The 144,179-nt window shown below is 36.1% G+C and overlaps 3 protein-coding genes and 1 pseudogene across 3 annotated transcripts; 1 reads left to right on the top strand and 3 right to left on the bottom strand.

The window, feature by feature from the left end:
• Positions 1 to 16,061: 16,061 nt before the first annotated feature.
• On the bottom strand, positions 16,062 to 44,032 carry LOC132295769 (uncharacterized). The gene is made up of 10 exons (XM_059794059.1): positions 43,852 to 44,032; positions 43,633 to 43,707; positions 36,881 to 36,967; positions 29,437 to 29,493; positions 27,130 to 27,222; positions 25,359 to 25,431; positions 25,134 to 25,209; positions 24,888 to 24,978; positions 24,508 to 24,631; positions 16,062 to 16,522 (listed from the first exon to the last, which is right to left on the bottom strand). Exons 1-9 carry the CDS (start codon positions 43,900 to 43,902, stop codon positions 24,512 to 24,514), a joined length of 723 nt encoding a protein of 240 aa, XP_059650042.1. The 5' UTR covers positions 43,903 to 44,032; the 3' UTR covers positions 16,062 to 16,522; positions 24,508 to 24,511.
• A 15,930-nt stretch (positions 44,033 to 59,962) lies between these two features.
• Positions 59,963 to 62,392, bottom strand: LOC132271535 (uncharacterized). Its single transcript, XM_059772943.1, has 2 exons — positions 61,849 to 62,392; positions 59,963 to 61,719 (listed from the first exon to the last, which is right to left on the bottom strand). Exons 1-2 carry the CDS (start codon positions 62,390 to 62,392, stop codon positions 59,963 to 59,965), a joined length of 2,301 nt encoding a protein of 766 aa, XP_059628926.1.
• Positions 62,393 to 105,109: 42,717 nt separating this feature from the next.
• Positions 105,110 to 105,207, top strand: LOC132283972 (small nucleolar RNA R71; annotated as a pseudogene).
• A 7,848-nt stretch (positions 105,208 to 113,055) lies between these two features.
• Positions 113,056 to 117,281, bottom strand: LOC132295780 (receptor-like protein kinase FERONIA). Its single transcript, XM_059794067.1, has 2 exons — positions 113,771 to 117,281; positions 113,056 to 113,559 (listed from the first exon to the last, which is right to left on the bottom strand). The coding sequence occupies exons 1-2, from the start codon at positions 117,158 to 117,160 to the stop codon at positions 113,476 to 113,478; spliced, it is 3,474 nt and encodes a 1,157-aa protein (XP_059650050.1). The 5' UTR covers positions 117,161 to 117,281; the 3' UTR covers positions 113,056 to 113,475.
• Between the last annotated feature and the right edge of the window lie 26,898 nt (positions 117,282 to 144,179).

Consider the following 144,179-nt stretch of genomic DNA (forward strand, 5'->3'; position numbering starts at 1 on the left):
ATTATGGAAAATTCGAAAACCTTCTTATAAATTCTTAAAAATGTGGGGGTGTCTAACTAAGGTTGTACTTTCTCCTAAGAAAGTTTAAAGTGAGACCTATAATGTGGCAACCTTGTGGGTGGGTGTGCCGTGGGCGGGTGCAAGAGGCACTAACATGTTATCACATTGAGCAAGTTACAAGTGCACAGTCCCACACCACCTACGTAAGGGAAAGGTAAAGTGATTTTATGTAGTGATGTTATCTCCAATTGGTACGAGGCCTTTTGAGATAAAATCCAATAATAAAATCGTGTGGGCTTGATCCCAAAGTAGACAATATCATACTATGTGATGGAGTGGATCGTTACATAAAACCTTTGATAGGTTATTACATCAGTGCATATCATTTTCTTGTAGGCTAGAACGTTTACATCTTTTGGTCCTAATTTTCTAGTATGTTTATTAGAGAATGAGCCACAAATCTTTTTTTTTTTTTTTCTTAAATTAATTATGTGATATAATTAATCATGTGATATAATATGAAACTATATTGTTATGCAAATTCAATATTATTTTTACAAAAGTTTATTATTTGAGATTATAATATTGAGATATGTAGTTGAATTACTTAGTGTACGTAGTAATTTAATTTTACAATATAGCTTATTTAATGTGTGATATTATTAATTTTGTATGAGTTCATGACTGGTTTGTGTATTTAATACAACAGACAAAAATTGATTAGTCTAAGTATGTTAATTCTTCCAATAGTCAAGGGAGAAAGATCTATACTAGTGTCTAAGACACGTATAGCTGTGAATGGCCTAAATAAGAAAAGATTTTCCGATAACTCTAAAGAGTTTAATGTTATGGATACACTAAGCTAGTACAGTAAGACAAGCTAAATCAAACTAGTTAACTCTAATGTACAATTTAGCTAAAAGCTAAAATGTTACTGAGTTGCAAACAAGGTAGCTTAGCTATAAGCTAAAATGATTAATGAGGTGCACAGAACCTAAGAGGAAGATGGAAAATCTGTTAGTTGGTTCTAACTCTCAACTTGGTAGTGAAAAACATGAGGGTGATGAGTAGCCATTTTAGCCATAAGCTATTTGAGTTATACATCATATCTGTTCATGTAGGAGGGAATAATACTACTTGTAAAGTAGTAGTTTTTGAAGAATATTCTTCAAAACAAATTACTCTACTACCAAGGTAGACTACTTAGATAAGTGTGTACTAAAACTATGAACTACTAGAATTGATAGCTAAACAAACTTAACTTCAAGCTAGCGGTAATAGCTAAAAAGTGGGTGCTCATCATAACCTAGTAGTGAGATATGAGAAGAGTGTACTTAATCTAAGCTAGTAATGATAGTTAAGAACTCACTTTTGACTAGTAATGATAGCTAAGAAGTGAGTGCTCACTCTGTGGTGATTGTATCCAAAGCTTAAATAATAAGATAATTATTTGCTTAAATGATTGAGTTATGTGATGTGTGACACATGAAAGGTTATAACTGTTGGGAAACGTGCAAGTTTTAAAAACTTTTCGAGGGATTTTGATTCATAGATCTTGATTCATCACATAGAGACAAGTTTTACGCAAAAATAAAAATATGATGTATCATTCAATTAACAGATTGAATACTTACATCAAAGGTCTGAGTAAACCTTTAAAACTTTCCTCTAAAGTGAATGTTCTCACTTATTGTAGATCCCTTAGCAAGATGCCTTCTTCTTGGATCTCCATCTTCTTGGTAATTGTTTTGCCTTTAGGAATCACTCATAAGCCTCCATGAATGACCTTGGAAAACTAGGCTTGTGGGAGCCTCCATTAGATGAGAACATAAACCCTAATTTTCTAGAGAGAGAAAATAAATTCCTTTTTCCTTCTCTTCAAAATCACCACCTAAAATATACATAGACCATGTATATTTATAGGCAATATAAAAATAAAGAAAAGGAAACAACAAATCCTTCTCCATCTCTAATTCATATGTCTCAAATCTAATATGATTCCAATATCAAGTTGGGCTATGAGTAAGAATCCATTAGGCCTATTATTTTATTGGCTACAATGAATTAATAATTGGCCCGGTCCATGGACCCAATTCAATTAATTCATAAATTAATTTCTACTCCACTAAAAGAAATTAATTGAACTCCAATTAAATAATAAATAACCTCTAAGTCAATATTGCACTTTGACCCCTCTATGCATAATTAGTTATCGGATAAATAAAGCCATCAATCCGACTACTTAATTAATATATCTATTTTGGTACCTCTGATTATTTCTGGCTCGATCACAATAAAACATTTGTTTGACAAAAATAATAATTTAAATAAATAAATATATAATAAATCATTTTGTCTAAAAACACACGAAGGCCTTCGAATTTACTTTGTGATCAACCATAATCAATACAAAATAAATACAAGTAGCAATGATGCAAATATTGAAAATATAACCCTCTAACTATTAATTACATAACTACCCAAAGTGTCGGTGTAAGGATCCCGAAGAATCCGCCGAACAAATCAAAGTAATTATTAATTAATAAAAGAGTCTATACTTTTCTCATGCTTAAGAGTCAAATGCCATGACGGTGATAGGGAGTAATTGCATACGACGGCTCTCGCAATATATCTCAACCTAACGCGGATCCAGTTCAAGTCTTAATTAATTATGAGTCCATCCATAATTACCGACTATGAACAATTTATAATTACTATTTATATATCATGCATTGATTGCCATCACATACATATATATAAATATTTCTTGTAATTACATGGACACTATCAATTTCATAGTGAATCGAAACATAATACATTAAATTCACCAATTATATAAATCATAAATATTTCAGATATGTCAGGAACATATGTCACTATAATCTAGATAGGAATTTGCTATGCCAGGGCATATAAATCCCAACAGCTCCCACTTGCCCTCATAGCCAATTCAAATTGCACCTAACTCCAATGTTATCCAGATGATGATCAAAATTATTGATCAATGACACCATTGATAATGGATCAACAAAGTTGTGTTCCAATGCAATGTTCTAACTACAAGTGCATTTTCTTTCCGGACAATATCATGTAAAACATGATACTTCCTCTCAGTGTATCTTGTTCCTCTATGGAACCTTGGGTCATTGGTTTGGACTACTTCTGCACTATTGTCACAACATAGCTCAATAGGCAAGCTAGTATACTCAACAACCTCTAAATCAGTGAGATCAAACTAATAGGCTTCCTTTGCCGCCTTTAAGGCTGCAAAATATTCCACCTACAGGTTTGAGTCAGCAGTTGAAATCTGCTTAACAATCTACCAACTGATCTCCCTTCCATTAAGTGAACATACACTAAGTCATGAACCTCATAGTATCTACTTCTGATTGAAAATCAGAACTAGCATACCTGAAGGACCATATCATCACATCTATAAATGAATATGATATCATTGGTTCTCCTTAGGTACTTAATGATATTTTTCACAATAGACCAGTTGTCAAGTCCAGTATTGGACTGATCTCTACTGACTATCCCTACTATGTAGCGGATGTCTTGTTTGGTATAGACCATGGCATATATGAGACTCTCATATGCCGAAACATATTGTTCCAGTCTCATTTGCTCAATCTTTTTTGATAGTCTTGAAAAAATACTTACTAGAGAGAGCCATCCATATCAATAAAGCAAGAACTCATTCTTTGAGTTATGCATACCAAACCTGGTCAAAACTTTATCAATGTAGGATTATTAAGATAAGCCTATTTTCCTTTTAACCTGATCTTGCAAAAGCTTGATCCTAGGAATCTAGCTTCCTGAAAATCCTTCATTTAAAAGTAATTGACCAACTACCTCTTTATTGATGACAAAACTTCCACATCATTCTAAATGAGTAGGATGTCATCAATATATATAGAATTAGAAAAATAATGACATTCCCTTGTACACTCAAGATTTATTCACTAAGAAATCTTCTGGTATCTTTTTGTAGATTAACTTGCCTTCCATAGGAATCACCCTACTAGAAAGTTCTACAAGATCCCAGAATTTATTAGAATACATAGATTCCAACTTTGATTTCATAGTAACTCACCAAGACGATCTGTATCCACATCAGTTCACGCTTCCGTGTAGCTTACTAGGTCCAACTCATGTTTAACAGGAATGTCCATAATGATCTCACCTAAAAACATGATTCTGTCGAATTGGATGATAATCCTCCCACTACATCAATGTACCGATGCAAGAATCTGTGTAGTAAACGATGATAACACATCAATAGGGAATTCATATATTATTCTCAATCTCTATAATAAGTGTGTTCACATGTGGTACATCTGGTACTCTTACCAAATTCTCTAACATTATGCTACTAGGTATGTGATTCATAATATGATTCTCCTATAGATAAACAGTGAGTGAAAACAATCAACTTTTATCTTTGAGATCATAAAACAATCCATCCTAGTGACATTTAGAGTAGCTATCAAATCTAGCATGCCTATGATTTGCTTCCAACTTACTTGTCCATATCAAGCGCACATGTGCAAGACTACCCCATATGTGCATATGATTCAAACTAATATTTAGTAAAAAACACAGCTCAACGGTATCCTTGAGACAGACTAAGATGGAATGCAGTTCATAATACGCATCGATGTCATTAACGCTAAACTCTTAAATGAAAGAGATAATGTAGCATAGCTGATCATAGATCTAACCATGTTAAGTGGAATTCTGTTATTCCTATTTGACACCTAAATACATTTAGCGTCAATTGCGGAAAACTGGTACATAATACCCTCATTGACCATATAGTCTTTGCACTATCCTAAGAAATACTCATATCCTCGATCAGATCGAAGTGTCTTGATAAGTTTACCTAATATGTGTTCCACATCAGTCTTAACCTTCTCAGAAAATACCAAGAGTTTAAGACTTGTGTTGCATCAGATAAACTTATCCAAAACGTGAGTAATCTTGCTTGGATGTTCATAAGACCACACGTGTCAGTGTGTACCGACTCCAATTGTTCTTTATGTCTATTTCATCTGGCTGATTAAGCCCTAAGAGTTATCTATCCTTCAAAACAGGGTTCACAAGTTTGGTTTAGGCTCCCCTGCCTCACTAGGTAATTAACCTTCTTTGACCAATCTTTGAATCTTATTTTGATTGATAATAACCCAAAAATAGACATTAAAAATACAATGAGTCAGGAATAACAATTTTTCTCTTAACATTCAATCTAGAAGATGCAACATTAGTTTCTACATCCTACAAATCTTAAGAGTTTGTGATTATAGTATATTAACCATCTTTCAATGCACCAGAAGCAATCGCATATCTCTTCAATTTTATAAAACCAGTTTTAGAAAATAACAACACAGTTTTTATAAACCAAAAGTGAAATAAGAATGAGATTGCGTTTCACTTCTATGCATAAAGATAGTTATCTAATACTAATATCCTCATACTCTCTAATTTCAGATGTAATACTCCCACTGACTTAACTACAACCTTGGCATCAGGTCAAAAGATAAATATATATCCATATCATCAAGGCTTCTGGATTCCTGAAATCCTTACAATAAATTGCAAACATGTTTAGTGGCTCCAGAATCTATCCATCAGGAATTAATAGACGCAACCACATAACATGGCTCAATGATTAAATATATATTTTCCTATGCCACGTCATTGCTTAAACAGTTCGTCCTTTAGTGTTTTAGTTAGCGACAAAAGAAACAGTTTTCTTCGCCCTCAACATACACTGCCTTATTCCCTTTAACCTTTTTGAATACCCATGTTTTGTGCTAGTCTAGTCCTATTATCATCCTTCTTCTTTGCTTTGCCCGTCCACTTGAGCCTAGAAGAAGATGGTATAGACTAGGTTAGATTGATAGGAACGCTCATACTCTTGATTATCCCTTCATCTGTTACCAATTCTATAAGAATATCAGCGAGTGAGAACTCAAACTGATTCCTTATTTAGTTCACTCTAACAGAGTCGAACGAGTTTGGTAACAAGGCAATAATCATGTCAACTTGAAACTTACCACCCAAGTCAGTCTTATTGATCTCCAGCTAATTTTTAAATAATAAACAATCATTTTTCAAAATTCGATTTCATACTGGAGTTCCTTAGGCTATCTTGATGCTATTCAAGTCTGACATAGTACTTTGGCATACTCTCTATCTAATCTCACCAAAACATCTTATTAAATTTTAACATGATGCTTGAAGAAAATAAAATAATGTAAATGTTAGCTTTGGAGCGTATTCGAGGTAAACTCTAGAATATTGCACCAAGTCATCTAATTTGCCTTATTTCGCTTATTCAACGCATTAATGTTCTCTTGGGTATCTTAAAGTAAAAGGATTAGGTTTAGAAGTAGTAAATACATTTGTACCCTTACATTGTGAATAAAATATCTAAGTTCCTTTCTCAGTCAATATTAATGAGATCCAGTTACATTGAATATGTAAGCAAGCAGATAAATTGGATTAGACATAATTAATCTGAATATAAATGCATTCATACAATATGCATGGTGAATTATTAATAATGTCATGCATATTTAAAATTAAAATGAGCTTGTTAACCACATAATACAATAAATCTCAATCGAACAAGAGATCATTATCATTATTGGTGAACAATCCCTTTTAATTAATGCGGGTCCCTCAACTCTGTAGCATAATAAATCAACCAATCAATATGTCAATAACTTATCCTGTTGGAGGAGTTCATTATTACTATTATTGAGATTCATTTGCTATTAGGCGAGCACTTCCATTAAAATAATAATATGTGGGTCCCTTAACCACTGCATGAAAAATCGAATAACCAATACGCCAATAATTTATTCGGTTGGTGAGGTTCATTATTGCTATTGGCAGGCAAATCCCATCATTTCCATATCTCTTAAGACAATGCCTTGTCTATCTATATGAAATGATTTCCGATTATGTTTAGCCTTTCTAAAATTACCTAGTATAGACCACTCCGTTGGGGAGCTAATACTATTGATTTTAGATTGAGTGTATAACGTTATTAATGCTCTAATGAAAAATAAAACATTAAATATCTTGTCATTATAATCTAGACTCTTTAAATCATGCGTAGGGCCTTATTTTTAAAGATCTAATTACAATGAACATTTAATATTATTATTTTTATGAGATAACCATTCTTGTAATATTAAGACTCTTCAAATCATGCGTGGGGCCTTATTTTTGAAGACCTAATTACAATGGTGTTAATAACGAAGGCCATGGGACAATGTATAAAAATCCCCGCTCCCACTCAATTTTTAATCATCCATAATTAAGGTTTTCATTTTATTCATTTACATGATATAATGCATGCAAAATGTCTTGATTTTAATCCAATTAAATTTAGAAAATAATTGGACTTTTAAATGATTCACTAATATTTAATTGGAGGCACACTTTAAAAATAATTGTCAAAAATAATTTTTCGTTTCCCAATAAGTGCCCTCAAATTAATTAGTAATCTAATCCAATTAATTTTCATAATTTAATTAATGTAAATCAAGCCATTTAAATAAATATCATGGATCCAATGCATGAATAATAATTAATTAACAATTATATATTCCATGCATTTCATACATCGCATAAATAAATAAATAACAGATAAAACAAATAAAATGGCCAATGGAATCAGCTTTTAACATTTAACTACTCTAAGTATCGCGGGAAGATCATCCATCGGCTTGCAAACACCCACATAAGGCTGATACGCACCAGGAGAAGCAAAACACCGCTTGGAACGCGCCTGGAGGGCACCACACGCGCTCACACGCGCCTGGGGCATGCTGCAGGTGAAGGCACGCGCCCCCACGCGCTGGCACGCGCGTGGGGCGCGTGGGACGCACCTCCACGAGCCTGCACGCGCATGGAGGTCCTACACTCTTGGCTGGCGCGTGCAATGCACGCGCCAGCATATGTCACCTACTGGCGCGTGTTCCTCACGCGCCAGGCTCACCCCACATGCACTACATCTGATCCCAGCTTCCTCCGACGCCTCTTCTCGCCGCCGGCGATGCTCCGGCCACCGGAAAAACGCCGAAAAATTCCAGAAAAATCAGAAAAATTCCCAGAAAATTAAATTAAGCCTCAAAAAATTTCAGAAAAATTCCAAAAAATTCGGAAAAATTCCAGAAAATTACTGAAGCATAATTTAACCCTTTTGGACCTTCTTGAAGCTTCATAGCATCCTTTGATGAATATTACATGGCTTTAAAAAAAATTTACAACTTGAAATACAATGGGAAAAATAAATTACATCATTGAACTTTCAAACGGCTAAATCAAAGCCTTAATTACATTCATCCAAAGATAAAATTATATTCAATATTCCTATAAGCTTCATCCATGACCCATACATACATCATCATTCATTCACAATTATTCATACATCATCATGTATCAATAAATATCAACATATTAAATCATACATCAACATATATTAATAAAAATATATATGAATATAATTTTGGATCCATTAATGATGATTTTCATAAAATCATGATCTCTAGTAATGAATCAAACCATGCTCTGATACCACTGTTGGGAAACGTGCAAGTTTTAAAAACTTTTCGAGGGATTTTGATTCATAGATCTTGATTCATCACATAGAGACAAGTTTTACGCAAAAATAAAAATATAATGTATCATTCAATTAACAGATTGAATACTTACATCAAAGGTCTGAGTAAACCTTTAAAACTTTCCTCTAAAGTGAATGTTCTCACTTATTGCAGATCCCTTAGCAAGATGCCTTCTTCTTGGATCTCCATCTTCTTGGTAATTGTTTTGCCTTTAGGAATCACTCATAAGCCTCCATGAATGACCTTGGAAAACTAGGCTTGTGGGAGCCTCCATTAGATGAGAACATAAACCCTAATTTTCTAGAGAGAGAAAATAAATTCCTTTTTCCTTCTCTTCAAAATCACCACCTAAAATATACATAGACCATGTATATTTATAGGCAATATAAAAATAAAGAAAATGAAACAATAAATCCTTCTCCATCTCTAATTCATATGTCTCAAATCTAATATGATTCCAATATCAAGTTGGGCTATGAGTGAGAATCCATTGGGCCTATTATTTTATTGGTTACAATGAATTAATAATTGGCCCGGTCCATGGACCCAATTCAATTAATTCATAAATTAATTTCTACTCCACTAAAAGAAATTAATTGAACTCCAATTAAATAATAAATAACCTCTAAGTTAATATTGCACTTTGACCCCTCTATGCATAATTAGTTATCGGATAAATAAAGCCATCAATCCGACTACTTAATTAATATATCTATTTTGGTACCTCTGATTATTTCTGGCTCGATCACAATAAAACATTTGTTTGACAAAAATAATAATTTAAATAAATAAATATATAATAAATCATTTTGTCTAAAAACACACGAAGGCCTTCGAATTTACTTTGTGATCAACCATAATCAATACAAAATAAATACAAGTAGCAATGATGCAAATATTGAAAATATAACCCTCTAACTATTAATTACATAACTACCCAAAGTGTTGGTGTAAGGATCCCGAAGAATCCGCCGAACAAATCAAAGTAATTATTAATTAATAAAAGAGTCTATACTTTTCTCATGCTTAAGAGTCAAATGCCATGACGGTGATAGGGAGTAATTGCATACGACGGCTCTCGCAATATATCTCAACCTAACGCGGATCCAGTTCAAGTCTTAATTAATTATGAGTCCATCCATAATTACCGACTATGAACAATTTATAATTACTATTTATATATCATACATTAATTGCCATCACATACATATATATAAATATTTCTTGTAATTACATGGACACTATCAATTTCATAGTGAATCGAAACATAATACATTAAATTCACCAATTATATAAATCATACATATTTCAGATATGTCAGGAACATATGTCACTATAATCTAGATACGAATTTGCTATGCCAGGGCATATAAATCCCAACAATAACATGTTAATATGACTGACTTAATATGAATCTAAACATGAATAACTCAATTTATAAATATAAAAGAAGTAAAAGCAAATATTAATTAGAGCCCATTGTAATTAATATCTTTAGCATTAATTCACGGTAATGTCGGTGAATTATTATAAGAATATGCTAAAGATAAAGTGAGTACATATGCACTAGATACTGTTATATATGCTTGTTGAGAAGCGAATATGGAACCTTGGAAAGGTAGATGAGGTGAAATATTTAATAAATGGTATTTCAAGAGTTAGAAAACCATAAGAAATATATCATATATAAAATTTCAAGATTATCTCAAAGTTGTGGGGAGATATTGTCCATAAATAAAATTTGCTATGAGTTACCTCACCAAATAAGAAATACTTATAAATGTAGGGTTCTTAATCCTAAGAAATTTTGGATAGAACCAAAAATCATTTATAGTATTATAACAATAGTGCATGTTGTTTCCTGTGAGGAAAATATTATGGAACAACTAGAAAAGTTCTTTTTCCAGTGGAAGAGCTGAGTTATTTGTTCTAGTTGAAGAGTAAAGTGTGCAAGCTTATAAGTCATTGAGTGGATTAAAGCTAGTACCAAGACAATGACATAAATGTGATGTATAAGTCATTGTATGTCTTTAAAAACATTAATGATAGACTAATTAGTATATTTGATATGAAAGATTTAACATCTAATAACATAGTATATTCTCAATAGAGTGAGATTGAGATAATACTAGTTATGATAACAAAAGCCTAGCTAACTTTTGTAGATGTAAATTTCAAATATAAATAGTAGCCAAAGTATATCATTGGTTGAGATTGCAAGACATCTTAATAACTGTGTTTAATTACACATTTTCAATCCAAGATCGGATCACTAAAAAAAAATAATAAATTGGGTAGTTGAGATACACCATAAATCCAATATTGCATAGATCGAGGTATCTAACTAAATTGGAGGTGTAACAGTGATGCAATCTGGATATGGAATATTAAAGACTTCAAATCCAATAGTGGATATGTCTTTTATATTAAAGATATAGTTCTATGTTCTTAATATAACTCAAAGTTAGAAACTTTGAATAAATCAAATAGGGAAGTCAATAGATTTCACCTAGAGGACAATTCAAAGTAAGTCTACATCTGTGCCACTAAAGAAAATGATATTGCTAACAATAAGCAATTTAGGGCACAAAGTATACAGTTGCTCTCACCTGGAGAAATCTCTGCAGAGTGTAATATTTTTAAACGCAACCTTGTGGCCACATATAAAATTGAAGGTTATACTAGAGAGCAATTGTACAGTTCATCGAGGGGAATGGGGTTTAAAGCCGAAAGCTAACGAGTCACCTTAATGCAAACCCAACCTAGCTGACTAGAGATCCCAAGATCTAGGTTCAAAGGGACAACAGAAATTCTGAGTGACTCACCAGAAGCACTGGGAAGATATAAATCTTCTACCCATTTCTATGATGAGACAGTGCTACCTACAGCGATGATCAGGATAAGCTACGATTTTAATAACTCTTATACGTTGAAAATTCAAGTGGGGTTTAGTAGGATACTCTTAATAAGAAGTCACCTATATGAGTGTGAAGTGGGGCCGTTTCTATGAGAACTATAAAGGCTAAGTTTTCTAGAGCACTCATTGAATACCAGGACTTGTTTAGGGCCAAAATGAACACAACAATGAGAACCAACTTTGTGAGGAAAGCTATTATGTGTTTGTTATTGTCTTGGTTTACACAAACGGCTAAACAGTTCAAGACATCGCGTTCACTGGTTAGCCAGTAAATCCGATAGCAAAACACTAGGGAAGGTTCAAAGCCAAAAGCCACCTATCCTGATGCAGTAACTTTTCAACTATACTCTCTCTAGTGTCTGCATGATCATCTTTTGCATTTTACGCAAATTTCCATTCATTTGGGGGATTGTTGGAAACGGGGGCATTAAAAACATAAACTTTGAATGAGATTTGAAATAGATTCCGCTAATAATTTTTTACGGATCTCTAGACAAGCGCGTTTCTCTCCGCAAGGAGATGAACGTAGTATATTTACTTTCTGAAATCCGTTTCCGGATGAATGAGAAATTAGCTCCAAAGTGTGGTGTTTTGATAAGCCTAAATGGGTATGCAAAATGTGGGAAGTGTTTGTCCCACATGAAAAAAATGTTGAAACAAATTGAAATTTAAATAAGCTGAGTTTAGGATTTGGGCTTGGGCTTGGGCCTAATTGTAAAATCCAAATTATTCTTTTTTGGAATTTTGGATTGGGCCTAATTTTAAGCTGGGCTTATTTAAATGGGTTTCACAAATGAGTGGGTTTTTTGGGTGGTTGGTTTTTTGAATTAAAAAAATTACTTTTTAGTTTTTCTAAAAGGTTACACCTTTTAAATTAAAAAACCATATTTTAGTTTTTCTAAATGGTTACACCTTTTAAATTAAAAAACCACTTTTTAGTTTTTTTTTCAAAGGGTTACACCTTTTTCCGAACCATCATGACCCATGGTTGCACCCACTCGAAAAGGCACATTGCAACCTATTAGAATGGATGTGTCTATTGGTGAACAGACACCATGTGAACCATTGCAACCTATTGGAATAGATGTGTCTAGTGGTAAACAGACACCATGTGAACCATTGCAACGTATTGCAATGATTGTGTCCAATAATGAAGAGATACACCCAATCCGAAAAGGCATATCTGTTTCTATAAATACCCCCCTTTGGATCATTTGCAATTCGTTCATTTTCATTTTCTTCTATCTTCCTCTTTAGACTTGAACCCAACCCAAGTGGGTTCAAACCATAGGTTAAGTGGTCCGAACCACTTAGACCCTAATCCAATTTCATCGAGCCATATTAAGATTGGTCCGAACCATTTGATTCGAATTGCACCCAATTCAGCATTTATATAGCATAAATGCATTTTTGAGTCAGAGAGAGTATTACACGGAGAAGGTTCACCGTATCCACGAGTTTGTAGTGCTGCTACTGGTGGATGTAGACCATTGTATCCTGGGAGATAGACGCCACTGAGTCCGTTAGCACCATAGCGGGGCGAATCTGTCTTAAGGACATAGTATCCAATACTAGCCTCGGTCCAGGTTCTTTATTTATAATTATTATTTCATTAATTTATTTTGCATATTTAATTAAATATAGAGTTGCATATTTAATTAATGATTTCTTAGCATATTGTTAATTATCTCATGACATATTAGTATAAGGTTTGTTATATCTTAAATGTCACATGAAGCATATATTTTTCCAACATATTTTGCACTTTACATTTGATGTATTTATAATAAAGAAAACTAAAAGCATAAGAAAAGTTAAAAATAAGTACAAAATGCAATTATCTCTAAAATTACAAAAGAAAATATAATAAGAAACGTAATCACTATAAATTAATAAATATCAAAATAATTTTTTTTTGAATTATTTAGATTTCCAATAAAATTTCTAAAATATTCAACAGCCTTCCTATAAAACTAAAAACGTAATTTTAGGGCCCTAAATGATGAAATTTGATCAAAATTAAAAATAGCGTATAATAACCGGTATTTATTCATTAGTCATTGTCAATCAGGAATGGGTTGTGTATTGACGAGTATTTAATACGTCACCTGCCACGACAGCTGTCATGCTAATGCTTCATCCTTAGACATAGTCAACAATGGTGCCAGCAGTAGTACGTCACCTGCCATGACAGTTGCCATATTAAACACAACCAGTGGCGGTGCCAATAGTAGTGCCACGTCACCTGTCATGATAGCTATTATGTCAGACAAAGTTAGCAACGGTGCCAGCAGTAGTGCCACGTCAGCTGTTAACCGTGCCTCCATCTGCATCATGGGTCACAACCCATCTCCACCAAATTTCCGTCAGGCTGCTTTCATAATTTTGTCTTCAATCTCAAGCTGGGTTTATACTTACCTTGAGTTTGAGGGGGTATTAGATTACAAGTTTACTCCTTTACCTACCTCCTAGGTTTACATACTACAAATTACCATATATGATTACATTTACCATATTACTATCTATATGTTACTTATTCATCACTCACCTACCCCCAAACATTTTCTTATATATAGGGTCTTTATGTAATATTCATTAATGCATCATGCAATGCAATATAATATTTTTTCATTCTCAAAATTTCTAACAAGAATATTGTTTCCAACTAAATTAACATAGCAATTTTCACACTGCATCACTCACAATAACTTCAAATCCACAAAGTTTAGGCAAAAACAATTCTAAAAAAAATTATTAACCAATGAATATTTTGCTCTTTACACTTTATGTATGTATAATAAAGAAAACTAAAAGCATAGGAAAAGTTTTAAAAAAGTACAAAATGTAATTATCTATAAAATTACGAAAAAAAAAAAAGAATAAGAAACCTAATCACTATAAATTAATAAATATCAAAATAAAAAAAATTTTGAAAATTTTTGGACTTCCAATAAAATTTCTGAAATATTCAACAGCCTAGCTTCCTACAAGACTAAAAACGCAATTTTAGGACCCTAAACAGTAGAATTTGAACAAAATTTAAAATAGCGGGTTTTTATTCATTAGTTCACTGTCAATCAATTCTTTATCATATTGTTACTTAATTTTAAACTAAATTAGTCATTATATATTAATTTCATCATATCACAAGAACTTTTTTAATACAAATATTATTTTATTAAAAAAAACTATAAAATGATATTATGTACCTGAAAATATTTCATCTTAAACTTCAGGACATCTAAAATATATGTCCCCAAATATCTTAGAAGTATCTAATTAAAGAACAAAAAATACAATATATATATATATATGTGTGTGTGTGAGTGTGTGCGCGCGCGCGCGTGCGCTTCATATCTAGCGCAGCTCAATACATAACATTTCACGCGTACATATCTTTTGCCACCAAATCTATCTATAATTTTGCATGTGGGCTCTGGGAAGTTATTAATTGGTAATACTAGAAAACAAGAAATGTACTGGAAACAGAGGTCTGAGAAGAAAGGAACCTACAATGACACCAGACCTGTTTCTGGGCTAAAACAAAGACCATTAACACAAATTGAAGGTCAGTGGGCACGAGGCCCCACAGAAACAAAAGCAATTAATGTGATTTGTGGACTATTTCACATTATATATATATACACCCAACGCAATACAGTGTATATATATATAATGCATGCGAAAGATCGTGCATTAAATGCATGCGAAATCGTGCATTAAATGCATGCATATTTCAAACAATTGTCAAGCCTCAATATCACACATTTGTCAAGAAATGAATGGTTTAAATCTTAAATCTTATTTTTTGTGATTTCATTTGCTTGACTTGTTAACATCTAATCTAACCAAATGGCACACTGTGCTGGTCTTGACAGTAGAGAACAATCTCGATTTGCCTGATTCATTGGAAAATTAATGGGTTCATAGTTGGGGCAACATGTGAACCTCAATCCGTAAATCAACATATAGTAATTGGGCTGGCATGACTAAATCCAATTATGTATAACACCATATATATATATTCAAAAGTGTAAAATACTAAATGTATATTATATATATAATGAATACGTATCTTTAATTTACTTTTTTAAATTATATATTTAATTAAAAATGAAAACTATATTAAATTTTAATTGAGAATAGTTTTTTTCTTTTTTATAATTTGTAGAATGGATTGAGGTTTTCATTCCCTATAATATACACTATACATTGAGAATAAATATATATATTTTTTTATCTTCATTTGATCAGTAAAAGAAATACATATATTAGAATTTTCTAACTTATGAGACATTAATTCCTAGAAAATGTAAAACAATCAACTCAAAGAGATAATACAATGGGTTTCCGGTGCCTCGTGCACCATACTTGTTAAATTCCAAATATGATTGTGAATACGAATGAACATGCACATTGTTCAAGTGACCAACCATGCCCAGATTGAACTTAGCAACCAAAAACCATGCCAAGCAACACTGTAGTAGGACTTGACTCCAGCTCTGTTTGATATACGCAATGAAAATGACTCTCATTTCATAAAGGTCTCTTTAAAAATCTAACTGGAGATCGCTTTCTGAAACCCTAAAAAGCGATATCTAGGAATAGAAAATGCAAAACCACGAACGCAAGTAAAAATGGGCTGTCTACACAAATTATAGCATGGAGTATTTGTTGAGAAGGAATGTTCCGACAAACTAAAAGGAAAACCATATAAAACAATTAAAGGACTGGAAGCAATCCCAGATGCTTCAGAAGCTGTAGACATTATGTACTTGATCACGCATGGTAGCCGAAGCTGGTCATGAGGATCTGTTTTCCATGAATTTCTCAACAAGGTTACTGAATCATTTTCTATGTTTTCTGCCGAGTATATTTAAACTCAGAATCCCTCTCGCATGAAGTTCTTGGAATGCAGAGTCACTATCTTTCTTGACAACCTTGTGAACCTCCCTAACCACCATTCCTGACGAGTGACAAGGCAGAGTTCAAGATTAATTACATAGTCCAAACTATAAAATTAAAAAAAATAATAATAACAAAAACACATACAATTAGAAACTGAGGGCAATCTAAATATACTGCATCTAATGTGTAATAGACAGTAACAATATGACAAATCAGAACTTAAAAGAGTTGGGATAAAAGATTAACCCAAACTACCGTAAATATCCAACACACATATATAACTAAAAATATCTTATGTAAAGAATTTTGGTTGTGAGCTCTTGCACTCAAACATGATCTCTCCATTGTCCTATGTTTTCCGCTGGTGCATCCAGCGGATAGCAGCCAATCTTCAATTTTAGTGATGATGTGGCACAATGCCATAAGCTAGGTCACCATCAAAAAATAGAGAACAGTGGATCGGATCAGTCTCCCTTGGACAGATGAATACACTAATGTTTTGTTCGGTTGGAAGGAAAGAAAAGGAGGAAAGAAAATAAGAAGGAAGAAACTTCCTTTGTTCGGTAGAGATAATACAAGGAAAAAAAGGATAATAGGAGGAATGTGTCATCCCTCCTCCTTTACAAATTTTCATCCGTCCAAAAATGGACGAAAGAGAGGAAAGAAGAAAAGTAAACTATTATAGAAGTTTTAAATTAAATACCATCCTAAATTACACAAGTTTTAAATTACAGTATTATCCTCTATAAATTACAATATTATATATATTACTGGATATAATGGTAAAAACAATTTAAAATTTTATCTTTCTCTCCCTCCTAAAGAACATAATAAATTGTGAGCTTATTCTCTTCTCTTCTATCCAACTGAAAAAAAAAATGGGAAGACACAATCTCTTACTTAGGTATGTCTCATCCATCCCTTCTTCTCTCCCTTCCATCCAATTTTTTTCTTACCTACCGAACGGAGCATAAAGCCATGGAAAAGGCTACAGCTTTCAGAAACATATCGAACGAAGACAAACTTATTTTGATTATAGAATAGAAGAGACAACAATAATGCTTTCTGTAATTATGAATCGGGAAGATAACTTAGGTTAATCAAAACGCTTAACACTAAGAGGATGTCGACAATTTGGGGTGGGACTAACCTGAGCAACCTGATTCCCTCCTGAAAATTTTACAAGAGTGGGCAAGGAGGGCATGGGATGGGACTGAGTTTAAACTTAAACCTCGAATTTATTTTGGGCGGGATTTGGGTAAAAGTTTTACTAACCCGAGGAACCAGAAGAACTTGAAATCTAAGAATAGTTTATAACATTTATATTTTTAAGGTTGCACATATTTAAATAAAATAAAGTTAAAATTAGAATATTTTTTTAAGTAAAAATGTATTAGAAAGCGTTCAAAAGGGAAACGCATCCCAAGAACTACACAAAGGCCGTAAGGGACCCTAAGGACCCAAGGAACCCAAAAAATCAACAATCACCTCTAAAGACGTACAATATCTACTCGAAACCCAACAAAAGAAAGAGCTAATAATAAAAGATTTTAGAACACCAATCGAAGATTCCTTTTCTTCATGATGCTCTGGTAACGGAGACTTTTTTTATTATCAAATGAAAGGGTGGTTCCACTCCCTCCACAAACACCACCAAAGACATTAGGGTGCCACCCTCCAAAAATTATGGGCGTGAGATCCCACAGAAGACCATCTCCAAGCATCCATCAAGCCTCTCGTGGATCTGGGCATAATCCACTGAACTCCAAAAAGGCCAAACAGAAGGCTCCAGCAATTATGAGCCACTAGACAATACAAAAGAAGATGATCAACTCACTCTCCATTACACTTGTGCACATGTAGCACCAATTAACAGTTTTCTCCTCCTCAGATTATTAAGCGGTCAAAATCTTGCCCCAAACCATTGTCCAAGCAAAGAAGGCCACCTTGAACGGAGCCTTAGATCGCTACACTGCTTTAACTCACATCGAACCTTCCCTAAGAAGAAGGCACTTAAACAAGGGAATCTGGACCTCCGCCGACAACCTCCAGTCTATATAAGAGCTCAAAAAATTCTAGAGACATCATCCAACTCCCAATCCTCCAGTCTCGAAAATCGGACATCCCAAGTCAACCTCCCGCTATCATGCCAATAGTAGTTGTTAGCATATATGATACCACGATTTATGGTTTGACTTACCATAATAGCATAGATTTGACTATGTATATGTTAACATATATGATAGCCACTATTTATGGAATGGAATGCTTACCATAATAGCAGAGATTTGACTATGCTATAAAATATGCTTTAGAATAAGTTCTGATTTGATTTAGTTTCCTTTCTTGTAGTATGAGCATGTGCTCATTTTATCTATAAATGCTAGAGCTGTGAATGAGTAATTCATATCATTCAAGCCTTTACGCAATTCTCTCATTTCTCTTCTTTTTATATTTCTACTTTGTATCAACGCCAACACCTTTCCACACCTTTCAGCAGCCTTGCTACTTGTGCGACAGCTACCTTAGGTTGTTTGTGACATCGTGTGACGTTGCCTACACATGTTTTTCTGTTTTGTTATTTTGTGATCGAAAACAGGTATTTTTAAGTTTTACAATTTCTTTTCTACTCTTCTAGGGTTGAGTAAATTGGGATAGTTGGTTTCCAACACCTAGAAGGGCTTGGGACAAAAAAAAAATTAGTCTACAAAGACGTTCCGAATATTAAGGAGGAGGCTATCCGGCTATATGTAAGCGGGCAGCATTCCTTAAAAAAGGTATGTATATGGATTTTTCGGGAATGGTCTGAGGAGATACTGTTATTGTTTATGGTCTGAGGAGACCTTTTGATTTATTAACAAAATTTGTGGTATTTTTGGAGTTTTTTTATTGTCGTGTGACAGATTATGGCAAATTCAGGGTCCTCGACTGTTAATTCTCTTGGCTCAAATTTTGTGGGTGGTGGTGCCATTTTTCCCACCAACTCATCAGAAAATTCAGGACTTCAAATTACCACAGTGAAGTTGGATGGTTCCAACTATTTGATTTGGGATCAGTCTGCCAAGATGTTCATTGGTGGTAAAGGCAAGATTGGCTATATTACTGGTTCTGAGAAAGAGCCAGCTGAGCCAAAGAAGGCATATTCACAGTGGTTTGCACATAACGCTATGGTTAAGTCTTGGCTAGTCAATTCGACGCAACCAAACATAGCTGTTGGCTATATGTTTATGAAGACTGCTAAGCAGATTTGGGATTCAATTCAACGCACTTATTCTCAGAGGCAGAATAATGCACGAATTTTCCACTTGGAGCGAGATATCACCAGGATTTCTCAGGGTGACTTGACAGTTTCAGGTTACATCGCCAAGCTTCGTGCTATTTGGGAGGAGGTCATATTATGATTCCTTCCACTCTTGGAAGGATCCAAATGATGCAGTTTTATATGCAGGAATTGTGGAGAAGAATCGAGTGTTTCAGTTTCTTGTTGGGTTGAACGACGTGTTTGAGTATGCTCGTGTTCATTTATTGGGCTTATCTTCATTCCTTACTCTTGAGGATGCATACTCCTATGTGTTGTCAGATGAGAGCCGCCGGACTCATCCATTAGGTGTTGCTTCTGTTGATCGTTCTGTTATGGCAGTTTGGATTCCCAACCTTACAGGAACTTCACCATCCCAGTCAGTTCAGAGCACTACCACCAGTCCTCCTTTGGGACCAAACATAGCTGTTGGCTATATGTTTATGAAGACTGCTAAGCAGATTTGGGATTCAATTCAACGCACTTATTCTCAGAGGCAGAATAATGCACGAATTTTCCACTTGGGGCGAGATATCACCAGGATTTCTCAGGGTGACTTGACAGTTTCAGGTTACATCGCCAAGCTTCGTGCTAATTGGGAGGAGATGTCATATTATGATTCCTTTCACTCTTGGAAGGATCTAGATGATGCGGTTTTATATGCAGGAATTGTGGAGAAGAATCGAGTGTTTCAGTTTCTTGTCAGGTTGAACGACGAGTTTGAATATGCTCGTGTTCATTTATTGGGCTTATCTTCATTCCTTACTCTTGAGGATGCATACTCCTATGTGTTGTCAGATGAGAGCCGCCGGACTCATCCATTAGGTGTTGCTTCTGTTGATCGTTCTGTTATGGCAGTTTGGATTCCCAACCTTTCAGGAACTTCACCATCACAGTCAGTTCAGAGCACTACCACCGGTCCTCCTTTGGGACGGCAACGCGGACGATGTGACCATTGCGGAAAAATTGGTCACATCAAATCTCGTTATTATGCTCTAAATGGATGCCCACTGCAACAGAAACAACAGCCTCGATCCTCTGCACATTCTGTTACACAACCAATCTCATTGTCAACTCCTAACAACCCTGCCTCTACATCTTCTGCCACAGTTACCTTAACTCAAGCTGATTTGGACAAGTTCAAGCAATTCTTCAACCAAATGAAGGCATCATCTCAGCCAACCTCCACTTATGCCCACTAAGGTACTATTGTGTCTGCACATAGCGTATCTACATCTTCGACGCCATGGATCATTGAATCTGGTGCTTCAGACAATATGACTAGTATGTCCTCACTCTTCCAATCTTATAGTATCTGCTCTGGCCAACGCAAGGTCCGCCTTGCAGATGGCTCTCCATCTTCTATTGCTGGGAAGGGTCACATATCATTTATTCTTTCATTAACTTTGTCAAATACAATTCATGTTTCAAAGTTGACTACAAATCTTATTTTTGTTAGTAGCGTTACCAAACAATTAAATTGTAGTGTAACTTTCTTTCCCTCTCATTGTATTTTTCAGGATCTGGTGTCGAAACGGACGATTGGCAGTGGGCGTGAAGTGGATGGTTTATACCTGTTGGATGCTCCTTTGTCACCTCAAGCACATTCAGCTTCATTTTCTAATATTATTTCATCTAATAAAGCCCAACTTATGCGTTGGCACGTGCGTTTAGGACATATTTCTTTCGGTTATTTGAAACATTTATTTCCTTCCTTATTTTGTAACGTGGGAGTGTCAGATTTATCCTGTTATACATGTCATATGGCTAAACATGTTCGTTCCAATTATCCTGCTAGCACTAATAAATCTGCTTTAACACCTTTTGATCTTGTTTATTCAGATGTGTGGGTTCCTTGCCCAGTTACTTCTAGTCTTGGATTTCGATATTTCGTGTTGTTCATTGATGATCATAGTCGTGTTACTTGGGTTTATCTTATGAAAACCAAAAATGAGGTATACACCATTTAAAAAAATTTTATGACAATGGTTCAAACTCAATATGGTCGTACCATTAAAAAATTCAGCTCTGACTGGAGTACAGAGTACACTTATGGGGAGGTACAACGGTTATGTACAGAATTTGGGATTGAGCATCAGATGGCTAATGTTAAAACTCCTCGATAGAATGGTCGTTCTGAGAGAAAAAATCGCCACATCCTTGACTTAGCCAGAGCAATCTGCATTGGCATGAATGTTCCCCAGTCATTTTGGGGAGATGCAGTTCTTACTGCTGTTTATATCTTTAATAGGACTCCTCCTAGTGTTACAGATGCACTAGCACAACCTCAATGGCGTGATGCTATAACAGAAGAACTACAAGCACTTAAGAAAAATCAGACTTGGGACATGGTTCCGAGTCCTGTTGGACGAAAGGCTGTGGGTTGTCGTTGGATGTTTACAGTTAAGCATAATCCAGATGGATTAGTTGCTCGTTACAAGGCCCGATTGGTCGCCAAGGGTTATGCTCAGACTTATGGCATAGATTATCAGGAGACTTTTGCCCCTGTTGCCAAGATGAATACCATCCGTGCATTATTTTCCGTTGCTGCAATTCGATCTTGGCCTCTATTTCAGTTATATGTCAAAAACGCCTTTCTCAATGGTGATTTGCAGGAGGAGGTGTACATGGTTCCTCCTCCAGGCTTTCGTTCTCCTGCTCGTTCTGGTATGGTTTGTCGTCTTCATCGTTCTTTATATGGCCTCAAGTAGTCTCCTCGAGCTTGGTCTGATCGCTTTGGCATTGTTATGCTCAAGTTTGGTTTCCATCAAAGTGCAGCTGATCATACCTTGTTTTTACGTCATTCAAACGGTAAGACAATTGCTCTCATTGTGTATGTCGATGATATTGTTCTTAACGGCGATGATACTACAGGAACTGATGAGGTTAAGAGCTATCTTGGCCGTCAGTTTGAGATTAAGGATCTTGGTCCCCTACGGTACTTCTTGGGCATTGAGGTGGCTTGCTCCAAGACTGGCATTTTCATCTCTCAACGTTAGTATGTTCTTGACTAGTTTTCTGCTTCTGGTCAGCTTGGCGCTCGTCCTGCTGATACTTTGATTGAGCAGAATCATCGGTTAACTGATTCTGAGGGGGAGTTGTTGTCAGATGTTGGTCAGTATCAACGACTTGTGGGGAAGCTCATCTATTTATCCATGACTCGACCTGACATTGCTTATGCCGTGAGTGTCGTGAGTCAATTCATGCACTCTCCACGTGCCCCTCACCTTGATGCAGCTATTTGGATCCTTCGCTACTTAAAAAGGTGTCTAGGCTGTGGTATTTTGTTTGCCAATCATGGTCACTTACGTGTTGAGGCTTGGACAGATGCTGATTATGCAGGATCAATTTCAGATAGGAGGTCAACTTCGGGTTATTGTACCACTATTGGTGGTAACTTGGTTACTTGGCGCAATAAGAAGCAGGATGTTGTCTCTCGATCTAGTGCAGAAGTAAAGTATAGGGCTATGGCTCTTGGGGTAGGTGAGTTGCTATGGCTGAAAACCTTGATGACAGACTTGTGCCTTCCAGTGTTGCTTCCATTCTCACTCTATTACGACAACAAGTCTGTCATTAGCATAGCAGCAAATCCCGTTCAGCATGACAGGACTAAGCATATAGAGGTGGACCGTCACTTCATTCGAGAGAGGATCATCTCTGGTCAAATTTGCACTCCATTTGTCACAAGCTCTCAGCAGCTTGCAGACATTCTTAGAAAGGGCGTCAGCAAGATTGTGTTTGAGAATGCATTGTCCAAGTTGGGCATTTCAGATATCCACGCACCAACTTGAGGGAGAATGCTAGCATATATGATACCACGATTTATGGTATGACTTACCATAATAGCAGAGATTTAACTATGCATATGTTAGCATATATGATAGCCACTATTTATGGAATGACTTACCATAATAGCAGATATTTGACTATGCTATAGAATATGCCATAGAATATGCCTTAGAATAAATTGTGATTTGATTTAGTTTTCTTTCTTGTAATATGAGCATGTGCTCATTTTATCTATAAATACTAAAGCTATGAATGAGTAATTCATATCATTCAAGCCTTTACGCAATTCTCTCCTTTCACTTCTTTTTATATTTCTACTGTAGTCAACAACCAAGGCATGCCTATCAACAACAATCCTAAAAAGCCTGGGAAAGTAACAAGCTAAAGGGTAGTCTCCACACCAAAGGTCCTCTCAAAAACGAATGCCTCCACCACCCTAAGCTTCGAATCTGATATGTTTGGAGAATTCATTCCATCCCTTTCAAATGAATTTCCAAACGCCAACACTTCCTGGAGTCCTAACCGCAAGAGAGCACCAACCCCCTCTCCTCCCCAAAACGGCACAAGATAACCCTCCTCCAAAGCCTCTAGTGCTCAATGCCAAATCCTTAAAACCCGTGTGGTGTGGCGCGGGCTAAGATGTGATGGGTTTCTCGGGGGCTAAGGTATTAGAACCTTGGGTTTGGCATGGGCTAACCCCTTCGCCTGTCCAATCCGCCCAAGTCCCACCCCTATCGGCAATATGATGAAAAGATTACATCAAAAACTTCAAAAGCAATAAACCGAAAAACAGTAGAAACAAATTAGAACTTGTAGATTTCTGCAGTTTTTTTTGTAGCTCCTATGTGGGGAAAGGAGGGAGGGGGGAACTAGTTTCAGATTCAGAAGGATAAAGTCACAAGAAATTGTAACCATGGCCAAGGATGTGGATTAAATCATAATTTTTTTTGACTAACTTGATCACTGGACTCTCTGGAGCAGTTTATCCACCATAATTTTTTGCTGCACCCCACTCAAGGACTCGGAATTCATGATCGCATTGGATACAAGGATAGGTGTAGATGGAGATGCAGCATTTACCTACAAAGACAATAAAAAGATATATACATTAAGAAAGCAGTAGAATCAGTAAGAATTCACTTTTTAGAATTAAGAGAAGTCGAACTATAGTACTAAAAGCAAGTTAGCAAGAGTAATCACATCTAGACAGCTTGTGGCTCAGCCCCAGAAAGGGATTTTAAAGCCTTAAAGAAGTAATGAGGACATGGTGATTCCATTGAAACATCCAAAATGAAGAACCGCTTTAACCTACAAATAAGCACCCAAAAATTCATACCCAAACACGGCCATTTAAACCAACTGCAATCTCAAAGGAGAGCTTTTTGCCTAGAGCCTCAAGAGCTGGACATGCTGGGGAGCTCAACAGCCTAGAAATTGAAAATAAAAGCTCGTTAAAACTGAAAGGAATTTTCAAACTTCAACTCACTCTATACAGTATATTTGCTATCCAACAGAGGACAGATATGTACTGTGGAAATTCTAACACTTCTATAGATTAAAAAAGAGGGGAAAAGAATCAGACATCCGTGAAAGGCCAGTTGATGATTCAAACATATATCCATCTTTAAGGGGGCCAAACTCTGCTGCTTTCCCATTGGCTGTGAAACAATAGGAATGTTTATTTATAAATTACAGGTCAAGTGAAAGTCTACCTTCAGATACAACAACAATTTTCAAATGAGGAAATAGGCAAGTGGCTTCGTATGCAAGGTAGATGCAATGGAACCACAAGTCCAAATAAACTAACCATCAGTGCATGAAAGCTCCGGATTCATGCCAGTGTTTGCCTTGACAACCCGAAGATAAAGTAAAGTACCTACCTGCAAGATGAAGCTTAAGCCAACAGAAGCTTTGAAATTCAAAAGAACAAATTAATGAATGACGAAAATTATTAACAATAGAAGCAACAACATATGTACTAAATCAACACAAGATATTAAGAATTCACAATAAGATGTCGCAGATACAGATTAAACTATTACCCATAAGAAGTGCTCTGCCAGAAATGAGTGTTTCAATCATATTATATACCAAAATAGAAAATAAATGTTAAAGAAGAGATTGATGAGAAGATGTAGTTTAGTCATATTGGTTTTAATGCCGTTTCATTGAACTCATAGGAGAGCATAGTCACCTCGACACAGCAAAAGTGGCCCATAAAAATTTAAGCCATCCACCTTCAACACAGAAATGAGGGCAGGCCTTGGCAGAACAGTAAGATTTCTCCATTGTCCATTGTGACCTAGAGGTCATGGGTTCAAAAAGGGAGACACACTCCCCACATATGGAGGTAAGGTTGTGTACATCCGACCCTCCCAAGACCCGCAATGAAGGGAGCCTCTTGCATTTGGCTAGGTCTTTTCTACCTCCAACATAGAAATGTAAAATACATTGCTCGTCAACAAGCAAGTGCCAAGCACAGGATGTGTATTAACAAGATAGGATACACCAAACAAGCATAAGCAAATTTTACACTCGGCTTAATAAAAAATATCAAAGTCCTGGGAACTTCTTTGAATAAGGAAGGATGTGTAATAACAAGATAGGATACACCAAACAAGCATAAGCAAATTTTACACTCGACTTAATAAAAAATATCTAAGTGCTGGGAACTTCTTTGAATAAGGAAGGATGTGAAACAACTGCATTATTTACACCCGCTAATGATAGATGCATACTGCTTCTTTGGATATGATAGTAGATAAGCATATAATCTCTAGATAATTGTGACATTCTACCATTATAAGGTAATTGGAATGAGTACAATCTAAATCCCTTAACGAGGATCCATTGGAGGGCAAGTCGGGTGCCAGCAGCCGCGGTAATTCCACCTCCGATAGCGTATATTTAAGTTGTTGCAGTTAAAAAGCTCGTAGTTGGACCTTGGGTTGGGCCAACTGGTCCGCCTTCCGGTGTGCATTGGTCATCTCGTCCCTTCTGTCAGCGATGCTACAATCCAATGTTTTCAATTTGAAGGACATTTTTTGTTGAACAAAGGGAGAATGATTGTACTGTTTCCAGACCATGGCCAAGAAGAATCCCTGTTTTCAATAGATTTGCGCTTTCAAGCGATTTGTTTCTAGATGTTTGCTTTAGGATTTAGCATTAAACAATCATTATGCTATTTATCATTTTAAATGAAGTAGGTTTTACAATCCAATCATGGATAACAACAAACACAAAATTGGGATGAGACGATCATTAAAAATGCATCTTAGGTGCTATGACACAAGTTAAAATTGCAAATTACTCAGCATATCTGGAGTAGCAGTCAACAAAATTAAAAATAGCATAAAGACTATATAACAGACATATCGTGTCAAAAGTTTACAAAAATCATACAACAAAAACAAGATTGGGATGGGACGACCGTTAAGAAAGCATCTTCAGGTACTATAACACAAGTTAATATAGTGAAGTACTCAGCTTCTCAGGAGTCGCAGTCAACAAAACTTAAAATAGCATAATGGCATAATTCAAACGATAGTAAACATATATTAAAATTGTAGTGGTTGAACCTCAAATTTAGGAATGTTTCTCCTAGTTCCTCCTTCAAATGCAAGTACAGGAAGAAATGCCAATGCAGGTCCTTTTATATCCACAAGGAAGTTCTGCAATGAAAGAAACAAGAAATTTTTCGAAGTTGACACAAGCATCTCTAGTTTTTAGGTAGTAAAATATAAAATTCACATCTAACAGTAACATAAATTGACATACTATAAAGTAGAAGCTGGGACAAGATCATGGCAACCACCCCCCCACCCCACCCCCAAGAAGTAGAAGAAGAAAAAGAAGGGGTTTGAGTTTTGGGTTGGGGCCCGGGGGTGTGAAAGTCCCATCATTATACAATTTCTCTTCAAAAGTACAAATAACTACCAAATGCAGACAAACAGAGATAATAAAAGGCCACTATCGACTGTTGCTTAGAGCATGGCTTGGGTCTGATACTTTGTACAACACTCAAGGTGCATTGGATGTTTGTCGATATAAATTTGGATAGGCATGCAGAATGAAGATGTAATGTAGGCGATCTCCAATATTCTTTGCAGACTTGAGAATTGAAGCATGCAGTTTTATTATTATTATATCTCACATGACACCTCCTCCCCCTGCAGTTTTTTATTTTCTTCAGAGAAAGCACATCTGTACATTACAGATCTCATGTTCACAAATGTACACGTAGGGAAGCGTCCACTCTCCCAAACGTAAGGTTAAAACAATACTGCATTCGGTAATATGATTTTTCACAATACCTTTACAAGGGGAAAAATGGAAAAGGAAGTCCTCAAATGCATACATAAGCCTTGAGATGCTCAGTGTTAATCTCACAATTAATTTCTCTTGATACTAATCAAAATAAACAAAAAATAAAAAAATTTCCTCTTAATACCATAGCTGCTTCTCTTTCTAATTACTAGACTTGTTACAAGCACTAAATCCAAATTCATTTTGAAGACGGCTTCTTTACTCAGCTTCGAAGCCCTGACAACAAGTTGTATCAGAAACTTCGGAGGGTTCTGCACTTTGGTAGGGTACTTGGAAGGAGAAAACATAGATGAAAGCTGCAGCTTGTATGCAACCTTAAAAGGTTGTTGCCCTATCAATCAACTAGGGGTGCTAGGAGGGGTAGGTTAGATATAGACCTATCCCCTGATTTTGCACAAAGTGGTTATACCGAGACTTATATCTGCATTTTCACCTTAACATTTTTTTAAAATAAATGACCTACCCCTTTACTTTAGTTTTGGTGTTTTCATTTTGCAAATTAACACTTTGCAATAGAATTAAATACAATTTTTTTTACCAAAATGGCAAAGAATCCTATTAATCAAATAGAATACTGAGTAAGATTAAGTAAACCTAATTACAATGGTATTCAAGGTCTTTCTTCACAAGGAACAGTCATGTAATTTCTATTTTCTATCTAAGGAGAGTTCAAATTTTTATCATGCTTACTTCAACCTCTTAATATTGTCACCTCGGATACTTAACATTGTCACCTTCTCTGAGACTCTTCCCTCAATAAAATGAAAGGATGTTTTGGGTATTTTTGTAAGTTGATAACTCATATCTGCATTTTCACCTTAACATTTTTTTAAAATAAATGACCTACCCCTTTACTTTAGTTTTGGTGTTTTCATTTTGCAAATTAACACTTTGCAATAGAATTAAATACAATTTTTTTTACCAAAATGGCAAAGAATCCTATTAATCAAATAGAATACTGAGTAAGATTAAGTAAACCTAATTACAATGGTATTCAAGGTCTTTCTTCACGAGGAACAGTCATGTAATTTCTATTTTCTATCTAAGGAGAGTTCAAATTTTTATCATGCTTACTTCAACCTCTTAATATTGTCACCTCGGATACTTAACATTGTCACCTTCTCTGAGACTCTTCCCTCAATAAAATGAAAGGATGTTTTGGGTATTTTTGTAAGTTGATAACTCAAAAATAATTTGGAGGTTGAGATTAAGTTTGCAAGGAAAAAGATCAGAAATGAGATGTTGAGCTTTTTGCTTGTTGAGTAATGTCAAAATTCATACCCACGTTATTGCAATACAGAACGAAACAGCAGATCAATGTAATAAATGCTACTTTAGTATATTATATGAAACAGCAGTATCAAATTGTGCATTACAGAAATGCACTAGCCAGAAACATATCACGAATTTATAATAATAAAGAACCTAAACAAATAGTTATTAGTTAAAAGTGGAACTAAAGCTAAAAACAGAAGAAGGTTTTACCAAAAACTGATACTGAAGAAGTAATAACACTAAACCAACTATATTACAGTATTGCAGTACACGGAAGCACTTACATCTGCTTTGGTGTCTACCACGATTCCAAGAACAGTATCCCCAACACAAGGCAAGTACTGAAAAAGAACATTCAAGCAAATTACAATATTAATCCATAAAAAAGAAAGCATATAATTAGAATTAATTAATGCCACAAATGAGAGAATAGATAACAGCCTTATTCATTATTTTTACTGAATAAAATGAATTAAAACAAAATTATTGTAAAACCGTACTGCAGTATATAAAAAAGCCCAAAATGCACTCAATCTTGCATGCAGACCTATAAAATCATGAAAAAATTAACAATAAACAGCTAAAGGAACCAATGACGATTGATGAGCAATACATAAAATACATGAAGTAAGAGAACCAAAAGAAAAAGGCTTAAAACAACTAAAACGATAAAATGTAAACCTACAAATATATATATATATATATAGGGCTAAGCAAAACAAATTAAAATTAGTAGAACAACATAACTGTGAACTTAGCAATATACATATTTATTTATCATATTAGAGTTGGATGTGTCTTCATGCAGAACAAAGAGAAGGAAATGTTATCACTGAAGCTTTACCATAGGGGGCAGCAAGTAAATCCAGTAAAAAGATTTTTTAGACAGGTAAATCCATATAAAGAAAAGATAACTGGGAATATATATATATATATATACATATATATATATATATACATATGCTAAAAATATATGATAGTCCTTCCATTGGGTATGCCTTCGAAGAGAGTAGCGGCATGGGACCCAGTTACTAAGGCCATCTCTAATGGTAAAAGCTATTTTCGCATGCCAAATCTATATTTTGACAGGTGCTACAGTGTCAAAATGTTACATTATAGCAATTCTGCTCTAATGGTGCATTTCATGCAAAATGCTATTTTTTTATACAACTACCATTTTTTTTCAACTACCATTCCCACAATTCATATTTGCATCAGTAATATTAATATTAGGCATATTCCAAGTCAAGTTGTAGACATTAAAAGGAAACTAAAATTAAACATAATTAAAAAGAAGCAAATATCTAAAATATCTGGTCAAAAAAGGACCAAAAAAACAAATTTTTTATAATTTTTTTACCACTATTTGTGAATTAATTTTTTTTTTCTTTTTCGGAAATTTATATATATATTTTATATATATATATATATATTTATATTATATATATTTGATTATATTATTATTAAATATATATATATTTTTAGGGCGAATCATTTCAGCCTCCCCAATCGCCTCCATCTCTATTCTCGTTCTCAACTCTCAGAACTTGCCCTCTCTCTCTCTCTCTCTCTCTCTGCAAGTGCTAATCAAGGTCTGTAAGGGACGAGAAAATACAAAAATCAAACAACAGAAGCAGGAGGTGGTGTTCATTGCCTTTAAGCGCCGATCGCCGTCGATAATGGCCGGTCGTTACAGATGGATGAGAGAGAGAGAGACGGTCGTTGCAGATAGATGAGAGCGAGAGAGAGTGAGACGGCAGGTAACAAAATAAGGCAAATTGCTATTGCTATTTGTTTTGTTAGATTTTGCACAAAAAATGGCAAAGGCAAATTTTGGCAGGCCATATAGCAACCCATTGGAGAGCCCAATTTTAACCCACCTGTTATATTTTGAATTGGCAACCCCATTGGAGATGCTCTAAGAGGTTTAAGAGGCTTGCAGGATGGAAGATACAATAGGTGTCAAAAGGAGGCTGCTTACTTCAATGAAGAGTACGTTATCGAATATGCCTACTTATTTTCTATCCTTGTTCCAGATTCCATCTTCGGTGAGGCAGAGGATTGAGAAGTCCCAACAAAAATTCCTTTATGCTCCGTTTGGTTGGAGGGATGGAAAAATGGATGAAAGGGAGAGGGGAAGGAATGGATGAGGCATCCTTAGGGAAGGGAAGGTGCCTCCTTTACTTTTTGTTTGGTTGGATGTAATGGATAGTAGAAATGATGGATGGAGTAACTTTTTTTTTTTTTTTTTTTTTTTTTTTTTTTTTTTTTTTTTTCAGTTGGAAGGAAAAAAGAGTTTTTATATTCTTTTTACCAATATACGCTCATTATATAAAATTATAAAAATTACATATTCATTTCAATTTTTTCGGAAGGTTAAAAATGGAAATTACATATTTGTGGTAATTATCCATTCTTTCTCTCTCATCTTGCCCACAATTTTGGGCGGATAGAAAAATACAAGGCAAGGAGGGACGAAGCATCTGTCCTTGTTTCCTCCCTCTTTTCCTTTCCCTCCAACCAAACACGAAAAACTCCTTTTATCCGCCCTCTCATCCATCTCTCCTCAATCCTTCCCTCTAACCAAACATAGCATTAGGGAGGGGATGGGGGAGGAGTTCAAGTACCATCTCGTGAATTGGGATTAGGTGTGTAGGCCAATTTAGATGGGAGTTTGGGGGTTTAGAGGCTCACTGCTTTCAATAAAGACCTGTTGGGAAAGTGTCTATGGAAATTTAGGATGGAGAGGAGCAAGTTTTAGAGGTGGGTTATTTGCATGAAGTTTGGACTTTGGAGAAGATACGGGTGGTTGGTGTTCTTTAGAGGTGAGGGGTCCGAAAAGGGTTGGGCTTTGGAAATTCATCCGTAAGGGTTGGGATGAGTTTTCGAAGCACATTCGATTCAGGGTGAGGAGGGGCAGGAATATCCATTTTTGGGAGGACCATTGGTGCGGGGACCAACCTCTAGCTTGCACCTATCTGAGACTTCTCAGGATTGCGATGGACAGGAAGGCCTTGGTTGTTGACCGCTACCGTCTTCATAGCATCCTCCTTTTGACACATATTGTATCTTCCATCCTGCAAGCCTCCTCTTAAACCTCCTAGTAACTGAGTATCAGACTTCAAATTCCGCAGAGCATACATTTGTGGAACCATAAGGGGCCATTGCTTGGTGCGGTGGTTAAAATAGTGGCTTACAATCTGGAGAAAGGAGGTTCAACTCCAAGGACAACCAGTTTCTGCAAATAATACCAAAGTTTAAGTCTACCAGTCTAACCCTTCTAGCATCCTCAGTTAACAAGGACTACAGTGGGTAATTGACTATTTTTAGAACCATAAGTTTAAGTACCTATCAGTCACATCCATAGATAGATTGCTAAAAGGATATCTATTAACAAGCTTCAAATCATTTTTTAGGATATAGAATATTTGATGAAAGGGAAGAAAAAAGAATATAATGCAAAATATTGGGGAAGAGAACATATAAAACAATCACTGAGAAATAAGAGCAAAGGCTCTGAGTTTGGTAGAATATAAAGAAACAAAGATTCAACTTCGAAAAAATTGAAGAAGACAACCCGATAAGAAGCATTGGCAGGATATGAAGAAACAAAAATCCGACCTTGAAAATATTGCAGAAGACAACCCATGGGAAGCAAACTTGAACAATGAGTCAAAAAATCTCTTGACAGCAACCCGCCAATCAGATAAGATACTTGCATCCATATTCACAAATCTTCCACCCTCAAATAAGACTTGAAAGAGCACAGCTAAGCTATGCCTCCAAGAATCTTGACCGTCCATTTTTTCCAATGAGATAATTGCAGAAAACTTATCTCCACCAAAAGGCGTCTAAAATTGAACGCTATAGAAAATGAAAACCACCAAGAAGGGCCATGCATTCCACATATACAAATCTTATAATTCAATTCAATTTCACCAATTTTTTACACAAATCACCAGATGAATCCTATGTTCTAAGGAATCTTAATTAACGCTTGCAACAGGAACTCCATTCAGAAACAATTCCAGGATGGAGCTCAACATACAAAAGAGAAAAAAAAAAAAAAAAATTCCAGGATATCAATTTACTATATGAATCAAATAAGACAATGTCCACAGTCAGTCACGATTTAGCATCTCCCCAATACCACCCATCCACTCATCCTTATATTACCTAAGTTTAACCAAATAATTGCAAGAAACTAAAACAGGGTCAAAATATCCTTTAATTTTGAATGAAATATATATTAATTAGATACCAATGTGACAGAAGATCCTATAAGCCACTGAATAATATGTTCTGTTGATATATGGAAAAGGCACACTTCGGCAAAACTACAGGACATCAAACAAGGATATGGACACACGTCGAAGTGTGCATGTTTTTATGTATCTGACATGACTTCTCAGAAGATAGTTATTTATAACTCAACTACTTGGAGTGCATAGATACATTTTTGTCGCTTTAGTTGATCTAGGGAATTTCTCAAGCTATATAATTACAGTAACTAGAGGCCCAATCAAAGTCCTATTTGTCTGTCTGAATTACTTATCAATTTCTTTTTGATAATAGACGCGAATTTCTCCCTGTATTTTAACCAATTGCTCCTGTAATTTGTTTAACTTTTCTTATGAAGCCGTGTTCTTTCCTGAATTTCAATTTAAATTAAACAAGTTGAAGGCCAAATTTTCTACAATTCAATTTGATGATCCAATCTTACTATAAATTCATTAAATATCTGCAAATATTTGGCAACTCAGAGAACCACAATCTGAAGCACTGTTTATATTTAATTACAAAGATGCACATCTTTCCCAACTGCAATGACCCACATTCAAACTGGATTCTTATTAAACCCTCAATAATGGTGCAGTTTGAAGGCTGATCCACCACTACATCCCATGTTGGAGTTTCCAAGAAATACTTCAGAGGTGAATCATCATGAGCCACATGATGCCGTTGGAGATATTCCAAAGAAGTCAAGTGATGGAACGTGCAGCACACTGACAACAACAATGCTGCCAAATGGTGGATCAACTGCATCTTTCTTTAACATGGCTGATCTTGAAGGAAAGAGTACGATGGCTAGCAAGGACAATAAGAACCTGCTTGATGATGAAACGTACAACACTGATCATCTGGAAGAGTATGAAGAAAATGTCTCCTCCATCTCCGTTGTAAAGCAAATCCTTGAAGACCCTAAAGTTGATGGCGAAGATGGGCAACTCACATCTAATTTTCAGATGCAATTTCATTGTGGAAACCAATCTTAGAAGCCTATTATTGATGGCGGTGGCAGCCCAAATGTTGTCTCCACAGCCATGGTTAAGCGCTCAAACTTTCAACAGCCCAAATCCTTGAAGACCCTGAAGTTGAAGACGAAGATGGACGGCTAAACTCTAATTTTCAGATGCAAGAACATTATGGAAACCAAGCTCAGAAGCCTATTATTGATGGCAGTGGCAGCCCAAATGTTGTCTCCACAGCCATGTTTAAGCGTCTCAAATTTTCCATCAAACCATATCCACAACCATTCAAAGCGGTTTGGATAGATAGTACTTCTATTCCGAATCTGCCAAAAGATACGGCTATTGAAGTAGATACTTGGTGTATATTAGTGGGCACTGCAAAGAAATGGGAGCATGCTTGTGCCAAGAAGCAACAGAAGCTGGTTCAAACATCCACCAACTTGGTAGATGAGGTCAGGAAAAACCAACTGCCAGAAGAAACTAATCCTGTAAGTGATAAGCTAGAGGGGTCTCGCGCATCAAACGAGCATTTTAGCGAGTTAAGTTTTCCTACTATTTCATTAGTTGGTCCTAATGCAGCAATTATGCATTATAAACTAGAGGAGAAAACATGTTTAGGACTTGATCCTAACAGCATTTGTCTATTCGATTCAGGAGCACAGTAACTAGATGGAACCAACTGGGTTGCTCTTTATGTTCTTGGTCGAATACATTCGTGGAAGGATAGCCTTGATTTTCGATATGGTACTGGCCATGGAGTTGGTATCAGAGGTGATGGGTCAGATACTGATTTTGTTCTGGGGTTGCCTAGAACTAGTCGAGGACATAATGCTATAATTATTGTTCTGGACCATTTTTCGAAAAAGGCGCATTTCCTTCTATATTTTAAGACCTCCAATGTTGTCCACAATGCCAAACCTTTTTTTCAAGTTGTCGTCCAACTTCATGGGTTGCACAACACCATTGTTTCTGATCGAGCTCTGAAGTTTATGCGTTGTTTTTGGTGCAATTTATGGAAATTGTTGAATATAAGGCTGAAATTTTCTTGCTCTTTTCACACTTATGAGCAATTTCATCCCTTTAACTCGTCGGAGCCGAGTTTTTCCAAGCCGGAGAGAATTGATAGAGAACAGTGGCAGCAGCTTTTTAAAATGTATAAAAGGCGTGGGAAAGAGGATTCTAGAGCTTAAACCTTAATTTGGCACATGCTAGACGATGGGGGGTCCACTTGGAGTCTTGCATAATTAGGGGGTTTGGTCAAAATGCATTATTTTGGTAATTGCATTAATTATGGTGAAATTGCATTGTTTTGGCAAATTGCATCAATTAAGTTATTTGCTACTTTATTAAGCTAGAGTCAACTTTTGATTACCTCCATAGTAGGGTAATCCAAGGGTCAGATACTATGTAATTCTGATTACTCAATGAATGAATAAAAATATCCTTTGAGGTTTCTTTGTGAGTGATACACAAATTCTGAGGGAGTGAGGCCTTCTCTAGGTGTGATACCTAGGCCCCCTGTTGGAGTGATTCCAATACCTTTTTTCTTGTTTTCAATCCTTTCTTTCTACCAATCTGTTTATTTGAATTTCCACCCACTTCTCCTTTGTTTTTCTACATTTCTAATATCGAACCTCCAAATTTCAGCCCTAGTTCTTTGGACTTTCAGCCTCTGAACTCTTTAGTTCTTAACTATTTAAGGCTTCTCCCTTGTTCTACATCAAGCACCTTCAATTCAAATAACACTTCTCTTTATTAGTGCAATCTTTATTTGCATCAAACTAGGCTTTTTCTCATATTGTTCTTGAATGATACTCTATAAGTTTTTAATTGAGACAGATTTCTTATTACAACCCTTTTTTTTTTTCTTTTTCTTTTTTTGCATAAATTATCATCCATCTCATTGTAACTTCAATGCTGCATGAATGCTTAAAACTGAAACGCTTGACATGTCAAATTCCTTAGCAACTATAAGCAGGTCTCATGCTTTTTCATCCCAATAATGCAATTGCAGCATATTTTACAAGAAGAACAGCCTCAAAACTATAAAATATCAAGATCAAATAAATGACATGATATACAATGGCCTATCAGCTTCAGGAAACATGTTCAATTCAATGATATGACTGAACATGCTTCCAAATAACTAACTTATACATGTAAAAGCACGCTTCATAGTGACTGGTTTATATATAAAAAAGCATGCTTCATTTTCCTTTTCCTTTAGTCATTACAATAGTGTTCAGCAACACCCACATTTGAGGAATAGCAATTAAATTCCGCATGTCTTAATTTTCCAAAGTTGAGATTAAAACTATATAAAGCATAACTCTAAGGTAAAACTAAGAATTCTTAGAATGTACTTGACATGAGGCAGACAACATTCAGATTATATAATTCCAATAGCAGCATGGGAACAAATAAATAAAGCATAGCATCCTTTTCACGGCTTGATAAAAATTAGCAATGTACTCACCCTTTTCTGGGAGCTTTCAATCCAATATTTGTTTGGCTTTGAATACCTCAACTTCCCAGCCTTCATGACAGAAATTGAATCACAGTCCTGAAAGATTCAGGTACACAAGAAGAATGTTAGTGATCATCTTGTTAAGGCAAAGGAAAAGAGAAGATTTAGCAAGGGAATGAAAAATGTAACAGAGTCGCGATAGACAACGGTTATAAACTAATAAAAAAATATACATCTCGTGTTCAAATTGCTCTGGCCATGAAAATCACCATCTTAGATCGCAGCTTGAATAAAGGACTTAATGAATTAAGTATTAACTTAAGTGAATTTATTATCAAGTTAAATATTAAGTTAAGAACCATCAGTTTGTGAAAACCAAAGCTGCCAATCTGTTGCTAGAGAGATTATATGAAGCCATTAAAGAGTCGAGCAAGAGAAGACAGCACAATAATTAGGTATCTAATAATGCAGTAAAATAAATACTTGAACAATCATGTTCCAACAAGAATGCCTTCTAGGAAATGTAGTACATGCAGAAACAAAACTCGTAAATCTGATATGTGGAGCCCTAATGCTCCATTTGGCTTCTAAGAAAGAAAACCGAAGAGTGTTCATGTGTTTGTTGCACAACACAAGGCTAATTTAAATTTGAGCAATTGCGGGCCTTCCAAGCTTATGCACTTCAACCCTTCTCCCCAACCGATCTTTTATATATTTGTTTTCTCCTCCAACCAACTTGACTCTATTGTTAACATAGTCTCATTCCAAATGTCAGATTCTTTTATTTTAGGGCTAATTTCACTGACACCCCCTCAAGTTTGGCCAAATGTCACATTGAAATATCTTTCGAAAATAACTATCACTCATATTACAAACATTTGGTCCGTTTTTCACTTACAGTCCAAAAGTTACTTTTCAAGTGTGTCAGATACCTTTTTGTATGTAAAATGACATTACTACCCTTCTAACTATTTCTTGACTTTAAAAAGTGTTAAAATGACTTGAATACCCTTTCACCTTTATTATATAAATTTATAATTATTCTTTATATATATATATATATATATATATATATATATATATATATATATATCATGTACACCCACCTCCAATTTAAAATTATTCTTTATATATATATAATTCTCATTATGTACACCAACCAAATTATAATTATTTTTTAAAATTATTCTTTATATATACAATATATATACAAATCAAAGAGCATTTTCTTCGTCAACTTAATTGAAATCCGCCACAAATGGGCATTTCCCTGCATTCATTTAAATGACAAGAGGACCCCCTTCAAAGGGGATTTACCCTGGCTGCCCTAAAAGTCGTTGGATCAGCACGATCAAGCCTGAAGTTCTTGCTCCAGGACCGATAGCTTCCCATCTGATTGTGAGTTTTCTCTTGGTGATTCTACTTTTAGGTGCTGCGGTTAAGGGACATAAGGTGAGGTTAACAATTTCCTTTAGAAAAGTCAGCCTATTTGTTAAGACTATATAAAGGAAGCTAGGCAAATGCATAGACAAAGAAATGAATTACATCGAAGTACAAGGCCATTAGTGAGCGCGCTACCTGCTCTAATAGGATGCCATGTCTCTGACCGCCCCTTAACTTCATTGATTAGGGTTTGTAGTGAGAGAAAGGGGGAGTGTGAAATTTGCAGTGAGGGTAAGGGCATTTTAGTCCTTTCAATTTTTTGATATTTTACAATAAAAGTTGTTGGCCTAAGCTGCCTTAAGGAATGTTTGCCTATTTAATGTCAAAAAGTATTGTTTCAGTTGCTTCAAGTATGAACTCTATCTGCATTGTGTTTTGAAATAAGTTCCAGGGGTGGTATTGTCATTTACTACTTTGTAATACATTTTATTCACTGGTCTGTAATAGTGCATTACAAAGTATCAGCTTGTTTTGGCCGAAATCACTGTGACAGTGGAGGTCAAGTACCTCAAACTTAGCTACAGGTGCTCACAAGGGTACTATGGTCTTTTCTCAGTTGTATTCCATGGATATACGTTTGCTTTGATAGCTGCATTGCACTGAACAGCCTTGGTTGAGCCTACATTGTGAATTATATAGTCTCAGGACTATTTATTGGCTGAGAAGAGTATAAATTGTTACAAGGGTATTTTGGTCCTTTCCATTTGTGTTCAAGAGTGTGACACATCCCAGTGGTCCTAGAGAGATAGTATATGCAGGAATATTGCATTTCTTGGAGGCTAAGTCTGGATAAAATTGCAATTGCAGCCTATAACCTGTAACTTCTTGTAGTTGGTGAGAATAGAGACAAAATAGCTAGGGTGGCAGGCCTAAATTGGTTCATTGCCTTGAAAATATCTAAATTATTCTCTCTCAATGATTGGTAGAAGGTGGCAGGTGTATGCTCTAGCTATGAAAGGGTTTGTGTGTGCTGAATGGTAGTATATATATGCTGTGATAAGGTTCATTAGGGTTTCAGCCTTGAGAATACACAAATATTGAGCTGCAGCTGAGAACCCTCGAGCACCCTATGAAAACCAAGTTTTTCTCTGCTATTTGATGATGATCCATGCAAGAAAAACTCATTGAATCAACCCTTGTGTGTGTACAAAGTGCTGAGATGATGCTGCTGTCAAGTTTGCTAGTGCAAGGGCTGGATTGAGTAGTGATTTTGAGTTCCAAGCTGCTATGGTCATTTCCAAGGGCTGTCACAAGTATAACTAAGTTATTTACACTTGCTCAGTACACTGTTTTGCACTGAAACATGCTGAAAGTGATTTTGATCTCTAATACTTGTGCTTAAGGTTGTTTTCTTGTTTATTGCTGTGATTTGAGTACAATATGATTAAGACTTGCTGTTTAATGACTTATTTGAGTGCTAGCAAGTATATTTTGATGAATCGAGGCTGTTAAAGTTGGCTGTGGAATTTTGTTGTGGTATACTTTGAACTTGAGTGTTGAAAACCCTATCTGTGTACTATGCTGAGCTGAACTTAGTCCTATGAATCAACTTCGTAATATACTCATGCAATGTTTGATTGTTTAAAGCTATGAACATGAGTACTACAGTGAAAGAAGACTGTGTAAGGTGCTGGTGAATTGATCTCGAGAAGAAATTTCCATTTTACCCCTCAAACCCTAATTGCAGCAGATTGTGGTTTTGAGGTAGTAACTTGGAGTTCTGTGTTGTCTAGCCTATTTCAATTGTAGGAAAGACTTGTTTATACTGATTTACATCTGTAATGGTGTGTGTGGTGAGCTATGAGAGCTTATTGGGTCCAAGCAAGGTTGCTTAGGACAGGGGGAGTGTTTGTGTGCACTGTGGTGAACTAGTGTGTGTATTGGTTGTGAAAATTAGTGTCTCTTCTTGTACTTAGGTGTGTGCAGAGAGTGAGACAGCTGAGTGTGTAACAAGATACATACAGCTATTAGTGGACTTCATATTGGCTGAGGCCAAGAACCAAGGTTTTCCCTAGTTAAGAGGGTTTCCTTGTAAACCTTGTTCATACTGATTTTTGAATGCTTATTTAATTGTAAAGAGGAATTAAAATCAAGCAAAGTTTTGAACCAATTCTTGTGTTTTCTGGATCTTCTTCACCTTTAGCTCTGATACCAATTTGTTGGGGCAGCGGAAGCGCGCGAAACACAAAGATTCAAAGAAGGCCAACAAAGCAATCATACACAAACACAAGATATACATGGTTCAGCCAAAACCAGCCTACATCCATTGATGAGAAGAGATTTCACTATGATTCGTAGAGATATTACAACAATAGAGTATTAACACCAACACTCCACGAGCCTATTTCCTCGCTATCAGCGTCACTGGTGTTTTTCCTACTCTACCAAGCCGCATACTACCTCTACCTATCAACTCCCTCGTGAGGCTACATCTCTCTCAATCTCATAAGTCTCAACCCACAATATATGTACCTATTTATAGAGTCACAAACATAATTTCTTGTTGGACAATGATTACAATACCATAGAGGCCAAGACTTGCCAAATAAGAAATTACCTAATATAATACAACTCTAAAATAGAATCCTAATTAGAATAGGAATTTGAGACACAATTTCCAACAATAAGCTTTCTTCCACATCAAGAAAAAAGAAAAATAATTAAACTAAACTTTATATAAGGATTTCTTCAAAGATATTTATAGAAATTTAACCAAAATAATTGACCCTCCTTATATTATGTAATTTGGCTTCTTCAATAGAGTACATAGATTAAATGAATTAAATAAAATTGACTAGAGAAAATTAAAGAAATTAAATAGAAAAAAAAAAAAAAAAAAAAAAAAAAAAAAAAAATTCAAATCTCTAACCAATTTAACTTTACTAGTATAAAAACGTAAAAAGGCACTTTATAGAATCTAGGGTTAATTACAATGAAACCCCTGTGATTTGCCGTATTGAGAGCCAGATGAAACTTGGCCTCTTTTTGGACAATGACGCCCCCTGTCAGCTTTTTGCCTAAACAAAGGTTGTGAAATGTCTAAATTGCCCCTTATGATTTAATTAATTTTTAATACAAAATATCAAGCATAATAAATTACTTAAATGCCCATATCATTAAAACCCTTGGATAGATGAATCCGATTCCACTCTCTTTTTTTGATCTTCCAGATAATGGATTATTTTTCCTATGGGAGGCCTAATAAGCCGTTGAGGGCGAGGAGCATGTGGGGTTGCTGATGTATTATTATTCATAATTTTATCTTGAATTCCATTTCCTTCTCTCTTCCACTAAATCCTTCTAATCCACTGAATTAGCACACCTCTGCAAATACAAGGGTCTTCAGATTCTTATACGTATGTATTCCCAACCACATGCAGTGGAGCACCATCATAAACCCACTTCTGTGAATTCATATTGGTATTGTTATAAAAATCGGAGAGAAAAATTCAAGCTACAAACACTAGATATTCACATCTTTTGCATCACACAATTAATATTATTTTCTTACAAAAATAATTATATAAATAATCCAAATAAATCTCAGAAAAACCCAAATTATTCCATGCTTTCCATCTCCCCACTGATCATGGAGACCCATTTTGTCTCAATATAATAAAAACCTAAAACACAGACAACAATGGCCGCCCCTCTCTTCCCCCTCTACACCCACCATCGCCACCCCAACCACCATCCCTCCCCTTTCCCTTCTTCCTCTCTCCGTTCTCTCTCTCCTCTGCATCCTCCGTCGCAGTCGCAGCCACCGCCACCATCACTCTCCTCTCTCTTCTTCCTCTATCTCTCGTCTCCACCTCATCTCCTCACCCCCACTGCCGCCATCGCCATCTGGCTCTCGTCGACGAAGTGGTGGATGTACTGGCTGAATGGAGAGGTTTATTGTTTCGCTTCTTATCAGTTATTAATTCTATTACACATAAAACAATTACCAATCCAATAGTTGTATTAGCCGAATCTATCCACAACATTATCTGGGTAAGACACCTATATGTTTGACAACAATGAAATTGATTGTTGTGCTTTAACATGGACAAATTCATTGGAGAACAAAATACATAAACGTATGTATTTGTATATATATATATATACACACACACCCATTTACAAAGAAAAAAATTCCAAATACACACTGATACACACACAATTAAGTTAATTCACACTGATACACACACATTATATATACACACCCATTTATTATTTTTTATTGCAAGAACTATGTATTTGTATATATTTTTGGCAACATTGGTGATTTTCTGGAGATTGATTCATATTTCAAATGGTAATCAAATTAGATTGTTGATTAGTGAAAGTGTGTGTATATGTGTATGTATTTGTGTCTGTGTATCTATACTATATGTATATATGTATCTATAAATTGTCAAGGTCAAAAGGGTAATTTTATGATTCAAATAAGTCAATTCAAAAGTCAAAGGGTATCAGGGTCAATTTACATTGTGTCAAACCAGTCAGGGGGTGTCATTGTTAACTTTAGCATTCTTAGAGGGTGTCATTGTTCAAAAAGGGGTCAAGTTTCATCTGGCTGTTAATAGGGCAAACCACTGGGATTGTCACTGTAATTAACCCTAGAATCTACTTTAACTATTATTACAAAAACTATATCAAATTCCATCTACACTTTTATTTAATTAGAAGATTGAAAGAACTCAACAACAATGATACCCCTTGAAGAGGAAATGAAAATAGTAATGTAAGAAAATAACACACTAACAGAGTTCATTGCTTCTGGCACTTTTTTGGCTGCTTAAAGTTTAAGAGAAAGAAGCGGGTAAAACATTTTGTCCCCCCTGGTATTGGTTTATAGATTTTACATTGATATTGGCACACCCAAAATTTGGCTTTATTGGGAATAATATGTGGAATTTCTTTAAGGATATAATCAAAGGAAGTGACAAAATTTTTACAAAATAATAAAAATAAAACAAACACCACATAAAAAATTCGTGGTTCAGCATTAAGCCTACATCGTCAAGAAACCAACAAGAGATTGATTTACAGCAAACTTGGATATTAAAAAATGAGAAAACCTTTCACTTAGGGAAAAAGTTTCCCTATAACTCTCAGTCAAAATCCACCAACATCTCACACAATTGGCTCAAGAAATCCCTAATCCATTGCTACAATGCAAACCATTGCTTTTCCACAACGTACCTTCTTCATACCCATGGCCATGATTGCATACCAGACCAACACATGATACCACCGCCCATCACCAATATAATACAAGTGAAATTAAACACCGATCCAAAAAACAGAAGCAGAATTAAAACCCTAAAACAAACCTGACGGAGACCGCCTCCCAGCTTAATGGTTTGATTGGCCATACTTGAAAGATCAAGAACCACATCCCCTGGAACCTAAAACACTTATATTGATCAGTTATGTGTATATATGTTTCTACTTGTGTGTATATATGTATATGTATATGCATATGTACCTATGTGTGTGTGTGTATATATATACTGTACGTATAAAAGGACTAGAGAGCATGCAGAACTCACAACAAGTTGATCAACAAAACTTGCAGGCGATTCCAACGGCTTAGCTTCCATCCTTTTTACTCAAAAGAGAGAACACCCACGAAATTGACAAATTGTTTGATGTAGAGATAGACTACCAAAGGGCATGTTTGCCTCGTGTTTTTGCTACTACATGTTTTATGCTTAGGCCGGACCGGGCCGCAGCATGTTTGGTAAAGTTGGGCTTTGCTTCCAATAGTGCAGAAGTGCTTCAATTTTTAGGCCCAATTTCGGAATAAAAAATTGATGCTCCGGCGAAGGAGCGCTGAAATGGTACGAGCCTGTAGCTGGGTTAATTTGGAAGCAATATAAAAGGAAAAGGAAAAGGAAAAGGAAAAGGAAAAAGAAAGCCCAAAAATTTCGTGTCTGTTTGATTTATAATTTTGAAAATGGTTTTTAAGAATTTACAAAACAGAAAAATTGTTCTCAAAGAACAATCTATTATAGTTCTATGAGAATAGGCAGTTTTTTTTCAAAAAACTGAACCAATCAGAGTTTTTTTTGTACAGTTTTCTATTTTCATTCTATTTCCATAGTTACAAACCAAGTAGACTCTCACTCCTCTCATCAATCCGTAACCCTAGGCTCTAGTAAAGGAGGCAACTCACCGTGAGCAGCCTCTTCCAAAAATGGTAGCTCCATGTTCTAGCCGCCAATTCATTCTTCTCTTCTTCCTTTTTTTAGATCTGAAACCCTAGTTCTCAAATTAGGTTTATTTTTATTTTTTTTATGTTGTTTTCTTTCTTATGTGTCGCTTTTGTATCACTTTTTCTTACTATCTTTTTTATATGATTTCAAATCAAGAACACAGTGTATTTAGGGTTTTCAATTTGTACTCATGTTGCGAGTTTTAGTGTCACTTTCTTTGACTATAGTGACGGTTATCATAATTATTGATGTCCCTCTGCTAATTTTGGTTTATTTAATGTACATTTTGGTTATTGTAACGACTATTTGTGGTTTGATTTCAACTTCTTTTGTGTTTATATATGTGCCTCTGCTATTTTAGTCGATTTTATGAATATTTAACTTGAATTTGAGTTGAAATTGAGAATCCAACGTGTTAGGGTTTTCAATTTCAACTCAGTTTGGTATTAGTTTGATGCCATCTTTTCGGGTGACACTTCAGGGTTCTGTGTGGGTTTGCTTTTCTGTCGATTTTCTTACATTTTTATGTAGTGAAGTTTCTTTTCATTTTATATTGTTGGGCAACAGTGAAGATTTGGATGTACTTGTAATCTGCTTATGTTATTTTTATCCATATTTTGTAATGATGTTGAGATTTTTATTTAGCTGACTTGAAATGAACTCAATTTCTCAATTACTTGTATTGTATTATTACATTTTTTTAGACTAATTCCTCTCTAGGCGAAGACTCGAGGATTAATTTTTTTTTTTTTCTTAGTTGGTACCCACACACATATGTCTGTTGAACTAAGAAGGGAGGGTTGAATTGGTCCTAGGTAGATTCTTCTCTTTTTCACTTGAGTATAAACATGCATAACATAGAAGATAGAATCAATGCAAACAGTCAAATCACATGGACACAAGATATACAAGAAAACCCTATCAATAGGGAAAAACCTTGGTTCTTGTCCTCAGCCAATAAATGCCTCCACTAGTAGTATGAACCTTGTTAAACACTCAGCTATCTCGCTCACTGCACACACCCTTGTACAAGAATAGATACTAGCTTTCACAACTAATTCACACTCACTAGCTTCCCATCTTCACTTGCTGCATGCAAGTAGTTACTCACTCAGCTGCCCTACTTTCCAACCACCTTGTACTCACTAGGACACTGACTTTCACTCCCTCTACACATACACAAGATTAAACAATATGCACAAAGGCACCCCCCCAGTCCACAACCCCTATGCTTGGACACACAAAGCTCTCAATAGCTTAATCAATAATGAATAAAGGTGTCAACACACAAAATACAGAATACTTAAGCTGCAACACAAGATAAGAGTGAATACTCAGCTCTAAGTATGAAATACAAGAAACCCTAGCTTTACTTCTTTGCAACAAGAGGGGTAGATCAGTCAAATCATAATGCAGCTTCACTTGATGCTCAAAATAGGTTCCCACAGCCTTGAATTAGTCAAATACACTTGCTTGTATAGATAGCACAAGTAGATAAGCAAGGTAGAACAATAACAACTCTTATAAGACAAAAACCCCAAAGTGAAGGGTAATGAAGTAATATCACAATGCAGCTTCAAGAATGGCCTGCAATGCACTCTCAAAACTCTGTACAGCTAATATACTCTTGCACATATATCTTTCTCAATGAATTCAGCAAGGTAGAATAGATTTAGTACACAATAGAGTAAAACCCCAAAATCAAGGGTAAAGAAGTAACTTCCAAATGCAGCTTCAGAATTAATCTAGACTTGTCACTCACAGCCTTGATATCTTCATAGATCTTTGCTCAACAAGTTTCACAATGATTGGAGCAAAGTATAATAGTTTCACTTCATAAAATGCTTAAAACCCCAAAACTTAGGGTTGAAGGGTAAAAAGGTAATTCAGCTTTAGAGACACCCTAAAGTTCACTCCCCTAGTCTTCAACAGACAATGTACACTTACTCAAATGATTAGATCAAATTATAAGGCAAGGTAAGACAATGTAAGTTCACAACAGTAACATTAAGGTTAGAAACCCCAAATCTCAGTTATGTTAAACACAGCCTTAAGAGGCTTCAATTCTTCAACTGCCAACAGCACCCTCAGCATAAAGTAGATGAGTTACACTTGTACTACAGCTGGGACAAGTTAAACATTCAATGGCACATCAATGCAACTCTAATAACAGCAAAACAACAGCTTATAGCAGGCCTATATTATGCAACTATAATTTTCTGATTTGAGGGTTAAATATGTAATTCTGAGATTGAACCTTCTTGTTTCAAGTTCCCTCATTTGTATTTCAATATACTACATTTGCTCACATCACTGCTTCTCAGATTATAACAAGTAAATAGTTTCTGCTGCAGCAATGTTATGAGGGCAAATCAGGTATTTCAACACTACCAACATCTAGATTTTGGCTCTCTCAAGTGTATTTCAACTCTATAAACATGTTTAGAAAGATAATACACCCAGCACAACAATATCTTGCATTCTCAACACCTATATCAGCCTTGTAAACTAGTATAAACTCAAACTAGTGAGGTTTAAAATATCAGATTCTGAAATAATGGTTTCTCTCACTTAATTTTAACTCAAGCAGCCACAAAATAATATTTTTTAATCATGCTCAGATGTTAAACAATCGTAGTACAGCAAGATTATAGTAAGTTAATCTCAGTTTCAGCAGTATAGACCAGAAAATCAAGATTAGCTAGAGGTTTGTGATATGATATTCAATACCAGCCTTAATATGTAGTCTCAGGCACCTTCAGCTATTGTAGATCACCAAAATATGTATGCTCAGCCCTTATTCAAGCTCCAGAAAATGACCCCAACAACTTTGAACCATTTCAGCCACCTCTTGCACCAGAAAATCAGCTCTTGACAGCCTCACTCATCTTCACTTCAACTATGCTTCCTTTAGGCAAATTTCAGAGATTCATTGAAGCTTAAACATCATACAATATCTTTGAGATTGTTGTTCATTCTTAGCTCTCGAATAGGACTCTCTCTCAGCTGCTACAGACTTACTTTTCACACTTAGAGGCACACCATGCTGAATTTTATAACAACATATTTATAGGGTCTTCATTTCAGCCCTACTATGGATAAGACCTTCTTGAATTAGCCAATGAATTCGCTATACAGGTTTTTCTCTTCAGGACCACTATGCCACGTGGCAGTGGTGTATTCTTACAACACTATACACTCTCACTACAGCCAATGGACAGCTATGCACCTTTCTCTTTGCAGGACCACATTCTCACGTGACAGCAAGGTGATCTTCACACTGAATTGACTGGAATACCCTCACATAGACTATATCAAAAAACTGTACTCTTCTATGCTGCAGCTTATATATATGATTAACATATTAAATAAAAGCCTGTGGCTATTCCCAGCAATGTAGTAATGTCACACACACATGTAGAAATACCTAATTGCCCCTATGACTGAATAGATATGCAACATAAGTACTAAACCTTTAATGACCCTTGGCAGCCCTCTGAAATGATATTGTTGTACCTTTAAGTGTTGAACCTCTAAGTGCTGAACCTTTAAGTGCTGAAGCTGAAGCTACTCAGTAAGTGCCGAACCATAAGCTTCATTATTTTGTGTTGAGCCATAAGTTTCATTACCCTATGCTGAACCATGAGTAATAAACCTGTAATTACACTTGGTAGCCCACTGAACCTGAGAATGTAGAATACTCTTGCCATTGAAAGTGCAAAACACTTGATCAAACATGAATCAACAATCTCCCCTTTTTGCACTTTCAAATGTTAAAAACCTATTAGTACATTTCTCCCCCTTTTTGACATTGGAAGTCAAAAGGTGAAGAGATATATGAATGAAGAATGGAAGGCCAGCAACTTTTCAATTGGGAAGTATCAGAGGAGATAAGGTACAAACTTTGAAGCAAGATATAGAAGAAGTTTGAGCAAGGAGCTGCCAAATTAAACACCATACCTACTGAATTGATTTGCAAATCGTTGTTTCTGAGAAAAGGAGGCCTGAGATTAACCCTTGAAAGGACACAATGGATTGATTGAGCTGCTACATTGATGACCACACCTGCAGTATGAATTTGCAAGTCTTTGTCTTTGAGAGGAGGAGGTTTTGAAGTGTTAATTAAACTTGGTGCTCTTTGAATTAGAGGTCTTATGTCTGACATTGTCTTCTTGATCAAACCATGTTGTAAAATAGCTTTTGAAGGAGCATAAAGAATTGAATGAGCTGCTAAGTTGATCAACACACCTTCAGGATGAATTTGCAGGTTCTTGTCTCTTAGTGGAGAAGGCTTTGAAGAATCAAATGCAGAAATACTTTCCACCTTATCATTTCCCTTTTCAAAGAACTTTAAGTTCCTCTTACTTCTGAATTTCAACTTTAATAGGCTTATGGAGGCTTTGAGTTCTTAAACTTTTGAGAATTCAGCAAGTTTTCCTTTTCTTGACAGACTTATAGTTGTAAGAACAATAATCTCTGAGGCTTGAAGATTATTTGCTTTGGAACAACAACTAGTTTTTGATCTTGAGAGCGTTGTGTTGATCCTAAATTTTGAATGCTCTGACTTGTTCACTGAGCATGGCTGCTTAGGATTGCTGAAGAGATTAATAGAAGAGGGACTGTGAAACTTTATGTATTCAACATCAGGTGGTCTTCTCTTTGGAGGCTTAAAAACTGAATTGATCAAGTTTTGGACTGTTAAAAGATCTTTGTTGTAATGACCCAGTCATTTTTCTTCCTTTTCTTTTTCTTAGATTTTAACGGATATTTTTTTTTCCGTTGTCTTTTCCTTTTTGGGTTCGGTTTTTCATCACTTAATGTCGTCTCGAGTACTCTGGAATGATTTCCGAGACTCTTTTCCTTGAATTGACAACTTCCTTTGGGGATTGTGTCATTTCCATATTTTATTTTTCCGAACACTATTCACATTTTGTCTTTTTCTCGTTTATCCTTTTTCCTTGCACAACCTCACTTTTTGTGCTCGGATTTGATTCCGATTTTGCATGCATTCATGATATTTGATTTCCATGATAGTGGTATTTTTACTTTTCTAGAAAAACATGTTGATTGCTTACTTCTTTCATAAAGGGGCATTAATGCATACTTTAGTGTAATTATTCTTAACTTGTGGGATTTTAGTGTAATTAAATAAAGTAATTATTTTTCATCTTGAGGACCATTTTGTAATTAAATTTCGAAGATATTTTCAAAAAGGACCTTTTTGCAATTTTTGAAAAGTGTGATAAGTGTCCCACTCTCATTGGTCTACTTGTTGACATTTGTGTGGAAACACTTTAATGCATTGGATAATGACATTTGGAGGGTGATGATTCACCCACTTGTTGGCCTAGGATTGGTGCACTTGTTGGCTTGGATGGTTGACAAGTGTAGGTGTGGGATTAAGCCTAGGAATGAGCAATAGATTGGTGACAAGTGTAGGTTCACAATTTAGTCTTGCAAATATTTTTGGGCCACTTTGGGATTATGGTTTTAAAGGAGGGTTTTTGTGCAATTGACCATAAATGTATGTGTTGACCATGGTGTAAGAGCACATAGTGAGTGGAGGATTTCTATTTCCTCCACTCACACTTAACCACATTATTTCATTCTCTTCCTTACAAGAAAACCCTAGCCTCCATGGATGGAGCTTGAAGCCTTAGGCATTGACCTTAATCTTTGAGGGCCTTCCACTTACTTTAGACCATAAAGCTTGGAATACTTTTTGTTCCCCCCATCCTCCTCTTCAAAACCCTTGAAGGATCTAGCCTAACTCCTAGTTTTGCTTTGGTATCTAGAGATTCAATTCTCTAGTGAGGTATTGATCTATAATTTTGAAGTATTTTTATGTCATTATTGAGTGTTTTACATGTATGGAAGAGAAGGACTTGTATTTTGCCCTTAAACTGTTTTAACTTGAAATTAATCTTGTCAAATTAAATATAGAATATGAAAATATACTCAATTAGCTTTCATTTAGTTTTGGTTTCATGTAATTTGGATTTAAAATGAATTAGTTATGAATTTTTGAAGTTGCAAGCTAGTTGCTAGAAATTTGAAGCTTTTCCTTTTCGGTTCGGAAATGAATTTTTATATGGAGTTGTGGTGCTTCAATTGCCTTGAAATTTTTACTGGAACATCCTTCATGGGTTTTACATTACTCAGAATTTTTTCACAATTTTAGAGCATTTCTAATTTTTTTTTAAAATCCGAAACTATCTGTTGTCCTTATTTTTATTGCAGCTGCAAAACATATTTTTAGATGATTTATTTCACTAACCTTTTGACATTGGATCATGGCTTAAATTTTTCGTTTTACACTCTCATATGTTTACTTCCAAAATAAATTAGGTTTGCCCAATTTGGATGTCAAATGAATTTTTCATGAATTTTCAAAGTTGGAAGTTACAGGCTGAAAATGTGTTTTCTGGGCAGAATTTGTTTCAAAGTTGTGGGTCAAAACTGTTTCAATTGGGAAAATATTTTATTAAACTAAACTGATATTATCAAATTAAAGTGTTTAAGCTTTTATTGGGTTTTGGATTCATTCAATTTGGGTTAGAATTGAATTTTTTATGAATTTTACAAGTTGAAGGTAGCAAGCTGAAAAATCTGTTTTGCGGACCGAAAATTTGGGGCGATTTCATTTCGGTGGTAATTGGGATTTTCATTCCAATTGAGGTAGGGAATGTTTTAGGATTATTTGTGTGTTGTATTGTGTATTTGCCATAATTATACAACATATATGTATGCCTTGTATCAAATCTAGAAAGTTAATAATTTTTATTTCTTTGTATAAGATTTAAAATTTATGATGATGTATAACTTTGATTTGAATTGTAACATGCTAGGAAATTATTCTTAGATATGTTGGTTAACATATATTAAATTTGGATCATTTGATTAAGAATTATAACTTTTATTTAATATTTATCTTTAGTGAAAGTTTAATTCACATGGTTGTATCAAGCATTAAATCAAGTTCTAATGTGGTATTTAAATAGGCCTTGGCATGTTCTCTAACATAGATTAAATTGAGGGCATTTGAAATTGTTTAAAAATCTAGAGGAAATTAATTAATTAGCTTGATTAATTTTGTTTTAAGTGTTTTAATCACTTAACTTGTCATTTGATGTTATATCTATGATGACCATGACATGTCTTTCAATATATATTAAATTGAGGTTATTTGGATTAACTTGGAATTTAGAGAATTTAACTATTTATGTTTAATTAAATTCTACTTTATTACTCTATGGATTTAATTGCATTTTGGAAGTTGTTTCTATATTTAAATCATGGATTTGGATTTGATGTATGTTCACTTGATTACTTTTGAGTATTGGATAACATAGTTGTTACTTTTATATTCATGACAATATGTTTTTCCTTATTAAATATATTGTTGCTATGTGTAAGGAATTGACATTTTGTATTTGACATCTTACATGTCATAGTAGTTGTGAATTTTGAGCATGTATTGTATAAGTTTCTAAAATTTGGATTGTGCTTGGTAAATAGTTGATATCTTGTATATGCATGTTGATATATATACGTTATTGCACAATTTGTTGATTTTGGAAACTTGGGGATGTCGTTGTTTGGCTACGGCTAGGACTTGGTTCTAGTACGGAGGATTGTCCCTCTATATAGTCTAGTGCGCACATAGGGAGGTTACCCATGGGCTAGTAACCCTAAAGTAACTATGTTGTCGGTCTGATCCGGCGTGATGTATTCTAGATCAGATTTGTATATGCATAACTGTGTTGCATATTTGGCATGACATGAGATTGGTCTTTGAGGCTCGAGTTGAGGTTGATGGTGATTGTAGTCACGGTTGTATTGTAGTTTAGGTTGTGGTTGACCTAGAGTTGGTTTTGAGGTAGGTGGAGAGACACCTTTTGTTTAGGCTCTCGTGGGGTGAGCCATTAGGCACAACCGTAGTACTGGATTTGTTGATTTTAAGCCATGGTTAGGTTTTGGACCTTTTGGGATCCTTAGTTGTTTTGGAAGGTTCCTCTGAGATTGTAATTTTTATGGGCGGGTACGTTGTGGGCGGGTGCATGGCACTGTTATGTTACCGTACTGGTAAGTTACGAGTGCAGTTCGGATGGAATCAGCGTTGGGTTTTGTTCCGACAGGTGTAGTCCTTTTGATCGATAATGATGATGGTTGTTTTGGGGATCAGTCGTAGTGATCGATTTGGTTGTCTGATTGTATGGCTAGAGTTGCCATTTCCTTTGAGTTCTCCTTGCGCGATGACGCTTTTGGGGTTAAGTCAATTGATAGATGTTTCGGGTAGAGATAACATTGCATTGTTAGTATCACTTGTAGTGTCACCCTTAGATTCAGAGATAGATTGTAAGAGTCTTACCATTGTGGTAAGGGCTCACGTTTGTTTTGAGATAGGTTGTTGTTGCATTGGTTTTTGGAGTCAGTGTATGGCTAGGACTGGTCCTTCCTTTTTACCTAGGCACTCTAGGACACGATGTCCATAGGGTTCATTGTTGCATCACTTTTATTTTCTAGCAGTTTCATTTACTACCATGTTAGTAGTGTGATTTATGATATTGTGATGCATGAGTAGGTGGAGATCTATCCACGTTTGCCTTCTTGTTGTGTGGTAATAGCATGCCTTTCTTATATGCTTCGAGATGCCATGTTGTTACTGCGCTTTAATGACATGCTTTTGTGTTTATGTGGAGAGGTGCAACATGTGCTTTTGATTTTCATCTATGTAAGTAGATTTTCTTTCTGGTAGTTGCATTCCTTGTCATATGCATGACTTTCAGGTTTGGTTTTCCCATTCGTTTCCCTTGGTCGCACGTAGTCTGTATGCGGGTTTCCACAATGGTTTTATGCTGGTTCGTGTTAGGGACTTCACAAGGAGTGAGTCTCTTCCCTCCGTTGCGTTGTGCACTGTTTTGGGGTTGGTTGGTCTATGAGGATCATCGTTGTTGTCTTGAGTCCTTGGTGAGGATTTGATATATTTTGGTTGACTTACTTCCATGTAGGGGGTGAAGTCGTTGACTTTGTTGTCTTTCATTTCAGAGATGGAGTCGTGGTGTTGTCCTTTTTAGGACTGGTGGTCCCCTTTCTTTCGTATCTTCCCTTGGGGAGTTCCTGCCGTGGTTGTTGACGGTTGTGGTGGTCAAGTGAGTTGATTGGTGTGAGATCAGTTTACGGAGACTTATGTCCATATCTTTGAGGATTGTTTGATTCGTGAGGTGAGCTCGATGCTCTTTTGAGAATATCTTTTGGAGACTTGTTCCAGTTTTGGAGGCCTGGATGTGGTTGACTCTTAGGAGGAGTTTTGGAGGATCGTTGTTGGATATGGCTTGCTTGTGGAGTTTTCTCGTCCTAGTTATGACTAGGCATAGCCTTGAGGAATCGTAGTTCCAGTGGTTGTTTATAGATGGATCGAAATTGAGGAATTTTGATTTAGCTTGGTGTTGTCAAGTACGATTTTGAGAGACTCGTTCTATGACCTTCGTTGTCAAGATTTTGATGTGTGTGCCACTTCGTGGACTTGTATTTTGAGGATCTAGTTATCCGCGATAGGGATTTTGATCCGATGTTTGATTACGGTGAGTAGTCTTATAGCTGATCTATTTTAGGATGATATCTGGGATTTTGGAGATGCTGTTTTGCTTGTCAGACTTTGGATTCGTAATTGATGTTGTTGATAGTAGTGTTTTGAGATGTTAAAATTGTTGGTCTTTTTGTATTGAGGATTTAAGGCTTTAAGCGTAGCGGTACCTATGGCATTGTTGTCAGAGTTTTGGGATTGGCCAGGATGGTCCGGCCGGACATCTTTGAACCATATCTCAACTCTCACAAAATGTTGGTTTCCATAGTGCTTTTGGTAATGATCATTTTTGACATTGAAGTCATTTGTATCGAGAGGTTTTATGGGTAGACCTAGTGGGGGTAGGTTATGAATTGGTGCCTTATACTGTCATGCTACCATACAAGTTGTGTGCTGTGGGCGGGTGCTAGTTGCCATCGATGCTACCTTACTGACGAGTAAGTGTGGGCGGACACTAGGAATTGTCATTGCTACCACACATTTGAGTACGTCGTGGGCGGGTTCTGGTCGCTATTCGTACTGCTATGTCGTCTTTGTTTAGTACTTTGATTTGATTCATGGATATCTTGGAGTTCTGTTGGTGGTTGTTTTTGGTTCCTTATGATGGTTCGTCAGGAGGGGTGCTTTCGATTGTTGTCTTCCGTTCCCTCGTTTGGCCTTAAGTTCTGTGTGTGAGTTTCGACTTGTGGTGTGGCCAAGTGATCACTTTTTTTTTGAGGGGTTGTCCTGTCGTGAGCATGTGGGTGCGAATGACATGGGGTTGTACGTTGTCTTCAGTTTTAGGATTGCTTTCGTAGCATGTTGTGAGGGATACTCAGAGATGTACTCCGTAGTTATCCTGATTTTGCCTTTTTGTTTTGTTGGGGCTAGATTTTGGGGACAAAATCCCTTTAAGGTGGGAAGGTTGTAATGACCCGGTCATTTTTCTTCCTTTTCTTTTTCTTAGATTTTAACGGATATTTTTTTTCGGTTGTCTTTTCCTTTTTGGGTTCGGTTTTTCATCACTTAATGTTATCTCAAGTGCTCTGGAATGATTTCCGAGACTCTTTTCCTTGGATTGACAACTTCCTTTGGGGATTGTGTCATTTCCATATTTTATATTTCCGAACACTATTCACATTTTGTCTTTTTCTCGTTTATCCTTTTTCCTTGCACAACCTCACTTTTTGTGCTCAGATTTGATTCCAATTTTGCATGCATTCATGATATTTGATTTCCATGATAGTGGTATTTTTACTTTTCTAGAAAAGCATGCTGATTGCTTACTTCTTTCATAAAGGGGCATTAATGCATACTTTAGTGTAATTATTCTTAACTTGTGGGATTTTAGTGTAATTAAATAAAGTAATTATTTTTCATCTTGGGGACCATTTTACAATTAAATTTGGAAGATATTTCCAAAAAGGACCTTTTTGTAATTTTTGAAAAGTGTGACAAGTGTCCCATTCTCATTGGTCCACTTGTTGACATTTGTGTGGAAACACTTAAATGAATTGGATGATGACATTTGGAGGGTGATGATTCACCCACTTGTTGGCCTAGGATTGGTGCACTTGTTGGCTTGGATGGTTGACAAGTGTAGGTGTGGGATTAAGCCTAGGAAGGAGCCATGGATTGGTGACAAGTGTAGGTTCACAATTTAGTCTTGCAAATATCTTTGGGCCACTTTGGGATTATGGTTTTAAAGGAGGGTTTTTGTTTAATTGACCATAGATGTGTGTGTTGACCATGGTGTAAGAGCACATAGTGAGTGCAGGATTTCTATTTCTTCCACTCACACTTAACCACATTATTTCATTCTCTTCCTTACAAGAAAACCCTAGCCTCCATGGATGGAGCTTAAAGCCTTAGGCATTGACCTTGATCTTTGAGGCCCTTCCACTTACTTTAGACCATAAAGCTTGGAATACTTTTTGTTCCCCTCATTCTCCTCTTCAAAACCCTTGAAGGATCTAGCCTAACTCCTAGTTTTGCTTTGATATCTAGAGATTTAATTCTCTAGTGAGGTATTGATCTATTATTTTGAAGTATTTTTATGTCATTATTGAGTGTTTTACATGTATGGAAGAAAATGACTTATATTTTACACTTAAACTGTTTTAACTTGAAATTAATCTTATCCAATTAAATATAGAATATGAAAATATACTCAATTAGCTTTCATTTAGTTTTGGTTTCATGTAATTTGGATTTAAAATGAATTAGTTATGAATTTTTGAAGTTGCAAGCTAGTTGCTGGAAATTTGAAGCTTTTCCTTTTTGGTCCGGAAATGAATTTTTATATGGAGTTGTAGTGCTTCAATTATCTTGAAATTTTTACTGGAACTTCCTCCATGGGTTTTACACTACTCAGAATTTTTTCACAATTTTAGAGGATTTCTAAATTTTTTTTAAAATCCGAAACTATCTGTTATCCATGTTTTTATTGCAGCTGCAAAACATATTTTTAGATGATTTATTTCACTAACCTTTTGATATTGGATCATGGCTTAAAATTCTAGTTTTACACTCTCATATGTTTACTTCCAAAATAAATTAGGTTTACCCAATTTGGATGTCAAATGAATTTTTCATGAATTTTCAAAGTTGGAAGCTACAGGCTAAAAATGTGTTTTCTGGGTAGAATTTGTTTCAAAGTTATGGGTCAAAACTGTTTCAATTGAGAAAATATTTTGTTAAACTAAATTGATATTATCAAGTTACAGTGTTTAAGCTTTCATTAGACTTTGGATTCATTCAATTTGGGTTAGAATTGAATTTTTTATGAATTTTACAAGTTGAACGTAGCAAGTTGAAAAATCTGTTTTGCGGACTGAAAATTTGGAGCGATTTCATTTCGGTGGTAATTGGGATTTTCATTCCAATTGAGGTAGGGAATATTTTAGGATTATTTGTGTGTTGTATTGTGTGTTTGCCATGATTATACAACATATATGTATGCCTTGTATCAAATCTAGAAAGTTAATAATTTTTATTTCTTTGTATAAGATTTAAAATTTATGATGATGTATAACTTTGATTTGAATTGTAACATGTTAGGAAATTATGCTTAGATATGTTGGTTAACATATATTAAATTTGGATCATTTGATTAAGAATTACAACTTTTATTTAATATTTATCTTTAGTGAAAGTTTAATTCACATGGTTGTATCAAGCATTAAATCAAGTTCTAATGTGGTATTTAAATAGGCTTTGGCATGTTCTCTAACATAGATTAAATTGAGGGCATTTGAAATTGTTTAAAAATCTAGAGGAAATTAATTAATTAACTTGATTAATTTTGTTTTAAATGTTTTAATCACTTAACTTGTCATTTGATGTTATATATATGATGACCATGACATGTCTTTCAATATATATTAAATTGAGGTTATTTGGATTAACTTGGAATTTAGAGAATTTAACTACTTATGTTTAATTAAATTCTACTTTATTACTCCATGGATTTAATTGCATTTTGGAAGTTGTTTCTATATTTAAATCATGGATTTGGATTTGATGTATGTTCACTTGATTACTTTTGAGCATTGGATAACATAGTTGTTACTTTTATATTCATGAGAATATGTTTTTCCTTATTGAATATATTGTTGCTATGTGTAAGGAATTGACACTTTGTATTTGACATCTTACATGTCATAGTAGTTGTGAATTTTGAGCATGTATTGTATAAGTTTCTAAAATTTGTATTGTGCTTGGTAAATAGTTGATATCTTGTATATACATGTTGATATATATACGTTGTTGCACAATTTGTTGATTTTGGAAACTTCAGGATGTCATTGTTTGGCTACGGCTAGGACTTGGTTCTAGTACGGGGGATTGTCCCTCTATATAGTCTAGTGCGCACATAGGGAGGTTACCCATGGGCTAGTAACCCTAAAGTAACTATGTTGTCAGTTTGATCTGGCGTGACGTCCGAGTATCCACTTTGTTTGATTTCATATTTCATTTCAAGTTGATAACTAGATGATATCGTAACTTGTTGTTCCTTATTTGATTTCCTATTTTGAGCTTAAGATGTAGCTTTGTGAAAACATGCTTCATGCGTTGTATTGGAAGTTCTATTGTTGGTTAAATTGCATCGATATCATAATTTGTGTTTTGATGTTCAAATGTAGTTTAGGAATGACCTTATAGATTCATTTTGAACATAGACGTTAGTTGGCATGACCCACACTTGTTGTTTTCGTATTTTGGATTTCAAGTAGAAGATTTTGAGAATCTATATCTCGTTGCCTTGTATAACATGTTTCCATGTTGTTTGAATTGTATGAACAATGTGATTGTGATAGAAATGATCTAGGTAGCTTAGGATGCTCCCTGGGTCTCATCTTGACATAGATGTTAGGTGGCATGAGCCCCTTTAACATGTTTCACCATAAGGTGATAAAATTGTAAAATGCTAGGTCAATGCATGCTCATCTCTTACGAGTAGCTTTATGTTATTCACCCCTACGATACTAAGGCATATTTCAGGTACAGGACTCAGGATTTGAAGATTCCATTGTTCCTTAGATGGCTTACAGTTTCTATTCTATGCAAGTGTTAGCATAAGATGCCTCTTTGTAGCCCTATTTGTTTAAACTTATATTCGTTGATTCGTATATGTAAAGTGTACGTAAGTGCACTATTTTCAATGTATTTAACATGTATGAGATGAGGCCGGAGGCCAATGACATGCATCTCGTTTTCTATGCACTTTTGTTTTCAAAGTTTATTATGAAAATATTGGAAAATGTTAAGTCATTGCTTCATAACTTTCGCATCGGGTGTTGGAATTTCATATCTTTTCTGCCCGGACTCAGAATCAGACGATTCTTGAGTCCAATTTTGTTCATTTTACGTTGTCCTTCCAATGGTGTGCACGGTGGCACCCTTTTCAGTGGGAAATGTCATCTCTTTTTGGGTTAGGCATTCTTGCTTCATTTGCTTAGCTCATTTGAGTTCCGTGGTTTCATGGAGAGTCATTTTGGAGCCTTAGGGATGACGTACATCTCTTGAGGTCATTTAGCTTCTTTTGCTTCCTCATTTCGGGTCCGTTATCGGGTCAACTTCTGGTTCATCACTAACGCACCGGGTTGAGAAATTCGGGTCGTTACAGGTGGTATCAGAGCTCCTTGGTTTGAATACCTTGGACCACGGGTTTTGGGTGCATATCATGCTTATATTGCCATGCTCTATGTGTTTATATGCTTCATGATAATTTGTTTTGGTTTGATAACATGTTTATGTGCTTACGTGCTACATGTGGTATGCCGTTTGTTTAGCATAATTTAATTATTATGTAAAGAGCATGACATATGATGTATTCTAGATCAGATTTGTATATGCATAACTGTGTTACATATTTGGCATGACACGAGATTGGTCATTGAGGCTCGAGTTGAGGTTGATGGTGATTGTAGTCACGGTTGTATTGTAGTTTAGGTTGTTGTTGACCTAGAGTTGGTTTTGAGGTAGGTGGAGAGACACCTTTTGTTTAGGCTCTCGTGGGGTGAGCCATTAGGCACAACCGTAGTACTGGATTTGTTGAGGTAGGGAATGTTCTGGGATTATTTGTGTGTTGTATTGTGTGTTTACCATGATTATACAACATATATGTATGCATGGGCAAAGCCAGGATTCAATATAAGGGGGGGCCGTAGTATTAACAGTTTTACCAATATAATATAATAATATTTTAAGTGAAAAGTATTTCATGATCGATTAGATGCATACAAAAATATATCTAACCAAAATCTGGCTAATTTATTTATAAAATAATAATTGGCCTATATCTAGTCAAATATGACATGGATATATATACAAAAACAAAAAACAAAAAAAAAAAATGCCTGAAAGACCAAACAACTACTACAAAAGCTGACGATCTTTTAGAGAAGAAAATTCATCTATAATTGAATCTGTACTAAAAGTCTGAGCAATTTCTTTTTCAATACTGACGCTCAAGTAATCTGCAAGAAACTCATCCTCCGTCCTATTGCGTAGTTGTGTTTTGACAAGTTTCATAGTTGAAAATGCCTTTTCTGTAGTTGCCGTGGAAACGGGAAGAGTCCAGACAAGACGAATCAACCTGTCAATCAAAAAGTAGATTTTTGACTTCTCTGTTTCCACTAATCTTCTGCATAGCTCAGAAATTGTCGACATATTTTTCAAATGTGAATGAGCAAGCACTTCAACCTTATAATGTTGCAATTGGAATGTCAAACTAATCCTCTCTTGGTCTGTGAAATCTTGAGGATAAAATTCATCTACAAGCGTGCAAATGTCTTCAACGTTAAACAACTTATAACCATCTCTAGGATCCAAAGCTGAGCTGAGAGTAACAAGTTTCATTGCTTTTTCACTAAACCTGTTATTCAACTCCTGCAATTGCGAATCAATTGTGCCATAAAATATATCAATCCGATAGTGGTGCTCAAGTGTAATATTCTCTTGTGGGTGATGTGAATGGCCCTTAATTTTTTTGGTATAAGGAACACTCAAATCAAGCACATCAATTTTGTGGCGCTCACAAAATGATTTAACAATATCAAGTAAGTTGTTCCAACCACTTTCTCTCAATTTCAGAATGATTTGTTTTTTACTCAAAACCAATTGCATAGCATTTACGATGTCTTGAGATTTTTGTTGCAAAGCTTGACAAAGGATATTAGTTATTCCCATGATATCTTTTATCAAATGCAAAATAAACACAAACTGAAATGATCTAAGAGTATTAAAAGCAGTATCAGCATCTCCTCGGCTCTTGTAATTACTTCCATCTTCAATGATGTTTTCAAGAACTGAACATGTTGGACCAAATAACCTTATCAAACTACAAACAGATTCAAAATGGGAGCTCCAACGAGTATCTCCAGGTTGTTGCAAGGTACCAATCTGATTAGCTCCTCCGCCGGTTTCAAGTTCATCAAGATCTATCAAATGGGCAATTTCCATAACTTGAGCAGAATGTAATTCATCAGTTCGTTTACAAGAAGCTCCGATACTATTGATAATGAAGTTCAAATTTGAAAAGAATTGATGGACGACAATTACTTCTCTAGATGCGGCAACTAATGCTAGTTGTAGTCGGTGAGCTAAGCAATGCACATAATATGCATAAGGACAATCATTAAGAAATAATGCTTGCAAACCATTCCATTCACCACGCATATTGCTAGCACCATCATAACCTTGACCTCGGAGATTGTGAACATCAAGATTGTAATGAGAAAGAACCGCACAAAGATCCTTTTTTAAATTCAATGAAGTTGTATCTTTGACATGCACAAGATCAAAGAAACGTTCTTGTAAAAAACCATCCTTATCAACGTATCTTAAAATGAGAGCCATTTGCTCTTTTTTAGATTCATTACGAGCTTCATCAACAAGAATACAAAACTTGGCATCGCCGATATCTTCACGAATCTTATTTCTCACTTTTGTAGAAAGAATATGCAAAATCTCCTTTTGAATTTGTGGTGAGGTATACTTGGCATTCTTTGGAGCATTTTCAAGAACAATTTTAGCGACATCATCATTATATGACGCAAAAGCCTTTACCATTTCAATGAAATTGCCTCGATTACTTGATTGAAGGGATTCATCATGCCCTCTAAAAGCACAAGCTTGATAAGTAAGCCATCAGACCGCATCAATTGTGACCTTCAATCTCAATCGGTTATTTGAAATTTGTTCGGAAGTTTTTCTATCCATCACTATATCAATATGACAAGGTTAATTCATTAAGTCCTTACATGCTCTCTCAGCAATGTTATGAGCAGAACATGGACTTCCTCCCATATGATTTAAGAAAGCACACTTATTACCATCATTAACTTTCTTCCAACTTCGAAATCCTTCATTAGTGAATGCATTGGTTCCGGGACGCCCCGTTGGTTTCGCTCCAAAAAGAAAGCAAGGTAAGCAAAATGCAGCATCCTTTGAAGGAGAATACTCTAACCAGGAAGGGAATAATTTAAACCAAGATGATTGAAACCGACGAGGATGCTTTTCCGATCTAGAAAGCGGACATTCTGAAAGCGGAATTTGGTATGCTTTCGCTTTGATGTAAGCTCGTCGAACTTCGTCACGTTTGTCAATAGGATAATCCCATATTTGACGACGTAATCCTGGATCACGTTCTAAAAAGGTAGGATCAACTTTTGTATGTTCAACTCTTGGAGATTTTGGAGGACACTGGTTATCATGAACCGAAACATCAACATTAGAGGCAGAAGCCACGGAAGGTACATCATTTTTTTTAAAAAAAGCATCAATAGTTCTTTTTGGCTTTACCATCGTATAACACTGTACCTAAAAAAGGTAATTCAAATATAAACTTTTAAAACCTAGGTTTTACATTGTAATTTAATCTATCGATCCTAAATTCTAATAAGCATAATTGAGTAAAAATAATATTACGCCCTCATTGCATATAAAACAATTAATTTAAAATATAAAAAAGTTATCACTCACAATTGTGTGCCTATGCAGTGTATAAAAAATAAATTGTGTCTGTGCATAGTATACAAAATAAATTGTGTATTAAAATTTCATTGAGTTAGGTTTAGAGAAGAAATTCATTTCGGTTACAATTAAATTTTCAATCACACATAACACTGTACATAGATATGTGCGTCTAACACAAGAATAAATTAATAAAAAAAATAATTGATATTCCAACTATGAAAAAGTAAACTGAAAAGAACAGGGTTATAGTCTATAGACTATAGATATATTATATATACTCTAATCTCTTTGATTCTATGCAAAAAGAAAACTGAAAAGAGCAGGGTTATAGAATAGATATAGCACAGAATAAACTAAACAAGCAAATATACATACGTAATAATGGAAAAGGGGAAATTAAATTAATGGGTAAGAGAGAGAGAATTGAGAAGGGTTACCGAATGTCAGAATGTGGAATAGCTCTTCGCCACCACCGTGCCTTCAACTTCGCCAGAATTGGGTCACCATCAACACTATTTCATCGCGCATCACTGATTGTTGGCGCCTTGGCGGAATTGTAAATCCTTGCTTGTGGGTCGCAGCTCGCAGGTCAGTCACGCTACTCCCTGTTGCTGCGTCATTGTCAAAATCCTCTCTGGCCGTCCTTGGGATCGTAGGTTCTTCTTGTTGGGATTTATATGCCCTGGCATAGCAAATTCCTATCTGGATTATAGTGACATATGTTCCTGACATATCTGAAATATTTATGATTTATATAATTGGTGAATTCAATGTATTATGTTTCGATTCACTATGAAATTGATAGTGTCCATGTAATTATAAAAAATATTTATATATATGTATGTGATGGCAATCAATGCATGATATATAAATAGTAATTATAAATTGTTCATAGTCGGTAATTATGGATGGACTCATAATTAATTAAGACTTAAACTGGATCCGCGTTAGGTTGAAATATATTGCGAGAGCCGTCGTATGCAATTACTCCCTATCACCGTCATGGCATTTGACTCTTAAGCATGAGAAAAGTATAGACTCTTTTATTAATTAATAATTACTTTGATTTGTTCGGCGGATTCTTCGGGATTCTTAGACCGACACTTTGGGTAGTTATGTAATTAATAGTTAGAGGGTTATATTTTCAATATTTGCATCATTGCTACTTGTATTTATTTTGTATTGATTATGGTTGATCACAAAGTAAATTCGAAGGCCTTCGTGTGTTTTTAGACAAAATGATTTATTATATATTTATTTATTTAAATTATTATTTTTGTCAAACAAATGTTTTATTGTGATCGAGCTAGAAATAATCAAAGGTACCAAAATAAATATATTAATTAAGTAGTCGGATTGATGGCTTTATTTATCCGATAATTAATTATGTATAGAGGGGTCAAAGTGCAATATTGACTTAGAGGTTATTTATTATTTAATTGGAGTTCAATTAATTTCTTTTAGTGGAGTAGAAATTAATTTATGAATTAATTGAATGGGTCCATGGACCGGGCCAATTATTAATTCATTGTAGCCAATAAAATAATAGGCCCAATGGATTCTCACTGATAGTCCAACTTGATATTGGAATCATATTAGATTTGAGACATGTGAATTAGAGATTGAGAAGGATTTGTTGTTTCCTTTTCTTTATTTTTATGTTGCCTATAAATATATATGGTTTATGTATATTTTGGGGGTGATTATTATGAGAAGGAAAAAGGAATTTATTTTCTCTCTCTAGAAAATTAGGGTTTATGTTCTCATCTAATGGAGGCTCCCACAAGCCTAGTTTTCCAAGGTCATTCATGGAGGCTTATGAGTGATTCCTAAAGGCAAAACAATTACCAAGAAGATGGAGATCCAAGGAGAAGGCATCTTGCTAAGGGATTTACAATAAGTGAGAACATTCACTTTAGAAGAAAGTTTTAAAGGTTTACTCAGACATTTGATGTAAGTATTCAATCTGTTAATTGAATGTCATATATTTATTTTTGCGTAAAACTTGTCTCTATGTGATGAATCAAGATCTATGAATCAAAATCTCTCGAAAAGTTTTTAAAACTTGCACGTTTCCCAACAGTGGTATCAGAGCATGGTTTGATTCATTACTAGAGATCATGTTTTTATCAAAATTCATCATTCATGAATCCAATTTTGATATGCATATATATTTATTTATTGATGTATGTTGATGTATGATTTAATATGTTGATATATATTGATACATGATGATGTATGAATAATTGTGAATGAATGATGATGTATAGTTGGGCCATGGATGAAGCTTATAGGTTAAATTAATGTAATTTTATCTTTGGATGAATGTAATTAAGGCTTTGATTTAGCCGTTTGAAAGTTCAATGATGTAATTTATTTTTCCCATTGTATTTCAAGTTGTAAATATTTTTAAAGCCATGTAATATTCATCAAAGGATGCTATGAAGCTTCAAGAAGGTCCAAAAGGGTTAAATTATACTTCAGTAATTTTCTGAAATTTTTCCGAATTTTTTGAAATTTTTCTGGAATTTTTTGAGGCGTAATTTAATTTTCTAGGAATTTTTCTGATTTTTCTGGAATTTTTCGGCGTTTTTCCGGTGGCCGGAGCATCGCCGGCGGCGAGAAGAGGCGTCGGAGAGGCTGGAATCAGATATGGTGCATAGAGGGTGAGCCTGGCGTGTGAGGAACACGCGCCAGGAGGTGACATATGCTGGCGCGCGCATTGCACGTGCCAGCCAAGGTTGTATGACCTCCATGCGCGTACAGGCGCGTGGAGGCGCGTCCCACGCGCCCCAGGCGCGTGCCAGCACGTGGGGGTGCGTGCCTTCACCTGCAGCATGCCCCAGGCGCGTGTGGGGCCCTCCATGCACGTTCCAAGCGGTGTTTTGCTTCTCCCGGTGCGTTCCAGCCTTATGTGGGTGTTTGCAAGCCGATGGATGATCTTAATGCAATACTTAGAGTAGTTAAATATTAAAAGCTGATTCCATTGGCCATTTTATTTGCTTTATCTGTCATTTATTTATTTATGCGATGTATGAAATGCATAGAATATATAATTGTTAATTAATTATTATTCATGCATTGGATCCATGATATTTATTTAAATGGCTTGATTTATATTAATTAAGTTATGAAATTAACACTTATTGGGAAACGCAAAATTATTTTTTGTAAATTATTTTTAAAGTGTGCTTCAAATTAAATATTAGTGAATCGTTTAAAGTCCAAATATTTTCTAAATTTAATTGGATTAAAATCAAGACGTTTTGCATGCATTATATCATGTAAATGAATAAAATGAAAACCCTAATTATGAATGATTAAAAATTGAGTGGGAGCGGGGATTTTTATACATTGCCCCATGGCCTTCGTTATTAACACCATTGTAATTAGGTCTTCAAAAATAAGGCCCCACGCATGATTTGAAGAGTCTTAATATTACAAGAATGGTTATCTCATAAAAATAATAATATTAAATGTTCATTGTAATTAGATCTTTAAAAATAAGGCCCTACGCATGATTTAAAGAGTCTAGATTATAATGACAAGATATTTAATGTTTTATTTTTCATTAGAGTATTAATAACGTTATACACTCAATCTAAAATCAATAGTGTTAGCTCCCCAACGGAGTGGTCTATACTAGGTGATTTTAGAAAGGCTAAACATAATCGGAAATCATTTCATATAGATAGACAAGGCATTGTCTTAAGAGATATGGAAATGATGGGATTTGCCTGCCAATAGCAATAATGAACTTCGCCAACCGAATAAGTTATTGGCGTATTGGTTATTCGATTTTTCATGCAGTGGTTAAGGGACCCACATATTATTATTTTAATGGAAGTGTTCGCCTAATAGCAAATGAATCTCAATAATAGTAATAATGAACTCTTCCAACATGATAAGTTATTGACATATTGATTGGTTGATTTATTATGCTACAGAGTTGAGGGACCCGCATTAATTAAAAGGGATTGTTCACCAATAATGATAATGATCTCTTGTTCGATTGAGATTTATTGTATTATGTGGTTAACAAGCTCATTTTAATTTTAAATATGCATGACAGTATTAATAATTCACCTTGCATATTGTTTGAATGCATTTATATTCAGATTAATTATGTCTAATCCAATTTATCTGCTTGCTTACATATTCAATGTAACTGGATCTCATTAATATTGACTGAGAAAGGAACTTAGATATTTTATTCACAATGTAAGGGTACAAATGTATTTACTACTTCTAAACCTAATCCTTTTACTTTAAGATACCCAAGAGAACATTAATGCTTTGAATAAGTGAAATAAGGCAAATGAGATGACTTGGTGCAATATTCTAGAGTTTACCTCGAATACGTTCCAAAGCTAACATTTACATTATTTTATTTTCTTCAAGCATCATGTTAAAATTTAATAAGATGTTTTGGTGAGATTAGATAGAGAGTATGCCAAAGTACTATGTCAGACTTGAATAGCATCAAGATAGCTCAAGGAACTCCAGTATGAAATCGAATTTTGAAAAATGATTGTTTATTATTTAAAAATTAGCTGGAGATCAATAAGGCTGACTTGGGTGGTAAGTTTCAAGTTGATATGATTATTGCCTTGTTACCAAACTCGTTCGACTCTGTTAGAGTGAACTAAATAAGGAATCAGTTTGAGTTCACACTCGCTGATATTCTTATAGAATTGGTAACAGATGAAGGGATAATCAAGAGTATGGGCATTCCTATCAATCTAACCTAGTCTATACCATCTTCTTCTAGGCCCAAGTGGACGGGCAAAGCAAAGAAAAAGGATGATAATAGGACTAGGCTAGCACAAAACATGGGTATTCAAAAAGGTTAAAGGGAATAAGGCAGTGTATGTTGAGGGCGAAGAAAACTGTTTCTTTTGTCGCTAACTAAAACACTAAAGGACGAACTGTTTAAGAAATGACGTGGCATAGGAAAATATATATTTAATCATTGAGCCATGTTATGTGGTTGCGTCTATTAATTCCTGATGGATAGATTCTGGAGCTACTAAATATGTTTGCAATTTATTGTATGGATTTCAGGACTCCAGAAGCCTTGATGATATGGATATATATTTATCTTTTGACCTGATGCCAAGGTTGTAGTTAAGTCAGTGGGAGTATTACATCTGAAATTAGAGAGTATGAGGATATTAGTATTAGAGAACTATCTTTATGCACAGAAGTGAATCGCAATCTCATTCTTATTTCACTTTTGGTTTATAAAAACTATGTTGTTATTTTGTAAAACTGGTTTTATAAAATTGAATAGATATGCGATTGCTTCTGGTGCATTGAAAGATGGTTAATATACTATAATCACAAACTCTTAAGATTTGTAGGATGTAGAAACTAATGTTGCATATTCTAGATTGAATGTTAAGAGAAAAATTGTTATTCCTGACTCATTGTATTTTTAGCGTCTATTTTTGGGTTGTAATCAGTCAAAATGAGATTCAAAGATTGGTCAAAGAAGGTTAATTATCTAGTGAGGCAGAGGAGCCTAAACCAAACTTGTGAACCCTGTTTTGAAGGATAGATAACTCTTAGGGCTTAATCGGCCAGATGAAATAGACATAAAGGACAATTGGAGTCGGTGCACACTGACACGTGTGGTCTTATGAACATCCAAGCAAGATTACTCACGTTTTGGATAAATTTACCTGTTGCGACACAAGTCTTATACTTTTGGTATATTCCGAGAGGGTCAAGACTGATGTGGAGCACAGATTAGGTAAACTTATCAAGACACTTCGATCTGATCGAGGATATGAGTATTTCTTCGGATAGTGCAAAGACTATATGGTCAATGAGGGTGTTGTGTACCAGTTTTCCGCAATTGACGCTAAATACATTTAGGTGTCAAATAGGAATAACAGAATTCCACTTAACATGGTTAGATCTATGATCAGTTATGCCACATTATCTCTTTCATTTAAAAGTTTAGCGTTAATGATATCGATGCGCATTATGAACTGCATTCCATCTTAGTCTGTCTCAAGGATACCGTTGAGCTGTGTTTTTTTTACTAAATATTAGTTTGAATCATATGCACATATGGGGTAGTCTTGCACATGTGCGCTTGATATGGATAAGTAAGTTGGAAGCAGATCATAGGCATGCTAGATTTGATAGCTACTCTAAATGTCACTAGGATGGATTATTTTATGATCTCAAAGATAAAAGTTGATTGTTTTCACTCACTGTTTATCTATAGGAGAATCATATTATGAATCACATACCTAGTAGCATAATATTAGAGAATTTGGTATGAGTACCAGATGTACCATATGTGAACACACTTATTATAGAGATTGAGAATAATATATGAATTCCCTATTGATGCATTAGCATCATCTACTACACAGATTCTTGCATCGGTACATTGATGTAGTGGGAGGATTATCATCCAATTCGACAGAATCATGTTTTTAGGTGAGACCATTATGGACATCCCTGTTAAACATGAGTTGGACCCAGTAAGCTACACGGAAGCGTGAACCGATGTGGATACAGATCGTTTTGGTGAGTTACTATGGAATCAGAGTTGGAATCTATGTATTCTAATAAATTCTGGGATCTTATAGAACTTTCTAGTAGGGTCATTCCTATGGAAGGCAAGTTAATCTACAAAAAGATACCAGAAGATTTCTTAGTGAATAAATCATGAGTGTACAAGGGAATGTCATTATTTTTCTAATTCTATATATATTGATGACATCCTACTCATTTCGAATGATGTGGAAGTTTTGTCATCAATAAAGAGGTAGTTGTTCAATTACTTTGAAATGAAGGATTTTCAGGATGTAAGCTAGATTCCTAGGATCAAGCTTTTGCAAGATCAGGTTAAAAGGAAAATAGGCTTATCTTAATAATCCTACATTGATAAAGTTTTGACCAGGTTTGGCATGCATAACTCAAAGAATGAGTTCTTGCTTTATTGATATGGATGGCTCTCTCTAGTAAGTAGTTTTTCAAGACTATCAAAGGAGATTGAGCAAATGAGACTGGAACAATATGTTTCAGCATATGAAAGTCTCATATATGCCATGGTCTATACCAAACAGGACATCCGCTACATAGTAGGGATAGTCAGTAGAGATCAGTCCAATACTGGACTTGACAACTGGTCTATTGTGAAAAATATCATTAAGTACCTAAGGAGAATCAACGATATCATACTCATTTATGGATGTGATGATATGGTCCTAGTCAGGTATGCTAGTTCTAATTTTCAATCAGAAATAGATACTATGAGGTTCATGACTTAGTGTATGTTCACTTAATGGAAGGGAGATCAGTTGGTAGATTGTTAAGCAGATTTCAACTGCTGACTCAAACCTGTAGGTGGAATATATTGCAGCCTTAAAGGCGACAAATGAAGCCTATTAGTTTGATCTCACTGATTTAGAGGTTGTGGAGTATACTAGCCTGCCTATTGAGCTATGTTGTGACAATAGTGCAGAAGTAGTCCAAACCAATGACCCAAGGTTCCATAGAGGAACAAGATACACTGAGAGGAAGTATCATGTTCTACATGATATTGTCCGGCAAGAAAATGCACTTGTAGTTAGAACATTGCATTGGAACACAACTTTGTTGATCAATTATCAAAGGTGTCATTGATCAATAATTTTGATCATCATCTGGATAACATTGGAGTTAGGTGCAATTTGAATTGGCTATGAGGGCAAGTGGGAGCTGTTGGGATTTATATGCCCTGGCATAGCAAATTCCTATCTGGATTATAGTGATATATGTTCCTGACATATCTGAAATATTTATGATTTATATAATTGGTGAATTCAATGTATTATGTTTCGATTCACTATGAAATTGATAGTGTCCATGTAATTACAAAAAATATTTATATATATGTATGTGATGGCAATCAATGCATGATATATAAATAGTAATTATAAATTGTTCATAGTCGGTAATTATGGATGGACTCATAATTAATTAAGACTTGAACTGGATCCGCGTTAGGTTGAAATATATTGCGAGAGCCGTCGTATGCAATTACTCCTTATCACCGTCATGGCATTTGACTCTTAAGCATGAGAAAAGTATAGACTCTTTTATTAATTAATAATTACTTTGATTTGTTCGGCGGATTCTTCGGGATCCTTAGACCGACACTTTGGGTAGTTATGTAATTAATAGTTAGAGGGTTATATTTTTAATATTTGCATCATTACTACTTGTATTTATTTTGTATTGATTATGGTTGATCACAAAGTAAATTCGAAGGCCTTCGTGTGTTTTTAGACAAAATGATTTATTATATATTTATTTATTTAAATTATTATTTTTGTCAAACAAATGTTTTATTGTGATCGAGCTAGAAATAATCAAAGGTACCAAAATAAATATATTAATTAAGTAGTCGGATTGATGGCTTTATTTATCCGATAACTAATTATGTATAGAGGGGTCAAAGTGCAATATTGACTTAAAGGTTATTTATTATTTAATTGGAGTTCAATTAATTTCTTTTAGTGGAGTAGAAATTAATTTATGAGTTAATTGAATGGGTCCATGGACCGGGCCAATTATTAATTCATTGTAGCCAATAAAATAATAGGCCCAATGGATTCTCACTGATAGTCCAACTTGATATTGGAATCATATTAGATTTGAGACATGTGAATTAAAGATTGAGAAGGATTTGTTGTTTCCTTTTCTTTATCTTTATGTTACCTATAAATATATATGGTTTATGTATATTTTGGGGGTGATTATTATGAGAAGGAAAAAGGAATTTATTTTCTCTCTCTAGAAAATTAGGGTTTATGTTCTCATCTAATGGAGACTCCCATAAGCCTAGTTTTCCAAGGTCATTCATGGAGGCTTATGAGTGATTCTTAAAGGCAAAATAATTACCAAGAAGATGGAGATCCAAGGAGAAGGCATCTTGCTAAGGGATTTACAATAAGTGAGAACATTCACTTTAGAGGAAAGTTTTAAAGGTTTACTCAGACCTTTGATGTAAGTATTCAATCTGTTAATTTAATGATACATCATATTTTTATTTTTGCGTAAAACTTGTTTCTATGTGATGAATCAAGATCTATGAATCAAAATCCCTCAAAAAGTTTTTAAAATTTGCACGTTTCCCAACACTTCTCACCATCAATTCCATTCGCTTAGAGATGTCCGGCATCTGGATATAGAAGTTAGTTTATTGGTGCTCCCTCTCGTCGGCGTATGCGGTGTGCCCTAATATGCTAATTGCTGAATGAATTGGGGGGGCCGTACACTAATAAACTAATATATTTTTATTTTTTTATATATACTGTACACACAAATTTTGTAAGTCTGCAATAGAAACAAAATATGGAGCAAAATAGAATTTTATTAATTTATAAATGTGGAGTACAGTCCTTTGTAATATCTTTTACAAAAAAAGAGTGGTCCTCTGATTCGATCTCCTTGTTTTTGGTTGGTTGGATCCAAGGGCTGCACGAGCTTGTTCTTGAATCACTGCGGAATTTGATGAAGAACGGCACGTTGTTGGATGTGCTTGATGTTTTTCGCTTTTGGGTTTCGATTCTGAATTTGTGTCTGAATTCTGAGTCTCTGGATTTCTGAGTCTCTGAACTTCTGAATTCTGAATTTGTGTCTGAATTTGTAGACTTCTGAATTCTGAATCCTTTCCCCCTTTTTTCTTCCTCTAAGCCTCTATTTATAGGCTTCTTGGATTAATAGGATGATGACACGTGTCATCTCCTGATAAGGATAAAACTATAACTGGGCCGGGCCGGTTATATTGTGATAGTTATCCTTAAAAATAACTATTCCAAATATATTTTATTAGGAATAATTATTCTTTTTATTTGACCATCTAGACTCTAGACTGGGCTTAATTAAATAATTTAAGTGGACCATACTTGGGCCAATTAAATAACTTAATTAAACATTAGGCCCATATTTAATGGGTCCATTTGTCCAAATTAAAGTCCACTAAAATTTTAGTGTCTACAAATTGCCCCCACTTCGAGTTCTATGCTTAACGGGCTTGTCTCCTTTTTCAAGTGGAACTTGAAGTATCCAACTTTTTTTTTTTTATTGGATTTTTACTTTCCAATTTATACAAATCCCTTGCCTATATATACCACCCAAGTCATAGGGTTTAACATCAATTTCAATCAGTTCTGAAGAACTTGTAAGATTGCGGCATCTGAAGATTGTGTTGGATTGCGGCATCTGCTTGAACACATAGGTATGAATGTTTTTTTTTTTTTTTTTTTTTTTTTTTTTTTTTTCCTCCATGCCTGTTGTTGTTGGAGGGAACACATTTTTTTTTTTTTCCTCCATGTTTCCTGGAGGATTGAGATTTGAAATTTATTTATTTATTATTATTTTTTTTTTTTCACACTTGTTGGAGAAACACAAATTTTTTTCTTTCTTCTTTTTTTTTTTTTTCTTTTTTTTTTTTCATGCCTTGGAGGAATCAAAAATTTTTTTTTTTCCTTGCACTATTTTTTCCCTTTTTTTTTTTTTTTTTTTTTTTTTTTTTCCTTCCTTTTATTTATTTATTTATTTTTCCTTCCTTTTTTTTTTGTTTTTTGTTTTTTCACGCTGTTTTTTTTTTGTTTTTTTTTTTCCTTTTTTTTTTTATTTGCCTTTTTTTTTTCTTTCCTCCTTTTTTTTTTTTTTTTCTTTCCTCCTTTTCTTTTTCACGCTATATTTTTTTTTTTCTTTCCTTTTTCTTTTCTCTTCTTTTTTTTTTGTTTTTTTTTTTTTTTTTTTTTCACGCTGTTTTTTTTTGTTTTTTTTGTTTTCCTTTTTTTTTATTTTCCTTTTCTTTTCTTTCCTTTTTTTTTTCTTTCCTCCTTTTTTCTATTTTCCTTTTCTTTCCTCCTTTTCTTTTTCACGCTATATTTTTTTTCTTTCCTTTTTTTTTTTTCTCTTCTTTTTTTGTTTTTTTACGACTTTTTTTTCCTTTCCCTTTTTTTTTCACGCTAGATTTCTTTTTTCTTTTTTTTTTTTTTTTCAAATTTCACTATAGGATTTTTTTTTTTCACGCTTTCTAACTTCTTCTTCTTTTTTTTTTTTTTTTTTTTTTTTTTTTTTTTTTCTCTATTTTCCTTTTCTTTCCTCCTTTTCTTTTTCATGCTATATTTTTTTTTTCTTTCCTTTTTTTTTTTTACGACTTTTTTTTTTCCTTTCCTTTTTTTTTCACGCTAGATTTCCTTTTTTTTTTTTTTTTTTTTTTTTTTTTTTTTTTTGTCACACTTCACTATAGGATTTTTTTTCACGCTTTCTAACTTTTTTTTTTTTTTTTTTTTCACTATAGATTTTTTTTTTTACGCTTTCTAACTTCTGTTTTTTTTTCACTATAGATTTTTTTCACGCTTTTTAACTTCTTCTTCTTTTTCTTCTTCTTTTTTTTTTTTTTTTTTTTTTTTGAAGGACTTGAGACATAACAGAAATTGAAATCCTCTTTCTAAACAACATCGATCGAGCTTTGGTATCCATCATGGTGGTGTTCAAGTGTTTCGCAAAGCAAAAGCTGACTATCTTAGAGAGTAAAAATAGTCAACGAGTCCAAGGAACGACATTAAGTGTATATGACTCACTTTTTAGTCGCAATGCTATTCAAGTGCCTGATTCTAACAATAAACATTGTTCATCTCATTGGACATGCACGGCCACATGCGAACTCACCGACTTTGGTCCTGATCAGATTAATGAAGAATCTATTGTCTCTAAAGCCTTGATACTAAATTCTTCACTTCATGAGAGAGTTGTTGAAGAAAACTAGTTTTCACTATTAGGTCTTAATGTTCAGGCGAAGGAAATATCATGGAGTATTCTCTATAAACTTCCTGCTGAATTGCTATACACCGAACTATATTGGGAGTGGTTGTCTTGGCGCGTTTCCACGACTTTCTATCAAAACAACAACTATATGGTGCTTTATTCGCCTCCCTATTTTCCTATGATCGTCATGAAGATGTATTCAAAGCATTCCTTGAATGTTGGTGCCCAGCCACTAATACACTTCATTGTTCTATTGGCGAGCTATCAATTTCTCTTCGAGATCTATATATGCTAGGTGGTCTCCCTCACCAAGGAACAATTTATGATGAAGTTATTCCTTGTACAGATGAACTATCAAGAGCTGACAACAACAAAAATTCTATCCCTTTGAGTTGTCAACACCTATTTTTGGCCTTCCACAGACTTTCCAAGAAGTATAAAGGAGATCAGAATGTGAAGATATCTGACTGGATTAATTTCTAGTTTAAAGGTGCATCAAGACATGCCAAACCTTCAAAGAAATCAACAAAAAATAAAGTTCACCGCCCTATGAGGACTCAAAATCCGTCTGGTGTGATCCCTCCTGTCCGGTCGATGTCCACCAAAGAGAGAGAAGTATTTATCAACCTTGGTGTAGATGAAACATCGAGAGACACCACTTATCTAGCTGCTTTTTTAGCATGTTGGCTCTGCAAATTTGCCTTACCTGCACACCCTGGCAACATAATTCGTCCTGGGACTTTCAAGGTTACCAGCATGTTAGCAGATGGCTGCAACATTTGTCTTTCCATCCCGGTTCTGGCCAGTATTTACAGAGGCTTAAACGAGATTGTTTCCTCACCAGATCCTGGAAGCTGCTCTGCGATATTTCCTATTCACTATGTATTCGGATGGTTGAGTGAATATTTCAGAACTAATTTCACCATTCCTAATACCAACTATTGGCCTAGAATGACATTATATGCAGGCGAAGGAGTTGAAGCCCAAAATTTATTCAGATCATGTAAAGGAATAAACTTAACTCGAGTGGCTAAAAGATCTTCAAAAGAGCGACTTATTGTAGATAATGGCGAGATGACAAAGGCTGACTTTGACACCCTAATCAATCTTCGATCATGTTATTTGACATTGCGCCAAAATGACCGTCTTATCATTGAGCCGTATAGTCCACACAGATTTAGCCGACAATTTGGGTACCATCAAGATATTCCTGGAAAATTAAACAATGACTTTCGTACTTGCACCTTAGAGGAATTGATAAAGCATTGGAACTCATCTGTTCATTATTCTTCTGGTTGTGATGCGTTGCTTCCTTCAACCTTAAGCCACCAAAAATCCTCAGTTACCAGAGCATATGCCAAATGGTGGTCCAGCGTATATATTGATCCATTTACACAGAAAGAAACTACCTCAAAGCAATCTAAACGCACGATTTCCCCACCAGAGAAACCAACTAAAATCAGGAAGGTTTTAATTAAGGGGATGAAGTCAAATATCCCATCTAAGCCAGTGCCAAAGTTAACCATCAAATCTCATAATGATTGTGACGTTGTTGGAGGATCTAGTAGCCATCACCAAACAGCAGAAGATGTCCCACCACTAATCAATAACCGTCGCCGTCGTCAGTTGTCAATGGAGTTAGATGAGGATGTGAAAGCTTATGATGAGGATCGTAACTGGAAGCATGTCACCGACAAAGTGAGACTTGATTCAGTACAGGAATGTGTTGCCACTTCTCTTGATCAATTTTTTACTGGGGTACCTAGCAGTTCACAACCTATACAGGTAACTGTTATTATATATATATATATATATATATATATATATATATAGTTTTTTTTTTTTTTTTTTTTTTTTTTTTTTTTGTACTACAAATTAACATTATTTATTATTATTTTTTTTAATAGATAAAAGACAGCAAGGGATTTCTTGGGGAAGATGTCATCATTGTTGCTAACCCAACATGTAGTGAAGAATCTATTTATGGACCGTCTGACTTAGAGTTGGCCACTGCGATAGGAAAAGGTATAGAGATTTCACTACAAAGAAGCAGAGTTAGTCAATACTCGGATGTTTTGGGGGTTGCTGAAGTGACTAGTCAAGTTATGGAGGTGGTTAAAAATTTTGGTAAAGATCATTTAGTTATCCCTTCTTTGATTTTAAGAGAACAGGGTCCTCCCTTACATCGTGTTGCCCCTTCTGAAATGTCAATTTTCAATGCGGAAGAGATCGTTCTTGATGTTCATCGTCGTGCTGCTTTATTCTTTATTGATTTCATAAGAATATCATACGCGATACTCCTACCGATAAAATACCGTCTCGAGCACCTAAACTTCAAACACTTTATGAAGGACTCGCAAAACTCCCTGGAGACCATTCAGCTTTGAAGAGGCGAATTGACTCATATACCAATAATGCAGCCAATTATATTGCTACATCTTCTTCATATGCCTGTATGATGACTTCAGACTCTCAATCCCAACGATTGGCCAGTATTGATGCACAGCTCACCAACGCTAGGTCTATAGAAGATGATGGTGCTAAGCGTATAGAATCACTTCAATCTAGTTTGAGTGAAGCTAAATTTAAAGAAGCTAGATTAGTGAAAGAATTGCAAGAAACCAGGGAAGAGACTAAAGGGCTTAAAGTCCTCATATCGACAACGGATGCACAGTTATCTCAGAAGAAGGAAGCCATCACCAAACTTTGGGAAGATCGAAAATCAATAGAAGAAGCTAACGTCATCTCGAATCGCGATCTTGAAGTAGTGAAGCAACTGGAAGAGATATTATGGCAAGAACGTGACGAAATTATCGCTATGGAATTTTAGTATTGATCATCATTTTTTTCAAAAAACAGTTGTAACTTTGAATTTTAGCAATAAAACAAATGATTTATTATCTCCATTTTATTTACAAAGATATTATCATTATTTATTTGTTTCACCGTTCACAGTTTATACTCTTGCGGGCCAGGAGTTTATAAAGAATTTTTTTTTTTTTTGCAATCACAGTTTTAACTCATGTAGGCCAGGAGCATAGTGCAGTTTAAGCTCGTACGATCAGGAGCATTACCTTCATGGGTAGTAGCGCTTCAGGAATTTGCCATTAATGGGCCCCACTCTTACTCCGTCTTCATCAATAATAAGATATGCGCCGTTAGTATAAACTTCGCGAACAACATACGGTCCATCCCATTTGGATACAAATTTATTTCCCTTGGGATTTATGACAATCGGTCTACGAACAGCTAATACTAAGTCTTGAACTTGAAATGACCGAGGTCGAACTCTCTTATTGAACGCTTTAGAAAGTCGAGCTTGATAACACTCTAGCTGTTGTTGAGCTTCTAATCTCTTTCCATCCAATGCTTCCAGTTCTTGAAGACGTAAGATGGCATTTTCTTCACTTGTAAGACCTTCTTGTATGGCTATCCTTAATGAAGGGATTTGTTGTTCCAATGGAAGAACTGCTTCTACGCCATAGACCAGAGAATATGGAGTTGCTTGAGTAGGTGTCCGATGCGTAGTGCGGTATGCCCATAATGCTTCTTCCATTCACTCATGCCAATCTCGCTTTGTTTGGTTGACTACTTTCTTCAATAGCTCACACAGAGTCTTATTGAATGCTTCTGCGAGACCATTTGCAGGGGCATTGTACATGGAGGATTTACGTTGTTTGAATCCAAATTTCTCACAAAGGTCAGTTACCCAACTGTTTTTAAAATTCGTCCCGTTATCAATGATGATGTATCGAGGGACACCATATCGATAAATAATGTTGGACTTGATGAAGTCAACCACTGTTTCCTTTTTCACATGTTTATAGGGTACAGCTTCCGCCCATTTTGAAAAATAATCAGTTGCAGCCAAGATATACAAGTGGCCTTTTGAAGACTTTTCTAAAGAACCAACTACATCTAATCCCCATGCATCGAACGGCCATGACGTTACAGTAAGGTGTAATGGTTCCGGTAGTTGGTGTATGAAGTTGGCATAGAATTGACATGCTTGACACCTTTTTGCATACTCCAAGCAATCTTTGACCATGGTGGGCCAATAATAACCCATTCTTTTGACGCGAAAGTGCAGCTTTGGACCAGATTGATGAGCTCCACAAATCCCAGAATGTGCCTCCTTCATTGCATGTGTTGCTTCATCATTTCCAAGGCAGCGAAGGAAAAGGCCCTCATAGGAACGCCTATACAATGTATCGTTGTAATAGATGAAACGAGGTGCTCGCCTTCGTATTTCAGTCTTATGGCGTAGGTCTTCGGGAAGCTTTCCATGTTCCAGATAATCAATGATAGGGATTCTCCAGTCTTCTTTCTCTTGTGTCCAACAAGAAACCACATTACTTTCTTCAAATTTATCCTCCAAGACTTGTGGCAAGACCCATCTTTGACATACAGGAACATCAACCAGGTCTTCATCAGTTAACGCCAATGTTATAGCCAAATTTGCCAAAGCATCAGCTATCCGATTTTGTTTTCTTGGAATGTGCTCTAGTATGACGCTATCAAACCATTCCAACAAATGAGAGGCGTAACGATGGTACGGTACTAGATCATCTTTCTTAACCTCATATTCTTTAAGAAGTTGGTTGATCACCAACTTATAGTCTCCATATATTTCGAGGTCCGTGATGTTCATCTCATTCGCCATTTGAAGGCCGATAATCAAGGCTTGATACTCAGCTACATTATTTGAGCAGTTTTCAGCAAGTGCAAAAGAGTATGGAATGATATGTCTCTTTGGAGAAACAAAAACTACACCTGCTCCAGCCCCATCTGATCATGCTGCCCCATCGAAAAACATCATCCATGGAGGGAGGCTGTCCACAAGGAAGACTTCTTCATCAGGAAAATCTTCAGAACTTTCCCAATCGGCTGGAATAGGATTGTCAGCTAAGAAATCAGCTAAGACTTGTCCTTTTACTGCTTTTCGTGGCACATAAATAATTTCAAATTCGTTAAACAAAATTGACCACCTCGCCAATCGTCCGGAAAGGACCGGCTTAGACATGACATATTTGAGAGGATCTGCCCTTGCAACAAGATGTATCGTATGAGCCAAGAAATAATGTCTCAATTTCTTAGAAGCGAAGACAAGTGCGAGGCATGTTTTTTCAATTGGAGGATAATTTCGCTCCGTCGGGGTGAGTCTGCGACTTAAATAATACAATGCATTCTCTTTATGTTCTTCATTATTCTGAGCAAGTAAGGCACCCAGCGATTCTTCTTGCGCAGCAATGTAAAGTATGAGTGGCTTTCCAGGTACCGGTGCTCCTAATACCGGAGAATTGAGAAGGTACTTTTTGATGCTATCAAAAGCATTTTGGCATGATTGGTCCCAATTAAATGGAACATCTTTTTTTAGGAGTCGGTTAAAAGGCTGACAACGACCCACTAAATTTGAGATGAACTGACGAATGAATGCAAGTTGACCTTGTAAACTTCTAAGTTCACGTAAATTCTTTGGTGGCGGCATCTTTTGAATGGCCTCAATTTTATTAGGATCAATCTCAATTTCACGATGACGTACGACGTATCCCAGGAATTTCCCTGAAGTCACACCAAATGCACATTTAAGGGGATTCATCTTAAGTTGATATTTTCGAAAGCGATTAAAGACAGTACGTAAATCCTGTAAATGATTTCTTCGTTCTTTTATCTTAACCACCAAGTCATCAACATAACATTCAACAATCTTGTGGAGTATGTCGTCGAAGATCCTTTGCATAGCGCGCTGGTATGTTGCTCCCGCATTTTTTAGTCCAAAGGGCATAACTTTGTAACAATATATGCCTTTAGGAGTGCGAAAGGCAGTTAACTCCTCGTCTCTCGGAGTCATTCTTATCTGATTGTACCCAGAGTAACAATCCATAAAAGAGAGAGCTTCATGTCCAGTGGTTGCATCTACAGTCAGCTCAGGGATGGGAAGAGGAAAATCATCTTTTGGGCATGCCTCATTCAAATCACGAAAGTCCACACAGATTCGAATCTGTCCATTTTTCTTCTTCACTGGAACAATGCTCGAAATCCATGTTGGATATTTGACCTCACGGACAAACCCTACTTCAATCAATTTGTTGAGTTCTTCCTCTATCCTTGGAACTAGCTCTGGACGGAAGAAAAGTTGAGACTGCTTAATCGGACGTGTCCCACGTTTGACAGCGAGATTGTGCACTGCAATTTTAGGATCAAGACTGGGCATCTCTTTGTATGTCCAAGCAAAGACATCCTTGTACTCAGACAATAATTGAAAGTAATCATTTTCTTCTGAGGGGTTTAGGAATGCACTAACAAAAACTGGTTTGGGTTGATCGTCAGTTCCTAAGTTGATTTCTTTGAGTTGATCAACAGTAGCCTGCCCCCCGTCTTCTAGTGTTGGTGGAGCTTTCTCGATATCATCTGGTTGTTCACAGTCAGGTTCCTCTTCAACAGTGATGTGGTATGAAGTAACACAAGATGATTCGCCAGTGCCTTCTATTCTATCCATTTCTGCTGATTGATTAGTAAATACAATGGTTCGCCTTCGAGCTTTCAATGTAACATCATTGGTGACATCTATCTCTGTCTTACATTTCATTCATGAAGGCACTAGGCTCTGAACCTCACTATTATTCACCACGTCGATGTTAGCTTCTTCTGACTTCACAGTCTTGCTGTTTTTTAGTGGTTCATCATGGATAGTACCAATTCGAGAAAATACTGACTTTCGAGATTGAGGTTGTGCAGATTTTCTTCCTTGGTCATGAAAGCTCATTTTGTTAAAAATGGAGTTATGAGGCAAATTGCTGATATGAGAACTTGAAACATTTGATTCTTGGCTTGACAACCTGTTGAATACAGATGTTCGATTGCATGGAGCTCTTATACGGTCAAAGACTGATTTTTGATGCCCAGTCTACTGATCTTGTTCATCCTCAACTTCTTTAAACCCAATGTATGTGGTGCTTGACTTCTTATCCCTCTTTGTGATTTGAATTCGAAGTGGCTCAGAAGCTACGAAACCGAGACCAGACTTAGGTGAAATGATTTTATGCCCTTGATCTTTCAACTTCTTCTGTGTCTCATTGAGGCCGTGCACCTTCTCACCGGTGACCTCAGCATTCAGTTTTCCAAGGCTTGCAGGATTTGTAAAATCATACCCCGAGTTAGCCAAGAGTTGGTATGCTTTAGGATCGAATCCTTCGTCGGTCCTTTGTTTTGGAAGTGATAAATGATCAACCATAGATTGAGAAGGCCGTACGAACCCTTTTAACGGAGACTTGGAAGGCGAAGACTTCTGAATCTTAGGGAGAGGAAGAGTTAACTCTCCTTTAAGCTTTTGCATATCTTCTTTTTCTTTGGTTTGTGACATCTTTAATTTAAATTCCTTAGTTTCAATTATCTCGATAACAGGTACCTGCCCTTCTTGTCGCTGAGATTTTGGAACATACATTAAAATAGGTTTCGTCCGATGTGCTTTTATCGAGACCCCTCGCGTTTTAGCTACCTTTACAATGTCTGTCACTGAAACGTCTAGTGGATCACTTAATGCTTCTTTTGCTTTTGTAGATTGAATCTCTTGTGTAGACGGAAGGCTTGGGATGGGCACTTCCGAAGGTATATCATGATCGATATAGAACTTGGCATCGGCAAAATGAGATTCTGCCTCTGTAAATGGCTTATGATCCGCCACAACTGTTTGTACGCCATTTTTGTAGAATTTGAAGCATTGATGAAGAGTCGATGGAATGACGCCATTACTATGTATCCAAGGCCTTCCCAACAACAAATTGTAGGACGTCTTTGCATCTATCACATGGAATAAGGTTTCTGCTTGGAGCTCGCCAATAATTAGCTTTGCCCGAATCATGTCGATAGCTCTCTGTCCTCTTTGGTTAAAACCTTGAATAATAAGACGGCTACGTGATAACTCGTCAATTGTGATGCCAAGATTTTTCATCGTAAATTTTGGCATTAGATTCACCGCCGAGCCACCATCAACAAGAATACGAGTAACTCTCCGTTCTTTTATGTAACCGGAGACGAAGAGAGGACAATTGTGCGGCTTCGAACCCAACTGAAGATCCTCGTCCGTGAAAACAATTGGTACACAACATGACTCAAACGTACCTCTGACCACTTCATCATCATCAGATTTTTCAATGATGGCTGTATTATGGTTCTCTACAGTCTGGACTTCATCTTGATCCTCGTTCTTCTCATCATTAAGGCTTGTTTTCTTAGTTGAAACCATGTAAGTTGTTACAACTTCGTCATTTAGGTATTCTTTTGGAAAGAACTCTTGCAAAGTAATAGGCTTCTGACTCTTTTTGCTTATAGAGGTGTGTTTAGTTGACTGTGTCTGCTTGACCTATTTTCTGTTATGGCCAGACTGTTTATGGTGATATTGGGGTTTCTTCTTCCTTTGCCCTCTGTCAGAATAATTAGTTTGAAAAATATCAGCTTGTTGCTTCCATGGTTTCTTTCTTGTCACCAGAGTCCATCCTTCTTCATCATCCTGAGGACCCTTCCAAATGTTGAAATGTCACGTACACTCCCTTGGCCAATATAGATTGGGATTGGTTCCAATGAACCAAACTGGATAGTTGTGCAAGATACCTCCGAAGTTAAAGGTTGAGAACGAGCACTCCCCATGACAGAGGTTGTCAAAGTAGCAGTAGTATGATTTGAAGTTACAACTTCGTCTGTATCCAACAAGATTTTTCCTTGTTTTGCCAGATTCATCACCACCTCCTTGAAGATAAAACACTTCTCAATTGGATGATTGATAATGCGATGATATTTGCAGTATTTTGGATCGTTGATACGTCCCATCTCTGGAGGACGTTTGCATTCAGGGAGTTCTATAACTTTACTTTCAAGTAAACATTCCAAGATACCAGGAACATCGGAATCGGGGAAGGGGTATTCTTTCTTCTCTAACTCCTTTAGCGTAGGACGCTGTCTCTCCCTCTCTTGAAACTGGCGAGGCTTTTTATCATCCTTCTTGTCATCTTTAACAGATATCTTGATTAGGGTGGTTGAGATAGCCATTGAATCTTTAGCCGCATTTTTTGATGACTTGTCGCCCTTCTTCCAGTCCTTCTTATCTTTGCGTGGTTCTATAGTCACGTGACTTTTGCCGTCATTGGATTTCATATTGATCTCCATGTCATGGGCACGCGTAGTAAATTCCTCAAATGTGCGAGGTTTTATGCCTTGTAGAATGTAGAGCAGGCCCCAATGCATTCCCTGCATACACATCTCTACAGCAGATACTTCTGACAAACGATCCTTGCAGTCAAGACTAAGGGCTCTCCATCGATTAATGTAGTCGATTACAGGCCCATCCTTCCATTGCTTCGTGTTAGTCAACTCTATCATACTAACAGTACGACGAGTGCTATAGAACCTGTTCAAGAATTCTCGTTTCATCTGGTCCCAACTATCAATTGATTCTGACTTTAGGTCAGTGTACCACTCGAACGCGTTTCCTTTAAGGGACCGGACAAACTGTTTGACTAGTAAGTCCCCCTCTGTTCCGGCATTGTTACAAGTCTCGACAAAATGGGTAATGTGTTGCTTGGGGTTACCTTTTCCGTCAAATTGCTGAATCTTCGGAGGTTGGTATCCTACATGCATTCTCATACTGTCGATTCTCCTTGTATAGGGCTTTGAGGACATGAGAGTGCTCTGTGAGACACCACCATATTGAGCTCGGATTGTATTCGTTATCATATCTTGCAATTGTTCGACAGATAATGAAAAGACTGAAGAAGAGGTATGATTGGTTTGACCAGTCGCCTGTTCTATCCCCAGCGTCTGGTTTTGACTGGTCGCTTGTTCTGTCACCGGCGTCTGTTTGGGATTCTCCCTGTGAGTACCTTGTGCTGTAGAATTAGGATTCTCCGTTAGTATTGCTGTGGAAGATGTAGGTTTCCCAGATGGTGGTGGTGTGAAAGTTGCACGATTCCCGGATGGCATTGGTGTTTCACCGAAGGTCTGAACTTCCAATTTATTCATTAGTGTAGCGATTTGCAAGTCCTTTTCTTCAATAGTCTTTGTGAGGTTCTCAATGGAATGAGCCATAGTTGCTAGTTGTTCCTCCACCGTAGCAGCTCCAGCCATCATAGCAGCAACCATATCTGAGTATGATAGGCCTTGAGAATCCACGTTCCTTGAAGTGATTTATTGCTCCGAAGTCTGACGTGGTGACTCTGGGGGTGAACCGACACTAGAGTGAGCATCATAGATAGAACGAAGTGAATCTGGTGGTGGAGCCTCCTCTGGAACAATGTCAAGGTTTTTGACATGTTGAGTTTTCACGTTCGCCGGTGTTGCAGGATTAGTTTTCACCACATCTTGCTGAAGTTTGAATGATGCCATTGCCTGGGACTTGCTACGTGTCACAGGGCCTGTCAAGGTACATCCATCGCTTAATTTGGTCTTCGTGCCACTTTTCATGGTGGCTTTAGCGTCGATCTTTGCAATAGCGATGTTCTTTTGGGCTTTCTTGTCTGTCTGAATCTTAGGGGGAGCCATAGAATCTGATAGAGAAGAAACTTGATGGTAGGAGAAAGAGATGAGAGGCAAAGGCGGTCCCATCGGGCGTGCCACAAATTTGTACACACAAATTTTGTAAGTCTGCAATAGAAACAAAATATGGAGCAAAATAGAATTTTATTAATTTATGAATGTGGAGTACAGTCCTTTGTAATATCTTTTACAAAAAAAGAATGGTCCTCTGATTCAATCTCCTTGTTTTTGGTTGGTTGGATCCAAGGGCTGCACGAGCTTGTTCTTGAATCACTGTGGAATTTGATGAAGAACGGCACGTTGTTGGATGTGCTTGATGTTCTTCGCTTTTGGGTTTCGATTCTGAATTTGTGTCTGAATTCTGAGTCTCTGGATTTCTGAGTCTTTGAACTTCTGAATTCTGAATTTGTGTCTAAATTTGTAGACTTCTGAATTCTGAATCCTCTCCCCCTTTTTTCTTCCTCCAAGCCTCTATTTATAGGCTTCTTGGATTAATAGGATGATGACACGTGTCATCTCCTGATAAGGATAAAACTATAACTGGGCTGGGCCGGTTATATTGTGATAATTATCCTTAAAAATAATTATTTCAAATATATTTTATTAGGAATAATTATTCTTTTTATTTGACCATCTAGACTCTAGACTGGGCTTAATTAAATAATTTAAGTGGACCATACTTGGGCCAATTAAATAACTTAATTAAACATTAGGCCCATATTTAATGGGTCCATTTATCCAAATTAAAGTCCACTAAAATTTTAGTGTCTACATATACTAATAAATTTTTTTTTTTTTGGGGGGAGCCATGGCCGCTGCTGGCCCCCCTCTCCCTCCACCCCTGTATGTATGCCTTGTATCAAATCTAGAAAGTTAATAATTTTTATTTCTTTGTATAAGATTTAAAATTTATGATGATGTATAACTTTGATTTGAATTGTAACATACTAGGAAATTATGCTTAGACATGTTGGTTAACATATATTAAATTTGGATTATTTGATTAAGAATTACAACTTTTATTTAATATTTATCTTTAGTGAAAGTTTAATTCACATGGTTGTATCAAGCATTAAATCAAGTTCTAATGTGGTATTTAAATAGGCCTTGGCATGTTCTCTAACATAGATTAAATTGAGGGCATTTGAAATTGTTTAAAAATCTAGAGGAAATTAATTAATTAACTTGATTAATTTTGTTTTAAGTGTTTTAATCACTTAACTTGTCATTTGATGTTATATATATGATGACCATGATATGTCTTTCAATATATATTAAATTGAGGTTATATGGATTAACTTAGAATTTAGAGAATTTAACTATTTATGTTTAATTAAATTCTACTTTATTACTCCATGGATTTAATTGCATTTTGGAAGTTGTTTCTATATTTAAATCATGGATTTGGATTTGATGTATGTTCACTTAATTACTTTTGAGCATTGGATAACATAGTTGTTACTTTTATATTCATGAGAATATGTTTTTCCTTATTGAATATATTGTTGCTATGTGTAAGGAATTGACACTTTGTATTTGACATCTTACATGCCATAGTAGTTGTGAATTTTGAGCATGTATTATATAAGTTTCCAAAATTTGGATTGTGCTTAGTAAATAGTTGATATCTTGTATATACATGTTGATATATATACGTTGTTGCACAATTTATTGATTTTGGAAACTTGGGGATGTAGGTGTTTGGTTACAGCTAGGACTTGGTTCTAGTACGGGGGATTATCCCTCTATATAGTCTAGTGCGCACATAGGAAGGTTACCTATGGGCTAGTAACCTTAAAGTAACTATGTTGTCAGTCTGATCCGGCGTGACGTCCAAGTATCCACTTTGTTTGATTTCGTATTTCATTTCAAGTTGATAACTAGATGATATCGTAACTTGTTGTTCCTTATTTGATTTCCTATTTTGAGCTTAAGATGTAGCTTTGTGAAAGCATGCTTCATACGTTGTATTGGAAGTTCCATTGTTGGTTAAATTGCATCGATATCATAATTTGTGTTTTGATGTTCAAATGTAGTTTAGGAATGACCTTATAGATTCATTTTGAACATAGACGTTAGGTGGCATGACCCACACTTGTTGTTTTCGTATTTTGGATTTCAAGTTGAAGACTTTGAGAATCTATATCTCGTTGCCTTGTATAACATGTTTCCATGTTGTTTGAATTACATGAACAATGTGATTATGATAGAAATGATCTAGGTAGCTTAGGATGCTCCCTGGGTCTCATCTTGACATAGACGGTAAGTGGCATGAGCCCCTTTAACATGTTTCACAATAAGGTGATAAAATTGTAAAATGCTAGGTCGATGCATGCTCATCTCCTACGAGTAGCTTTATATTACTCACCCCTACGATACTGGGGCATATTTCAGGTACAGGACTCAGGATTTGAAGATTCCATTGCTCCTTGGATGGCTTACAGTTTCTAAGTTTCTATTTTATGCAGGTGTTAGCATAAGATGCCTTTTTGTAGCCCTATTTGTTTAAACTTGTATTCGTTGATTCGTATATGTAAAGTGTACGTAAGTGCACTATTTTCAATGTATTTAACATGTATGAGATGAGGCCGGAGGCCAATGACATGTATCTTGTTTTCTATGCACTTTTGTTTTCAAAGTTTATTATGAAAATATTGGAAAATGTTAAGTCATTGCTTCATAACTTTCGCATCGGGTGTTGGAATTTCATATCTTTTTTGCCCGGACTCAGAATCAGACGATTCTTGAGTCTAATTTTGTTCATTTTTCGTTGTCCTTCCAATGGTGTGCACGGTGGCACCCTTTTCAGTGAGAAATGACCATTTTGCCCTTAGTTCATCTCTTTTCGGGTTAGGCATTCTTGCTTCATTTGCTTGGCTCTTTTGAGTTCCGTGGCTTCATGGAGAGTCATTTTGGGGCCTTAGGGATGACGTACATCTCTTGAGGTCATTTGGCTTCTTTCGCTTCCGCATTTCGGGTCCGTTATCGGGTCAACTTCCAGTTCATCACTAACGCACCGGGTTGAGAAATCCGGGTCGTTACATTTGTGCACAGGGACAACTTCATCTTTAGAAGCTACTGACTAAGCCTGTTTTGAACACCTTGCAAACCCACTCCTGTGCACACAACCAGTTTCTTGTGTCAGATTAGGAATTTTCTTCAAACTATCTTGAGAAATCATTAGCCGTACTTCAAATGTATAAGAGATGGGACACCATAGATGCAATTTTCTGCATTTTCCAAGTCTTCTCAAAGAATCTTTAGATCTGAAACTAGTAAAATAGTGGGCTACAAATGAGAGGGAGTTTATAACAAATGATTTAGCTTTAGGTGAACCAAGAGGTACACTTCTTGAAAGCTGCCAATTAGATTCAGTTTGTCACTAATATCTTCAAGTGTAACTCTTTTTTCTTTGGATACATCTTTACTTTCCATTTTAGTTTGCTGCTTCAATGATCCACCAATTTTAGAAATCCATACACATGCTAAAGTTTTCTTTGGACAATTCAGACTGGAGTTCCCTTGTATTTTCACTGAGAGAGTCTCATTCTTATAACTTTGCAGTATTGAACCCTTCGTCTCATTGTTAAACTTCTGTAAATAGTTCCTTTCAAACTTCCATCTTCTAGGTCTATAAAGTGCCTCAATCTCAGCTTGACATTTCTTCTTTAGATTAAGGATGTAGAGATCATTTGGACTACAATTACATTCAACACTAAAATCTTGTTCAGCCTTAATTTCTTTTGTCATAAGTGCTGCAGAACTATCTTTGTCTCTGTTGTTCTTTCTCAAGGCTTCCTTAGAACTGAGTTTTATCATGTTATAGACAATAAGTGAAATAGAGGTTAAGATTGAGAGCTTAGGCTTGAAGCCTTCACCACAAGTACCTTCTTTAACTTCTTCTTCTTGAATAAGAGCTTTTGTAGGCTGAGTGGTCATCTCTTTGGATTTCTCTAATGCTTCATGATTTTCTTGAAAAGTATATTCTGTCCCAAGTAAGTCCAACATTTCCTTGGATGATTTACAGCCCTTTACCTTTATGAGATCCTGATAGTTTAAACCACTGAATACAGATTGTTTTGCCCTTGAATCATTAAACATATCATCTTTATTGAGCACTGATAATCCCTTGATGGTAGCATACCACACCTCATATGACTGAGCCATTAGATAAACCTCCATTCTGATTTTCCAATCTTTAAAGTTTGTGTTATCAAGACATAGTGCATTGTCAATGCAAAGAACTTCCATTATGTTCCAAGAATCTTTACTGCAGGCTTGTTAATTCCTTGGTTGAGTAGACCAAGGCTCTGATACCAATTGTTGGACCGAGAAGGGGGGGGGGGGGGGGGTTGAATTGGTCTTAGGTAGATTCTTCTCTTTTTCACTTGAGTATAAACATGCATAACATAGAAGATAGAATCAATGCAAACAGTCAAATCACATAGACACAAGATATACAAGGAAACCCTATCAATAGGGAAAAACCTTGGTTCTTGGCCTCAGCCAATAAATGCCTCCAATAGTAGTATGAACCTTGTTACACACTCAGCTATCTCACTCACTACACACACCCTTGTACAAGAATAGATACTAGCTTTCACAACTAATTCATCCTCACTAGCTCACCTTCTTCACTTGTTGCATGCAAGTAGTTACTCACTCAGCTGCCCTATTTTCCAACCACCTTGTACTCACTAGGACACTGACTTTCACTCTCTATACACACACACAAGATTCAACAATGTGCACAAAGGCACTCCCCCAGTCCACAGCCCCTATGCTTGGACACACAAAGCTCTCAATAGCTTAGTCAACAATGAATAAAGGTGTCAAAACACCAAATACAGAATACTTAAGCTGCAACACAAGATAAGAGTGAATACTCAGCTCTAAGTATGAAATACAAGAAACCCTAGCTTCACTTCTCTACAACAAGAGGGGTAAATCAGTCAAATCACAATGCAGCTTTACTTGATGCTCAAACTAGGTTCCCATAGCCTTGAATTAGTCAAATACATAAGCAAGGTAGAACAATAACAGCTGCAAAAACCCTAAAGTGAAGGGTAATGAAGTAACTTTATAATGTAGCTTCAAGAATGGCTTGCAATGGATTCCCACAGCTCTGTATAGCTAATATACAGTTGCACAGATGTCTTCCTCAATGAACTTAACAAGGTAGAATAGATTTAGTGCACAATAGAGTAAAACCTCAAAATCAAGGGTAAAGAAGTAACTTCTAAATGCAGCTTCAAAATTGATCTGGACTTGTCACTCATAGCCTTGATATCAATATCTTCATATATCTTTGTTCAACAAGTTTCACAATGATTGGAGCAAAGTATAATAGTTTCACTTCATAAAAGGCTTGAAACCCCAAAACTTAGGGTTGAAGGGTAAAAATGTAATTTAGCTTCAGAGACACCCCAAAGTTCACTCCTCCAGTCTTCAATAGACAATATACACTTGCTCAAATGATTAGATCAAATTATAAGGCAAGGTAAGACAATGTAAGTTCACAGCAGCAACATTAAGGTTAGAAACCCCAAATCTCAGTTATGTCAAACACAGCCTCTTAAGGCTTCAATTCTTCAACTGCCAATAACACCCTCAGCATAAAGTAGATGAGTTACACTTGTACTACAGCTGGGACAAGTTAAACATTCAATGGCACATCAATGCAGCTCTAATAATAGCAAAACAACAGCTTGTAGCAGGCCTATATTATGCAACTGTAATTTTCTGATTTGAGGGGTAAATATGTAATTCCGAGGCTGAACCTTCTTGTTTCAAGTTCCCTCATTTGTATTTCAATATACAACACTTGCTCAAATCACCGCTTCTCAGATTATAACAAGTAAATAGCAAATTTTAGTTCAAATAAGGCTTCACAAAGCAGTTTCTGCTGCAGCAATGTTATGAGGGCAAATCGGTATTTTGACACTACCAACTTCTGGATTTTGTCTCTTTTAAGTGTATTTCAACTATATAAACATGCTCAGAAAGATAATACACCTAACACAACAATATCTTGCATTCTCAACACCTATATCAGCCTTGTAAACTAGTATAAACTCAAACTAGTGAGGTTTACAATATCAGATTCTGGAATAGTGGTTTCCCTCGCTTAATTTTAACTCAAGCAGCCTCAAAATAATATTTCAATCATGCTCAGATGTTAAACAATCATAGTACATCAAGATTATAGTAAGTTAATCTTAGTTTCAGCAGTATAGACCAGAAAATCAAGATTAGCTAGAGGTTTGAGATATGATATTCAATACCAGCCTTAGTATGTAGCCTCAGGCACCTTCAGCTATTGTATATCACTAAAATATGTATACTCAGCCCTTGTTCAAGCTCCAGAAACGACCCCAGCAACTTTGAACCACTTCAGCCACCTCATGCACTAGAAAATCAACTCTTGACAGCCTTACTCACCTTCACTTCAACTGTGTTTCCTTTAGGCAAATTTTAGAGATTCATTGAAGCTCAAATGTCATACAATATCTCTGAAATTGTTGTTCATTCTCAGATCTCGAATAGGACTCTTTCTTAGCTGCTACAGACTTACTTTACACACTTAGAGGCACACCATGCTGAATTCTATAACAGCATATTTATAGGGTCCTCATTTTAACCCTACTATGGATAAGACCTTCTTGAATTAGCCAATGAATTCACTATACAGGTTTCTCTCTGCAGGACCACTATGCCACGTGGCAGTGGTGTATTCTTGCAACACTATAGACTCTCACTACAGCCAATAGACAGCTATGCACCTTTCTCTCTGTAGGACCACATTCTCATGTGACAACAAGGTGATCTTCACACTGAATTGATTAGAATACCCTCACATAGACTATATTAGAAAACTGTACTCTTCTGTGCTGCTGCTTATATATATGATTGTAACATATTAAATAAAAGCCTGTGGCTATTCCTAGCAATGTAGTAATGTCACACACATATATAGAAAGACCTAATTGCCCCTGTGACTGAATAGATATGCAACATAAGTCTGAACCTTTAATGACCCTTGGTAGCCCTCTGAAATGATATTGCTGAACCTTTAGGTGTTGTACCTTTAAGTGCTGAACCTTTAAATGCTGAACCTTTAAGTGCTGAAGTTGAAGTTACGCAGTAAGTGCCAAACCATAAACTTCATTATTCTGTGTTGAACTATAAGCTTCATTACCCTGTGCTGAACCATAAGCCCAGTGCTGAACCATGAGTAATGAACCTGTAATTACACTTGGTAGCCCATTGAACCTGAGAATGTAGAATACTTTTGCCTTTGAAAGTGCAAAACACTTGATCAAACATGAATCAACAATGTCTCTTGTGAGACTTGAACCCCTGACCTCCCTTTGGGATGTAAGAGGCCGATACCGCTAGGCCACTGGCCCGTTGGTAACTCGAGGATTATTTCAACAAGCTACATGGTGAATCCCACAAGCTACAACATGAATTCAAGTGATTCAAGGTTAGGACAAAGGAAATGTCTTTCTTTTGTGTTTTAATAAGTTGTCGATCGATCGGCTTCGTGGAAGTCCGCGATCCTTTCAACCATAAGAAAGGAAGTCCTACTAAAGGCGGTCCTTGATGCTCTCCCAACGTATGTAATGTCCTACTTCCGGCTCCCAAAAAGATTATGTGTAGCTCTCAAAAAGAAATTATGATCATTCTAGTCAAAAGGCCAAGATGGTGGTAGGTCAGTCAATGGGGTTCAATGGAATTTATTGTGCAATGAAAATCCCCTCGGTGATCTATGCTACATAAAAGGGACAAAATTAAAAATTTGGATCAAGCCCTTATTTCTCTTAACCTTGGTCAATTTACTTCTCCAAAAGGGCGTAAAATTGTCTGAACTGTTGTTCTTGTTAGTTTAGTTAGGTTTAAATCTGGCGTAAATAATATTCTACGACTAGCAATTCATTATTATAATAGTTCATGAGTTCTAACAAGCTTATTCATAAGCATGTTCGATAATCTAAGAATCTAAAGTGACGATGAAAAATATGTTGGATTTGTGGTTCAAAATTTGTGTGCTAAAATTATTTTCTTTTTTCGTTTGGGGATACTTCTACTTTAGATCGAGTTATTACCCTTGTCTTGAGCTAGTTTAGTTTATATTTATTGTAAAATTGGAGGTGCTATAAAAGAGAGTCTGGTGTGGAGTATTTGGTTCAGGACATGGGGTGAATGAAGTTGTTCTACCAAAACACCCCCTTTATTCTAATGAATCTCCGGAGTATACTTAATTCCACTCATTGGCTGACTCGAAAGAAGTGTTGATTGGGCAAGTTCACTTCCCCCTTCCCTATAACTTCGTGGTGGTTTCCGGTATGCGAAAAGAGGGCTCTTAAGTGATATGGTAAATCTTTGTAGGAAAGTTATGAATTTATATTCAAACAAGGAATTAGATTTTAAAGACTCTATAAATCAGTAACTAACTGAATCCTTGCGAAGAAATCTCAATTCCCCTTTCTCTTTCTCTTTCTCTTTCTCTCCCTCTCCATCCTCTCTCTCCCTCTCTCTCTGGCGACCTCTATTCGTCGTTGGCTTGTGTCTTCACCACAATCAATTGGGTTCTGAAACCATAACCTCTTCTTGCTTCAGATATTGCCTATATCCTAAACCTAATCCCAACTTGTTGGGATTTCAGAAGATGGTATGGTCATCGAGGAGTTGAAGATCGATCTTGAAAAGGATTTAAACCGATAACAAATCTAAGGTTTGGAGATCAAATTCAGAAGCAAATCGGGTCTTGAAGATGTTCTTGGCTTGAGATGAAATTCAAAAGCAAATTAGATTTTGAGGATGTTCTTCTTCGCCTCTCAGATCACTATCTTTCTTACATTCTTCGCCAAAAAGGAAAGATAATTGTTGTGATGATTGAGTAATTTCAGGGTGGTTGATTTGACTAAATATTCTCTATATGCATAAATCATAAAATAATCAAAATATGGCAACAGGGCAGAAGAGGAAGAGTTTAGAGAAAAAGGGGGAAAAGAGAGAGTGTGATATAAACGAGGAAGAGCAATGCCCTTTTTTATTTAGTGGAATATGTTATTCGTTTTTTCAATACATGAGTTTGGTTTCGTTAAAATTTGAGAAAATCTTTTTTTTTTTATTTTTTTTTTTTATCTAAAAAATGTAACTTTTTAAACTCAGTTTTTGAAAAACTGTTCTTCAAAAATAGTTTCAAGTAGTGTGAAAATTGGTTTTCTGAATTTTTGTAACTCCCAAAATAGAAAACTGGCACGGGGGTTGCAATCGAAGCACAATTTTTTTTTTTGTAATTTTGAGAACAGTTTTCTATTCTCAGAAAACTGAAAATAGAAAACCGTACAAAAAACTCTGCTTGGTTCAGTTTTCTGAAAATTTAGTTATAAAAAGGCATGTTTTCAGATAACCGTCTTTTATTGTTTTATGAAAACTATTTTCTATTCTCTGAATTCTTGAGAAATGTTTTCAGAGTTACAAACCAAGCAAGCCCAAGTTTTCAAAAAATAATTTTAAGAAAATTGAACCAATTAGAGTTTTTTTTGTACTGTTTTCTATTTTCATTCTATTTTTATAGTTACAAACCAAGCAGGCTCCCACTCTTTCCTCTCATCAATCCATAACCTTAGGCTCTGGTGAAGGAGACAACTCACTATGAACAGCCTCTTCCAAATATGATAGCTCCATGTTCTAGCTGCCAATTCATTATTCTCTTCTTCATTTTTTTACATCTGAAAACCCTAGTTCTCAAATTAGGTTTTTTTATTTTATTTTATTTTATTTTTTATTTTTTTATGTTGCTTTCTTTCTTATGTGTCGCTTTTGTATCACTTTTTCTTACTATCTTTTTATATGAGTTCAAATCAAGAACCCAGTGTATTTAGGGTTTTTGATTTGTACTCATGTTGCGAATTTTAGTGTCACTTTCTTTGACTATAGTGAGGGTTATCATAATTAGTGATGTCCCTCTACAAATTTTAGTTTATTTAATATACATTTTGGTTATTTTAACGACTATCTGTGGTTTGATTTCATCTTCTTTTGTGTTTTTATATGTGTCTCTACTATTTTAGTCGATTTTATGAATATTTTACTTGAATTTGAGTTGAAATTGAGAAACCATTGTGTTAGGGTTTTTAATTTCAACTCAGTTTGGTATTAGTTTGATGCCACACTTTAGGGTTTTGTGTGGGTTTGCTTTTCTATTGATTTTCTTACATTTTTATGTAATGAAGTTTCCTTTTATTTTATATTGTTGGGCAACAGTGAGGGTTTGGATGTACTTGTAATCTTGTTATGTTATTTTTATCCGTATTTTGTAATGATGTTGAGATTTTTATTTAGCTGACTTGAAATGAACTCAATTTCTCAATTACTTGTATTGTATTATTGCATTTTTTAGACTAATTCCTCTATAGGCGAAGACTCGAGGATTACTTCAACAAGCTACAGGATGAATCCCACAAGCTACAATGTGAATTCAAATGATTCAAGGTTAGGACAAAGGAAATGTCTTTCTTTTGTGCTTTAGTAAGTTGCCGACCGATCGGCTTCGTAGAAGTTTGCGATCCTTTCAACCAAAGGAAAGGAAGTCCTACTGAAGGCAGTCCGTTATGCTCTCCCAACATATGTAATGTCCTACTTCCAGCTCCCAATAAGATAATGTGCAGCTCTCAAAAGAAATTGTGATCATTCTGGTCAAAAGGCCCAGATGGTGGTAGGTTAGTCAATGGGGTTCAATAGAATTTATTGTGCAAAGAAAATCCCCTCGGTGATATATGATACATAAAAGGGAGAAAATTTAAAATTTGGATCGAGCCCTTTTTTTCTCTTAACCTTAGGTCAATTTACTTCTCTGAAAGGGAGTAAAATTGTTTGAACCGTTGTTCTTGTTATTTTAGTTAGGCCTAAATCGGGTGGAAATAATATTCTACGACTAGTAATTCATTATTATAATAAATACATTAAGTTCATGAGTTTTAACAAGTGGTAGCTAGCCGTCCATGTACAACCAAATTTGTGCAAAATAGTATGGTCAAGTTTTAAATTTATAAATGCCACTACTACCTCTAACTAAAAATATAGTTAGGGTGAGTAGGGATCGTCCCAAGGGATTATGGGTGCACTAGCAATGGAAACAATATATAGGTTAGTAGGTCGAGTGATCAAAAGTGGATTATTTGGTTGATTAAACTACAAACTAAACTAAACAAGTTCAATGTAAAATAAACAATTTAAATGAAATTTAGAGAAAACAAGAGAATAGGGTCTTGGGGTTTAGAGGTCACCACTAAACATCACCATTCTAGACATTCAATGTATAATTAATGAGGGGAAACATGTGTTGCAATTTAAGAGTGTGTAATTGATTGTTTCAACAAGCATGGATGACCAATTGAGCATGTATTGTCTAAGCAACCTCGTGAATAGCACAATACATCAAACTAAACCATTAATCCTTCCTTTAAGCTCAAAATCCAAACATATCACATGGTTAGAGAATAATACTACTTGTATTTATAAGCATGGAACATCAAACAATAAGTATGGATTGTCTTCCCATCTAACAACTAAGACAACTACACTACAACTAAGCTAAGGGCATGAAAATTAAACTAAATAAACTAAGGGAGAGGCACAATCCATCAAGACATGAGTATGAACCATCAAATAAACCACAATAGTATTTTATTAAGCACTATGCCTTGACAATCTCTAGATCCATAACATTAACACACATAGACATGCATCAATAACACAAAAACTAGAGTAAACACATGAACATCTATTCTAACATACATAGACATATGGATAGAATGAAATGATCAATTGGAAGTATTAAACCACACAAGTCATTGAATAAACAAGATTTATATATAAAATAAGTGTCAAGACAAGATTACAACACAAATCCCCTCAAAATACTAAACATTAGAGTCTAGAAGATATGCTTAGGGCTAACTCTAGCCCCAAGAAGATGTTTAGCCACTCATTGAAGTAGACATCCAACCCTCAAGGGCTATCTCCATGGTAGGAATGACCTTCTTCTTGATGGAAACCCTAGAAGAATGGAAGAACTCCCAAGAATGTATCTCTAGCCTCTCCTCCTCTCTTTTCTTCCTCTCTAAAAATGTTTCTAAGTCTATCTCTTTGTATATATGTACTGAAGATCTTCCAAGCTATGTGTAGAAATGGCTCAAAATCCTTATATAGGAGGCTCAAGTGTCACACCCAATGGTCTAGACTCGTGCACAAGGGCTTCTCCAATGATTGCACCATGAGACAACTTTTAATGAGTTGGCATTTGATTTAATTCACACTTGAGAGGGTTTGATCGATCGAATTATGTTGAGATCGATCGAACTAAAGTGAGATCCATCGAATGCTGCAGAGATCGATCATCCTTGGCGGTGCCTTTTTGAGTAAAGACAAATCTCTGAGATATTTTAGGAAAGAGACAAAAGTGGTAGGTGGGGTGGTAAGTGTGGATAAGATCGAATATTTTCGATCGATCGAAGAATGGTTGGGTCAATCAAACATTGTGGAAATTTTTTGGATAAGGACAAAGGCTTGGTTCCATCTTAAAGTGTCTAGATCGATGTTGCTCTAATCAATCGAACTTGCTGATTTCCACACTTTGCTTCATTTTGCTTCCACTTTGCTCCTTTCTTCCATCCAGCTTGAGTTAGCTTCTTTAATGCTCTTATTTGGCTGAATTAACTTATTTTTGGGATAAGTACCTAAAAAGGGCAATAACACGAAATTAGTCTAAAATGGAAAAATAAGATAGATAAATGTCCTAGAATACCTAAGCTTAAGGAGTTTAAAAGCGCACTTTTCAGCGCTCATCACACCCCCAAACTTAAATATTGCTAGTCCCTAGTAATGAACTACGAAATAAAGGAATGAAATAAACAACTATACAACTATGAATCTAGAAAGCAATAAATGGATAACGCCACTTTCGTAGGGAACACAATTGTATTTAGCACATGCAACAAGCCTTTTAAACCCCTAGGTTAACCTTAGTGGATGAGTGAAATCTTGTGAGGGTTTCCAGAAATGATACCCACAAACATTAAGGTCATTCTCACAAAAGAGGCACCAATATTGCAAACAAGCATTGGGAGAAAACTACCTTAAGTATGCAATTTTTTCAACCATTTCCAAGCTATCTCCCAAAATCTTAACATCAAGCAAGCAAGTATGGTCCTCCACACATCAAGAAAATGATCATGTAAATCAAAACAACTCTAGAATCCTTTTTGAGTGGAACGACATCAAGTATGTTACTATCTTAGTCAACTAAAGAAATGATCACATCCTTACCTTCAAACTAGCACACAAATCTAGTTCCGATCATCAAGACAAAGAGCAGACCTTTTATTAAAGCTTTATTGTTCTAGGTGCGCTTATTCTTTTCACTCGATATATATATATATATATATATATTTTTTTTTTTTTTTTTCTAATCCTAAGGATTAAAGATGGAAGCATAGTGCAATGTGTTGATCAATTAAGCTTTCTAACGATCCATGAAGTCGAGCGTTAAGTCAATGACTCCCAAACCAGACGGCTTTAGGGCATTAGGTGTCAAAACACCCCTAAGGACTTATAAGCTCAAATCAATTAGGCTACAAATTAAAACAACCTCCATCTAATCATTTCCCACTTCTCACCTTTGGGGAGAAGTCCTCACTTTTTTATTACTTTTGCAACAACCTTTTTTTTTTTTTTTTTTTTTTTTTTTTTTTGGAATAGCATTCAATTATTAACCTAGAGTTTGGGCCCTCCACCTTTCAGCGCAAGAAATTCAATGCTTAATGAGGTTAGAATCCCGGCTACTTAATGAAAAGGGTTTGTTATCCACCTTTATTAAAATGAAAGCTTTCAATGCACTACTAGCCCAATTGGGATATAACCAATTCAATAATTAATAAAGCATGTACCCCACAAATGAATGCTAATGTGCGCCTGTGCTAGTGTAGAATCCTAGAGTGCATCTCAAAGCAATCACAAAATCAGGATGATGTGGACCACAAGTGCAAGCAAGATATTAATCTTTCAAAAAATTTACTCAAAATGGCATCCATAAGGCATACAAGGAGTATTGGACTCTCAAGTCAAGTAATTTTTAAATTCTAAGCAATATAGTCCTCAAAAGATGAAAATCATAGCTAGTTATGGACCAGTCATATAAAATCCCTCAAATACACAAGTCATGCTTAAAATTTTGAATTGAAAGCAAACACTTCAATTAACACCATTACCCCCAAACTTAAATGGCACAATGTCCTCAATATGCAAAGAGAGCAAAGGAAAGAGTATACCAGTGCAACTATGGCAAAGAATGGCCGAGACATAAGTATCCAAAGTGGGTGGTATAACCCCCCCAAACTCGGGATTAACTGTAGTCCTGAAAAGATGGCACTTAGATAAAACTTATCAGATAACAAAAGGGATAATAATAGTGCACAGTGGACATGCAAGTGTAAATGGGATAATAAATGAACTAAGGAAAAAACAATCAGGGTGGTCTTGAAAAAAAAAATTTGGGCAGCACTCTCTCTCACTAAAGTTACTGGGATGCACCTAATAAACTGAGTTAATCACAGACATATATCAATATAAAGATTTGACATCCAAAAGATAACATGTAGAGAAAGAAAAATAATATACATCATAGTGTCTGGGCCAACAGACTGGCCGCAAAAATATCATAACAGTATAAATAAAACAGTCAAATATCATAGATATATAAAAATGATGAGAGTAAAGAGATAGAGAGATCAGGCAGAGGAGGTCGGGTGAGTGGGGTGTGATCCCCTGATATCTCTGGATATATCTCACAGCGCAGCCATGACATTCGAGCGTAGAGATGCCACATCAGTACTGAGGGAGGTCACATCAGATCGAAGAGAGACAACGGCGTCCTCCAAGGTCTGTATACGCTCTCCTAGGCCGGGTGTCGGAACTGGAGCGTCAGGTATGACTGGGTTAGGAGAATGATGGTCATCCTGACTAGGCTCCGGGACATGTAATAGCGACCCTGCCTGAGAGTGATGTGGTAACTCTTGTGCTGGCTCTCGTTCCAGATTAATATCCATATGTATGTCCGCAGTCGCGGGTGGGTCTGCTGGATCATGCTCTGCTGGCACTGCTGTTGCTGCTGCTGCCTCCATCTTTGTAAGCTTTGCCTCCTCAGCTGCTAAAACAGCATCGTCCTCCAGGCTCTTGATAAGAGCATTGTAGCTCTTGTTCTAGTCCTTCTTAACGAAGCTACAGGCCCTTGTCTCAGGACGCTCCTGTGGATAGAAAGGGAAACGCTGGTTCTATAGGATTTGAGTAATAAGATGAGCGAATGGAAGGTACTTAGCTTGTTTGGGCTTCACCTTGCTGATGTAGTCTGTATAGAGCTTCATCATGACACTCTAGTAGAGTGCCGGAATAGATACTCAATGGCCTGTATAGAATGCGTATAAAGTAGCCAAGAAGTTTGAACGCCTCTGGATCTTATGGCCCGCTATAAATACGTTTCAGTACAAAACCGAATCGTAGAACCAAAGATCATCAGGCAAATAAGTCCGTGGGGCAAATGTCTCACTAGCTGCATAGTGGCCAGTCAGTGCAACAACCATGTCGATAATGAAGGTCAGGAGGGCAGACATGAGGGCACCGAGAAGCTCTGGCTAATGTGTCAACTGTGATCCGGATAAGGTAGCCATCGATGGTGTTCTGCAGCTCTGATAGATTACCCGGGGCCGGTCGGAGGTTCTGGAAGAACAACCGAACTAGCTGCTGGAAGACAGGATAAGTAACTGGAGATAGAATGGCTGAAATGCAGCGCCACTCGATGTCGTCAAAAGCTGCCCTAGTCAAGACTTATCGGGAGAAGAAAGTAATGTCAAACACCGACTTATGCGCCACCTGAAGGTGTGAGTATCTCGGGAGAGGTTTATCTCGGACCTGGCCATGCTGTGCCGATGGTGGTGAAGGAGAAGGTACATGCTCAGCCTCATCTGAATTGGATAAAGATGCAGCAGCTGAAGACTATAGTCTAGAATTAGCTGATGAGGACTGAGCTAGAGCTAGCTTAGGATACCCCTCTAACTGCTCAGGCTGCTCAGCCTGATCAACCTACTCTGGAGCTAGATCTGGAACTGGATCCTGAGCATATGAATGTCCTGCTTGGTCCTCTATACATGGTCTGTCTGACTCTGCGCTCATACTATCGACAGGTAACTGTCTTAACCCGTGCCATGGCCTGCAAAAGAAATAAATACTTGCAAAGTCAGCAACAGATAATAAAGATTTGAAGCACACATATAGAAACATGTATGTTAAATAAGATAGACAACTCAAAGTAATAATCATGAATCTACGTAAGTGATCATGCAGCCAAGTAAACAGTGACTAAGTGAAGCATGCTTAATAGTGTGAGTATGGAATGCATCTAATGTGAAAAACATAGGCATTGGGCATCGAGTAACTAGCATGAACACTATGAATGGTGTGTGAAGTGCACATATGCAAATCTGTGAAGTTCGATCGATCAGGATAATATAAGATCGATCTCTCTCAGATCGATCAAGACTAAGTTCGATCGATCTTTCTCTGATCGATCTGAGAAAACTTCGATCGATCGAACTGCTGTGAGAAATTTGAAAAGTCACAGATTTGTGACGTGGATGACATGAGGGGTACCCAAGCAAGCTTGTGGGTCCCCTTACACCTCAATAACACAAAAATGGTCACTTGTCTTGGCACGTGACCCCAAAATTGAATCAAAATAAAAAATATGCAAAAATATATATACACATATATATACATATATATACACATGCTTAAAATCAAAAAAAGTAGCAAGAAATCATCAAGGAAACTTAGATTTATTCATGGAAAACACTAAAAACACAAGGTTGAAGCTCGAAATAAAAAATAGAACTTAAACTCACCAAGCCGAATGAGAGAAGTGAATTCGAAGGATTTGAGATGAGATCGAGAGGTGGAGATGAGATTTCAAAAACACAAGGTTGAAGCTCGAAATCAAAAATAGAACTTAAACTCACCAAGCCGAATGAAAGAAGTGGATTCGAAGGATTTGAGATGAGATCGAGAGGTGGAGATGAGATTTCGAAGCTCGGGAAACTCGCCGGAGGTTGGGAAGGTGGGTTGCAGCGGTGAGAGGCGACAAGGGTTGAGATCGATGGCCAAATCGATCAAATGACCCTAGGGTTTCTATTTTTAAAAACGATTTCTGCCCTGTTCGATCGATCTGGAAATATATCGAACATAGATCGATCTAAAAAGGACTCAGATCGATCTAATCTTGTAAAACATATTTTTATTTTTATTATTTTATTATTATTATTATTTATTTTATTTTTAATATTTTATTTTTTTGGATTTTTGGAAAAATAAAAATAAAATAAAATGAAAATAAAAGTAAAGATTAAAATAAAAAAAATTTTGAGGTTTTTTTTGAAAATAAAATAAAATAAGAATAAAATAAAATAAAATCAAAATACAGTCAAAGTTAAAGTCAACAAAGGAATACAGATCGATCAATCCAAGATCAATCTGGAAGATGCTTCGATCGATCAAACAGGTAAAAACCTGCAGACAAGTTTGAATGATCAGACAGATAGCTGTTTTATAGAGGGTTCAAAAATTTTCGAAGTGTTGGAACTGAAGATCGATTCAAGAAGAATTTGGATCGATTTTGGAATTTTAGATCGATCACAAAAATTTCTCACAATGGGACAGAGAGGTGAAATATGCAGGTTTGATGCAGGAATGAAGTTCGATTGATCGAACCTCTTTTGAGATCGATCGAACAGACACAAGATGCCTATTTCAGAACTGAAAGTGCAAGCATTTTCAACCAAAATCCCTAATAATGTGTATAAACCCAGAATATATCTAGACGACGCAAGAAACGAAAGATAAAATAGAAATGAGGAAGAAATAGGGTTATAAACCCTACGAAGCATTGCTAGTATTTAGCGTCTCTAGCAAGACGTTGGGCTCTTTTAGCCCAGATCAAATATCTTGTTATGCATCCCTTCCTTGACGGGGTGAATGGATTTTTAAATCCCACCCAACAAATGGTTCTTTAGAGAACTTGTTGGATTTGATTAAAAAGACATTGATGGTCCATTGTCTATGTAACTCTTAGGCTTCCATGCCCTTGGAACACTTGGTTTTGAAACAACAATTCTTGAATTCAAGTTTGAAGATGAACTCTTAGAACTTCCATTTCCAAGCAAAGACTCAATTTTATCAAGTTCATTTTCAAGACACCTTTCTACAATACACACTTCTTCATGTTTGTCTATTGAATTTGGGGTTGGATTAAAGATGTTCAACTTCACCTTCATGTGGCCAAATGAGATTTTCATTATCCCCGTCCTACAATTGATGTTAGCATTTGCGGTTACCAAGAAAGGACGGCCAAGGATAACGGGAATTTGGCTCTTGGGATTCAGAACCGGTTCCGTGTCTATGACAACGAAATCAACAGGGAAGAAGAACTTATCAATCTTAATCAAAACATCCTCAATGATACCCCGGGGCTTTTTGATGGATCGGTCGGCAAGTTGTAAAACCACCGATGTCGGTTTCAAGTCTCCTAAGCCCAATTTGACATATACTGAATATGAAAGAAGGTTAACCTTTGCTCCTGAGTCTAGAAGAGCCCGATTAATGGCATGGTTACCGATTATACAGGAGGTAGTAGGTGAACCGTAATCTTTAAACTTTAGGAGAGTGTTGTGTTGCAAAATGGAGCTCACTTGCTTGGTCAAGACCACTTTCCTTGGTGCTTGGCTTTTGTTCTTCCTCTTTTGGGTGCAAAGATCTTTCAAAAATTTGGCATAAGCCGAAATTTGCTTAATTGCATCCCAAAGCGGAAGATTGATCTTTACTTGCTTAAACATTTCAATGATTTCATTGGTCTTGGTCTTTTGTTTTTCAAAAGAAATGGACCCTTTCAAGGCATTCAGAAATGGAGCTTTAGGCTCAAAAGCTTTTTCAAAATCTTTCTTTGAGAAATCTTCAACACAAGAATTTTTCAAACTGTCACAAGAATTTTTCAAATCATCTTTCAAAACTTTGTTCAAATCATTTTCCATTACTTTTTCAACAAATGGGTCATGCATATGCAATAAAGGAAGAATAGGATGTGAAACAGGACAGGTGTCAACTTTTGGTTGCACCGGTTCACTCTCTTCATTAGACATACTCACTTAGTTGTCCACAATTCTCCCACTTCTCAAGGTTGTCACCGCATTGACATGTTCGATTGTGTGACCTTCCGATGAGGAATGAATCTCCACAACATATTATTGCTTTGGTAGTGCATTCAATGACATCTTCCCTTTCTCTCTAGCATTTAAGATACAAGCTATTTGCCCTACTTGGGTTTCTAGCTTAGCAATGGATTGAGAATGGGATGGAAGCAATTGAGTATTTGCCTCTAGAGTGCCTAGAGCAGTCAACACTTTCTCCTCAAAAGTGGGACTCCTAGAATTTCCTTGGGAATATGATGATTGGTTAGGGAAATGAGAATTAGATAATTGATTTCCATGTGATGATTGAAAAGAAGATCCAAAACCTTGGGAACCTTGGCTTTGCATTGGGGGTGGAACATACTTGTTTTGAAAACCACCTTGGGGATGGTTTGAGCCTTCCCCTTGGCTTTTCCAAGAGAAGTTTGGATGGTTCCTCCAACTTGAATTGTAATGAGTACCATAGGGATTATTCCCTTGGTTGACAAATGCAGCATTGACTTCCTTATGGTTTTCACTTAGCACATGTCCATAGGGACAGTTGGAAGTAGAATGTAAAACACTTGAACAAATCATGCAAGATTCATTAGATGCACGATAATGAACATGATTAGGGGAGGAAGATACTTGATTCGCCGAAGTTTGGTTGATCAAGAATTGATTAAATCTTTGAGATAAGGATTTCATCTCGGCGGCTATATCATTGGAATTGTCAACTTGATATAAGCCGACATTCTTCCTTCCACCCAAGTTTCTACCATTTTTAGAAGATAAGGATCTATGCATTGAATTTTCATTCATACTTTCATACAATTGCCACACATCATCCTCATGCTTATCAAGGTAAGACCCACCCATAGATGCATCAACCATACCCTTGTGATTATCCGGTAAACTTTCAAAGAAATATTGAACTAGTTGCCACTTAGGTATGTCATGATGTGGACATTTCCTAAGCAAATCATTAAACCTTTCCCATGCCTTATGAAACATTTCCCCATCCGCTTGAGAAAATTCATGAATGGAAGTCCCCATGGCATTGGTCTTAGAAACCGGTTAGTACTTCTTCAAGAACTCTTGTTGCATTTCTGCCCAAGAAGTTATCGAAAAAGGACTAAGATTGTTAAACCAATATTTTGTCTTGTCTTTAAGGGTAAAAGGAAAAAGTTTGAGTCTTAACACATCTTTTGGCATGTCCGTGTATTTCACGGTGGAACACACTTCACCAAATGCTTATAAGGTTCTTCACTTGGAAGTCCATGATAGTTGGGAAGCATTTGAATGGTTTGTGGTTTAATCTCATAGTGATGTGCTCTAAATGGGGGCAATTGAATGTAAGTAGGTGCATTATATTCATTAGGCACATAATGGTCTCTTAAAGCAATGGGAGGATTCACAATTAATGGTGCTAAATGAACACCTTAATTAGCCTGAACCATGGGAGGTTGTAGAGCAAAAATTGGCCGAGGCATTCCCAATGGAACTTGGCCTTGTTGTTGTGGGTGAATGAATGGTCTACGCATGCCCAATGGTACTTGAATGTTTTCATGATGCACATTAGGGTGGAGGATGCCTTGTTGGTCTATGTGACCAAGGTCCTGCACATGGTCGTCATTTAGTTCCTCCATTGGTGAAATGGAGTGATGAGAACTACTTCTTCCCCTAGGATTACGAATAACCGATTCAAGATGCAAATTAGAAGGGACAAGAGTAGGATTTAATGACCTACGACCATGCATACACTAGCTAAACAAATAACAAGCAAATAACAATCACTTCGCCCCCACAACAAATTAATCAACCAACATTATCCACATACATTGATCCCATACTCCCATGCTTGAACAATATGCAAAGAAAATTAAATTACCTCCACGCGGGCTCACGATTTATCTAAGAATTAAAAAAGTTGCCACCACGCAGGTCGACGATTTAACTAGAGATTGAGTTAGAAAGATCTCACAAAGGGTCCATAAGCAATTTCAATTCATTTTCAATTTTCAAGCCTTGCTATGCTTTGTAATTTTTTTTAGATTTTAGCCCTTTTTCCTTTTGCTTAGCTTCACTTGGCTTCCTTACTTTTAATTCTCCTTTGCTCAACTTCCTTGCTCAATTCACCTAGCTAAATAAGAACAAATACAATAAATAACTAAAAATAAAGTAAAGAAAAGACACGATCAAAAGAGTACTAATTCCTAATTGTTTCCAAAACACGGCATTGCCAATTCAATCCCCGGCAACGGCGCCAAAAACTTGGTAGCTAGCCGTCCATGTACAACCAAATTTGTGCAAAATAGTGTGGCCAAGTTTTATATTTATAAATACCACTACTACCTCTAACTAAAAATATGGCTAGGGTGAGTAGGGATCGTCCCAAGGGATTGTGGGTGCACTAGCAATGGAAACAATATATAGGTTAGTAGGTCGAGTGATCAAAAGTGGATTGTTTGGTTGATTATACTACAAACTAAACTAAACAAGTTCAATGTAAAATAAGCAATTTAAATGAAATTTAAAGAAAACAAGAGAGTGAGGTCTTGGGGTTTAGAGGTCACCACTGAACATCACCATTCTAGACATTCAATGTATAATTAATGAGGGAAAATATGTGTTACAATTTAAGAGTGTGTGATTGATTGTTTCAATAAGCATGGATGACCAATTGAGCATGTATTATCTAAGCAACCTCGTGAATAGCACAATACATCAAACTAATCCATTAATCATTCCTTTAAACTCACAATCCAAACACATCACATGGTTAGAGAATAATACTGCTTGCATTTATAAGTATAGAATATCAAATAACAAGCATGGATTGTCCTCCCATCTAACAACTAAGGCAACTACACTACAACTAAGCTAAGGGCATGGAAATTAAACTAAATAAACTAAGGGAGAGGCACAATCCATTAAGACATGAGTATGAACCATCAAATAAACCACAATAATATTCTATTAAGCACTATGCCTTGACAATCTCTAGATCCATAGTATCAACACACATAGACATGCATCAATAACACAAAAATTAGAGATAAACACATGAACATCTATTCTAACATACATAGACATATGGATAGAATAAAATGATCAATTAGAAGTATTAAACCACACAAATCATTGAATAAATCAGATTCATATATAAAATAAGTGTCAAGACAAGATTACAACACAAATCCCCTCAAAATACAAAGCATTAGAGTCTAGAAGGCATGCTTAGGGCTAACTCTAGCCACAAGAAGATGTTTAGCCACTCATTGAAGTAGTCATCCAACCCTCAAGGGCTATCTCTATGGTAGGAATGACCTCCTTCTTGATGGAAACCCTAGAAGAATGGAAGAACTCCCAAAAATGTATCTCAAGTCTTTTCTCCTCTCTTATCTTCCTCTCTAAGAATGTTTCTAAGTTTATCTTTTTGTATATGTGTATTGAAGATCTTCCAAGCTATGTGTAGAAATGGCTCAAAATCCTTATATAGGAGGCTCAAGTGCCATACCCAATGGTCTGGACTCGTGCACAAGGGCTCCTCCAATGATTGCACCATGGGACAACTTTTAATGAGCTGGCATTTGATTTAATTCGCACTTGAGAGGGTTTGATTGATCGAACTATGTTGAGATCAATCGAACTGAGGTGAGATCCATCGAATGCTGTAGAGATCGATCATCCTTGGCGGTGCCTTTTTGAATAAAGACAAATCTCTGAGATATTTTGGGATATTTTGGAAAAGAGACAAAAGTGGTAGGTGTGGATAAGATCGAATATTTTCGATCGATCAAAGAATGGTTGGGTCGATCGAACATGGTGGAATCTTTTGGATAAGGACAAAGGCTTAGTCCATCTTGAAGTGTCCAGATCGATGTTGCTCTGATCGATCAAGGGAATGTTGAGATCGATCGAACTTGCTGATTTCCACACTTTGCTTCATTTTGCTTTCACTTTACTCCTTTCTTCCATCTAGCTTGAGTTAACTTCTTTAATGCTTTTATTTGGCTGAATTAGCTTATTTTTGGAATAAGTACCTAAAAAGGGCAATAACACGAAATTAGTCTAAAACGGGAAAATAAAATAGATAAAGGTCCTACAATACCTAAGCTTATGGGGTTTAAACATACACTTTTCAGCGCTCCTCAACAAGCTTATTCATAAGCATGTTCGATAATCTAAGAATCTAAAGTGAACTTGAAAAATATGTTGGATTTGTGGTTCGAAATTTATGTGCTAAAATTAGTTTCTTTTTTCATTTGGGGATGCTTCTACTTTAGAGTTGTGACTGATATGGTAAATCTTTGTAGGAAAGTTATGAATTTCTTATCGAATAAGGAATTAAATTTTGAAAACTCTATAAATAGAAATGTGTTTTAGTAGAGAGATAGAGAGAGGAAGAGAGAAGAATGATGTAAGGGGTTAAAAGTAGGGCTGCAACTTAGGCAGGTTAACCCAGCCCAACCCAACCCCAACCCAGAAATTTTGAAATTTGGGCTTAAAATTCACAAATCGGTTCATGTTCGGGTTGGGTTTTGTCAAAACCCAGACATGTTTGGGTTGGGCTCGGGCTCAACCCAAACCCAACCTAAAACCCAAAATAAATATAAAAATTATTTTTTATTTTTTATTTTTCTTCTTTTTGTCTCCTCTCTCTTCTTTCTTTTTCTTTCTCTGCTGCTGTCCCCTCTGTGGCCGTCGCCATCACCGCCGCCGTCCCTCTGCTGCCGTCGCCGCCGTCCCCTCTGCCGCCGCCTCTGTCCCTCGCCCTCAGCCGCTGATCCATCGCCACCGCCATCCCTCCGCCTCTGCCGTTGCCTCCATCACCGCCGTCACTTCTAAAAATTAAAAGAAAACCCATACATACAAGTTAGTAGTTGCAATGAGATAGGGGGCAAGCTTGAGAGTTGAGGGACAGTGGCTGAAACTTGCGAACTGGAACAGTGGGCGATGGAAACTGAAAGATATGGGTTTTGATTTTTTTGAACAATCTAAAATGATATGCCGATATGGTTTTGAACTTTTGATTCTTGCAGACAGATAGATAAACTCAAATATATGGGTTTTGAACTTCTGATTCTTGTAGATTTTGTAGTTTACAGTTGCAGAGAGAGAGAGAGTTGAGAATGAGACCAGAGGCGATTGGGGAGGTTGAAATGATTTGCCCTAAAAATATTTTATTTTTTAATAATAATATAATCAAATATATATAATATAAATATATAATATATATAAATTTCCACAAAAAAAAAAAGTCAACCTGTCAACCCAACCCAGCCCACCAGAAAATATTCGGGCTGGGTTATGACCATAATCCATGTTGGGTACAATTCGGGTTGGCCCAACCCAACCCGATTCGGGTTGAGGTTGGGTTTAGACAGCCCTAGCTGAAAGGTGGGTGTTGTGAGGAGAGGGGAGAGTATATGTAATTCCTATGGATGTAGCCCAAGAAGAAAAGGTTTTGGTGTTTTTAACCCAGAAAAGAACATAAGGGTGAGAGAAGAGAAGAGTGAAAGAGTGTGTGAAGTTTTGACATCTATAGTTCTATATTCTCTTCATTGATTTATAATAGTGAAATCTCTCTCTCAATGGACGTAACCCTAGAGTTAGGAGAACCATATAAAATATTATGTTATGTGTGGATGTATATAATTGTTATCTCCGTATATATTTGTGTGATAATTGATTGTTTTGTATGCCCTATCATAGCAAAATTTATGAAATGTAATTAACATTTGTTGTATTTTATATTATCCATGTTTTATTTAAATGTGTCGTGTGTGTGCGTGTGTATATATAATTGGTGAATTATATGTATTGGTCGGTTCGGGATTTGAATCGAGGTTGTTCACTTGATAACGTATGTAATTTGCATTTACATGGATGGGTCTATGAATGTTATATATAAATTAGTGCAAATGTGCGATCGTAAATGGATTATTATCTATGATGAAGGATGAACTCTTTGTTAATAAAGAAATGAACCGGATCAATGATAAGTCGAGTAGATTGTGAGAGCCGTTGTAACAATTGCTCCTTATCATTGTCATGATGAATAACTCTTACCACGAGAAAGGTATAAACTTTTGTATAAATTAATTATTGCTTTGATTTATTCGGTGGGCCCTAGGGTCTAATATCTGATATTTTAGGTAATTATTAATTAATAACATGGTAATATATTATCAATAGTTGCATCGTGCTATTATATATATTTAACACAAGAAAATTCGGAGGCATCCGTGTGGTTTTGATAAATTTATATATATATATATATATATATATATATATATATATATTAAATACTCCATCCCAAAAAGAGTGTCTATTTTGGGCAACCATGACTCTTCAATTTGTGAGAGTCATGGTTCCCCAAAAGATATACTCTTTTTGGAACAGATGGAGTATATTATTTAATCAAATTAATTGATTCATGCAATCAAATGGAAAATAATCAAGGAGTCAAAATAAATGAATTAATTAAGCAGTTGGATTTATGTCATTTATTTATCCGATAGTTACTTAAGCATAAAGGTGTCATTACGTAAATTGACTTGGCTCAGTTAATCATTTTTTAATTAGAGATCAACTATTCTTATTTAGAGGAGTTAAGAATAGTTAATGGGGGGTCAATTGTTAGCCCATTGGAGCCATGAAGGAATGGCCCAATGGATCCTCATTCCTAGCCATGATTATTTGGCTGGAGATTGGATTAGTAGGTTTTGGTTACAAAATGCGTGACACGCTCTTTTCTTTATCCATTCTTTTATTTTTTGTCTGAATCTTTAAAATTCAGAAGGATGGATAGGTGAGCCTACCTAATAAACAATACTCCATATAATGATATACATTGACGAATATGGTGGTTAACCCACACACTATCTATTGAGCTATTCGCTGGCTGCTAAAATCTCATCGTTCCCGCAAACAAAGCCAAAAACAGTTTTCTAAGAGGGATATAGGTTTTGATTCCAGAAGGCAAAGAAAGGGCATAGAGGAAATCAACAACGTGGGAGAACAAAGGCTTAGAGTTCAAGTCTCTACGTCTCTATTATTGACGACCTTAGTGAGATTTTATTAAATCTCAGATGTATGAGTTTCTGGAAATCTTACAAATTTATTAAGTATCATTCAAACAAATTGGATATAGTCCCTACACACAAACACGCGTCTCTGGATATTTCACGCTTCCGAGAAAAGAAAATTTTAAAATATGGTTTCCCAACAGTGGTATAAGATCGGGTCTTGTTTCTCTGTAGAGGCATTATCATCATCCATGGATCTATAATCATAGAAATAATGTCTAGAATATGTGTGTGATTATTTTTATGCCATGAATGTTTCTATGGATGTATGGTGTTTAAGAATGGATGTAAGCCATGGATGAGACTTAGGTTTTTGGTGATATAAAGTAGGGGTGTCAATTCGTGTTCGGATTGAGCTGTTTAGTATAATACCCTTAAGTTGACACGACAAACGGGTTACACGTGTAACCTGTTTAATGACCTATTTACAAAAAAAAATAATAATAATAATATTATTTAAATTATTAATATTACTCAATAAAATAATAAATACTAAAAAAAAATATAAGTTTTAATCAAAAGATTATATTATAAGACACGAGTTTATATAGTAATTTTAGAACTTAAATACAAATTTATTTACGACATATATAGTTAAACGTGTATAAACGGGTTACACGAGTTGAACTCCTTAACAAAAAAAACGACACGATTAATTAAACGGGTTAATCGTATTGACCCGAACCCGTTTAAGGTCAACCCAAATCCGTTTAACTCATGTCGTGTTCAAGTCGTGTTGGCGGGTCGTGTCAACTTTTGCCACCCCTAATATAAAGGCATAAGCGTTTTTTTTTTTTTTTTTTTTTAACGCGTGATACAGAAAAAATTGTAACGCTTGATACCAAAAAATTAATAAATTTAATATAAAAACATTATTTATTTATTTTTTGGTATTCAACAATTAAAATAATTTGACAGTTTGTATCTAAAAATATTTGACCCATTATTGACTCATCCATTCATCATCAATCCAAAATTCGCCCAAATCCACCCAATTGCCACCCCTAGATACCCTCTAATCTACTTTGCCTATATAGACTTTGTTAAATTCTTGGCAAAAAAGTTCCAAATGTGTCTCAGCAATGTCCACTCTGTTCAAAACTTTAATCTTGGGAATGCCTAGAATCCCTTAAGTACTTTTAGGTCTGCAAAAAAGCTTCGAAATTTCCAATTTCACATGTGGTTGATCAATTCCTTGAAGCAACTTCTTCACTGAATGCTTATTTAGTGGAGAAATTATAAAATACGAAGCAAGAACTGGACCGAGTGACATAACTGATTTAAACTTAGTCATACTTTGCTTCACCAAGTGACATAACTGATTTAATATGTTAAATTTTTTGATTGAGTAAAAAATATATTCTCATACATTGCCATTCGACGAGCAGAAATCGAAAATATTTCTTCACCATCACATTTGCAGTTGGGTATCAATTCAAGAAGTTGGAATAGGTTTTAACGGTCAATTTCTAGTTACCCTCGCAAGTTCTTTATTTTTCTTCATCAACACTTTTTACGGGACGAAAGGAGTATGTGTTTAGTATCTCACATTATTTAGGTTGAAAATACAGAGCAAGAACAAAAATGAAAAAAAAGTTTAAAAGATTTCTTCACCGTTTAAAGTCATGACTTGGGTGATATGTAAATTAACCAGAGGTTTGCACCTTCGGAACAGAGCATTTTTAGGAACTAAGAACTTAAGTTTCATGGGAAGAATTGCTTCCAGTGGTACTTCATAAAATATTATTGATGTTCGATCCATAAAATAAAATTTTCACTAAAATATATTAAAGGAAGGGAAAAGAACTAGAATATTATTACAATGTTTCAATCATGATATTTGTTTAGAATCTAAGACAGTTTTATTTTTCACCTTTGTCTTGCTATTTCTAGTCATCATTTCCTACATTGTTGATTTTCGCATCTGACAAAAATGTGTAGACATTTTCAGATGCTTTAAAATCAGCAACGTTGTTGCCTGCAAATGACATTCATCTATTCCAAAGTAGAATCGTTTCCTGGGTAAAAAGCCAGAACAAGGACACGTGCTACTCTTGAAGGAATTAACATCAAAGTTCTTCGGAGCTCTGACATAGTGTACAACAGGTACAAATTTTCGATTACGACCACATTTAGTACATATATATATATATATATATATATATATATATATATCTAAAGATGGAATCCAATCTCTATTAAGTTCTACAAGAACATAAGTTATTCAGCGTGGGCCAGAGAGTTCCATGTCTTGCAAATGTGATGGAGAATCAGGTTGGATAATCCGAGTATGGTGCCCAATTCTTGCCTGCATGCGACAATGTTAGTATATATCAACCTACTTGGTAATCTTTGAAAAATGACTAGTCACAACGTGTATGCATACATGCCTCCGAAGCATACAATACATTTTGGTTTCACAATCTAATGACATTGTGTCCATCCTATGTTTTGCCTATTCAAAACATGCATACGTTGTTTAGGTTGTAAATATAGAGAAAGGGGTAGTTGATAATTACCTTATTCTCCAATACAGCATCAGTAGTTTCCTGCAGATCTAGAGCAAGCTCGAGCTTGCGAACAACAGCAATCATTGAAGGGCGTTCAGTCCTTTGGAAAAGCAAGCATTTCCTAGCAACTTCCACAAAGACGCTCAAAGAAAGAGGCGATATCCTCCCCATCAGATATGGATCAATGATCTCTTCAACAGACCCTAATTCTATGCACTCCTCTTCGATACAAAATGCTTGCCTTCCCAACAAAACATCAAACAACAACATGCCAAATGAGTACACATCAGATTTTTCCGTGGCTCGTCCACCACGCATATACTCTGGAGCCATATAGCCATATGTACCCAAATTTGGTGAGATGGTTAATGAGCCGTCCTTGGGAACCAAACAGCAAAACTTGAAATCTGAAATCTTTGGAACCCAGTTTTGATCTAAGAGAATGTTGGATGGCTTTATGTCAAGATGGATAATTGTCTGCTCCACACCTCTATGAAGGTAGTTCAGTCCTTGTGCCACACCGATGCAGATTTGGAGCCTCTGCTTCCATGACAGACGTTGATTATTATTGGTAGTATTGTGTAAACAATCAAATAGGCTCCCTTTGGCCATGTATTCGTACACCAGGATCATCTCAAGCCCATTATAACAGTACCCAACCAATGACACAATGTTGATGCATTCAAGTTGGGACTGAACCCTCAACCTCGTGCAAAAATTATTGTAGAAATCATCACTTGTCAAGTGTCGTTTGATAGCAACTTTCCCTATTTCTTCGATATAACCCTCGTAAATCTTACCATCACAACCATTGTTTATTAGGAGGTGATCATTGAAATTGTTTGTGGCCTTTTGAATCTCTGCCAGTGAGAATTGACGAGAATATACTTTTGGCAGTGGATAAGCTTTTGTCATTGAAGGTCTCTTTCTATTCCTCAATGAGTTCCACAGCCACCACCCTGACGGCAATCCGTGATTAGAATTGTAAGCCTTCTTTTGTTTCCAAAGTGGAATACTCTCCTCCACCCTGCTTTCATTTATTACCTCAATAGGAGGTATACTATAATGCCCGGATGTTGATGGAGAATCCTCCGACGTAATACTCCAATCAGTATGCTCTTTGCAAGTCCCGCCAACATCGATAACCTCTTGCTCTTTATCAGAGTCAGCAGCCCTCCTCTGCAACTCCAATGTAATTAAATTGAGTCTCGCCACTATTTCAGCCATTGTAGGCCGTTCATTTGGCTGATCATTCAAGCATTTGTTGGCAATTTCCACAAACCTTCTTAAACAATGAGGTGAGATTTGCTCCTTCACACTGGGATCCACGAGATGATCTTGTGTTCCTTTTCGAATGCATTTTCGGGCCCAAAGGGCCAGACTATGCTGCTCCTCCTCAAGTGTCATATCCACAGCCCTCCTACCACACAACACTTCGAACAATACCACACCGAATGCATATACGTCTGATCTCTTGGTCAGTCTTCGAGTCATGAAATACTCTGGATCCAGATAGCCGAATGTGCCTTTAACGTTGGTGCTAATGTAAGTGCCTGATACGTTTGCAATGTCCATTTTTGACAACCCAAAATCAGAAATCTTAGCTACCCAATTTTCATCCAACAGAATGTTTGAACTCTTCACATCACGGTGTATGATTCCATGGTGGGCACCCCTACTTGTATGAAGGAAGTCCAACCCGCCTGCAGCACCAATACAGATGTTGAGTCGTCGTTCCCAGGAAAGAGGTGAGCTACCCCTACCATTTCTACTAGCTTTGTGAAGATGGTCAGCAAGGGTACCATGAGCCATGTACTCGTAGACCAGGATCATCTCCTGGCAGTCGTCACAGTAGCCAATCAAAGAGACGAGATGATTGTGGCGAAGCTTCGAAAGGGCGTTGATCTCAGCCCAAAACTCATGAGCCCCTTGTTTGGATTCCGAATTCAACCGCTTTATGGCAACACACTTTCTCCTGTCAATGATCCCTTTGTACACATTACCAAATCCACCTTTACCGATGACTAGTGCATCATCAAAGTTGTTGGTGGCCAACTGGATCTCAACAAGTGAGAAGCGCCGTTGCACCTCCTCCTCCACCAATGATGATGAGATGTTTATTTTGCCAGAGTTTGATTCCAAACGATTTAAATGATACAGAATGAAGTTCAATATAGTTAGTACAAGAATTATACCTGTTGCAATCGTATTTACACTTCCAAAAGATAAAACTAATTTTCGGGGTGTTGGAGTCCTTGATATCGGAGCATTTGCTGTGAAAACAGGATTCACACCAGCGAGATTGTTGTCGGGATTGCTCAACTTAAATATCTCCATACCTTTGAGGATTGCATCAATTTTTCTAGTGCTTGAATCATACATGAGCTGCAAAGCTATGGTTAGATTACACCTGCCCTCCATCCCGTCTCCTTCCATCATCACCACATAGTCCTTGTACACTGCAACCCCATATCCACCTCTCCATTTGATCATATTTGCTTTAGTCTCGACGATCTTATTATTTATCAGGAGATCAAACTGTTTTTGGCCACTTTCAGTAATCATGGGTTCAAGCTCACAAAAATGGAGCCTAACCAGATATCTAAATCCCAAATCTATCGGTAGTTTCCATGTAATGTTGTACACTTGGTTTGTATGTTGTTTTGAACACATTGACCAAGTAGTTCTGTAAACTTCAGATGGTGCAGGGTATGTGGCCATGTTTGTGTATGTGATCATAATGTTTTTACTATCTCGTAAAAGGCTTGTTGACTGTAGCAAGTAATTCTTGTCCTCAGACCACATGCGAAACATGCCCCAATCTTCTACCGCCGAAATGGATCTCCCTCCAACATTTAAACGGTGAACCATCTCTAGTGCAGTACGGTTATCAATATAGTGTCGAAAAAACTTATTGCCAACGACACGAGTGCCCAAATCACCATCGAGAGTGTAGTAAAGACCAGTGGGCATGGAGATGATCTCAATTCGATTGATAAAAGCATAAACATCATCATCATCAACATTTGAAGAACTAGTACTTTTTGAAGGAGAGAATGTTATGTTTACTATTTGATTTTCTTCAATGCTCACGCAGAATTCTTTTGCAAAATAACCAACACCCAAAGCATCAGCAGTAAGGGAAGTGTTGAAGTTGCTAAGGAGAGTGTAAGGACCAGCTTTAACAGTAAAAAGAGCCTTAGATCTTTCAAAACCAGGGTATGAAGTTGGATAGAAGTGTAGGCGAATGACTTTTTGGCCTGACCTGATTTTAAATGTATAGGTGAATTGAGCATTAGAGATCCAAGCGGTCATGTAGGGAACATGATCAGCAAAAGGTGATTGGTGGAAAGTTGATTTTCCGTTTGCTTCTTTAGGTGAAGTAAATTTTGTACCCATACAAAAGCAGATGACCTACCAGAGCCGCCACAGTTAACGGCGACGTCATCTACCATGTAATGTTGGACAGGCGAGTCACTTGTGCCGGCCGTAAATACAAGATGGTGGACGAGATAGAAGGTGCTGATGATTTTAAGATGAAAAAGGTACATGGTTGTTTGGTGCCCTAGGCAGAATCAAAGAGACAGTAGTTCCCACGGCTAAGGGGGAGAGAGAGACTCAACGAGTGTGTTGTTAAGACCGCGTCGTTGGTGGGCCAAAATAACAGAAGACTAAAAAACGACTTTTACAAGTCATTGGCAAATTTTTCCACCAAAATGAAGCAGCTTGGAAAAGAGTACTATTTTGCATTACTGTCAAAATTCATTGCACATGGTTGTTTGGTGCTCTAGGCAGAATCAAAGAGACAGTAGTTCCCATGGCTAAGGGGGAGAGAGAGACTCAACGAGTGTGTTGTTAAGACCGCGTCGTTCGTCGGCCAAAAAAACAGAAGACTACAAAAAGACTTTCACAAGTCATTGGCAAATTTTTCCACCAAAATGAAGCAGCTTGGAAAAGAGTACTATTTCGCATTACTGTCAAAAGTCATTGCACATGGGACGTCTTGTTTTCGGCTGGAAATTTTCAGATTAGGCCATTGACCGACCGCTATATTTCCATGGAAATTTCTTTGTTATATACTCCTTTTGTTTCAATTTAAGTACTGTTTATGAAAGTAGTAATTTTTAAAGAAATATGTGAGACATGTATTGTCTGTTTAAAAAATTACTAACATAGTCATTTTAAGTTTTGAATATTCAAATTTGAAATTTTAAAATCAAATAACATATATGAAAAAATGTGAAATATATGATTTTTATAAAAAAAAATACACACTTATTTTAAGAAAGACAAAAAAATACATAACACTTATTTTGAGACATGAGAGTATTTTAGATTCCCCTGGCGATTTCTTATTTTCACCACTTCTATATCAATGTTTTATTTTTTTAATAGAATGATGAAAATGTGATAATTTGGTTATTTCCATGAAATAGCACAGTAGGATATGCTCACTGATCAATTTCCTTGGTTGTAATATGGTTTGAATAATTACAGTATTAATTACGATATTAATCACTATATAATAGACTTATATTAAATTTAAAAAAAAAAAGTTACAAATCTACCAATACATCGCGTATAAAGTCAAGCCACAGACTAAAATAGAAAGTTTTGATTGGCTTTAGATATTAAAATACGAAAAATGCTTTAGAGTTCGCCGGTCAATTGCACTAATTTATATGAGCTTTCGCATCAAGTCATTGATATTCCAAAAGTCATGATCACACAAAATCAGTTAGATTTATCCCCGCTGTCAAACACCTTATTACTGCATAAGCCCATCGAGCTAGAAACAGAGAGATCCACAAATCCAGAACCAAAGAAACTAAAATTATAATTAAACAAATAACATTATCCATAATACACACTTTTTTTTCCATGAAAACTTGAACATTAGGTTGATAATTTGTGGAGGGAGAGCAATAGAAAGAGTTATGATTACAATTATGCACCTCTTAGAATAAGGAGATTGACTCTTTATTTGGTAAAGACTTCATCACACCATAATTACTATTTAAATAGGGACAATGCTTAGTTACTTATCGGTGAGTAGCTGGACAATGCTTAGCTATTCACCGGTGAGTAACTTCACTCCTTAGGTGTTCCAATAATAAAATAATATATCAATTTTAATAAAAAAAAATTAACAAAATTATAAATAAAAAAAAAAGGAGAAGAAAGTCGAATTGACCCGTTTTAATTGGATAATTACTCTTTCTTTTTCTTTTTCTTTTTTTTTTCTCTTTTTCTTTTTTTTCTCTTTTTTTCATCGATTCCCAAACCCACGTCCTGCTCTCTCCACTGTTCTTCTTCTTCTTCGCCCTTTCTCTTTTTATTTCTCTTTAATTGGATAATTACTCTTTCTTTTTCTTTTCTTTTTTTTTTTTTCTCTTTTTTTCATCGATTCCCAAACCCACCTCCTGCTCTCTCCACTGTTCTTCTTCTTCTTCGCCCTTTCTCTTTTTATTTCTCTTTTTCATCGCTTCGCAAAATTAATTGACAAAATTAAACCAAACCATCTTCAACTTTGCAACCAATTATAGCTAGGTTAAAAAATATATAAAATCCTTTGGTATTTCTTGTCCTTCGATCTTTATTAAATCTCCATATATGTTATCAGTTTTACTAAATTTCTATATTTAGTTTTAATCATACTTAGGTTAAATTTATGCATGGCTAATTCCTAATGCCTTAAACTTTTAGAACAGATTCAATGCTTGATTTGACAGAGAAAGACAAATATACCAAGAAATCGACATAGGTCAACACATTAATAACAAAGAAACCAGACCTAGTTTTATTCAGGCTACACTTTTATAAGTGGCTTTAGCTTTTCTCTCGATGCATACACTTGGAACAACAAATTAAACAGAAATAGGACAGATAAAAATTGAAAAATGATCCATGTAATAAACTTCCTTCGTGTGAACTTTCTTGCCAAAATCAAGCTTCTGTCCCATCTCCGAAATATTGAGCAATGGGTGTTCAATTGTAAAAGAGTTACATGTAATTAGCAAAATCTTCCACTGAAAGAATGAATTTTTTATGTTCAGTGATGAAGAGAGAGAGGGGAGAGAAGCAAAGAGGAGGAGTAAGAAAGAGAGGGAAAAGTGTCAGATGATAAAATGTAGCCGGCTCAATTCTTTAATTGGTTGCAAAGTTGAAAATGGTTTGGTTTAATTTTTGTCAATTAATTTTGTGAAGCGATGAAAAAGAGAACAAAAAAAGAGAAATAAAAAGAGAAAGAGTGAAAGAAGAAGAACAGTGGAGAGAGGAGGGCATGGGTTGGGATTCAATGAAAGAGGAGAGAGAAAAGAGAAAGGGTGATTGTCCAATTAAAACAAGTTGATCTGACTTTCTTCCTCTTTATTTTATTTTATTTTATTAAAACTGATATGTTATTTTATTATTGGAACACCTAAGGAGTGAGTAGGGTGAAGTTAGTCATCGATGAGTAGCTAAGCATTGTCCATTCTTTTATCATTTGATCTACAAAATTCTATTTTTATGGAATTTTTCATATTTAAAGGACAATGCTTAACTACTCACCGGTGAGTAGTTTCACCTTACTCAATCCTTATGTGTTCCAATAACAAAATAACACATCAATTTTAATAACAAAATCAGCAAAATAATAAAAAGTCAAATCGACCTATTTTAATTGGGTAATCACCCTTTCCCTTTTCTCTCTCTTTCATCAATTCCCAAACCCACGCCCTCCTCTCTGCACTGTTCTTCTTCTTCTTCTTCTTCACCCTTTCTATAAATATATACGTATTGGCAAGTATGATGTATATATATATATATATGAGAGAGTTTAGATACAAAACCATATATATACAGCAGCTTTATACATTTCCTATAATGCTGTGATCGCATGAATGAGCTGAGTCTATAGCCGTCAACGAGTCTATAGCCGTCGACTTTTACTGCAGCTATGAGACTTTGGGTTTTGTCACAGGGATTAGCGATTCCCAAATAAAAGAGAAAGGGTGAAGAAAAAGAAGAAGAAGAACAGTGCAAGAGGAGGGCGTGGGTTTGGGAATTGATGAAAGAGAGAGAAAAGAGAAAGGGTAATTACCCAATTAAAACCGGTTGATTTGACTTTTTATTATTTTGTTGATTTTGTTATTAAAACTGATGTGTTATAATAAGCGCTGAAAAATGCGCAATTAAACCCCTTAAACTAAGGTATTGTAGGACCTTTATCTATCTTACTTTCTCGTTTTAGACTAATTTCATGTTATTGCTCTTTTCAAGCACTTATCCCAAAAATAAGTTAATTCAGCCAAGTAAGAGCATTAAAAAAACTAACTCAAGCTGGATGGAAGAAATGAGCAAAGTGGAAGCAGAATGAAGCAAAGTGTGGAAATTAGCAAGTTCGATCGATCTCAACATCACTTCGATCGATCGAAGCAACATTGATCTGGACACTTCAAGATGGATTCAAGCCCTTGTCCTTATCCAAAAGATTCCACAATGTTCGATCGATCCAACCATTTTTCGATCGATCGAACATATTTGATCTTATCCACACCTACCACCCCACCTACCACTTTTGTCTCTTTCCCAAAATATCCCAAAATATCTCAGAGATTTGTCTTTATTCAAAAAGGCGCTGCCAAGGATGGATCAATCTCTGCAGCATTCGATGGATCTCAACACAATTCGATCGATCTTAGAATAGTTCGATCGATCGAACCTCCTCAAGTCCGGAAAAAAATAAGTTCCAGCTCATTAAAAGTTGACTCATCGTGCAATCATTACAAGGACCCTAGTACACAAATCCAAACCATTGGGTGTGACACTTAACCTACCTATATAAGGATTTTGAGCCTGTTTTACATGATATTTCATATATCATCTCATAGACTTAGAAACATTCTTGGAGAGGAAGAAAAGAGAGGAGGAAAAGCTAGAGACACATTCTTGGGAGTTCTTCCATTCTTCTAGGGTTTCCATCAAGAAGGAGGTCATTCCTACCATGGAGATAGCCCTTGAGGGTTGGATGACTACTTCAATGAGTGGCTAAACATCTTTTTAGGGCTAAAGTTAGCCCTGAGCATGCCTTCTAGACTCTAATGCTTTGTATTTTGAGAGGATTTGTGTTGTAACCTTGTCTTGACACTTATTTTATATATGAATCTTGTTTATTCAATGATTTGTGTGGTTTAATACTTCCAATTGGTCATTTCATTCTATCCATATGTCTATGTATGCTAGAATAGATGTTCATGCGTTTATCTCTAATTTTTGTGTTATTGATGCATGTCTATGTGTGTTGATGCTATGGATTTAGAGATTGTCAAGGGATAGTGCTTAATAAAATACTATTGTGGTTTATTTGATAGTTCATACTCATGTCTTGATGGATTGTGCCTCTTCCTTAGTTTCTTTAGTTTAATTTTCATGCACTTAGCTTAGTTGTAGTGTAGTTACCTTAGTTGTTAGATGGAAGGACAATCCATACTTGTTGTTTGATGTTCCATGCTTATGAATGCAATTAGTATTATTCTCTAACCATGTGATGTGTTTAGATTGTGAGCTTAAAGGAAGGATTAATGGCTTAGTTTGATGTATTGTGCTATTTGCTAGGTTGCTTAGACAATATATACTTAATTGGTCATCCATACTCGTTGAAACAATTAATCACACACTCTCAAATTGCAACACATGTTTTCTCTCATTAATTATGCATTGAATGTCTAGAATAGTGATGTTTAGTGGTGAACTCTAGATCCTAAGACCTCACTCTCTTATTTTCTCTAAATTTCATTTAACTTGCTTGTTCTACATTGAAGTTGTTTAGTTTAGTTTGTATTCTAATCAACCAATCATACCACTTTTTGATCACTCGACCTACTAACCCTATACATTGTTTCCATTACTAGTGCACCCACAATCCCTTGGGACGATCCTTACTCACCCTAGGTATATTTTTAGTTAGAGGTAGTAATGACATTTATAAATTTAAAACTTGGCCACACTATTTTGCACAAATTTGGTTGTACCCCACGACAGGCCACCAAGTTTTTGGCGTCGTTGCCGGGGATTTGAATTGGCAACGCCGTATTTTGGAAACAAATAGGAATTAGTACTCTTTTGATCGCGTCTTTACTTTATTTTACTTTTGTTACTTATTGTGTTTCTTCTTAATTGGCTAGGTGCATTGAGTAGGGAAATCGAGCAAAGGAAGCTAAGTGAAGCTAAGCAAAAGCAAAAAGGAGCTAAAATCTAAAAAAAAATTGCAAAGCATAGCAAGGCTTGAAAATTGAAAATGAATTGAAGTTGCTTAAGGACCCTTTGTGAGATCTTTCTAACTCAATCTCTAGTTAAATCATCGGCCCGAGTGGTGGCAAGTTTTTAAATTCTTAGATAAATCGTGATCCCGCGTGGAAGCAATTTACTTTTCTTTGCATGTTGTTCAAGCATGGGAGTATGGGACCAATGTATGTGGAGATTTGTTGATTGATTTGTTGCGAGGGTGAAGTGATTGTTTTGATTTTTGTGCGGTCTTAACCCACCCTTCATCATCCTAATGGAAAATCTAGAAGCTTATCTTGGTTATTTAGACCCGAATTTCATGGAACACCCGCCTTTCAACCAATTTTCTCTCGGAGTTCAAGCTCCAATTCCTCCAATGGTCCTTCGTGATCATTATAATCTCCATGAATACCATACACCAACTTGTATCATGCTTCCAAATTTTGGAGCCGATCAATATGAGATTAAGTCCGAGACTATTCAAATGTGTCCACTTTTCTATGGCTTAGATGGTGAGGAACCATATAAACATCTTGATGAATTCCTTGAAATATGCTCTACCATGAGGTACATGAATGTCCCGGAAGAAGTTCTTAGGTTACTTCTCTTCCATTTCACTCTTAAAAATAAGGCTAAGCATTGGTTCAACAACTTGGGGGCAAATTCAATAACTTCTTGGGTACAAATGCAAAATGAATTTTAAAAGAAATTTTACCCCGTGAGTTTGACCAATGTTATGCGAACTTCTATTCGTGAATTTTCTCAAAGGAAAGGAGAACTTTTGCATGAGGCTTGGGAAAGATTGAATGAGTTGTTAAGGAAATGACCACACTATGGCATTCCTAAATGGCAAGTAGTTCAATATTTTTGTGAAAGTCTATCCGACATTCACAAGGACATAGTTGATACCTCATGTGGAGGGTCATATTTTGGGAAACATGAAGATGATGTTTGGCACCTTTTTGAGAAAATGAGTGAAAATTCATTGCATAAGTGTCACACTTCTCGGTTGAGTCATGATTCTAATAACAAAAAGAAAAATTTGAAAGTATGTCAAATTGAGAGTCTAATGGAGATTGTTGCCGAGGTCAAAACCCTCACTCAAAAACTTGATCAATTTTTATTAAGTAAAAAACCGACAAATCAATCATCTCCTCTTCTTAATCATCATCTTTATCATACTTGTGAGCCATGCATGACTTGCTCAAGTGTATTGCATACTACTTCCAATTGTCCCTATGGATATGTGCTTGATGAACACTATGAACAAGTCAATACTACATTTGCTCACCCTCTTTCAAATGCTTATGTTCCGGTGTAGAGTGAACATTCAAATCCGTTTCAAGTTAAAAAATTTTAAAACCGATATATTCCCCCTCATCAAAGAAATAGAAGTTCAAAAGGGTTTGTCTCACATTCTTCTCTTTATCATCAAAGCATGAATCATTTCTCTCATCCTCAAGTTTATAATTCTCAAAGTAGCTCTAATCATTCTCATGCACTTTCTAGCAACCCCACATTTGAAGATAAGGTCTTAGTGGCTTTGGGTAGTTTGGAAATGAATAAAAATTTGTTGCATTCTCATTCTCAATCGATATTAAAGCTTAAATCTCAAATAGGGAGCTAATACATTGAATGCAAAAGAGATGGGTAAATTACCTAGCTAACCCGAAAGGAACCCAAAAGCCTAACATTTTGTGGAAGCAAACTCTACATCGAGGTGTCCTTCCCAAGAACAAGTGTAAGCCATTACTACTTTGAGAAGTGGTAGGCAAGTTGACAATAGGGTTGAACAACCAAGAGAAGATAGTGAACCGGTGCAACCAAAAGTTGACACCCATCCCATTTCCAATCCTACTCCTACTTCCTTGGATGAGAATGTCACCATCAAGAACTCACAACCCTCTTCATCATCTCCTCAAGTTGTAAGGTCTTATGAACCAAAAGCTCCATTTTCTTATGCTTTAAAAGAAACTTCGCCTTTTAGGAGGCAAGAAGGAAAAATCCATGACATGATGGAGGTCTTTAAGCAAGTCAACATAAATCTTCCTCTCTTAGATGCAATTAGGCAAATTCTGCCTTATGCAAAATTCTTGAAAGATCTTTGCACACAAAAGAGAAAAAGCAAGGGACAAGACCCTAAAAAAGTGTTCCTAACAGAGCAAGTGAGCTCCATCATCCAACATAACACCCTACCTAAGTTCAAAGATCCCGGTGCTTCGACCATTTCATGTGTGATTGGAACCCATGAAGTTCGTAGAGCTCTTTTTGACTTAGGGGCAAGTGTTAATTTGATTTCTTACTCCGTGTATGTCCAACTAGGATTGAATGAATTGAAGCCAACCTCGGTGGTACTTTAATTAGCCGATAGATCTATCAAAACACCTAGAGGCATGATTGAGGGCATACTCATCAAGGTTGACAAGTTTTACTTCCCGGTCGATTTTGTGGTTCTTGATATCGAACCGGCTGCTAATCCTACCAACCACATTCCAATCATCTTAGGACGGCCATTTCTTACTATCGCAAATGCAACTATCAATTGTAGATCCGGGGTTATAGACCTTTCTTTTGGTAACATGATGGTTTAGCTTAATGTATTCAATGCAAGCCGACATCCCATTAATGAAGACGAATGTTACCTTATAGATATCTTAGATGAGATTGTGGAGGAGTCCATTCCTTCAATGGTTATAAAAAAACCAACCGAGGACAATCTTGCATCTCTTTTAGCCAAGGACCCTCTTGCATCTTGTCTCCTTGAAATGTATGAAAGTTGTGGGTTTGATAATGAAGAATCAATAAGCGGGGTCAATGATCTAATGGAATCCGTTGCAAGTTTGGATTTTCCACCTTGGAAAACTCCAACAGAACCTCTTCCTCCACTCTCTAGCACTCCACCGGTTCCATCTTTGGTATCTCTACCTACTCTTGAGCTTAAAACTCTCCCTCCCGATCTTAAGTATGCATTCCTAGGCCCGAAAGAGACTCTTTCGGTCATCATCTCTTCAAATCTTGAAAAAGATCAAGAGAATTCTCTTTTAAATGTGCTTAAGGAAAATAAGAAAGCTATTGGGTGGAGTGTGGCGGATCTAAAGGGAATTGACCCTTCCATTTGTATGCATCGCATTCTTATAGAAGAGGATGCAAAACCCTTTAGAGACGCCCAAAGCAAATTGAATCCCAACATAAAAGAAGTTGTTAAAAAGGAAGTGGTGAAGCTCTTAGATGCCGATATCATTTATCCAATCTCTGATAGCAAATGGGTGAGCCCACTCAAGTAGTTCCTAAGAAATCAGGGATTACAGTGGTTGAAAATGCAAAAGGTGAGGCAATTTCTAAGCATATCGCCAATTCATGACGTGTATGCATTAACTACTGAAAATTGAATGCCGCCACTAGGAAAGATCACTTCCCTTTGCCATTTATTGATCAAATCCTAGAGAGATTGGCCGGGCAACAATATTATTGCTTTCTTGATGGCTATTCGGGTTACAATCAAGTAGCCCTTGACCCCTTAGACTAAGGGAAAACCACTTTTACTTGTCCTTTTGGCACATTTGCTTATAGACGGATGCCTTTCGGTTTGTGCAATGCTCCCGCAACATTCCAAAGGTGTGTGATGTCAATTTTCTTGGACATGGTGGAAGAGTATCTTGAGGTCTTTATGAATGATTTTTCTGTCTTTGGGTCTTCATTTGATGCATGCCTCAAAAATCTAAATTTGGTGCTTAAAAGATGTCGTGAAACAAACCTTATTCTTAGTTGGGAAAAGAGACATTTTATGGTTCAAAAAGGTATTGTTTTGGGTCACGTCATCTTAAAAAGGGGAATTGAGGTGGATAAAGGGAAATTTAAGCTCAATTTTGAATTGCCTCCACCTTCTACAGTGAGAGAAGTTCATTCCTTTCTAGGTCATGCCGGCTTCTGTAATACCCCTAATTTTAAAAGGGACTTAAATGAAATTTAATTATTGTATGTTAGGTGTTTTTGTGAATATGTGTTTAATGTGATTTTATGTTTATGTTTTATTGGTCTAATCATTTGATTATGTGTGTAATTAAGTGTTTTATTTACATAGGTGTTAAATGGAATTAATTGTTATTTGATTTTGGAAGGTTACTGTATTTAATTGATTCTTTGTTTTATTTCTTTTAATTAAATTTTTGTTTATTTAATTGTTTCTTTAATTGTATTTTATTTCCTGTAATTGAATTATTAGTTTTAATTGTTTAAATGTTTTATTAGTTTTTTTAAATGGAATTAATTGGATTAACGTAGTATTTCTAATATAATGTTAAAATAGGATTCTAGTCTTTTATATCTCACGCCGACTAGACTGGGAATTAATTAGGTTTTTCGTCGTGGATTAGAATTGGGTTTAGGGTTTTATTGGTGCCTATATATATACTATCATATGTCTTCAAAGGGGTTTTAGAACCCTATGCATGTACAGTATTATAGAGAGAAAACAGAGAGAGGAATTGTGAGGAAAACAGAGGGATTTTCTGTTAAGGTTTTGGCCAACGGAGTAGGCTGGACCAAGGAGGAAGGTTGAGGGCTGTTCGAGGTTTAGAGCCAGAGCAGAGGAGTCCTTGACAGCAGTCACGATTGCTGGAAGAACCTAGGAAGAAGATGGTTAAGGTTTCAATTCGAAACCAAGAGGCAAGTTCTATTCTGCCTCTCTCCCCTTGGCCTGTGTTCTGAGCATACCTAGATAGTCTCTAGGGTTTTAATTGATCATTAACTGAATCTTGCATGATTATTGTATGTCAACTTGATCATCTGTATCTATTTCTTTGGTCTGAAATAATTCTTGCAACTTTGGTGTTCGTCGGCAGTTTTAAAGCATACAAAGTTGTACTGTTTTAATTATGGTATTAATTCTTACAGTTATAAACCAAGGTCTGGAATAATACTAGATGAGATTTAAGACCTTTAGGTTCAGTTTAGAAGAAGAACAGAAGGGTTAGAAGAGGCCGGAGATGAAGTAGATGGTCGGAAACGGAGGAGGAGTGGACCAGAGCTCTCAAAAGAGGAGAGAGCCGGTTCCAGGAAGTTGAGAGCTGGCTCACCCTTTCATAGAGCCGGTTCCAAGAGCTAGGGAGCCGGCTCCATGATGCTTGGAGCCTGCTCTGTTGATTAGAGAGCAGGCTCCCTTGTTTTGGCCTCGTTTGGTTGCATTCCGGAACTGTTTGGGCACTGTTTTGGGCGTGTTTGGGATTCTGAATTGTTTCAAGGACTGGAATGAGAATTCTAAAAGTAATTTCAAGAAATTTTAAACTCGCTAATTGCATAATTTGATCCGTAGAGCAAATGGAATAAACAGTATAAAAAATAAGCAACCTTGCACGCTTTAACTGGTAGGAAGGATTGAATTGTGTAATCTTGTTTTAAAATTTTAATGGATTATAGCATGGACCCTAACATGATATTATGCTGTAATTGAACACATTGCATAATTTATCTCTATATACTAATGGTATTCATCGTGTGGAAGTTTTAACGGATGTACAGTATTTAGTGCTTACATTTATTTTAGCAACCTAGATAACTGGAGTAGGATTTTTAAAGTTGGTTTGGATGCATAATAGGGTCTTATACATATTAGACTTATGTTTCTCCTAGATTTAATTGAAGAATTAATTACATATTTTCTGTCAATTACATGGATGTTGGTTTGGTTTTTAATTGAAGAATTAATAAATTATTTTCTGTCAATTACATGGATGTTGGTCTGGTTTTTAATTGAAGAATGAGTAAATTATATTCTGTCAATTATATGGATGTATACTAGATTTTGAATTGATGAACTATTAAATCTTGTCTTGTCAATTACATGGATGGATTCTGGATTTTAAATTGACGAACGATTAAATTTTGTCTCGTCAATTACATGGATATTATTATGGATTTTTGGTTGATGAACTGTCTCAATTCTATTTTTAGTAACTATATGGGTTATGTGGATTTTATTTGATGTACTGTTTAAAGTGTTGCATCATTTACGGATCATATGCATTGTATGCACCGGTATGGGATGGTGGCACATAGAGGGACGGATTAGATCAAATTGCTAAGTCTTACCCATTCATACATATGGAATGGATTAACTAAAACAGTTAAATCCTACATGGTTTTATGTCCTATCAACTGAAATAGTTGAACGACATATTGAATGGTTATTTATATTTCTGTATTAGGAAGGATAGGGATTTAATTAAAACATTTAAATCCTAATTATGTGTCGTGTTTTGGCGACGAACAGTTGACCGGCACAACATTGTATTTGGATGGAATTTATATATATATTTATGGTACCACGATATGAGCTTGAATCTCAGGATCGTTGGTTAGGATGCGTATATGCAATAGGATGCATAGCTGGTTATGATGGTTGAGGTATACCCTGTTAGGTCTAGGTACTCATGCCCACCTTTGGGTACGTTTTTGCATGTTATCTTCTATTCAGGTTGAGACCCGCATTGTAGTGTGGATATATATATATATATATATATATATATATATATATATATTTACGGACTATATAGATATAGTTGAGATATCTAGGATGTATCTACGTATCGGGTCTCTGTTTGGATTGCAGTTAGAATAGAACTTGTTCGTGGGCCTGACCCACTATTATTTTTCAGTTATCAGATAGTTCCAGTTTTAGAGCTTACTCATGCTGAGCAAATACGGTCACTCACTCTTCCGACGGCATAGGACTGCTATTTATATTTAGTTTTGGATTTCCTTGTTTAGTTTAGTTTAACTTCAGTTGGGTTTTGAATAGGGGTCTACTGGATGGATTCCCAAGTTGTATTCGTGGAGGATGAGTTGTATCAGAAGAGGTTATTTATTAATGGAAATTTATTCTGAGGTTTCAGTTTGGTTTATCATTTTAGTATTATTTTCAGCAATTTTATTTATTCTTGTTTATCTTAATTGTATTCTGTGTTCGTTTATTACTAATTGCTTTGATATCCTCAGGTAGTCGGGCGTGAGCCTGGCCAACCCGCATCCGGAAATCCGGGGGTATCACAGCTTCTATCGCCGTTTCATCAAAGACTTTAGTAAAATTGCTAGACCCTTGTGCAATCTTCTCGCCAAGAAAACTTTTTTTTTGTTTTTGATCAAGCATGCCTTGATGCTTTTCATAAATTGCGTAACTTATTGTCATCTACTCCTATTATGCAACCTCCTAATTAGTCCTCACCATTTGAAATCATGTGTGATGCTTCTGATTATGCCATGAGAGCGGTTTTGGGGCAAAGGGTAGAAAAACTTCCATGCACTGTATACTATGCAAGCAAGACCCTCTCGGGAGCTCAATTGAATTATTCTACTACCGAGAAGGAATTACTTGCCGTAGTGTACGCTTTTGACAAATTTCGGTCCTACCTCTTAGGGTCAAAAGTCATTGTCTATTCTGATCATGTTGCTTTGAGGCATCTTTTAACTAAGAAGGAAACAAAGCTTCATTTGATAAGATGGATTTTGCTTCTTCAAGAATTCGATTTTGAAATCAAGGATAAGAAAGACACCGAAAATGTAGTTGCCGATCATCTTTCTAGATTAGTGGCAGAATCTTCCTTGAGTCCACCAATTCATGATTCATTTCCGGATGAACAACTATTCCAAGTTTTTAATGGATAAATGCTTTGGTTTGCCGACATTATGAATTTTCTGGCAATTGGCAAACTTTTGTAACAACCCGCTCCACCACATGGTATGATATTGTCCGCTTTGGGCCTGAGCCCGCACGGTTTTGCTCTTGGGCTTCACCCCAAAAGGCCTCATACCAATTGGAGATGACACACTTACATATAAGCACTTCACCTTTCCTCTACCCAGGCGATGTGGGACTGTGCACCCGTAGCTCGCCAGTGTGGTAGACTGACAGTGTCTCTCGCATCCGTCCACGGCACACCCACCCACAAGGTCATCACAATCCACTCCCCTTGGAGGCCCGACGTCCTCGTCGGCACACTTCCGGCTGGGTCAGGCTCTGATACCATTTGTAACGACCCGCTCCACCACATGGTATGATATTGTCCGCTTTGGGCCTGAGCCCGCACGGTTTTGCTCTTGGGCTTCACCCCAAAAAGCCTCATACCAATTGGAGATGACACACTTATATATAAGCACTTCACCTTTCCTCTACCCAGGCGATGTGGGACTGTGCACCCGTAGCTTGCCAGTGTGGTAGCCTGACAGTGTCTCTCGCATCCGCCCACGGCACACCCGCCCACAAGGTCATCACAATTGGTCAAAGCAAGCAAAGAAGCGTTTCTTTACTAACATCCGGAATTACTATTGGGAAGATCCTATTTTGTTCCAATATTGTCCGGATCAAATTGTAAGAAGATATATTCCAGAGAGTGAAATTCCAAGTGTGCTTGTGTTTTGCCATACCCTTGCACGTGGTGGGCATTTTAGTGCAAAAAAGACAGCCTTGAAGGTGCTTCAAAGTGGGCTATTTTGGCCCATCATCCATAGAGATGCCTACAATTTTTGCAAGTAATGCGAGAGATGTCAAAAAATGGGATCGATGTCAAGAAGGGACATGATGCCTTTAACAAATATCCTTGTGGTTGAAATCTTTGATATTTGGGGCATTGATTTTATGGGTCATTTCCCTATGTCTTATGGATATCAATACATTTTGCTTGTCGTTGACTATGTTTCTAAATGGTGGAGGCTTGTGCTACCAAAACCAATGACCACTCCATGGTTATCCAATTCATTAAATCCAACATCTTTACTCGTTTTGGTATGCCAAGAGCAATGATTAGTGATGGAGGAAATCATTTTTGCAATCAATTTTTAAAGAAATTATTTCTTAAGTACTCCGTTACTCATAAAGTCGCCACTCCCTACCATCCTCAAACAAGTGGGCAAGTAGAGTGTCAAATCGGGAAATTAAGCATATTCTTGAGAAAACGGTTAACACAACCTAGAAAGATTGGTCACGCAAATTGAATGATACTTTGTGGGCTTACCGAACGGCATACAAGACTCCTATTGGCATGTCTCCTTATAGACTTGTTTATGGAAAGCCTTACCATCTTCCGGTTGAGCTAGAACACAAAGCTATGTGGGCGGTTAAGAAGCTCAATTTTGACCTTGACAAAGCCGGAGAGAATCGTTTACTATAATTGAATGAGTTAGAAAAGTTGAGACTTAATGCTTATGGCAATGCAAAACTTTACAAGGAAAGAACCAAGGCTTTTCATGATAAACATATTGTGAAGAAATCTTTCGAACTAGGACAAAAAGTATGGCTCTTCAACTCTAGGCTTAAACTCTTTCTCGGGAAATTACGTACCAAATGGGAAGGTCCGTATGAGATCATCTTTGTTGCACTTCCTGGGGCGGTTGAGATTCAAAGCCTAAAGAATGGCAACACATTCAAGGTGAATGGGCAAAAGTTGAAACCCTACATTGAGGGACAAGTTTTTCAAAGGCATATGGAAGCTGCTCTTTTGGTAGATCCAATTTATGAAGAGATTTAGTAATAAATTCAATGTTTTCAATGGGATGTTCGAATTCTTCCTTAATTGTTCCTGTTCGATCGATCTTGGAATAGGTTCGATTGATCGAACATCATCTTTGCATCTAATCATTTCTCAGTCCCATCGATCGAGAAATTCTTGCATATTCCAGCTCTCTGTGTATCGATCGAACTTCATTTCAGATCGATCCGAGTCTTTCAAGATCGATCGAACTTTTTCTTCAATCAATCTCAGTTCCATACTTAGAAAATTTTTAGAGCCCTGCATATTTCAGCTCTCTGTTCCATCGTTCGATGATATCTGCAGAATTTCAAAGGTTCGATCGATCGAAGCTAGATAGATCAGGATGGATACTAAAAAAAAAAAAAATAATGGATGATGATTGTTTTTCAAAGTAGTATTCCGTCTTGCTAAAAACGTTAAACTTAGCACCCATTTTGTATATACTTGCTTTCATAATTCTAAAAAAAAAAAAAAAAAAATCCTTTTTACCATTATGCCCTTTTGTGTATTCATGCTTTCATGTTTACTGTAGGGCTTGCTCTCATATCTCTCTTTCACCTTGTGCTATATTATCTTAGAATGCATGAATTGATTATTCTTATCCCATTTGATATTTGATGTGAGTTTGTTAGTGTGGTTATTCAAATTGGTTGTTGATTCCAAGTTTGGGAGAGACCCTTTCCATATTGGGTTATTGTCGGGTTTCATGTCTTTCACCACCACGGTATACTCTTTCCATTTTTTTTATTGTTCTCATTGCACATTGAGGACAATGTGCGGTTTAAGTTTGGGGGTAAGGTGACTTTGTTGCATTCTACATAAGTTTGAGACTTTAAATGCATGATTGAGATTTAAGATTGATGTTAGCTATGATTTTGATCTTTTGAGGGCTATATTATTTAAATTTTAAAAATTGTTTGACTTGAGAGTCCAATACTCCTTGTATGCCTTGTGGATGCCATTTAGGAGTAAATTTTTCGAAAGATTGATATCTTACTTGCACTTGTGGTCCACACCATCCTGATTTTGTGATTGTTTTGAGATTCACTCTAGGATTCTACACTAGCACAGACGCACACTAGCATTTATTTATGGGGTACATGCTTTGTTGACTATTGAATTGGTTATATCCCAATTGGGCTAGTGCATTGAAAGCTTTCATTTTGATAAAGGTGGATAACAAACCCTTTTCATTGAGTAGCAGGGATTCTAGCCTCATCAAGCACTGGATTTCTCGCACCAAAAGGTAAAGAGCCCAAACTCTAGGTTAATAATTGAATGCTAAAAAAAAAAAAAACAAAAAAAACAAAAGAGAAGAAAAAGTTACAAAAGTAATAAAAAAAAAAGTGAGGACTTCTCCCAAAAGGTGAGAAGTGGGAAATGATTAGATGGAGATTGTTTTGATTTGTAGCCTAGTTGATTTGAGCTTGTAAGTCCTTAGGGGTGTTTAAACACCTAGTGCCCTAAAACGTCCGGTTTGGGAGTCATTGACCTAACGCTCGACCTCATGAATCGCTAGAAAGCTTAATAGATCAACACATTGCAACATGCTTCTATCTTTGATCCTTAGGATTAAAAAAAAAAAAAAAAATCGAGTGAAAAGAATAAGCGCACCTAGAATAATAAAGCTTTAATAAAAGGTCCACTATTTGTCTTGATGATCGGTACTAGATTTGTGTGGTAGTTTGAAGGTAAGAATGTGATCATTTCTTTAGTTGGCTTAGATAGCAACATATTAGATGCCAGTCCACTCAAAAAGGATTCTAGAGTTATTTTGATTTGCATGATCATTTTCTTGATGTGTGGAGGACCATACTTGCTTGCTTGATATTGAGATTTTGGGAAATTGCTTGGAAATGGTTGAAAATTTGCGTACTTGAGGTAGTTTTCTCCCAATGCTTGTTTGCAATATTGGTGTCTCTTTAGAGATAATGAGCTTAATGTTTGTGGGTATCATTTTTGGAAACCCTCACGAGACTTCACTCGTCCACTAGGGCTAACCTAAGGGTTTAAAAGGCTTTTGCATACGCTAAATGCAATCGTGTTCCCTACGAAAGTGGCGTTATCATTTCATTGCTTTTTAGTTCATACTTGTATAGTCGTTCATTTCATTCCTTTACTTTGTAGTTCATTGATAGGGATTAGCAATATTTAAATTTGGGGGTGTGATGAGCGCTTAAAAGTGCGCAATTAAACCCTTTAAACTTATGTATTCTAGGACCTTTATATATCTTACTTTCCCGTTTTAGACTAATTTCATGTTATTGCCCTTCTTAGGCACTTATCCTAAAAATAAGTTAATTCAGCCAAATAAGAGCATTAAAAAAGCTAACTCAAGCTGGATGGAATAAAGGAGCAAAGTGGAAGTGGAATGAAACAAAGTGTGGAAATCAACAAGTTCGATCGATCTCAACATCACTTCGATCGATCGAAGCAACATTGATCTGGGCACTTCAAGATGGATCCAAGCCCTTGTCCTTATCTAAAAGATTCCACAATATTTGATCAATCCAACCATTCTTCGATCGATCGAACATATTTGATCTTATCCACACCTACTACCCCACCTATCACTTTTGTCTCTTTACCAAAATATCCCAAAATATCTCAGAGATTTGTCTTTATTCAAAAAGGCGCCGCCAAGGATGGATCGATCTCTGCAGCATTCGATGGATCTCAGCACAGTTCGATTGATCTCAGAATAGTTCGATCGATCGAACCTCCTCAAGTCCGAAAAAAAATAAGTTCCAGCTCATTAAAAGTTGGCTCATGGTGCAATCATTGCAAGGACCCTAGTGTACGAATCCAGACTATTGGGTATGACACTTGACCTACCTATATAAGGATTTTGAGCCTCTTTTACATGATATCTCATATATCATCTCATAGACTTAGAAACATTCTTGGAGAGGAAAAAAAGAGAGGAGGAGAAGCTAGAGACACATTCTTGGGAGTTCTTCCATTCTTCTAGGGTTTCCATCAAGAAGGAGGTCATTCCTATCATGGAGATAGACCTTGAGGGTTGGATGACTACTTCAATGAGTGGCTAAACATCTTCTTGGGGCTAGAGTTAGCCCTAAGCATACCTTCTAGATTCTAATGCTTTGTATTTTGAAGAGATTTGTGTTGTAACCTTGTCTTGACACATATTTTATATATGAATCTTGTTTATTCAATGATTTATGTGATTTAATACTTCCAATTGATCATTTTATTCTATCCATATGTCTATGTATTCTAGAATAGATGTTCATGTGTTTATCTCTAGTTTTTGTGTTATTGATGCATTTCTATGTGTGTTGATGCTATGGATCTAGAGATTGTCAAGGTATAGTGCTTAATAGAATACTATTATGGTTTATTTGATGGTTCATACTCATGTCTTGATGGATGGTGCATTTCCCTTAGTTTCTTTAGTTTAAATTTTATGCCCTTAGCTTAGTTATAGTGTAGTTGCCTTAGTTGTTAGATGGGAGGACAATTCATACTTGTTGTTTGATGTTCTATGCTTATGAATGCAAGTAGTATTATTCTCTAACCATGTGATGTGTTTGGATTGTGAGCTTAAAGGAAGGATTAATAGCTTATTTTGATGTATTTTGCTATTCATTAGGTTGCATAGACAATATATGTTTAATTGGTCATCCATACTTGTTGAAACAATCAATCACACACTCTCAAATTGCAACACATGTTTCCCCTCATTAATTATGCATTGAATGTCTAGAATGGTGATGTTTAGTGGTGACCTCTAAATCCTAAGACCTCACTATCTTGTTTTCTCTAAATTTCATTTAATTTGCTTATTCTATATTGAACTTGTTTAGTTTAGTTTATAGTCTAATCAACCAATCATACTACCTTTTGATCACTTGACCTACTAACCCTATACATTGTTTCCTTTGCTAGTGCACCCAAAATCCCTTAGGACGATCCCTACTCACCCTAGTTATATTTTTAGTTAGAGGTAGTAGTGACATTTATAAATTAAAAACTTGGCCACACTATTTTGCACAAATTTGGTTGTATCCCATGACAGGCCACCATGTTATTTTGTTATTGAAACACATAAGGAGTGAGTAGGGTAAAGCTACTCACCGATGAGTAGCTAAACATTGTCCTTAATCAATATCTATTTTTCAGTGAAATATTATATATATATATCTATATATATATATATATTAATTTCTCACTTGTAATTATCTTTCGATCTCTACGGAATTTTATTGGCATATGATTGGATATGACATATTATATTAATCAATATCTATTTTTCAGTGAAATATTATATTAATATATATCTATATATATATGCATATTAATTTCTCACTTGTAATTATCTTTCTATCTCTACGGAATTTTAATATTTATATTATTTTTATAACAGATGAGCGCTGAAAAGTGCGTATCTAAACCCCTTAAGTTTAGGCATTCTAGCACTTTATCTATCTTACTTTACCGTTTTACATTGATTTCGTATTATTTCCAATTTCAAGCACTTATTTCGAAAATAAGCTAACTCAGCCAAATAAGAGCTTAATTGAAGTAATTCTAGGATTAAACAAAGAAATGAGCAAAGTGGAAAAAGAAGAAAGCAAATGAAGCCAAAGGTGGGAAGCAACAAAGTTCGATCGATCTAACTTCAAGGTTCGATCAATCGAACAATGATCGATCTCAGCACTTCAAGATAGATCCAAGCCTTGGCCCAAAAGTATAAAGTCCAAAAGTTCGATCTATCCAACACCACCCTTCGATCGATCGAACACTTTTGTCCTTATTTAAATGATTGATCTTATCCATAGCTGTACCACCCACTAACCACTTTTGTCCTTTTCCCAAAAATATCTCCCTAAAATATCTCGGATTTGTATTTTCCCAAAAAGCTCAACCAGTTGGATCAATCCAGCCTAAGTTCGATGGATCTCAGCCAGTTCGATCGATCCAAGTCCAAGGTTCGATCGATCGAACTTCCTCCAGTGCGAAAAAGTTAAATTTCCAGCTTGTGCGATCCGTCTTCTATCCAATCATTAGAGAATATTCTTTGAACGACCCCAACTTATTTTGTGTGCCACTTGACCTACCTATAAAAGGAATATGATGCACTTTTTGAGATATAGACTATTCTAGGGTTTAATCTCTTGGAAAGCAAGCTTAGAGGAGGAGGAGGCTAGAGACACCATTGGAGACTCTTCATCAACCAAGGAGCAAATCTCTTCCATGGAGTTAGGCCTTGAGGGTTGGAGCAACATCACCATGAGTGGCTAGACATCCTCTTGGGGCTAGAGTTAGCCCCAAGTATGCTTTCTATATCTTAATTTTGTATATTATTGAGGGATTAGTGTTGTAATTAATGTTTTGACACTTTGATATATATAGATCTTGTTTATTCAATGATTTATGTGGTTTAATACTTCCAATTGATCATTTCATTCTATCCATATGTCTATGTATGCTAGAATAGATGTTCATGTGTTTGCCTCTATATCTTGAGTTATTGATGCATATCTATGTGTATAATGCTATAGATTTAGAGATTGTCAAAATATTGAGCTTAAAAGAATGCTCTTGTGATTTTCTAGATAGTCCATGCTTATTTCTTGATGGATTATGCCTCTCCCTTTGCTTAACTAGTTAACTTCATGTCATTAGCCTAATTGTAGTGTAGTGGTAGTATAGTTGTTAGATGAGAGGACAATCCATGCTAGTTGTTTGATGTTACATACTTTTGAATGCAAGTAGCATATGTCTCTAACCTTGTGGTGTATTTGGTTTGTGAGCTTAATGAAAGGATTAATGACTTGCTAGATATGTTGTACTTTTCACATGCTATTTAGACAATATATACTTAATTACTAGATATATTGTGCTTTTCACATGTTGATTAGACAATGTATGCTTAATTGGTCACCCTTGCTAATTGAATCAACCAAACACACACACACACACACCAATATTGCAACACACATTACCCTCATTAGTCATTAGTTAGAAGTGTAGAAAAGCATTGCTTGGTGGTAACCTCTAAACCCCAAGATTTCTCTCTCTTACTTACTCTTTGTTGCATTCAATTATTTAGTTTAATTTAGTTGCTCTCTAGTTTAATCAACCAACCAATTATTTGTTTGATCACTCGACCTACTAACCCTAATTGCGATTCCACAACCAAGTACGACTCCAATCCCTTGGGATGATCCCTACTCACCCTAGCTATATCTATAGTGAAAGGTAGTAGTGGTTTTTATAAATGTAAAACTCTTGGCCCTCGCTTAAAACACACACTCTCAAGCTTGATATAGTGTAGCGACCCTCACAAGGACCATATCAGTTTTTGGCACCGTTGCCGGGGATTAGGCACGTCGTATTTGTGGAATCAATTAGGAATTAGTACTCTTTTGATCGTGTCTTTACTTTGTTTTTATTTTTCTTTAGATTACTTATTGTGTTTGTTCATCTTTGACAAAGAGCATTGAGCTAATAGCCAAGCAAATGAGCCATCAAGTAAATGAGCTAAGCAAGCAAGGAAAAGTGCTAAAATTAAATAATAATAAATTAATAAATAAATAAATAAAATAAAAATAAAAAATAAAAAATTTGCTAAGCTAAGCTTTAAATTTGGAGTTGAAGTGCTAAAGGACCTTTGTGAGACTTTCTTACTCAATCCCTTAGTCAAATTGTCGGCCCGCGTGGAGGCTTGTTTTTAATTTCTTAGATAAATCGTGAGCCCGTGTGGAGGTAATTTGTTTTTCTTTGCATTGTTATCAAAGCATAGGAGTATGGGAACATTGTATGTGGAGGAAGTTTGTTGATTGTTGATTTGTTGCGAAGGAGGAGTGCTTGCTTGTTTTGTGGTGATTTGCGTGTCATTTGTAGCCTTGTATAGACCTTGTCATATCATACATTCTAGGCATTCACATGGAAAATCTAGAGGGTAATCTTGGCTACTTAGGCCGACGCTTCATGCAAAACCTACCTCCAAATCAACGTGACCCCAGAGTTCAAACTCCAATTCCTCCAATGGTCCTTCGTGATCATTATAATCTTCATGCATACCATGCACTTACTTACATTATGTTGCCTAATTTGGAGGCTAATCAATATGAAATCAAGCCCGAGGCCATTCAAATGTGTCCACTCTTTTATGGCTTGGATGAAGAGGAATCATATAGGCATCTTAATGAATTTCTTGAACTATGTTCCACCGTGAGGTACATGGATGTCCCGGAGGAAGTTCTTAATTACTCCTCTTCCCTTTCACACTTAAAAATAAAGCAAAGCATTGGTTCAATACTTTAGGGGTAAATTTAATAACATCTTGGGCACAAATGCAAAATGAGTTTTTAAAAAAAATTTACCTCGTAAGTTTTACTAATGTAATGTGTGCTTCAATTAGAGAATTTTCTCAAAGGGAAGGAGAGTTGTTGCATGAGGCTTGGGAGAGATTGAATGACTTGCTAAGAAAGTGTCCACATCATGGTATTCCAAAATGGCAAGTTGTCCAGAACTTCTATGAAAGCCTATCCGACATGCAAAAGGACATAGTTGATACATCATGTGGAGGTTCATATTTTAGAAAACATGAAGATGACATTTAACACCTTTTTGAAAAAATGAGTGAAAACTCTTTGCACAAATATTACACTTCTCGGCTTGATCATGGTTTTACTAAAAAGGAGAAAAGTGTAACAGTGTGTCAAATTGAAAATTCAAGGGAAATTGTAGCCGAGGTTAAAACTCTTTCTCAAAAACTTGATCAATTCTTGTTGAATCAAAAACTGGTTATCAATGCATCTCTTTTTCATCATACAACTCATCTTTGTGAGCCTTGCATGACATGTTCAAGTGTTTTGCATACTACTTTCAATTATCCCCATTGACATGTTGTTAATGAACACTTTGAACAAGTTAATGCCACATTTGCTCACCCTTATTCAAAAACATATGTTCCATTGTGGAATGAAAGCCCTTATCAAGCTAAAAATCTTCAAAGAAAATACATTCCACCTTATAAAAGAAATGGAGGTTCTCAAGGGTTCGTCTCTTCTTCTTTCCATCATCAAAGAATGAATGCCTTCTCACATCCTCAAATGTATGATTCCCAAGTTGGCTTCCATTATCCTCAAGCACTTTCTAGTAATTCCACATTTGAAAACAAGGTTTTGATGGCCTTGGGTAGCTTAGAGAAGGATACCAACTTGTTGCATTCCCACTCTCAATCTATATCAAAGCTTGAATCCCAAATTGGGACCATAGCTAATGCACTGAATGTAAGAGAGATTGGGAAATTACCTAGTCAACCCGAGAGGAATCCAAAGGCCCAATTTTGTGTGGAAGCAAACCCTACATCGGGGTATTCTTCCCAAGCTCAAGCGCAAGCCATCATCACCTTGAGAAGTGGTAAGCAAGTGGATAATAGGGTTGAACTACCAAAGGAAGATAGTGAATCGGTGCAACCTAAAGTTGTCACCCATCCAATTCCCAATTCCACTCCTACTCATTTGAATGAAAATGTTCCTAACCGGAATTCTCAATCTTCTCCATCATCCTCTCAAATTGCAAAGTCTTATGAGCTAAAAGCTCCAATCCCTTATGCTTTAAAAGAAACTTCGCCTTATGGGAGGCAAGAAAGGAAAACACATGACAAGATGGAAGTTTTTAAGCAAGTCAATATCAATCTTCCTCTTTTGGATGCCATTAAGCAAATTCCACCTTATGCAAAATTCTTGAAAGATCTTTGCACACAAAAGAGGAAGAGCAAGGGACCGAGCCCTAAAAAAGTGTTCCTCACGGAGCAAGTGAGCTCCTTTCTTCAACAAAACACTCCACTTAAGTTCAAAGATCCCGGTGCTCCGACTATTTCTTGTGTAATTGGAACCCATGAAATTCGTAGAGCTCTTCTTGACTTAGGTGCAAGTGTCAACTTGATTCCTTACTCCGTATATGTTTAATTAGGGTTGAATGAATGGAAGCCAACCTCGGTGGTGCTTCAAATGGCCGATAGATCCGTCAAAACACCTAGGGGCATGGTTGAGGACATTCTTGTCAAGGTAGATAAATTCTACTTTCCGGTTGATTTCGTAGTTCTTGATACCGAACCGGTTGTTAATCCCTCCAACCACATCCCAATCATCTTGGGAAGACCATTCCTTGCCACCGCAAATGCAACAATTAATTGTAGATCCGGGATTATGGACCTTTCTTTTGGCAATATGATGATCAAACTTAATGTTTTCCATGCAAGTCGACATCCCATAGATGAAGACGAGTGTTGCCTTGTAGATGTGTTAGATGAGGTTGTTGAGGAATCGATTCCAACGATGCTAATGAAACAACCAATTGAGGATAGTCTTTCATCTCTTTTATCCGATGATCCCCTAGCCTTTTGCCTTCTTGAAATGTATGGAAGTTGTGGATTTGATGATAAAAATTCAATAAATGAAGTAAGCAATCTCATGGAATCTGTTGCAAGCTTAGATTTTCCATCTTGGAAAACTCCAATAGAACCTCTTCCTCCATTCTCTAGCACTCCACCGGTCTCATCTTTAGTCTCTCCACCAATTCTTGAGCTTAAAACTCTACCTTCCAATCTCAAGTATGCATTCTTAGGACCAAAAGAGACTCTTCCGGTTATCATTTCTTCAAGTCTTGAAAAAGACCAAGAAGATGCTCTCTTAAGTATGCTTAAAGAAAATAAGGAAGCCATAGGATGGAGTGTAGCGGATCTTAAGGGAATTGACCCTTCTATTTGTATGCATCGCATACTTATGGAAGATGATACAAAACCTTTTAGGGATGCCCAAAGGAGACTTAATCCAAACATGAAGGAGGTAGTTAAGAAGGAAGTTGTGAAACTCTTGGATGCTGGAATCATTTACCCAATCTCCGATAGCAAATGGGTGAGTCCAACTCAAGTAGTTCCCAAAAAATTAGGGATTACAGTGGTTGAGAATGCAAATGGTGAGGAAATCTCTAAGCGTACCACCAATTCATGGCGTATATGCATTGATTAAAGCAAATTGAATGCCACCACTAGAAAGGATCACTTTCTCTTGCCATTTATTGATCAAATTCTAGAGAGATTGGCCGGGCAACAATACTTTTGCTTCCTTGATGGCTATTCGGGGTACAATCAAGTAGCCCTCGACCCACTAGACCAAGAGAAAACCACCTTTACATGTCCATTTAGCACATTTGCTTATAGACGGATGCTTTTTAGTTTGTGCAATGCTCCTGCCACATTCCAAAGGTGTATGATGTCAATTTTCTTGGATATGGTGGAAGAGTATCTAGAGGTTTTCATGGATGATTTTTCTATTTTTGGGTCTTCATTTAATGCATGCCTAAAAAATTTGGATCTAGTGCTTAAGAGATGTCGTGAAACCAACCTTGTACTTAGCTGGGAAAAGAGCCATTTCATGGTTCAAGAGGGTATTGTTTTGGGTCACGTTATCTCAAGGAGAGGAATAGAGGTTGATAAAGTGAAGGTCGAGCTTATCTCTGAATTGCCTCTACCTTCAATGGTGAGAGAGGTTCGCTCCGCTCTAGGTCATGCTGGCTTTTACCGCCGTTTTATCGAAGACTTTAGCAAAATTGCTTGACCCTTATGCAATCTTCTCGCCAAGGAAACTCCTTTTGTCTTTGACCAAGCATGCTTAGACGCTTTTCATAAATTGCGTGAATTATTATGATCTGCTCCTATCATGCAACCTCCTAATTGGTCATTGCCATTTGAAATCATATGTGATGCTTCTGATTATGCCATGGGGGCAGTTTTGGGACAAAGAGTGGGTAAGCTTCCTTATGCCATCTACTACGTAAGTAAAACTTTCTCGGGAGCTCAATTGAATTACTCCACTACAGAGAAAGAATTACTTGCCCTAGGGTATGCTCTTGATAAATTTCGTTCCTATCTCTTAGGGTCCAAGGTTGTTGTTTATTCTGATCATGCCGCCTTGAGGCATCTATTGACAAAAAGGGAAACAAAACCTAGGCTAATTAGATGGATTTTGCTTCTTCAGGAATTCGATTTTGAAATCAAAGACAACAAAGGCACCGAAAATGTGGTTGCCGATCATCTTTCTAGGTTATCGATAGAGCCTTTCCCTAGTCTACCAATCTGTGACTCTTTTCCGGATGAACAACTCTTTTAAATTTCTAATGGAAAAATGCCTTGGTTTGCCGACATTGTTAATTATTTGGTAGTAGGCAAGCTACCAACTTCTTGGTCAAAGAACGAAAAGAATCGTTTCTTTGCCAACATCCAGAATTACTATTAGGAAGACCCTGTCTTGTACCGATATTGTCCGGATCAAATTGTGAGAAGATGTATTCCGGAGAGTGAAATTCCAAGTGTCCTAGTGTTTTGTCATACTCTTACATGTGGTGGGCATTTTAGTGCAAAGAAGACCGCCTTGAAGGTTCTTCAAAGTGGGCTCTTTTGGCCCACTATTCATAGAGATGCCTACAATTTTTGTAAATTATGTGAGAGATGTCAAAAGATGGGGACAATGTCTAGAAAAGATATGATGCCCTTGACCAATATACTTGTTGTTGAGATCTTTGATATATGGGGCATTGATTTTATGGGTCCATTTCCTATGTCCTATGGTTTTCAATACATCTTCTTGCCGTTG

Source organism: Cornus florida, unplaced genomic scaffold, assembly GCF_030987335.1.
Source record: "Cornus florida cultivar Cherokee Brave unplaced genomic scaffold, ASM3098733v1 CherokeeBrave_3.0.0_Hap2_Chr01, whole genome shotgun sequence".
Lineage (NCBI taxonomy): Eukaryota > Viridiplantae > Streptophyta > Magnoliopsida > Cornales > Cornaceae > Cornus > Cornus florida.

Bases quoted from the DNA above. Each gene is read 5' to 3' on its own strand.
- LOC132271535 (XM_059772943.1), bottom strand. From the start codon at position 62,392: ATGGTAAAGCCAAAAAGAACTATTGATGCTTTTTTTAAAAAAAATGAT. The intron at 61,720-61,848 runs GTAAGGACTTAA...TTACTTATCAAG, and splicing joins TAACATTGCTGAGAGAGCAT to CTTGTGCTTTTAGAGGGCAT.
- LOC132295780 (XM_059794067.1), bottom strand. From the start codon at position 117,160: ATGGGTACAAAATTTACTTCACCTAAAGAAGCAAACGGAAAATCAACT. The intron at 113,560-113,770 runs GTAATTATCAAC...TGTCGCATGCAG, and splicing joins ATGCTGTATTGGAGAATAAG to GCAAGAATTGGGCACCATAC.
- LOC132295769 (XM_059794059.1), bottom strand. From the start codon at position 43,902: ATGGAAGCTAAGCCGTTGGAATCGCCTGCAAGTTTTGTTGATCAACTT. The intron at 27,223-29,436 runs GTAAGTGCTTCC...CTTTCATTGCAG, and splicing joins TGGTAGACACCAAAGCAGAT to AACTTCCTTGTGGATATAAA. The intron at 24,632-24,887 runs GTATGAATTTTT...TTGTCTTTGTAG, and splicing joins GTTTAAATGGCCGTGTTTGG to GTAAATGCTGCATCTCCATC.